This window comes from Momordica charantia (assembly GCF_013281855.1).
Source record: "Momordica charantia cultivar OHB3-1 chromosome 9 unlocalized genomic scaffold, Mcharantia_2.0 BLBB01000009.1, whole genome shotgun sequence".
Taxonomy (NCBI): domain Eukaryota; kingdom Viridiplantae; phylum Streptophyta; class Magnoliopsida; order Cucurbitales; family Cucurbitaceae; genus Momordica; species Momordica charantia.
This window is the reverse complement of record NW_028275167.1, coordinates 2,908,764-3,031,427: the sequence shown is the minus strand read 5'-3', so window position 1 is coordinate 3,031,427 and position 122,664 is coordinate 2,908,764. Positions and strand designations below refer to the sequence as shown.

The window sequence follows — 122,664 nt, the reverse complement described above, 5'->3', positions numbered from 1 at the left end:
TAATAAAAAATTATAAAAATATCTCAAGATCATTTTCTTAATTTCCTTGTCCATCAATCACATATTGATGTGTCTCGATCTCGTTATAGAGCTCGTGTAAGAAAACAACCACAATGCGAAACATGTGAGTCATTATCAATTTTATGTAATATTTTAAAATTTCTTATAACTTTTGTATTGACATCATTACAATATAAATTAAATTAAATTAAGCATGCATTTAAGGATTTAAAAATCAAGCTTCAAATATTTATTTGATTAATTTAGTGAAGGTAAAAAATATGAAAATAATACAGTGATTTACACTGTTGATTCAACACCGATTTTTCACATGTCAATTTTATACGCGAGATGTAGTGTTAACTTTGACAGAAAAATATCTCATTTTTGTCAATATTATATATTTTTTGAAAAAGTATTTAATTTAACTACTCTATTTTTATAATATTTATTTAAATTATATTATTCATGAAAATTTTCTCTAAAGTGTTACGATAAAAGTAGCACCGTCTGTTTAGAAATTTGAATTTTTCACATTTGTATCTTTCTGTAAGAGAAATTAATATTATTTTTTTGCCTATACAGATAAAAATTAACTTCAAACTAACATGATTAATTTTAAGATTGATTGAGGGTGTAATTATAGTATTTTAACCAATAACAAAATATTGCTATAAAAATAAATGTTAAAATTTTCATTTTAGTTCTTATGGTTTTTCTCTAGTGTTAATTTAGTATTTGTAACTATAAAATTTTCAATTCTAACCCTTATAATTTTTAATAAATCTTTCTAAATATCCTTTAGATTGTTATTTTAAGTGACATGTTTTCTTTAGACGTATGAGAGATGATGAACTAAGTTCCAAGAGAATGTGTAATCTAAAAAATTGTCCAGATTTAACTAAAGTATAACTTGAATTATTACTTTATAATTTGAAATTCCAAAACCAGAAACATTGTAAAATTCATAAAATAAAATAGAATAAATCATTCTATTCCATAATTTTTTATTTTGAAAAGAAAAACAAAAGAGAAAAATGGGAGTAAAGAAAATTCTGGCTGTAATTTGGAAAGAGAAATAAATGCTCCCACGTGGTGGGCTTTCTTCGGGGGTCGGCTTTTAAGGTTCTTTTGTACAACATTTAGGGAACTTGAATGTACGTATTTAGGCACGGTCCGCGTGCAATTAGAAAGATTGGCCACAATCTGAGCGATACCACACTCATCCTACCCTACCATCTATAGGCGGCCGAATAGTAAGTTTCAGCCCGTTCCCAACTTCCCTCGCTCTCAAAGCAGCTTTGTAGGGGGAGCTTGTTTCTAGAAAGAAGATAGGTCAATCAAACAAAAACAAGACGCAATGGGCTCTCTTTTAATCGAAAATAGATCCCCTCAAGCAAAAAGAATTATATATATATATATATATATATATATATAAAGAATTCCTAAAACCATGCGGGTGTGTTTCTATGATTTTTTTTAATTGTTTGTCTCTTAAATTATTTTTAAGAGAGAGTCCTTACCTTCTTTTTCTTTTATTGATTTGAGGTACATACCAATTATCAGTGAATTATACTCGCTTTTGTCGTTTTTTTTTTCTTTTCTTAAATGTATAATAATAGATGGAATATATATACCTAATATATATATTAAAGAAGATAACAAAGCTAAACACTAAAACAGAAAAAATAAAAATAACAAAATAACAAAACGTGCTGCTATAAAACTTGGAAGACTTCATCAGTGGGAGAAAAGTCTTCTCTCTTTTAGTAAATTACTAAAAAAAAGGGTAGTTAGAAACTTAAAGCCACTAATATGGTGTTAGTTCAAGAAATTATGATGCTTAAATCATAATCAATCAATAAAAAAATAGGTATTTCAAAATTTTGAGGGTAAATATTAGACCTTCCTAATTTTAGACCAATTAGATAAATAGATAGTCATATTTTTATCTCTAGATAGACGGTATGACATATTTTTATCAGTTGTGTCGTAGTCTTAAAAGTTCCTCCCCGTGGTGTCCTGCACAAGATTAGCAACTTGTAGGATTATTTTAACGATGAAAATATATGTGCATACCTCCGGTCTAATTCGAGGTGTCTCGATCTCAAATAGGGTTTGACTGATGGTTACACAAAGTTAGTTTATATGTCCAACCTATCAATCGGAATGGATTTTGTCCCCACAATAATATTTTTAAATTTATTTATTAAAAAAATATCTTCAAAACACTTTTCTTTTTATTTTATGAAAAAATAAATATAACACTTTCTATTGCATTCCGATTTTTCTTTAAAAAAAAATCTAGAATTTCCAAATAGCACAATCTGAAGCTGAAATAAAATTTTATTATTAATCCAAATTATATCTATTTCTTTTTTGATATTTAAATTTTTATATGAATCGAATCATTTTTGTTTCCATTAACTATATAAAAAAAAATTATAATTGTTTTTATAATGAAATTTTTCATTACGCAGAATGATTGAATGAAAGTCACGTCATCAGAGAAAGTCGGATGGAAGTATCTTGGATCTTGTGGTTCATATATTTTTCGAGAAAAATTAAATTATTTGGTCCCTTAATTTCCATAGGATAAAATTTAAATATTTTATTTAAAAACTATTTTATCCTTTAGCATGAGTTCTTTTTTGGTTAAACTATATTCTGGTTTTTGTAGTTTAAACTTCTGTCTATTTTAATTTCGGTACCTTGAAAAAACTGTTTTGATCTAATTTGTATTTTTTAAAAAAAGGGTTGTTTTAGTAGATGTGTTTGTAAAATTATAATACAAAGTAGATACACTATAAAACTATTTAATACTCCTCTTGAGCATAGTTTAACTATTTACGAAATATATTATCGTCCAAAAGATCTGCGTTCAAATCTCGTCTCTCACATGTTTTTTTAATACAATAAATGAAAGTGAGAGATTCAAACCTATAATCTCTTGATTAGAGACATGTACCAATTATGTTGGCATCTCCCACATGTTGATAAACTAAAAAAAAAAAAATCACTGATACAAATTAGCTATATGTAGTATTGTTCTAAAATTGTGGTTGAAAATCCGACATGTACGTAGCTTTAACTGGTAGAGAAATTACTTTATATCTTTGAAGATTCAAAACTTCCAAAAATTGAAAAAAAAAAAACAAAAAAGTACCACAACCAAGAAAGATTTAATATTTTCTGATTAATTATTATTTGTTTATTTACCGAAAAATAAATATTTACGTAAGTAAAATTTGAAGTGGAAGCCAGATGTTGAAGGTTTCGTGTTAAGGTTTCTAATAAACTTTTGTTATTAAATTATTCATGAAAGATCAATAATAATTAACGACTAAAATATTTAATCATGCAAATTCCAAGGCTAAAACAAAACATTTCTTTTAGTAACATATGAGGCGAGGAGGGACTCTAATTCATGACCTTCTGATCAGGTTAATTAGGTTCAAATTGGTAGGCTAAAATTTAATGAAGAAATGAGTAAAACAATATTCTATTATTCAATTACGTGATGAATGACATAATTTCTGGTTTTTTTTTTTTTTTTTTCTAATTCTCTAACTTCTAACCCTTTAAAAATATTATTTTTCATGCAAATAAAGGATCATCGTTTGTGATCATGTAATCTTCCATGAGCCGTGCGTAGACTTGGATTTAGTTGATTTTAGACTCAATTGTTGGACTTGTATTCATTTGGGTCTTGCACAAACTTGAATCTTGAAATTAGTTGACCTTAAGCTTTTGCACTCATGTAGTTGATCTCGTCTTGATAACTCTTTGTAATCTTTAATGAATTTTAGATTTTACTCGAGTTTTACCCAATTTCTATTAGTATACTTGGATTTATTTGTCTTTAGACTCAACTGCCACGTGTTATAATTATCTGATTAAACCAATTTATGGCTTTGTAAAAGACTAATGACTTTATTTAATTTTTCAATTTTTATTTCTCGGAGACATATATCAATTTATAATTGATATTGAATTTAATAATATGTAATTTTGTTATTAATTTAAAATAATGATGTTCCAAATTTGTGATTTGTTGAAATTTATCACTAAAATTATAATTAAGTGAATATTGTTGATGGATAAATTTGGTTTGGGGAGAATTACAAAATTTGCACTGACTATTTCAAAATAAAAGAGATTTGACAAAACCCACAAAATTGAAATATTACACATCATGACGTGCTAGTCACACACTCCGTTGCTTAAGTCAAAATTGAATTTTTTTTTTTTGACAAAATACGAAAAGAATATTATCCAATTTCAATTCTAATCAACGAGTGTAATGAATAAATCCTTTGATTTACAATTGATGTGTATTTGTTTTTATTGCAAAAAGAAAACAAACCGAGAGGAAAGAAACAAATAAATAAAATTGGGAGAGGTTATAGTAGGTGAGTATGAGAATCTGACGTGTGGGTATAGTATTATAGTATATTCAAATCATTAATAATTTTTGTAGCTTTATATTCATGATCCGAGTCAGCAACGTGTCATATCCACAGTTAGCTACCACGTCAGCAAATTGTACACGTGGCAGAGATGGGGCAGCCCAACGAGTTCTATTTAAACCGATCCAACTATCTCCGTGTTCTTCGTGGATTTCCGTTTTCCGTAAGAAATACTGTTTCCTCCTTCCTCCTTCCTCATAAATCCCTCTTTTCTCCTCCATTGTCTTCCAAATCCTGAATTTTCTCTCAAATTTTCCGGGAAAATGAAGGAAATCCAAGGAAATCCTCTGAGTCTCAAGTCGCTCAACCACATATCGCTTCTCTGTGGATCAGTGGAACAGTCAATCGATTTCTACCAGAATGTTCTAGGGTTTTTCCCCATTCGTCGGCCTGGATCCTTCAATTTCGACGGCGCATGGTGAAATTTCGATTCAATTCCTCTGTTCCAATTAATTCCGATCCTCTGCTCTGAAATCTGATGTGCTGATGATGCTGATTTCTGGTTTCTGAATGTGTTTCAGGCTGTTCGGTTTCGGCATTGGAATCCATCTCCTACAATCCGAAGAACCAGAAAACTTGCCGAAGAAAGGCGAGATTAATCCCAAAGACAATCACATATCATTCCAGGTAAGCAGAGAAATTAATTAATTAGTGAATTAATTAAGAGGGAAAAGAACCCTAAAAAATGGAATTGGGGGAATTTTGGTATAATGATGAGCAGTGCGAGAGCATGGGGGCGGTGGAGAAGAAGCTGAAGGAGATGGGGATTGATTGCGTGCGGGCGGTCGTAGAGGAAGGGGGAATTTACGTGGAGCAGCTGTTCTTCCACGATCCTGATGGTTTCATGATCGAGATCTGCAACTGCGACAATCTGCCGGTGATTCCATTGGGGAATGACGTGTCACGATCCTGTTCGCTCGTGAATCTTGAGAAGTTGCAGCAACAGCAGATACAGCAGGTGGTTAAGCAGCAGTAGAACAAACAAGCAAACAAGAACCAAGAACGAGAAGAAGAAGAAGAAGCCACGAAAATGAATAAAATGGTTAATTAATTAAAAACAGAATCCGTTCTGTTTAAAATGTGGGATTTTTCCTCCCTGTGGGTGTTGAACGACATGTCGTTTGTACTTTTTGAGTTATTTTATTTTATTTTGGGGCATAATAATGGATAACGTCGGGCATTTGTGTTCATAATACTCACTCTCACCTACCCCCAACGCTACTCATGGAAGAAGGAAAGTGGAGTATTGTGATCTTTTTTTTTTTCTTTTTTGCATCATTTATGTTAATAGCTATCAATGTTTAAATTTGTCTCTTCATTTTATGGAAATATAAATAAAATATTTATGTGACATACATTTATCAAAAGTTATATTGGGTCAACAAATTTTGATTGATCTCTCCTATCATCCACTTTTAGCATAAATTTACTTCTTAAACGTATTATCAAATCTCAAAAGCAAAAAGTCTCATATAATTAATATAATTATAATATGAGATTTTGATCCATTATTAATTATATTATGAGATTTTGATCCATTTATTTACTGTGCTAACGTCATATATAAAAATGTCGGGATATTGACAGAAATTTAATAGGGGTGGACTTATTTTTCACACTCTGCGGCACTTGCCAGCTGGCGATGGTAACCAATAATGATGAATTTAAAAGAATTGGGACCTACCACAGTACGAGGTGTGCGGAAGAAAAACATGTTTATAAAATATTGTTTCACGGGATGCTTTGTTTACTACACTGCCGACTGTAGTTGAGCTCTGTGAGTTGGCAATGATGGAACAATTTTAATTTTCAAAGGACTAGAGCAAGAGAATTTTTTCGGGATCCATTATTTTTATTTATTTGAATACAAATTGAATGTCATCGGCTCAATGTTCATGAATTTGTAACGAAAATGGTTTGTTTCTAAAATGCATCATCCAAAATAAAAAATACTTTAATAAATATATTATTTCGTATTATAAACTTATTTCATTTTTGTTAAAATAAAAAACATCATATACTATAAATTATATGAATATTGTAAAATAATAACATAAAATTTACAACATATATGTTAATAAATAAATTATATTTAATTGGTAACTATCATTTATAAATATATTACTAAATATACTTTGAACCATTTTTAAAGTTCAAATTCAATTTCCAAATCTTATGGAAGGTATGAAACATGAAAATACAATTTTATTTTTAATTGAATGTCCTATTTTTCCAACCAAACACACATTTGACAATGCAAAGAAAAATAAAAATTCTAATATTTTAACTAAACATATCCCACATTTATAATAGTTGAAATGCTAATAAATCATCTTGATATTCGAAATGTCTTATATTATCTTCACTCTCTGTCCTTTTTTTTCCCTTTGAAAAGCTATCATATGGTTATATATATATATATATATATTGGAGAAAAATAATTTAAAAGTGAATGCTACCTATTTTATTATTGACTTCTTTAAAGAAAACCAGGTTGGTGGTCCCAAAAGACTCACATGTTTGTTGGCCTCATTGATGGGTTTAATTCTTTTTCTTTTTCTTTTTCTTTTTCGATAAATTTGTTTTTTTTTTCCTCTATAAATTAAAACATTTTTATGGCCACATAAAATCTCCATTTCCCCCTACTTATTATTATTTTTGTGTAAAGGAATCGTATTAGAATCGTCATTTAGCATAATGACAAAATAGTCCCAAAAATAATAATATTGACAATTTGACAAATTTTACCTACACGTAAAATAGGTTGTGGCTATTTTGGACACTACAAAAACAACCAAAAAAGAAGTTACACGATAATTTTTAATAATTTATTGAATAATTACATAAAATTAATAATACATGTCAGACATTTTAATAAATTGCCCGTGTCGATTTAATAACGTATTTATATCCAAGTGTATGAATTTATTCATTTGACTAATAGTTTTAATATTTTATTGACAAAAAAAAAAGATATTTAGTTTCATAATTATCCAAAATGAACTCAATAATTATTGCAATACTCACCTTTTGATTATTAAATAATGGCATTATTTTATTTTATTTTATTTTTAACTTCTAAATTTACTTCATAAACTGTCGGATATTTTATTTTAAGTTTTAATTAATTTCAATTTTACCTGCATTTTATAAATTAAAAGTTGAAAACTACCCCATAAAAATCCATTTTCAAAAAACAGACGTTTTTCTTTTTTCATGTTTCATGGTATAGTGCTTTTGTGTTTTATGTCGGTGGATGAAAATTCATCTTTTAGCTATATATTCATAATGGTAGATAATAATCGATCACATTAATATTTTTTTTTCTTCTTTCTTTTTAGATCTTTGGAGATGGTTGTAACTAGGGATGAACAAAAATTTTCGAATAACCGATTCGATCGACTTGACGTTGGTCGGCCTGTCTAACCACTAGTTCGGTAAAAAAACGATTTACACAATATGAAAATCAAAGAATCAGTCAGTCTATCTATCGATAAGTCAAAATCATTTTAGCAAATATAGGATACTTGAAGAAAAAAATTACATTAACACTACTGATTGTAATTATTGAGAAAGCGTTACCGCTCATTTGCTCACACAGTAGAGTGCACTAAATTTTTTAAAATATATTTTTTCTAATTATTGTTTTTTTTAATGTCTCTCTTTAATTTTCTTCTCTTTTTTTCTATGCCTCTAACTTTCGCCCCTCTCTGTTCGTTTCCTTTTACGCAGTTCAAATATATTTTTGCCTAAATCGATACCGACATATTTATGTGCACTCTTAGTAATAACCCTTATCAACTAAGTTGTACTCTGATATGTGAACTGTCTTATATTATTTCAAGGAATATATATGTTACATATCATTGATATTGGTAAAAAAAAAAAAAAAAAAACTCTATCTTGAAAATATGTGAGCTTTTTTAGCATTAACAAACGGGATATTAAATTGGCTAAATTATCGATTTGGTCTTAATTTAAATTTCATGGATCGTCCATAAATCTTTCTTTACCCTCCAAAAATCTGCATTATTTTTCCTCCTATTTAATCATTATGAACAGGACAGATATGACAATATTTTATTATCTTGGTTTGGTAGTATTTTTCAATAATTATAGAATTGTGAATGAAAATGACAATATTTTATTATCTGGGTTTGGTAAAATTTTTCAATAATCAGAGAATTGAGAATGAAAATAATTAGATTAGGTGACGTAGGCAGAGATTCTCCAAACTTTTTTTTTTCACCAAAATGAGGGAAATTAAAATCTTTTCTTATATAAAAAAGAAAAAAAAAAGAACTGGCTTTTGTCCCGCGTGTAATTTTCTCACAGGTCACTATATGTTTTTTATTTTGTTTTTTTATAACAGAAGTCACTATATGTTGGATTTTAGTGACGCTGAATTATTTATTTTATCTTATTCCTTGCCTTTTCCCTATTTTTTTACATGACATTTATACCCCAACATTCTGTTTTTATGCCAATTCAACGAAAATTCAATTGATTAAAGTATCATCATAAAAATTTGAATTTCCATCCAATATTGCATATTAAAATATTCTACTTTTGTTGAATAGAAATTAGTGCCTAATTCAAATATATATATATAATTTTTTTTTCTTGTTGTACATGTAGTAATTACTTTTATTTTAAATTTAATTTGATAAATATTCTATCCTACCTTTTTTTATAAGAACCCACAAACCAAGCAAATATAATTATTAAGAGCAAAAAGAAAATTTTTTTAAAGCAATACCCTACCAAGGGTTAGGTAAGTATACAAGATCGGTCCATATTCTTTTAGTCAATTATCAGGTTGATATTCAATCTCTTAAAATTTTTAATTTTATTCTTAGCGTACGAAAAATTCACAATTACAATAATTCCATGAACAATTTGTTAAAAACAAAAAATTGATAAATCAATAAATTATTATTTTAATAATATATTTAGATACGAGCACACATGTCGCTCTTATCTTATTTTACACATGAAACTTGACACACCCATCAATAAAATACGACTTACCTATGAAGAAAATTCTTTTTTTTTTAAGTAGCATGTTCATGTAGCAAGTCCACGTGTTTAAATATGTTAATAAAATCATAATTTGGTGACACATTAATTTTGTTGGTTGACAAATTTAAACAAAATTTTTGAGGTAAAGATGTAATTGAGAATTTTTAATACATTGAAAGTAAAGTTGATAAGAGAATTTTGAAGAATTAAGGACCATAATTAAGAAAAATATCAAAGATTAGAGACCATTAAATATATTTAGCTCTATTAATGTGCAATAAACTACTTGAGATGTGTGCCAGTGTAGGTCGATTTCACTCTCACATTTGTGTTTTTTTTTTCTGGAAAAAAAGTCTAATTAATTTGTGAAGGTATATTAATTTTTCCTATAAATTTCCCATTTAATTAAATTTGATCTTTAGTCTGAAATAATTGTTAAAATAAATGTTTTAAGTTTTGCGGATCCACTCGCTAACTTTTAACAAATAGTAATCTAAACATTTAAAAAATTTTACTAATCCCAATGAAAATCAAATTTGGTACAGAATTCAGTTTGATCACAAAATCATCTATTCAATAACTACGATAATTGTGAATTATCACCGAAAGAAAATGCTCAATCAATTTTATATATCAATACACGAATGCACCTAAAAAAATATCTTTTAACGATTCTTCAAATGAAAATCGATCAGTAAAGGTCAAAATAAATTTACTATAGGATTGCCACACTTTTTCCAATTTAATTAATAATTAAAGATTGTAATATAATTTAATCAAAAATTTATGATAAATATTAATATATATATCTTTCAAAATTGATAGGTAAAGTTTGATTTTTTAGGATATTTTTATTTTCCATATTTTCTCTCTCTAAAATAAAGGGACCTGTATAATTAAATTTTCAAAACTCTTAAAAAAACCAAAAACATGAAAGTAAAACCCCTAAAGTGAGAAATTTCTTTTCAATGTCACGCTCCCACTTATAAAACTCATCATTTATCATTTATTTTCCTGTTAATTGTTACTAAAAATTTGACAGCTCTTTATTTCTGAGAAAATTAAAAAATTATTATCTTTCATGCATTCCTCCCTCCCTATTTGTCAAAATTTTAATAAGGGTTAGTAAAGACATATAACATCGACCTAAAAGGTCAAATATTTAAATCTGCACCTTACATGCTATCGAACTCGGACAAAAAATAACACACCATTACAATACACATGTGAACATGAGGATTCAAATTCACTACCTTTTGGTCGAAAATAGATATTATAACCAGTTTGTCTAAATTCAGATTGACATTTACAGGATAGATGTACCCGCCAATGGTTTCCACCGACAAGTTCAATTGTGAAATGTGATAGCCCACCATTAATTTAAAGGCATGTGCGTCAAAAAAAAATTTTTATAGTATTTAATTCTTACCATAGTTTTGTTTGCGTGTGACAAATTTTCCAAGCTAATATTCACATTCACTCTCGCTCGAGAAGGTCACAATCCATGTCAGAATTATATCTTATCCAGCGAGTAAAAATCATATTATTGGAGTTGCATCCTTATTGTGTACATGTGAAAGTGTTAAATGCTGAAGTCGTTTCATAACAAGAAGATAACAAAATCAAGGTACAACACAACATGGTGCTTTTGGTAAACAAACACTCATTGTACCAGCTGGCACGAGATGACGACGGAGATGAAATTTTCTCCGTTCCGCATTTACTTCAAGCGAATGAGAAATATACAAAATTTCATCCATTTTCATTAAGGGTGTGTTTGCAAGTGACGGTAGAAGGTAGAATCAATTTTCTAATTTATTAAACACCATCTAAGGAAAGAAAGGAGTGATTTTGAAAATAAAAAAAATATTTTAGTGGTCAAACTCCTTTCAAACTTGAGAATGACTCCAAAATCAAGGTCTTTCAAGCACTAAATTGAAACAACTAGAACTGAAACTACATATATAGACTAAATTGAACTCTGTAGAAATTATAGTGACAAAATTTTGTAATCTAACGACTAATTTTCTTTCACGTTTGAGAGAAGAACAAAAATGCCCAATTTCTCAAAAGGAAAAAAAAAAAAAAAAACAAAACCTGTGTGAAACCAAGGTCTTTCATAAGAAGGGAGAAAACATTTTGTCATCCATAAAATCTTACCGTACATATATGACAATAAATATCGTAAAAATAAAAAATAGTTAAAATTTTTACAACAATAACTTAATATACAAATCAAAGTCAAACTTGATGGTGAGGTAAAATGGGTTAAAGAACAGTAAAATTTATGTTATATTTGGAAAAGAAATGAAAAGCTGTTACTTTTTCTAAAATATACCTTAAATTTGTGCTATCTATTTAGCGAAATTCATTTTCTTCTATTCGAGGTGGAGATTCGAACTTCTAAGAATGTGTTTGGTTGGTGATCAAAAAACAGAAATTTGAAAACAAGAGATTCAATGAAAATTAGAGTTGTATTCTTTATTTTCATATATGTGTTTGGTAGCAGATTTGAAATTGAACCTCAGTTTAAAAAATTGTTCAATGTGTGTTCAATAATATATTTGTGAACTAGAAGCAGTTACAAACAAAATGTAACTAAATTTTAGTTTAATCTAAACTTATATTAATTAATTTATTAACATTTTTTTATAAAATTTGTATAATTATTATTTTACAAGGTTATATAATTTAAAATACTTTATATTTTACCTGTTTTAATTTTAACAAACATAAAATGAGTTTATAATATGAAGTAATATATTTATCAAAGTTTTTATCATTTTTATGTAATTCTCCAAGAATTCCAAACGCGTATTCGCTGAACTCATTTGATTCAGTGAATCTGAAAACAAAAAACAGAATTCAGATTTCCAACCAAACATACCCGAATATTTTAGTCAAAAATGTACTTTAATTAGTATAGTTAGGCTTAGATTAACAAGTAAAATTTCTCATAAATTTAAAGTGAAGGTGGCGAAGCAAAAACGAAAGAAGAAAATTTAAAATTATATGCTAAAAATATGGGGATCGAACATTCGATCTCAATAAAATAAATACATGCAAATTAACGTTGAGTTATACTTAGGTTGACACATATATATATAGTTGTACTTCTAAATCTAAATTTTAATAAAAATAATCGATTTCTCCTTAAACGACTAAAATCAAGAAGGTAATATACAGATTTAATTTATTCATACCCACGATACAAAGCGCCTTATTTGGGTGACAATTGACAAACATATATAAAATGATAAAAGAGATAGAAAAAGAAAATAGTAATATAATAATTAACATAAAAAATATATATATAATTTATGGTTTAAGTTTGGGTTTCTCCGGCGAGCATTTTCTGGTAATTCTCAATGGAATCAAGCCTTTGAATCAAGAGTTGATTTCTGAACTTCTTGATGAAAGCTTCCGCACTTTCATTAACGTCCTCCGTCACCGTCCTCTCCAGCTGCTTCTTCACCGGCCGGTGAGGTGGCGCCGGTGCCTGCTTTTCTTTCGCGGCGGTGGTTTCCTCCGCCCAACGGCCGCCGCCGGCAGAAATAGCTGCTGCAGAGTTCTTCTTCATTTTTTCTTTTTTCTTAATAAACCTTCTCAATATTTTCTCTTCGTCTTTCTCCTTGAAACAAACATGTGCTTGGAGAGATTCATATTTATAGGAAGGAATTAAGCAAACTAAACGTAAGATTGAAACTTTTGAAAAAATATATATTTACTTGAATTTCAAACTTTTTAAAATATATTTTATGCTCTCCTATTTATTTAAGTATTATTAAGTAATTTAAATCACAAGTCTAGTCACTAACTTTTTAGCCAAATAGGTTACTGAAATTTAAAAAGGGTATAAAAGTCTTTTAAAATTTTAATTTGTATCTAATAAATTTCTAAATATATAATAATGTCTAATAAGTACCTAAATTTTCGATTTTGTGTAGAGTTCGGTTTTGTGTCCAATAAGTTCTTGAATTTTGAAAAATGTCTCCTGGTAGATTAAGAAATTTTTACAAAAAAATAAAAGTTGAAAGTCGAAACATCTATTAGTCAATTTAATTTAAGGGGCAACATAAAATTAAAAGTTTAAAAAATTATCAACCTTTTAAATTTCACATGACCTATTTAGCTTAAACTTATAATTTAACTCATCATTTTCTTTAAATTACTTTTTATTATAAAAAATTAAAAAACAATAATTTTAATTAGTTAAAAACACTTTTTTATTTGAAAGTTTAGCCAAAGCAGTATAAAATTTGTACACCAATATTTCAAATCTACCATTGACATTGACATTTTATTATCGGGTTAAACATAACTGACAATCTTACCAAGTTAAGATATATATTCTCGACTAAAATATTGTACCAAGTTAAGATATATATTCTCGACTAAAATATTGTAAGTTCGAATATGTGTGAAGTGGTAAAATAATAGAAATTGGATTCTATTTTCTGAAGATTGAAGGAAAGAAGATGAGGAAGGTGAGGGAGGGCGGTGCCGTTTTATGGAAGCATATGGAGTTGAGTGGAGGTGAAGGAATTGCAGTGCCATCGAATCTTTACCAAACAAAACGCACTGTCTTAGCTTTCTCATCCATGCATCTTTTTCTGGTCAATGATTGAAAAAATAAATAAAGCCCACCAAATTAAATGTGATGTGATTTTCCCCGTACAATCACGTAACTATAACTCAACGATAATTGATATATATCTCAAATCAATAAATTGTAAGTTCGATATTCTATTCCACATATTATACCCAACGAAAAAAGAAAAGGAAAAAACAATTGTATCGCCAAGTTAGTTAATGTCTGTTTGGTACTATTCCTATTTTTTTGTAAATGAAGATAAAAAGTATTTGTTACTATTTTTTTTCTAAGAAAAAAGAAACAAAAATATGTTTTTAATATTTATTTTATGTTATATTTATTTTTAATATTTATTATGCATTTTATAAGGATGAAAATAATGTTTTTATTTATGATTTGAAAAAAAAAATTGGAACAAGAAATAACAAACCTAATTTCGTTGTTTCCAAAAATTCTAGAGAATTTTGAAAATATTTTTTTGCCCATATGAAAATTTTTAATTTTTATCATTAAGCCATTTATGATCTCAGGCTAAAGATCTATCCTCAAATCCATTTAAAAAAAAATTAAATTAAAAATTTAGTCCACAAACATTTTAGAGGATGTCTATTCAATATTTTTTAAAAGTCACGAAACTACATACAAAATTGAATTTTATATTAAAAATTGCTCTAAAAATGTAAAAAATATTAAAGGACCCTTAGAGACATATTTGATCGTTTTTAAAATTTAAAGATCTATCCATCATATATAAAAATTTGGGGATCTATTAAACACTTAAAGTTGATATGGACCACTATCAAATATAAGCGGTAAACTTGTAATTATTATAAAAAAAGAAAAAAAAATGGGTGTACTACAACAATGATGCTTATTTATTGACATTACTTTTGTAAATATAATTTGTAAATTGTTTATTTTGAAATACTAGTCAAATTTCAAGAGCTAAATTTTTCTTTGACCACGAATTCTACTTTTTATTTTCAATCTTTTCAAGTATTTAAAAACGTTTTGGAATCAATTGCTTTAGATTAGTTCAAAGGAGCCTAGCTGTTTTATTGGCAAAGGAAATTAAAAGGAGTGTACTTTTGTTTGTAAATTTAATTAAATAAATAAAATAAAATACGATGCCGAAACATTAGGAAAATATGCACATTTTTTTTGGCCATGTGAAGGCATTAATAATAAAGATATGAGTTGGCTTAGCTTAGCTGTATGAAATGCCATAAATTGATAGAATAAATCAATAATAAAGGTGAATCCGAATTGTTTTTTTTTTTTTTTCGCTTTTTGTAAAGGTAAATATATTAAACAAAAAAAACAAATGATGTCACTGTTGCTCGAGATCAAGGCACAAACACCCCAAAGATAAATAGAAGACGATAGTAAATTAAGAAAACAAATCCCAAGTTGAGGTAAACATAGGATCAGAACTCAAACAACAACTTTTCGGCCATGTAGTACAACGATACTAAACTTCAGCTTTCAAAGAACCAAAGGGGACAGAAGGCGACCGACCTATCCCGTTCGCATGAACTCTAGCATTATGCTCCCTCCAAATAAAAGAAACATTCAAAGTCCATGTCAATCGCCACACGACAAGCGAACTAATGTGACAAATCCAAGCAAACTAAATAGACCAATATGAGACCCGAAACCAGCCAAGCAATCAGACCAGACCTTCAAACTAAAGGGGATTATAAAAAAGGTTAAGTGAATATTTATTTGACGTATTTGTTTTTGAACTTTTTTTTCAAATCATTTTTACGTTATCAGTATTTTTAGATTTTAAATTTGAAAATTTAAAATATAATTATATTAGAAATATGTAAAAAAAAAATACTCTGATAAATATAATACTTCACATTACGAGCTGATGTAATTGTTTGAATCAATTTTTTCTTTTCAGATTAAAACTACTAATTTCAATACACCAAAAATAAACCTTCAAATTTCAGCAGCAGCAACAGTGAAAAACATTTCTCAAATTTCAATAAATTAACATCTAAAACAGACCCGACAACCTCCAAAATTTAGCAAAAATGACACTTCAAAGGAAAGAAAAAAAAAGACCCACCTTACTCACACGCTATTTCCAAAAATAAAAACTAAAACTTCCATTTAATTTCTTATATTTTAGCATTTTTATCTAACTTCTTAGAAATTTAGAAGAATTAGAAACTGTCCTCCAGTGACCTTGTTCTTCTAAATTTTACCAATTTTTGCTACCATGCAAGTACAGCATAATTTAAAAAAATTTAAAATAAAAAATTAAACTAAGACTTTTAAAATAAATGGACTAAATAGAAAAAATTTCAAATATTAAAAGTCAAACATATATTTAACTTTTAAAAAAATAACATTCAACCTCCCCATCATTTTCAAAACAAAAAAGGAAAAACACTTACCAAATTTGATGCTTTGACAAGAGAGTTAAAATTGCATTAGAAGTTCTTGTTCAAAGTTTCAATAAACTCTCCTTTTTTTTTTTTTGGTATATTTGATGGGAAAAAAGAAAAATCAAAAATCAAAATTGGTGGCTGAGAACATGCAATATTATCATTATGATCATATCAAAATTTTCTTCTACTAATCTTTTTTTTGGTCCGGATTTTGATAGTTACGTTACATGCCATCTAAATATCTAACCATTTAATCAAACCAGCCATTCAATTTTATTTTTCTCTTTCATCTTTAATTGTGGACTCAAATTGACATGATTTAATCATTCTTGTACCAATTTCAAAAATAAGAAAATGATGTGATATGTCGATGAAAATCTTATCACAAAAACATATCAACATTTTCCCAGACATGTTAGGAGAATGATTTCATTTTGTCTTAGATCCACGTAGATTTTTTTTAGATCTTATCTGAAAAAAAAATCATGTTTGTATAGATATTCTTCCCACTTATATTTAATATAAGTCACATAAAATATGTACTAAAAAAACAAGTCACAGAAAATATATTTATCAAAATTATAAAGTACAGTAACACTATTCTTCTTGCATGTTTTGATTTGAAAAGAAAATAAAAATTTTATGTGACATATTGATGAAAATCTTATCATAAAAAAAGAAAAATTCAAAATTTTAATCATGGCAATGTCACAAGAATGGGCCAAATCTTTTTTGAAAGGTTATCATTCAAAACCTGGTCCTGGTCCTCCTGAGTACCAAAATAATAATAATAATAATAATAAAAACTATATATTTAATTTATTAATTTCATGTATATGTCAACTTCTCCACTATACTTGAAACGTTGCAGTCGTTGCTATTAAAATGTGTTAAAAAGAACTATAGATCATATTGGTGGTACGTCAATTCACATCATCGCTATGCTAGCTCACGTCCATTGTATTAATTTTTCATTACATTGCACATAAGTCGATTGTTAACAATGATAACTATTTATACTAACAAAATAAAAAAACACAAAGACACTATTTATTTACGTGCCCGTCGATGCTTGATCACTATTAAATTTTAGACAGGTGAACACCATGGCTTGAACACATTCCCTCTAAGTCCTCCACTATTAAAATCGGTAGGGATCAAAATTTCTAAAGGTATAAAACGTGAAGAATGAAATACAAGAATTAAATAGTATAATATCACAACCTCATCTGGCAAATCCAGTGGGAAATGGAGGCCGAGTACACAGAGATGGCAAATAGACAATACAGAATGCAGCACATCATAAGCTTCTGCAAGTTGCAACTATAAAGCTTTAGAAGTTGAATCTAAAAGGAATGAGAAACAGGGTCAGGCTGGACCACCTGCTCAATGAAGTTTTCGTTACTGAGAAAGCACGACGGTGGATAAACGGGCCCTGAATTCGAACCTTGTGCTTGCCAACAGAGAGAAGTCAAAATATCGCCATCATTCGATAAGAGAAGAATGTCTTCCAGAAATAAGTCTTCACACGGCGATGTATCGCTGCAAGCAAATTTTATTGCTTCCTTTGTTGCTGCAGTTCCTTTGATGTGAATGAATGATATGTCTCCCACTTTAACAGCTGATGTCTGCATTCTCAAAAAACAAGAAGTTATTGTACTTCCTGACTGAAGGCTTTAGTGAATTGGCAAAGCCGGGTACGTTTTTCGGGTTTGGAAATGAATGAGTTGGGAACCCTTACCTGGTTTGCACATGGAAGATCCGAGTCGCAGTAATACTGATCTATGATTATCGGGTTTGATACATTTTTCATCAATATGTTCTTGAAGGTAATATCAGTGGCAAAGCCACTGCCACCCTGATGGACATAGGAAACAAGAGCACAGATCAGCTAAGATTATCTGTGGGAGATGCGTAATGTATTATACCGAAAAAAGGATGAACAGGACACACCTGCCATGTTTTGATCCTCACTCCGTTTTTGGTGTTCGATAGAACAGCTCCATCAACCATTACATTACGGACCTGCGCCCACGTATTTTGCTTTCCCAAGCTTCCAATACTGATAAATAAGAGAGCCATTGTTATACACCAACTTCTTTTGTCAAATCAGAGGAATCTAGCTAGCGAAGGTTTATGTACCTTATTCCATGGCCCGGACCACAGGCAATGTTTCTGATCAAGACCCGAGAAGAATTACTCACTATAGAGATACAGTCATCTCCTGGAAAGGGAGTGCATCTGCATTAGAATTCTCGGTTACGTGAAAGCAAAGGATACAGATTGATCATCATCTTGCTCATTAGATTTGCAATTTCGAAAAACCGAATTGAGCTAAAAGATATTGAAATCAACTTAAGTGTGTTTTAAACTCAGCTCACATGCACAAATTGGTTATTTACCATTAAGATCCATAATTTATATAATATCAACCCATTCAGCTGTAGACTAATTCTTAATCACATTTTCAAAAAACCAGGTAAAACAAATTGACAAATTATGTGATGGCTGGGGAAAATTCAGGCATCAAACCAAGCCAAACCTTATCAGAGCAACATAGAGCCTACTTGAGTTGCATATTTATTGCCCCAGAATGTTATTCACTGAATTATATCGATAAACATTTGTCGCATTTGGTCAGAACGACTGTAAATCTTTGTTCTCTAGGATTGTTTCATGATCTTTCAAACAAGCTTTAAGAAAAAGTTTCTCATTTGTTGGAGGCATCGATTTTGGCTTCTTCGAAAATATTGATGGTTGATCATTATGTCTTCTAAATCTACGCTCAGCAGTAGATAGAATAAACTGTTTATGAGGTGGTCTAAGATGACTGACCTGTACTAATGATGCTATTCGTGACCGTGACACCCCTTGATGCGCTGATATGGATTCCATCAGTATTTGGGCTAAAGGCAGGAGCAATCACTTTGAGATCAGAAGCTACGACTCGGAGACAGTTTGTGAAAGAAACATGCATCTGTTGACTGTCAATTACCAATAGATGACGAATCTTTAAATTTTTACATTTATGAAAAGTCATGGCCTGCAATGGAATAATGAAAATGTCACCGTCTGCAGCATTTCGTTTCGAAACATAAATTCTGATAAGAAACAAAATGTGGACAAAGCATACAGCAGAAGAACGTCTTACTGTAGGAGCATGTCGACAAGGCTGCCACATAAGAAAACCAAAAAACAATGGTTATTGCCTACTTCGAGCTCGATTTATACAAGTTATCTTGAAATGAGACATAAGGATTCAGGGTTGGAATAAGAAAATACATTTGTTGAGTTAATCTTGCAAGATCGCATCCACCATTCGTATCCCATTCCATTAATCTCCCCTCCGCCTTCAAGAGTCAGGTGGTTCACCCCACGAAAGTAAAGCCATTTCCGTGGATTTCGACCAGCCCAGGCATCGGGATCTTTTGGAGCATTGATTGTGCCATATATCTTTTAAAAATACAACTAAAAAACTGAATGTAAGGAAAAAGTCTAAAAGCAGAAAAATGATAGAGAGATAGTGTTAAAATGGGAGAAGAATGGCATTTGGCTCATACCCTCAAGGTCAACCTTGACCGACAAGGACCATGAAGCTCAATAGGGTGCACCAGAAATGTGTTACTAGCTGGAAAAACAACTCGTGTTCGAGTGGGGAAAGAACAAGCCATCTTCCACGCAGCCAAGAGTGCCTAGAGCCAAAATTATTACAGTTAAGAATATGAATAGATGTTCAGATGTATTTAGCTTATTAGCTAAAGTTTTTAAGTTAGAACAGCAATTTAACTAATTATCAGGGAAGAGGTCTAATTGTCGAACTCCTACAATGTCATTTCCTCTCCGGGCCTTGTGCAATTTGCCAACATATGAGGGAGAGTTTTAAGATTAGGAATAAAAGTTTATATATACTGAATACCGTAACTTATTAATATAAGCTTTTGGGTTTGATAGTGATTTAACTGTAAAATCATTGGGAAAAACAAACATTCTGCTGCATAATGTCACAAACTCACAAATGTTTGTCTAATCGAGCTTAAAAAAAGAGAAGGCGCCAAACATTCTAATGGCCTAGATGGAAATCATGAAAAGAAGTTGCAGAGAATGTTCTTAAACTTCTAGCATTTTCAATCTAAGCAATGAAACAATCATTCAAAAGTGGAAACAGCAGCATCATCAGATAGCCAATGTTCGAGTGGATACAAAGAATCAAATTGGAAAATCAGGAAAAAGTTGCAGACAGTTCTTAATCTTCTAGCATTTTCAATCTAAGCAATTTAACAATCATTCAAACCCATAACAAGAAAAACCAAGAAAAGGGGAAACAGCAGCAGCATCAGAATGTCAATGTTCATAGAAAACTGCAACAAAGAGTCCAGATGGAAAATCATGAAAAAGTTGCAGAGGAAGTACTTAAACTTTCACCTTTTCCAATCTAAGCAATGAAGCAATCATTCAAACCCATAAGACGACAAACCAAAAAAGGGGGAATCAGCACCATGATCATCAAATAGTCATTGTTCTTAAAAATCTTGAAAACATACCATCTCTTCTTCATTTGTTATAATACCTGAGTATCGTTGCTAAACCCATCTCCTTTTGCCCCAAAATCGCGAAGATCGAAAACCCGTTTGGATTTGGGCCGAGTCGCGTTGGACCCAGAAAGTGGAAGCTGCAGCAACGAGTCAAATTCAGCTGTAGATTCAAAGCTAAAGCTGGTGAACACGATAAATACGAAGATGGGTAATGGAAATGGCTGCGATCCTTGGCCTTTCATGTCAGCGAAGAGCCAAAATCGTTTTCGCTGACTTCGTGGCATTAAGCGGCCAAATCGAACTGAATTTAATGGCCTAAGCGCCAATTTGTGATATATAATCCTTCAGATTTAGAAATATAAGGAATGAATTCTTCGAGCAGTTGGGTTTTCCTTGTTTCGACGAAATTAACACTAAAAATACCACACCACCCATCAATTTGTCGCTTTTCGGGAAGCTTTTTTTTTTTTTTTTTCTTTTGTGAATATGAACATAGAATACAATTGGGGTGGAGAATCGGGTTTTTTTTTTTTTCTAATATAGAAAATGTAAGTTGATCACATTTTACGAATTGAATCACTAATATCAATAGCATTGCAAGAAATAGCCACTTGATTTGCCACTGACAACTGTTGGACTAAGATTAAATAAGTCGAGTATTGGATTCAAATTCATATTGAACAATTATAAATGTTGCATTTTATAGTTTATATTTCGAAATTCTTTATCTTGTCTCATTGATAATCCTTAATGGTTGGTTTAATCTAACTAACAATCATTAATGGTCGCTTTAATCTAATTAGTAATTATTAATGGTGTAATTAATGATTAAGGTTGCTTTTTTTTTAAGTAAAATAAGTTACCACAGAGAGACGTCACTTAGGCTACATTTGATATCAAAGAGCTCAACTTTTCAATTATATTTGAGTTCTAAAAATTTGAAGAGTTTGAAGAAATTCTTTGTGACGTTGCGTAAGTAACCTTTTCGAGAGTATCAGAAATCAACACTTCAATATCTATATGAGGGAGTGAATTATTGCAAGCCGCATCCACGTTGATGGTTGCCCATTCTCCAACTTGTTTTTTTCAGGGATAATCCACTAGGGGTGAAATAATTTTTTGGTCCAGTCTTGCATACCGTTTCCACTAACAAAGACTATGTTGCTATATTCTTAACACAAATGTTGGTAAAAAAAAAGAGTATATCATGGTATATTTTGAAATTACATCTACAGAAAAGAAAAATGGTGATTTTAAAGATGAATGGTTCGGTCCTATGAGGAAGAGTTTATAAGAAAATGGTACTAATTTTTTCTTTTTTTTTTTCCTTTAGATATAAGAAAAATGGTACTATTGAAATTAGAGAAGGACAAACAAATAAGAATAAAAATAGAAATAACAAACGGATGGAGATGGATCGGACGTCAACTATTAGAACAATGATTAAGATTAAACCAAGTTAATCCAAAAGGCTAAATTTGTACTCTTACAAAGAGGGTTGAGATGCCTTAAATTTGTAAGGTTATTATTAACATCAAAACTCTCGAAAGAAAAAGTTTCCTCTTTTTTTTAGTTGTTTCTCCGCTTGATATCAAACACATGCAATAAATTACGAGAAAATAGGTTGGTACCAAATATGACTTTTTAAGGAAAAGATGCAAAACTCATCTATAAATTAAAGGTTATTACAAATTTACAACGAATTGATTTCAATTCATTACGGGTTCCTAATCTTAAAATTATGAAATGATAAAATCGTTGCAATTAATTCATGACATATAATATTATAACGCTATTTTTTTAAAAAAAAGAACATTATAATACCACTAGTTGTGACTTCAAAATTTTTTAAATCACATCACATCCATATTATAAGGTTAATTACAAGCCCTAATCCTAATTCTAAGGACTTGTTTTTTTTTTTTTATTCGAAAAACACTATTTTTTTTAATGCAATAAATTGGGAGACACTATTTCTTTTAACGGGAGTACAGAAAGAGTTGGTAAAAAAGAGTAAGTTTCAATGACGGTTGAGCTATGTTCTAAGGACATTGTTAAAATACGATGATTAATTAATCGTCAAGGTTAGCCTCAAACACAAAGTTTGTTGTCTCGAACCCTTTCTTAAGTCGAGTTATTCTTCGATCAGCCCTTGCGAGGGAAGTTTGGAATTGGGGCACGGCTCACCGACCTTACATTATAAGGTATCTCCTCATTCTCACTCTAATAGAAAGGTCGCAAAATGATGGGTTGGAATTTGAAGACTACCTAACAAAAAATATATATATACATATATATTTGCAAAAATTAACAAACCAAAAACACATTTACATGTGAATAATTTGTCGCCCATACAAAGAAACATCTAACTTGTGCTTCAAATTAAATGAGTTTCTTCAACCAACTCTAAGCACCCAAACAAGGAAAATTGATCAACCATTACTCTAATCTCCAATTCAAACAAAACAAATTAAATTCCCAAAAAAAAAAAACATTTTTACATCAGTTTCTTCAATTTTCCAATCCTATTTTTCATAACGTATCCAAATGAAATATAAATACTCCTTTAAATTCCCAAAACCATCAAGCTAAATTACACTACCGTGACCGGCGCTTACCGGCGGCCGTCGCCCTCTGTTTCTTGCCGGCCGATTTCCCGAAAGCGCCGCAGAGCCCACAAGCAGAAACCCTCGGCGATTGCGGCTCCATCGACGGCACCGGCGTGTCTTTACTCCGGAACCCACGCCCCCCTCCGCCGCGGTTCGATCGGCTCCGGTCGATTGTCTTGATCGGCGGGATGTCTCTAGCCACCGCCTCGACGGATTCTCCCTCCCTTTGCTCCGCCTTGTTCAGCTCCTCCGATACGAATTTGTCGTCCCACACGAGGCCGGAAGATCCCTGCCGCCGGAACGACACCACAGATCTCTGCAAACCAGCCATGGCCGCCGCTCTCTGTTTTCTCTGTGAACGATTTATATAGAGAGGGGGAGGAGATTAAGGGGATTAGTTTTGGTAAACTGGGAACTTAGTCAACAATTTTATTTTTATGGATTTTAATAGGTCAATTATTGATGCTGTGCAATGAGAAAAATATAAAATAAAAAATACCCAATTGTTTTTTTTCCACTGAAAAGTCCTTAATTATGTGATTCGAAATTCTAATATGATCATATTGATTGTGTTTTGTAATCATCCTTTTGTTTTCTTGTAGCTATATGGATTATATAAATCTTAATACGTGTGTGAACAATTTTGGAGAAACTTTTAATTTGGAGATATATGATTATCAAATGGTTAATGAGGGGATGTTAATTACTTTTTGATTGAAAATATTATGTACAAAATCATGAAAGATTTTTAAAATTATGTCTTAGGAAGATTCATTTAAGTAGAGAAACAAATAAGAAGAAAGGAGCGTTCTCCTGGTTTCCTCGCTTTTTTTTTTTTTAAAAAGAGACGAGTTGAAATAGAAATAAATAATTGTTACGATGGAACTTTATCCTCTACCTAGACTCGTCCAAAGTCTGGTTCCTTCGCGAACGAAGTTCAGAATCAACAAGGGTTCGTAGAACCGGGGAGCACTCATTTTAATTAACTAAATAACAAGTTTTTTTTTATTCCAGTAAAGTAATAAAGAATAATAATAAGCCATGGCACCAAAAAAAAAAAAACAAACTGCGCACCTTCACGACTATGCAGTCGATCTCGTTACGGGGTTGCACTCAATAGTCTACTTGCGTGTGTGTAATTCATAGCAGTGGAAGGAACCTTTAGCTAGCTTTGTATCTCTCTAGCGAGCCATATGCTTTATGCTTCACCTAGTACGCAACTCGGTTTTTCGCCCGAACGACCCTAACGTACACAATTGGTTTTTGCTTATAGGTTACTACTTTTCAAGATTATGTATTTTTTATCTCGTTACCTATTTTACGGAAAAGATGACCGTTAGTTATTTTACAAAAAAAAGATGGCCATACTAAATTATTATCGTGTCCAATATTTATCATGCGGTCATTGGACATTACACCAAGTGAGTAGCGTAATCTCAAATAAAACAGTAACATAATAAAGCCCTAATGTGTTTAAGCGAAATGTATAACATTAGAAACGTGATGAAACTCTAACGCGTCTACATGAAGTGTGTAACATAGTTCTGGTAATCTACATGACTATTGGGCGTTAGTGATCATCACGTAGCAAGATCATCATCGTATAACTTAATTAGCTACATGTTCCACGCTATCACAATTACTAAGTAAATTTGATCTTATTATATAATTACCAACTATGAATTATGGACATTTTTTAACGTTTTATACTTTAGTTTTTGAATTTTACATTTTCTCTGAGTGAAAATCCTCCTTTTTGTTCCTTAATTCCGTTAATATTTAAAATGTAAACTAATTCACAAGTTCAACTTTTTAAACACAATCTTTGAGTTCCTTGCTAATTAAAGTTGTGACATATACATAAATTCTCTCCACGAATATTTAACTGATGAAGATTTAAATATTTTAAACTTTACTCAATAATATCTTCAATTAAAACCGCAACTAAAGAAAATGAATAAATGCCCAGGAGAAAATCTCTATTTCCTACCCTTTCAAGGAATTTAAAACGGAAGATATCTGATGGCCGCATCAGAACCTGTGTGACAGCTATTCTATTTTGCATGTCTCGTCGATCCCTGAAGATTGGTGTGAATTTGACAAAATTCTAGGAGGCCAAATTTCTGCATAAACCGATAGTATTGAACTGAGTTGTTAATAGGACTGAGAACACAAATAATTTGATACATATACAATTCGTTAACATGATTATGATGAGATGGAGAACAAAATATATGTATGCTTCACAAGATCAACTACCATCTCTCAACGCAATATTAAAATAAATTGAAGTTTAATTAATTAAATAATTCAATGTGGTGGTGCTACATGTAGCCAACTTAAAGAGAAAACTAATGGAAAAACTTCTACGTTATATGAACTAATAAATAATTATATCCTTGTAAATTAAGATATAATATTTGAATAAAAATATCGAAGTTTGAATATTTTTATTTATTTATTTTTTAAGTAAATTGAAGTTTGAATTGTTCAAGTGTCTTTGTAGAGTTTTAGACCGTTACGAGTTTGTTTAATTATAGATTTAATTCATATCAATTTAATTTACATATAATGATCGTTCAATATTTGAGATATGGTCTAAATTCAATATGTGTACCTAAAGATGTCAATATTTGGAAAAGTTACTTTTTCAACTTTTATATAAAAAAAATGTGTTTACTAATTAAATAATAGGATTATTATATGTTCACCGTTGACCTAAATAATAACTCAAAATATTATGTAGAATTAGAAATATTATCTATTAATTTGATCCAAGTGATAAGTAGCTACAATGAATTAATGACTTAAAAATATATTTTAAAATAGGGTAAAGTTTTAAATAATCTAATTTTAAAAATAAATTACAAAAATAATGTTAGTTTAAAAATAATAACTAAATAAATGTAATTTTAAATAAATAATAAAAAACTAAGTTAAGTTTTCAAAACTATTAACAAAAATATGTTAGGTCAAAGAAGTAGTCAAAACTCGCGTACAATGGATGCGACTTCCGTGCAAACGTATACTGTTGACGTGTCGGGTGAGGTGGCTGCAGAGGCAGAAATCGCGTCCAACGGATGCAACTTCCACCCAATGGAAGTCGCATGCATTGCATGGAGAAGAAAGAAGAAGTGTTAAAGAGAGAGAATTCAAATTGGAACTGGAATTCCAAGGGAAATAATTCTGGCATGATATTCTCGGATGCGATGCCCACTTCCATGTTTGACATGCCGTTCGATGCCACTAATTTTAAGGCCTCCTGGCCATCCAAGATTATAGTCCTTCTTTACTCGATCTCTTCTTTACACCGCTAATCGGTCGTTCAAGGGAAAGTCGCAGCCATTGGCTGCAACTTCCGTCAACATGGCCATGGCTCCAAGTGAAGCCAGTCCAAGCGAAGTCGCGGCCGTTGGCTGCGACTTCAATAAAATCGCGGGTAAGGACTGCCAACGATTGCGACTTCATTGAAATCGCAGCCAATGACTACGATTTACCTACACTACTTTTGGAATAATTTTCAAAACGACACTATTTTTGTCATTTGTTTTAAAAAAATTATTATTTAAAAAAAATCCTACAATTGTTACCCTCACTATATTATTGATAATTTTAATCGAATTATATGAATAATAATAAAATTTAAAATAATTATGACGAAACTCAAACTGAACAAAAAAAAAACAAAAAAAAAATAGAAAAAAATAGAACAGAGCTGTACGAAAAATTCAGTAATCCAAAGAACCCAAGCAACCTTCGGATTAAGATTTTTCAATCGAACCAGAATATACCGTTTATAATTTAGAGTTAGGTGTTTCAGTCCTTGATTTTAGCGCACGTGACACGTCACAGCACAATTTCCCGCCGGTTCATCTTTTTAACATTGATATTGAGAAAAATAAAAGCGCCAAAATCCCTAATTCTGAAGTTTGTTCCACCAATCCCTCTCCTCAAAAACAGGAATTCAATTATCAGCCGATGCTCAGAAGTTTTCGATAGGTACTGTAATTTGCAATCTAAAATTGTTACTTCTCTTTCTCCAATTCTGTATTCTCTGGACTTATTTCGTGATTGAACTTATATCCATTTGCCTGATTTATTTCGAGCAGGTTTCGATCTTTGTGTATCTGCGTAGTAATAAGGATCCTGGAACAAAAATCTTCTGTCGAAGAGGTGAAATTTGAATATGTATGGAAGAAAAGCATGCCAGTTGGTGAAAGAGCTTGCAAACGGCGAGAAAGGTCAGCTAACGCACTTCAATGTAAGTCCACATGCTCGTTTATGTATATGTGTACCTATTGAGATTGTATTATATTGGCTACCGAGTTTTGCCCTTGCAATTTCGTTTCCATTTGATGCTTGCAGCTATTTGCATTATTTGGAGATCTAGAAGGGCTAATTTTATAGTTGATTAAATGTTTTGCACTTTGTTCCATCGGATGATTAAGTCACTTGACGAATCGTTTACTTCGATAAATAAACTCAAATTTTCAAATTCATTTTCAAAGACTGTATTTTGCTCGTTTCTTTTTTCCAGCACTTCCAGGTTTCTGTGAAGTGATTATTTTACACTAATATACATATTCTTATAAACTAGCTTGTTTTTTATTGGATGCTGATTGCTGATGGCTAATTATTAAGCACTTTGAGTAAGTAGATGTCTTGAAAAGAATTTATGGTGGCTTAAATCACCTTGTTCAATGTCTTAGTGTTCAGATTTTTAATCTGTTTTCTATAGTAAATTCAGATTGCATCTAATATTTTGCTCTTTTGTTTGTACCTGTTTTTTCCCTGTGTTTCTTCAGAGCGATCTATTTGATCAGGCTATTTCAGAATGCGAGCAGCATCATCTTGAGCTTCAGTCCTTGATGAGGTTATAATATTCTACCTTTTCATTTACCTATTATTTGATAATGATAAGTTAGTTTAAGTGGTAATTGATCTGTTTTCGGTTGATCATGATTGGTAGGAAAAAAAGGTAGTTAATTCTAAGAGCACGCTCATTTGGTTAATAATAGTTCAATATATATAAGGAGAGCAATCTTGAGGAATGACAGAGGTTCACATTTTCATGAGTAGTGATTTTATCACGGTTAATGCTGATGGTCTCGTATGGGCCACCTAGTGAGTACCATCGACTGAGATTTCTTTTATCCAATTTCCGTCCATGAGATTTCTTTTATCCAATTTCCGTCCATTCTGCCCTCCATTCCATAATATGGTATGAAAGCTTTCAAGAACAGAAGTCAACTCAAGGCTTCATTTTATTGGCAGTAGCACTTGGGACCTATCTTTATCCCAGGAACAGTGTCCTTGGTCGATGATAGAACTATAAGATATGAATTTCAGGTACCTTTTACTCGTTAACAAGTTTGATAGTTTGAGAAAATCTTCATCCATTTCTCTTGAAAATCCACACCGTTATATCAGTTGCAATATGTATCCCAGGAACTATCCCAGTAAGTTCACTAGAGTCCTGAACTTGCTACCGTATATTCTCGACTCATTGCATTTAAGATTGTGTCAAAAATCTCCCTGATTGAACTGTCACATGTAGAAAGGAATGAAGTCATGGATGGCACAAGACATTTGCTCTCTCTTTAGTAACAGTTGCATCTAATAAAATTGGAAGGTTAACCCAAATGCTACCTCTTGTTGTGTCACTTAAACAAATAACCAAATGCTGAAAGCTGACCAGCCATGTATTCACTGTCGCTCTGGTTGTGAAAGCGCCTAAACCAATGAATTATAACTCTTCAATTTATGTAAGTGAGCAAAGAGAAATAGTGCCACTTGTATGCGTTTAAGTACTGGTCTAGAATCACTGGCTACCTAAATTAAAAGACAGTATTTCAGGATGACTCAATATAGTTGACATGATGATCTGAAACAGGAAAATACAGGAAGAAGGATTGGATTTACAGACGACTAAGAACGAAGATCATTTTGGTGCGCTCATTCACCACCTTTCATTAGTTCGCAATAAACGCTGCCTCATGGCTTATGTGTATGTCTAATATTGTGAGATAACTATGAGGAACTGACTTTTACCTGGTTTTCTGGGTTCGGGATAATTATATTTGCCAGTTAAATGTTTTTATATATAAACAAGCAGGTATGATCGAGCTGAGATTATAAGAAGTTTGATATGGAAGGTAGGATCTATGCTTCCACCAGAAATACAAGAGAAGCTTAGCAACTCAGAGGAAGAGTATTTTAAGAAGCATTCTGCATGTCTAAAAGCATACATGTCGAGACTGGAGTTGGAATTAACTGTGGTAATCTCTGACACCATTTTTCTATATATAATCTTTTTCCTTCTAAAATTTTAGGGAGCAAATTAATGAGAAATGTTTAAAATCTTTAACTTTCTCGTGTAATTTTCTTTAAAAGAAAAATTAAGGCTAATAAAGGGGTAATTACCCTCCTTCATTCTTGGCTTTTCGTTTACTCCTTTCCGATATATAATTGCAGTAGATAATTTAAAGCACTTGGTGGAAATCATAAACCAATTTGAAACCACAACGCTTTAAAAACTTGTGCTTTTTTGCTTCCAACTCAAATTCCTCGAACAGAAATTTCCAAGTTTATCATTGGCAGGATATGGTGCCACCTAAGGATCCATATATCCAAGTGAGGGTCCTCGATGATATCGGTGAAGGAATCATACTCAGTGATGATAAAACAGCAAACTTTGCACGCCATTCTATACATTTTCTCAAACGAACTGATGCTGAGCAATTCATCTCACGGGTGAGAATCCCTTCCAATTTTGTTTCGCAGTTCCTCTTATTGCTTGCTTGAATGTCTTCCAAACTACTCATATTCTCTGAATAATAGGGGTTAATGGAGGAACTCAGAAGCTGAATTAAATATTCAAGATGGTGTTTCTGTAAATCGGGAGGGTTAAGAGCCAAATGAGGAGGGGAAAAAAATGTAAGCGCGAAGCCTTCCCATTTCTGTAAATTATTATATTTAAGGACAGATGTTTGCTTGATAACTTACATAGTGATTGGTTTCATTTCATGGTATGATTTTTAGAATCACGTCTGAGACGAGTCGAACTTGGATCTTCTCTCAGAAATATGTATCCCTTATCCTTTCCAAATTTGATTTCACCGACGGTTGCATCTCGGTAACAAAAACAGAGTATTATAGAAAAGGTTCACGACAGAGATCCTATAGCAAAACTGTTAGATCCATATTTAAAGGATAAAAGTTACTATTTCTTGTGTTGATATAGAAATCTAGTCTGCTGACGTGTCCAATTGAATAGGATGTTGGATGGATCTTGACGCTAGTGAAGTGCCTACCAAATATCTTTGGATGTTTAGTGTTCATGTGTGATGTGAATGACTTACCTCCACAATGGGTGCCCTGGGAAGGGCCATCTGTGTAGGACGTAGTGGCTGCTTTGTCTTCATCAGGGCATCGAGGGCTCTTTGCCACGTGCGCAAACCTCTCCCTTGAGGTACCTACGTGACTGGTCCCTGCTACCTTGTGGTACCGTGTAGTTTGTACATGCTTGTGCTCGATTTCTCACTTGTAACACCTCGTCATATGTTTGACTATTGAAAGTTGAAATGTATCTTTCAATCTGTATCGATAGGTCGAGGGCCGTTCACCCCTTCTTCATCACGAACTTATTGTATAGCTTCTTTCGAAACACGAGCAATTGTGATATCTTGCACTTTCTCATCTTCTTCCAAATTTCCCAATTCGGGTAGTTTCATAGTTTCATAGGATAATTGTAAACGAAAGGATCTAATGTTGTTCTGAAAATCTTTGTGGTCTCCTTTTATTACTTTATTTTGTTGGACAGTTCCATAGAATTGACATGTAACCAGTTGTTAGCAAGCGAGATCTTTCCTACGCCTATAGTGGAAGCACTCCTCTATCTTAGAGCTGTACCACAGTAAAAGCTATCCTTAGAAACTAACTATTTTCTATCTTTAGTTTATATTTTTGAATATTATCCTTACACATTATTTCTTTTGTACTAAAATAAACAATAAAAAAAGAACCCATATTATTTCTTTGTTGTGTTATCTATTTTATTTTAATATTTTTAAAATTCTAAATCGAATTTTAAAAACTAGAGTGTTGTTTGATAACCACTAATTTTTTATTTTCTAAGTCTTAAAAATTATGCTTGTTTAAGAAAAACATCCCTGAGTTATTAGCCAAATTTAAAAAACAAAAAGAAGTTTTTTGAGAATGTACTTTAAGAAAATAAATTTGACATAGATTTTAAAATATTTATAAAAACTGATAACAAAACCAAAAAAACATACATGTGAAAGTAATATTTTTAATCTTAATTTTTAAAAAAAGAAAATAAAAAATAATATAGTTATCGAAGAGGACTATATTATAATAACCATCAACCCATAGTCATTTCAATGGTTGGTTGAAATCCTTTAGGAGAGATAATTTTCATTTAAAATTCAAATCTTCATATACTTCTACTTATATCTCTGTCAAAAAAAAAAAAAAAAAAAACAGAATACCATGAACAGCGGGTCAGTTTTCCTTCGCTAATATGCTAAAGTCGCGTGAAAAAAAATGAAAAATTTTCATATCCTTGTGAAGAGTAAAATCCTTTATCCATACCCCTATATTCATTTAAATGTCAATATGCAGCTATAAAGTTCTTGAAGAACCTTCATCTTTGTAGTGTAAGTCATGCGGAAAACTCAATCTTCAAGCCAGTCAGCATAAATGCCAATCAACTTCTTAAACTCCTTTGATCTAAAGAACTGCTTCATTCCTGACCCTTTATCCTCACAGTCAGTTTCAATTCCTCGGCTACTTGATAATCCAGCTTCGGCAGCAGCAGAGGTTGTCGCAGAGGTACCGCCTACGCTCCCTCGCTCTGATACACTACAGGATCCAGGCTTCTGTAGTTCTATTTTCACCAAAAGAAAAGAAGACGAGGGCAATATCAATGCCTGTAGTTTGACAATGACCAGCTTTTGAATTTATGTACATTGTACAACTAAATCACCAACTAAATTGATTCAAATGGTGATGAATTAGTAAATATAGACATGGTATTTCGGGTTGTCCATTTATATATGCATGGGCAGAACAACCTATACATGGAATAGAAAATGGCAAAAGAGCATAAATAGAAAACATGGTACTGCTAGGAATTCAATGTCTCATTCTTGCTCAAAGAGCTGTAGGTCACTAGAAATCATGTCACAACAATGTAAATGAACGATGAATTGAAAGCTCAAAATACCTGTTTCTCCATGAATAAAGCGACAGGCATTCCCATATGGGCAGTGACCAGTCGTCTGCCAGGGGTAACAGGGCCTTGTTCTGAAATATTCAGGCTTTGGAATCTCACTGTGTACACTAATCTTCGTTTCTCCTGTTGTTCTAACTTCTTTTGATTTATCAAACTCACTTCTTCGATCCATAACATGACCAGAAACTACACCTCCCACCTTATAATTCTGGCTGGAGAAGCCAGAATCCATAGTTTTCTCAGGAATTTCATGAAGGTAACGACAGTTAGCCCCATATGCACACCCCTTCCCGCTACGGAACAGTCTGCATACTTCGATTCCATTCGACGTTCCACAGCCAGCATTCGAACTCCCTGCCCATCGACCTTCATGAGACTCAATTCCTTGACAAGAAGGCGACGATTTACGAGGATCATTAAAAGCAGGTGTATATGTATGCATCATCCCACGGAAATGTAACCCAACGTTAAGATTGTTCCGTGGTGAAATCTCAGAATTTGAAGGCATTGCTTCATGAATTACGGGCATTCTAAAACTCGGTACAGTTCCAGGCATCCTAGGCTGCAAAGACGATAGGCGTGGTCCATAAGAAAATTGAGGAGGCAATGGTGGCCGATCGCCACTAGCCTCAGGGACCGGAGAAGTAATTCGGTTCGAAGGATAAGGAGCTCTCATGTTGGCAGATGCATCTACTTTCAAGTTTCAAATTCTTCCAAACGGACTAACAGTAGGATTCCAAAGAAGAATTCTTTTGAAAAGCTTGTAATAGCAAAAAATCACATAAATCTCTGTACATTGTAAGAATCTTCACATCGCAAGAGAATCAAGAATTGTCATATGCAGTTAAGTTCGAACCAAATTCGGTGCAAAAAATTCATAAACTCTGGGAGATACCTGACGGAAGATTCTCCAGGAAGCTGTTAGAGCCGTGAAAAAACAGTCAGAACAGCAACCCTAAGTCCACAACTATGGAAGAAATCGATGAAATTTGAAATGGCAAATGATATGTCGAATTTCTTGACAGGTATAGTAGATTTGTACAATATTTACAAGCAGGTCGGAGAAATACGGGAGCGAAACCCTAGCCGTCCATCGGAAAACCCAGCGGAGAAGGCGAAATGGACTCCGCCGGTGGAGCGCCGATCAGAAACCTAAGATGCCGCAGTGGGTGCTTCGGTTATTCGCGGTCTAATTTTTGAACTGTTTGGATATTTCCCATTTCTTTCTTCTAAATATGATTTCTTAAATATCTTTAAATTTAAATATTGTGTAATAGACTTATGAATTTAAAGGATACTTCTGGATAAAATAATGAATGTATAGATAAAATTCAAAAACCAAAATTATAATTTAATTATGTAATATATTGACCTATCATGTTAATTTTAATTAATTGTTAATCACAAGTTTAGTATTTTCATTTTCATTTTTTTTCAAGAACAATTAACCACTTTTAATTTTATATTTAATAGATCTTTTAAATTTTCTTTTTTAATTCCCGAACTTATTAAGCCCAGAATTAAACATGTTGAATATGGCAAGAATCTACTCAACACTAAAATTCAGAAACCTATTAAAAAAAAAATCAGCGACCTATTAAGACATGAAATTAAAAATTCATAAACCTAGACATAAAATTAATAATTCATAAACCTATCAAACAAAAAGTTAAAAGTTAAAAAAAATAAATTTACAATTTCACCTTTGTTAATTTTAATCCTAAGAAAAACTTTCTCGTGTTAAATCACTGAAAAGCCATAATAAACAATTTCCATAGGCAAATACCTTAAAATGGAAGAATTTCTTTTTTTCCTTTTTTTTCAAACTATTACTATTTTAACAAGAGGGTGAAAATTCAAGCCAACAATTGAAGAGAATTTACTAATATTTTAACCTGTTCAACTATACTCGAGTTACCATAAATCTGAATTCAAATTATGGAAAATGCAATCATTTTTTTAAACCAATAATGTAGAGGCATAGTATTTGAAAGAGTAATGAACTGATTTGGAAACAAACGATCTACTGAAGCTTCTTTATCCCAGGAAATGAAGGCAGAACCGCAATAAGAGCATCTCCATATCCAACAGGCTCTGTTATGAAAATGATGAATTGAGAAGACATTATTAATGAAAATTTCACAATATTAAAGGAGGGAAAAAAATATCGAAAACCGACGTACCCCCATCCTTCCGCAGTATCTCCACGACTTCTCCAGATACATCAGACTGCAAAACGAAATGAAGACAAGAACACACGACGGTAAGATTTATATCAATGTAATCAGTTCAGTACAACCCAAACAGCAGAGGACACAGAACATGTAACAACAAAGGAACAGTATGGAACGCGAATAATCGAACTCGGACGATTCTCCTGTTTGCACTGACTATAGAAGTTTAAAGGTCAAGACTCGAACCTCAATAGGGATCTCAGCACCTAACTGATCAACGTAACAAAGCACTTGACCCTCTTTTACTACCTGGTTCTGTTTAGTAAATCAATGTTAGTAAAGTTTGACATATCATCATCATAAGGTAAAAGTGCATGGAAAGATCAAAATGCAACGGACCAAAAAATGCCATTGTGTTTGTTAAAGGCAGGAGGGGATATTTATCTTACCTCTTTACATGATGGTGGAGCACGCTTGCCTTTTATGGTTCGAGATCGCCGAAAGAACCCAACCTGCATTCAAAATCTCACCTCACTGTCCAGGATTTGAGAAAGAGAGAAGCAAAGCATTTGTATACTTACTTTAGGAGATTGAAGTATTGCCAGGCCTTCATCTGTAGCTTTTTCAATGAATCTCGAGTTCCCCTCTGGAGAAGAGGAAACATGCTCTGGTTTCAACAAAGCTAATGATGTTGTTTTAACCGATTCATTTAATTCCGATCCTACAGAACTTGTATTTTGACTAACAGGAGCAGGAGTGGGAGCTGGGGGAGGAGGTAAATCTTCACTTTTTAAGCCCCTCACCATATGCAAATCGTATCCGCTAAGCTAAAATAATAGCACAAGGAGAAAGAAAACATTTGAAACAAAGGACTTAGAGAAAAATATGTTCCCCTCTCTGGAGAAAGAAAAGCAACCATATTATTCAAAAATAGTTTATTACTACTTACTCTCAGTTCAAACTCCACAATCGAGGATGTGTCACATATGTTTGTGAGCAGGGTTTCAACCTGCATACGATATTGAATGAAAAGTATGCTTCAGGTTCCCAAAATGACATGGTTACGTTACATGAACAACAATCGCTATTTTAGTAGATGTTTATTTTATGAAAAAAGAAAAAAGAGAACATTATTATGCGAAACCAAAAGGCATATGTTTAGATGGATGGAACAAGGTAAAAGGTTGTTGAAGCTGCTCTTAGTCAATTTCAAGCTGCTATAAAAATGAGAATTCAATGCTCCATAAATGAGTAAAGATTCCAATATGAATGGATCATCTAAAAGTCCACCATACTAATCAAGTTTATAATGGTCAAATCATCAACTTTAACTCCCCGTCCTAACCATCACCCTAATATTTCCTCTTCCCGAACAATAGCAAACATGAAAACAGCTCGAATCTACTTGAATTTTGAATAAACTTTTTCACTCATAAAAGTTAATCTTACCTCATGCAGATTTGGGATAAGTTGGCTTGCCAAACTGGAAACTTTTGTTTCTTCAGAACCTGTTTCGATCTGGTTATGGTCAAACCTCATCAATGAGACACATGCAAATCAGAGAGGATCTAGCATTCCAACAGAACTTGGGAAACAAAGTATGACAATAATGGCGGTGCATGAGTTGAGTGAAAGCTGTAGAGGTTGACAACCTCCAGGATATTAGAGAATCCAAAAATGTATATACCCTTAAGGTGTATGTGAAAATGCATAACCTAACCTTTAAAATTCAATAGTAAGTGGCTTTTGAAAGTGGACTTAAGAAGTCTTGGTGGTTTTTCGAATGGCCTAATTCTAATCCAACCACACCAGCTTACCAATTTGTTCATCAAAAGTAAGTTCCTAATGTATCTTTCTATTAAAAGAAAACCCAACGCAGAACTTAGAGTGAGAAAAACTATGAACTCTACATAGAAGAAAAATGCAAAAACTGACTTTAGACTACAATGATGAGTGGCATTAATGAAGATATTATAAGTTACACAGGCACGTACTCTGGGTCTCGGGCGATGTAATACAACATGCATGTAAAGCCTTGCGAGACGAATGTGATATTCTCAAACTCAAATATCGCTGTGGTGTCCTGCCTATCCAATTTCTTAAGCTACAAGGTGCTAAAGTAGAGACTCTTCCCCTACCAACATCCAACCCTGAGACTCTAAAATCTGCAGTTCTTAAGCTGCCTGCAATATGATGAGGACAACAACAGTGATACTTTCAAAACAAAAATAAATGAAGTAAAATTCTCAAAAGAGTCCCTTAACAATCTAAGACTTAAGAGTGCGTTTGCATGTCTGTTAAAGTGTTTGTGAATGACTAAAGGTATTTTAATTTAAAAAATTGTACTGTTTGATTAAAATTTTAAGGAGTAGTGTTTTGAGAAATTCCAATAACAAACAAAAACCATCTAAAATGCTTTAAGAAGAAGTACTTATTTAGTTTTCTTTCAAAATTACTTAACTTACAAACACTTCTTTTCAAAGTAAACTCACCCTTAAATTGGTATTTTCCATACGTTTCAGGAATTCTTATCCCCAAATTGAACAATTAACCAGTTTTCCAGCTATTAGCAGTGAAATTCTAGTCTCGGGTTAAGAGGGAACTGGAGACAGAGAGTTTGAAGCCATGAACATTCATCAAAGTTTATCATCATTCCCGCGAGAATACAGTTTCAAGATGGCCTTGGTTTTGAAAGTATTCAAGAATTACAGCTTCTTCAATCCCACAGGAGAATTAAAACAGAACCCAACCCAGACACACAGTAATTTCAGCTGAATTTTATGAGTCACTACCCATTCGGGAGACTGGTAAAGTACACAATACTAAAGCACCCAAAATCGAAATATGCACAAAAACACTACGAATGGCGGAGGAGAATGGAAGCAAAGGGTTGAGAGAAACACTTACAGGAAGCCATTGAAGAAATAAGCTCCGGCGAACGGTGGTTGGAGGAGTTCAGAGAGTGGTCCAACGCGGCGGAAAAAAATATAATTAAACAAAAAAAGAGAGAACCCTGTTGATTCCTCCTGATACAAAATGGTGCGTTGATTTGGTGTGATCTCAGAATTGGATTTAACGAAAACCGAGTTGTATTTTAATATTTTTCGGATATATATTGGACAGTAGATTTTGAAAATTAAATTTTAATTTATAAAAAGTTATTTGTATTTGTAAACTTTACTAGGCAATTTAAATAATATTAATTAATTTATCAGATATAAATTTTGTAGAATTATTATTTTACGTTATTATATAAGTTATAATATATTATACCAAAGTGAAATTAGTTTAAAACGTATTTATAAAAATATTATCTTTTTTAAAAAATATAATAATTATGCTTTTTAAGATTTTAAATTCAAAATGAAACATTTAAAAATGTTCTTTTCAACATTTTCACTATTTGAATTGGAAACGATTTTCTTAAACAAATATGACAAATTTAATTCAATTAACCTAAAAACAATAAATCGATTTTCATACTAAACACCTAGCTTCTCATGCGTTAAAAAAATTTTAATAGAAATTTGAAACTTTTATTTTACAATTAATAGATTTTGTTTTAAATATGTTGGTTTTGTAAAGTTAACCGATTACATAATTTTAAACAAAACAATTAGCTTGTCATGGAAGCATTTAACGTTACATTTTTTCCTCCCCCCAAAAAAAAAAAAAAGACTTATTAAACTTAAAATGGAAAGGAAAAGTTTGGACCAATAAAAAAAATTTCAAAGTAAAATGTCTAAATAGATGTCATTGTAATTTTTTTTTCACTTTTTTTTTTTTGAAAATGACGCCATTGTAATTAAACCTTATTTATTTTACCATTCAAACAAAGTTGTCATGCTTAAACCTACATTTTTTTTAAAAAATATTTATTAATATCTTGACTAATTTACTTATATCAAGTCGGTTTCATACTTGTTTTTAAATACAATAATAACTTTAACCTAACTTTAAAATCTAATTTAGAATCTGATTATATCTATGAAGTGTATATATATAAAATAATGATCTCTAAGACCGTCTTGAAAATTAATTAAATTGTAAAGTATTATGTTAACAAACTCATTTTTAAAATATGCTGTTTGAGATTATCTCGAAAATATAAAATTATTGATACTTGAGCTTGGTTTACACAGAGACTTTCCAATGCGATCAAATTTTTAATTGCGAATAATTCTTTTTTTACTAGCTAATAGAAAATATTAATTGGAACACAAATAACAGATAATATATTTAATAAAATTAATTAGTCTCATTAATGTAAAATTAATCATGAAAAAACTGAATTTGACAATTAAAAACTGACGAAACAAATTAAATTGCTATCATAAATAAAAATTTGATCAAACAAATTAAATACTTATATAGTCGCTTTTATCATTATTATTTTCTTAGTACAACAACACGTAGTATTAGAAATTGGAACTCAAGACTTTTGGCTGTAAATAAATATTTTAATCAGTTGAGTTATGTTCAAGTTGACAATATTATATTACTCCTTAATTATTATTTATAAATTTTAGACATCATGTCAAAAGAATGTGTGATTTCATCCACATATTTAAATAGGAATTTATATACAAAGAATCCAACTCATATTTTAAGAAATAAATCTTATGGCCCAAAAAGATGATATATAGATGGAATATTAAATAACAACAATTAAAATGTTGACTACCAAAAAAGAAAGTAAAATACACAAAAAACATGAGGTCCTAAAGCAATACAACTCAATGTGACCATAGGTTTGGAGCATACAAAACAAAATCAAATGAAAAGGGAAGGAAATAAACTATGTATTATTATATCTAAAGACCTAAATTTTAGATGAAAGAGTGGATAGATTGAAATCTTAGGACGAGTCTCTTGGATCATTGCATCTAAAACATTCCATTCTACTTGCGAAGTTGTGCTCGTTGCATCCCGACCTGTATGTGTCCAACAACGAAAAATTAATTTTGGTACTAAAAGTCACATGGCTCAACTTTTATAATAGTTTTTCTAGATGCATTTACAAACCATTCTATTTATTAAAACTGAGAGTTAAGAAAATGAGATTCCTGATTTTTAAATTAATGTAATATAAGCTTTTATGCTAACTAAATTAAACAATATTTTAAGGTATGAAACGAAGAAAGAAGAAAATGATTGATTAAAAAAAGAAAAGGACCTGGTACAAATCCAATCACCAGACTTCCAAGAGGAGCCAGCACGTGAGGCATTAGTCCCAAATCCAAAGCCCCTGGAAGCACGTGACATGTCAAAATCAAACCCTCCACCGGCGCCGGCTCCGGCAGCTGCTGACTCGTCCTTAAACGCACCGCATTTGAAGCAGCTCGATCGGCTGGCAAAGTTGTGGGTCCCGCAGTTTCCGACGCCGCAGTACCAGTCGCCGGGGCGGACGTCAGATCCCGGGGAAGCAACGCCGCCGTAAGACGACGGTACGCTACTTCTTCCAGTTGCTAACCTTCCGCCGCCGCCGCCGGCGAACACCCCGAATTTGGAGTCTCCACAGCGCTGACAACACTCCCGCCTTTGGAAATTCAGGTGCTGGCATGACCTGCAGTGCCAATCCCCCGGCCTGTTCATTTCCCGCCCACCTGCGCCAAAATTCACAATTTTCAGGCACACCCAAAAATTTTCATACAAATCCTCAAATTCTGATGTTCTAATTCCTTCTTCTTTTTTAATTTTGAAACCCGGAATCAGTTCCCGTGTGGACCGACGTTATGGGACTCGTCCCATATGGGAAAAATTATGACTACGCGCCTCGTAGGCTCGAAATGGGGAGAGGTATCCCCATTATACTACAAATCCATCACACCACCACCCACGGGTAGCATTTGATGTTCTAATTCTTAAAATTACGTAGGGGGAAAAATTAATGAACAAGAAAAGAAAACCCACGTAAGAGTTTGAAGCAAACTTGAAGAACAAGAATAATGTGCAAGAATAATGAGTACCTAAAGAAAGAGAGAGATAGGTAAGAAAATGGAGTTATAATATGGAGAAAGCAAATTGGGGGGCTTGTTTTTATAGCGAAAGGGGTTCCCTTTTTTGGTTGTTGTTGTTTCGGAAATGATGTTGATGAATCATGAATGGGAGTGGAGAGAGATTAAAGCAAGAAAAAAGGGAGCAATAATTCAAACTATGGGTTTCAAAAGATATATATCTCGAATTTTGAACGAAATGATGCTTTATTTGATATTGTATGCCTTTGCATGCATGCATAAATGGAAAAACTTTTGGAATGATTGTAATGTTGTTTTATGGAAATTATGACCAAAGTTGGTTGAATGCCATTGATTGATAATCTTTTCATTGTCTGCTTTGATTGACCAAGATTATTAAGCTGTTTATGGAAATGACTTATATTATAAATTTAACCTTATCAAGTCATATCAATTATCATAAATATTTTTCCTAAATTGACTGTATTGTACGTGTATTTTCAACTTCAACAATTGTGATGGATAAGAAGCCAAACCATATTAATTTTTGAGATGATAATAATCGAGTGAATTAATTATTCGGTCACAGTTATTCTCATATTGACAAATTGTATTGTGTTTTTAGTTATTTATGGATGGTAGGTTTAAATTGATCTAATGTAATGTCCTAAGTAAAGAAAACGTCTTCAAGGGATATTTTGAGCATGGTTTGAGACCTCGATGAATAACGCCGAGGTTTTGAATTCGAGCCACATGGGATGCAATTTTGATCAAGCAAAATATTTTTACTTTCTCTAATAAGCGATAGATTTTAGATTCATATCTAATTGAGGATCTATGATCTAATAATAATAATAATAATAATAATAATAATTTATCCACCTCTTTCCCTCTCTCTCCCCTCATTACAATTTTTCTTTTTTATTTATTTATTTATTTTTAACTATTTCTTCATAGTTTTTGTTTTATTATCAGATCTGGAGATGTGAATCTCCAAGATCGAAACTCACAATCTTTTAGTTGGAGACATATGTCAATTACCATTGAGTTATGCTTGTTTTGATAGTTAATATCTATATTGACGATATATTTGAAAGATTTTAAAAGTATAAAATTGATGGGTGTAATTAAAGTAAGAAAAGCACATAGGAAGAGATAATAATGTGGTAAGTGGTTATAGTTGAGTCCAAACTCCAAAGCTAAGCTCAAGGGGACATCCCGACATTTTTGAACCCCACAGAAAAAGGGAAAGAGAAATATGATGTGGTAACCTATTCGCAATACACATATTATTCTCTCACTTTTTTTTAATTATTATTTCACAAAATTATTATTAATTCAAACCCCAAAAGAAAATAAAAGATGAAAAGAATCCAAAAGCATTCCATTTTGACCATGCTTCTTCACAACCCATTTGCAGCAAAGTTTAAGTTCCAATCCATGCACCAAATTTCTGTTAGAGGAATATACTGAGAAAGATTAAGGAAACATGAAAGTAAACCATTTGAATTGGAGAGTAGTATTGTACAATTTTGTTTTCTCTATTAATCAAGTTTCATAAAATTAAACAACTGTCTCTCATTATAGGATGGATTACCAATCTGTGATTATACAACACTCCAATCACGAGACTCGACAAATACCGGTACTTACTAATCATATAGAGAAAAGAGAAGGAGACTTTTGAGAGAAGATTTTTTATGTTACAAAACTATAAAGAAACTACCATTTATAGATAAACTATTTATTATCATTGAAATAGTTACATCCTTTCATTATAAGAGGTTTTGTCGTTTACAAAATTTGTAAATTTCAACACGTTGTCCGAGAAATTATAATATAGGATTTGAAGCTTATGCGTGTGATGAAAAATGAATATTCCAAGTGCAATTCAAATGCCTTTTTTTGCTCTGTTTTTAACTCATTTATATTATATGTTCACAGTCAACACAAATTAAAAGTTCTTTTTTCTTAAAATAATATTACTTTCAGGGGGGATATTTTCCTCTCTCATTCCTAGTTCCTTCTAGAGGTTCTACATAATGAATTTCATCCAAGAATATATGATTATTGAGATTTAACTTGAATTCACCCATGATATTTGTCTACTTTTAAACTTAAACCGACATGAATTTATTTTTGGTCATCTATCAGTCTACCACAAATATATTGTCTTTTACTTCTCTATTTCTCATCAATCTTGTTGGGAGGCTGAGAAGTGAACTGTGAAGACCGAGCTGCTCACTGGAATAAGACACGTCTCGAACTAACAGGTCGGGATGAGATCCTTGGACAACAAAAACAGGCAACGGTGCCGAGCCCCTTAAAGGTCGTGAGTCCAATCATTAGTATGGTCCACAGTACCTAGTAGGTCACCTAACCCTGAAATATTCCCACAGTACCTATTAATAATGAACTAGACTAATGGGACAAGAAATTACCCACTTGCCCACAATCAAGTATGAGAATCTATTTGAAGTTGATCTCTCCAACTCATTCTCTAAACTAATTTGAGCATGACAATGCTCTACCTGTTTTGTAGGTCTCTCAATTCCGACTCGTTCCGTGTGCTCATCCAGACCAAATATTAAAACTTTTTATGTTTGTATATGATCTAATGTTAAGGATGAAAGTGATTGAAGTAGCTAGTTAGAAAAATATTTTCTTATTTTCCTATGTATATTGACATGTGATGTATATAAACGATAAAGCTTTTTAAATAAAAGAAAATAGGGAGGGAATGAAAAGTAAGAAAAGGAGAAGCATAATAATGGGGAGTTTGAATAAAAGATGAAAAATGGAGGAGATGATGATATATTGTATGTGTTGTGTTGGAATGACAAGTCTTTGGAGGTTTTCATTTTGACCATCTTTTCTCTCTCTCCTATATTCATCAACTTTTTTTCTTTCCGTCTCTTTGCTTCCCACCCATTCACCTGATCTCTCTACTATTCCTATTGCTGCGCCCCCTCTCTTGCAGATTACAATATTTTTTTTTAATATGCGTGAGTATCCGAGTCTGTTTACGTGTAACTCGACTAGTTTTACAGAATAATCACTAGACTTTATAATGTTTGGTTCCGAGAAACACAAAGAAATTATAAACCATAATATTAGATTAGAGATTGAACTAACTGCCACTAAAAAGAAAAATATTCGAATCTTTGTCATTTTTGTGCAGACTACCATTAAATGTTTGACAAAAAATGGAGATTTTTTTGCTTAAATAATGAGTTTGTCAAATATTAGAGTGGGTTAGCATAGGAGAATAGGTCCTTACAAGTAAAAACATAAGTATTTTCCCACTAAAAATTCCATAGCTTAAAACCATTAAAAAAAAAAAGAAGAAGAAAAATCATCTCATTTTTTTTACACTTTCCACTTCTATTTGACAAAAAAAAAAAAAGTAATGATGATGAGCACGATAATGAGTATTCACCACTAAACACCTACGTATTTTATTTTTTAGCAAATAATTTTTTTTAGTACAATATGTGGAGGTGGAGAATTCACAACCTCTTAGTTAAAGATATATGCAAGTCATCGCTCAATCATGCTCGCTTTGGCTTTTCCAACAAATATATCTGAGTTAAAACATTGATTTAGAATTGGTTTGAGTTTAGTTTCAATTTGTTTCTCCATATTTTAAAAGGTTTAAATTTAATCACTGAGTTTGAGATTTTTGAATTTGGTCTTCATGGGTTGAAAAGCTTATCTATGATTTAGTTAAACTCTAAACAATTTATTTACCATTTTACCCACCTTAAAAATTAAAGCCCTCTCTTTAATCCCTTATTATTACTCGGCATGAATCAAAATATAGTTGAGTTAATCGCCACTATTAGTCCAAATGGAAAATATTAGCTAATTATTGAGTAGACAAACGTGTCACCATCAATAATTGGTAGGGACGACCATTTGTAAAAATTTGACCAAATTACAAAAACAAATTAAAATTTTTAAAACCACATAGGACAAAATAAAAAATTAAACCCAAATCATGAATATCAAAGGGTAGCTTTTAAAATCATGCAAACCAAATTAAAACAAAGCATAAACCTTGAATTAAGCTTAAACATTTAGTTTTTATAACTATGATAGGACGTGCCAAAACGAACATAATTCAGCGATAATTAACATATATTTCCAACCAAAAAGTCGTGAGTTCGATCTCCCACCTCCATATTGTACTAGAAAAAACTATGGCGGGTGGAATTTATAATTTAACTTAATTATTGTCTTTCATTAATTCTCTCTAATTAAGTACACTTTACTCCATGAATCTGAAGCTAAGAGAGAGAATAGGGTTTTTGTTGTTGAGTTTGATTATAAGTTTTGGCTTTGGGAATCGTTTTTCCCAACCAACTTATTATTCTCTCGTATACGAGTCTCCCTTCCCAAATCTCTACTTTTCCCATTGATTAAAAATCTCCTCTTTTTTTCTTTTCTTCTACTTAAAAGCCTAGTAGCCAGCTACGTTTTCTAGATCTCTCTCTCTTCCCTTTTTGACCTAAACTTAATTTTCTAGTGGAATACCCTTTTTCTTAACCTTTACTATTCAAACTCACTCCCAAACAAAAATTCAAGTATATATATAGACACTATTTTTAGACTATAAATTAGTTTATATTAGATAATATTAATATTCATGGGATTTCATCTCAAAATTAATTGGCAACCAGAGGAGTAGCCTACTTGCAATGATCGCAGAAGCCAAATCTGGTACATTTTGCCAATGAAGTTCTTGTCTAGTCCAAGGCTAAAGACTGTCCATGAAGAAAGATGCCTTCCTCAACGGATCTCCGACCGGGTGCTCGTTTAAGTTTTTGGGTAATGATACCATATCGATATTAATGGATTCCATAAATCAATTGGTCGCAATGAGAGGATAAGAGCACATTATAAGCCATTTTTAGGGTGTTTGAGAGTTATGTGATAAGATTAGTGATTCTGGGAAAAGAGATTTTTCTTGTAATTGATTTTCCAAAAAATCACTGGAAAAGTGATACTTTAAAATACTACAATGAAAAAAAAATACGAATACAAAATATTATATCTTTAAGGATAAATAAACCACTGTCTTGTCTTATTCTTTTTATGTGTCAATTGTCATCTTGCAATGATATGTAATGTTTTTTTTAATGCAACTTTTACGAGAAAATCATGATGACTTGAATTACTTTATAACTTTGTTCAAAGTAGGTCTAATTTTGATAAATAGAATATAATAATAAACATTTATTTTCAGTCTCATAATTTTATTTAATTCATATATACTAGAAGGTGTTGTATATATCCATATCCATTCTAGAAGATAATTATTAGTGTTCTCAAACTTTTAAGTGAATAGGAAAAGTAAATATATTATCTTTTAGGGCATGTGTTTAACTTCGCGTGGCTTAATAATGAAGCGAATCAAATTAATTAACAAATAAGTATTATTGTAAATCTTAATTTATAGATTTATTTTCTTTTTCTTTTTCTTTTTATTTTGTTGACTACTTTGTTGATATTTTAAATAATAATATATAGAAATATATTTATTCATTCTTGAAATATTGGATTGGTAGATCATGTATATTTTAAGACTAAATATATCTGGTGCCTAATTTTTTACATAATTTTTGGTCCTTTCTTTTAAGATTCACTATTTTATCCATAACTGTATTAAAAAAAAATTCTCAATTAACCAAAGTGCTTCCTGAAAAAAGTTAAAATTTTATTTACAAATCATTAAATTACTATATTTATTTTATAATTAAAATATTTAAACGACAAATGTTTTGGTCCCTGCTTTCCATATATTTATTAAAATGCTTTATATTAAAAAAAAAATTGTTAAGAGACTAAAATGATCAAAAACTAAATGGACCAAAATGAATATTTTAAAAGTAAATGGATCAGATCAAAATGAATATTTCCAAAATGAATATATATTTTCAAAGTTTATGAAAATTGACCAAAATGGAGGAAAGATGAGTTTTTAAAAGTGAATTAAGGGACAAAATATAAAGATAATAATTGAATTGAGGCAATATTAAAAAAGGAGAGCATATATAATAGAGAACACATAGAGAGGTGTTTTAGTCAAACAAAACTTGAAATTCAATTATGAAAAAGGAAGGGGATCCATACATCACACTCTTCCTTTAATTATTATACATAAATAATCCATCTTTCATTTGCACACTCATTACTCTTGCAATATGAAAGAAGCAAATAAAAAAAAACCAAAAATAAAAAGAAACTTAAATGAGTAGAAATTATTTGAAAAATGAAGTAATTAATTCTTCATTTTTTTTCTCTTCAAATTCTAGTGGATGGATTGGAAGGGTGGTTGGTGCTGGCTGTGTTTGTGTTGGAAGGACTGTTGGTGCTGGCTGTGTTTGTGTTGGAAGGGTTGTTGCTTGGGCTGTTTGGGCTATCTGTGTTCATCCCAAGTGTGTTCTTCACAGCCTCAGCCGCTCCCTGTGCCATGTTCTTCACTTGCTCTCCAGTCTACACCAAAAAAAAACCAACCGCTCGGTTAAAAAGATGTCGTGCTCTTCATTAGATATAGATTTGAAATACATTTTAGAGACGTTAACCTGTTGGAGGAAATTTGCAGCTTGGCCCTTAAGATCAGAGGCATTTTGGGCAGATTGATCATGCGTAGATGAAGCGTTGTCGTGGGACGCTTGGTTCAAGACCTCATCCTTCTTCATCTAAAAATCGAAACAAAAATAACAAGTAAATAAATATACATCTATATAATGTTGTGTTTGATAACGATTTTGTTGTACCTGAGCTTGGCCAACGACCTCACCGGCCTTGTGGCTGATTTCCTGACGGCCTGCCATTTTGAGTGATTTGTATTTTTTGTTGAAAAACTAGAGAAGAGAAAGTATGAATGAGTAAAGGCAAATGTGAAATGTGATACACTGAAAGATGATCAAAATCAGACATTATATAGAGCTTCAAAATGTTCATATTTGGTTGGTGATTGGGCGATAAAAATGGCTTGGCTTGCACTTGGCTGTTTGTTGGCGATCAATCCCTGAGGTTGTGGGAGAGATTTGGGATTGGACTGTTTCAAATGGTTGGCCAAATCTCAACAAACCAAAGAATTTTTTTGGACACCTTTTATTATTATTATTTTTTTCATATATTTTCTTTTAAAATGACACATTTCACTAACTAATTAGTTATAGAATTTGTGGATTTTTACTGTGTACCAAAATCAAGAGTATAGAGGCGAGAAGAATTGCCAAAACGAGTATAGCTCAGCGGTAATTGACATATACCTTCAACCGAGAGATTGAGTTCGAATCCTCTCCCCAACATATTGTACTAAAAAAAGAGACGAGAAGAATTACGTAAACCTAAAAGTATACCATCTTAAGGCGGAAGTAGGCAAAATACTGATTTAAAACCGTGTGGGTTAATTAATATAAATTTGATTTCTTATGTTCTTAATTCTTTACATATGATTGATAATATAATATATCTGTTACTTCAAGAAACAAAAAGAATATTAGATGAAGGCTCAATTATTTTGGGTCTAATAATGTACAAATCTCGAATTATATATACATATAAATGAAATTTCTACCTACAATATTTTGAACGGAAACATGAGTAAACAAAAAAACCTACTATATATTAGCTCTAATTTTAAAGTGGAAAAATTTTTAGTATTGAAGAAGTAGATTCTCATTCCATCTTTGAATAATATTTTATTTTATTTTATGGATTCACTTAAATGTTGAAATTATGACAAATTAAAAAATGTAGTATAGAAATTTCAACTCTAAAATTTGATGATCAAATATTTTACGGTGTAGTTGGAACAACTAAGTCTGTTTCTTGAAATGTCAATTGATTGTGAATTTGAAACCTCATTCCAGATGTTGTATTAAAGAAGAAGAAAAATCTACTTCTTGAAAACTTACTTAAAAAAAGATAAATAGAAAAATAATAAATTAGGTCATGATTATCTTTGATAATTTATGTCGCTACAATATATATGTATCAAATATTTATTTCGATAAATATAAATATACCTTTAAATTCTCATCCCTACACAAATAACAAGGTAATTGTGGTTATATATTTTTTTATATCCACCAAAATGATTTAGTAAAGAATTAGTAAACAAAAACTAAAACAATGCTAGGTAAAATATAGAAAGTAAACCATAACCTAGTTTCAAAACCAAAAACAAAATAAACATTGTTGTGAGTGAGAAAGGGTGAATCATGCCGCTCTAGACGATAGTAGGGACCAATTCTATTGCAATAAGTCGGCCTGTGGAGAAGGCAACGCACATTTAACTATGAATGTACCGGTGAACCTACAGTACACATCCTAATAATAACAAGCCTATAGCTAGCGACAAACATGTTGGCAGGCAGCGGGAACAAGATCTCATGCCTGAAATATCCTCCAATGACTTGTCAAAGGGCGTACGGAAGAGGGGCACGCTACATCCAACGTCAAGTGGCCTCTTCTGATAGCATTCTTGCATATATAAAGGGGAGGACACCCAAGTGATAAACACTAAATAAAAGACACAAAGGCTCTCCGTATCTTCTTTCTCGATCTCTAACTTGAACGCCATAGAATATTTGATAGGACATCATTGATGTCAAGGTCCATTCTTACGCAAGAACTCTATTCGACGACCTTCACATTGGACACATAAAATTTTATAAATTAAAATAAAATTTAGTCAACTTAAACATAGTGTAACCGGTCACAGCTACACATGTATTAAATATGGATGGGAAAAAAAGATAGAGTTTAAATTAAATATTAATTATTGACGTGTAAGTAATAAGTAAGCGAATATACGAGATTGCACCGCCACGGCGAACAGCACACAGAAATTCATCTTTTTTCTTTTTGGTTTTCATTCTTCTAATAACAACACGAATAACAAAGCAATGTTATCAGATGTGCATTTAAGAGGCAGCCACCGAGGGAAGCATGGATAGACACGTGGCACTAGTGTATAGGCTGAGTCATCGATTTGGTGCTGCAAAATCCTGTGAAAATCAGAGCATCCTTCATCGTCATCCCCCCACATGGCACGTAAACCCTACACGTGTCAGCTCCCTGGACACGTGTCACTCCATTGGCCCATACCAGAACCTTATAAATGTGCTTGGTTCCATCCCCCGCTACCCTCACAATTCACAAAGCAACCAAAATACGAAAATACACAATCACAGATCAAAAAATGGCAACCCATGATCAGGGCTTCAGAGCTGGCGAAACCAAGGGCCGAGCCGAGGTTTTTTTTTTTTTTATCTTTTTTATTTATTTTCTTAAAATGCAATTCTTGTTATTATTTTTAATTTTAATTCTTTTAATTTTAGGAGAAGACGAATCAGATGATGGATACGATGGGGGAGAAGGCCCGAGAGACAAAGGACAAGACTTACGAGACTGGCCGGGCCGCGAGGGATAAGGCCCAGGAGTCGAAGGAGCAGTCCGGAAGCTATTTGTCGGAGAAGGCCCAGGCGACGAAGGAAAAGGCCTCGGACGCGGCCCAAGCGGCCCGAGAGAAGGCCCAATCTGGAAAAGAGGCGACCGGAGGGATTCTGGAGCAGACGGGTGAGAAGGTGAAGAGTATGGCCCAAGGAGCAGCGGATGCTGTGAAAAGCACTTTTGGTATGGCCCAGCACGATGATGACGTGGACAAACAGAGTGACCCCACCACTGTCTACCGGGGCTGATTCGTCATTTTGCCAACTGTAGTGTCTTTTATTCTCAGTTTGTGTTTGGTTTGTACTTTGTAATCTAAAAACGATGCCTTCTCCTCTTTTGTCGGAGAAGGCCTTGTTTGGTGTCTGTATTTTCTTAAAATGGAATAAGAATATCTTTATTATCCTTACACTTGGTTTTGCTTTTCACCCATCCAAACACAAAATATTTGTTCAAAATAAGGTTATTTTGAAATTAACACTGCATCAAGCCTTTAAGATAGGCGAGTGAGTTTAGCTCAATTGTCAATTTCGAGCTCATTTTATGTGACAATTAGTAAGCTAACTAGAATATTTTAGAATATGGTTTGCTCAAATAATATAGGTGAGTTAGGTGACAATTCTTGTTTCAGATTCATTTTATGCGGCAATTAGTAAGCTAACTAGAATATTTTAGAATATAGTTTGCTCAAATAATATTTTACATATTTTAAAAACATTCTTGAAAGATAAGGGTGGTATGGTAGTATCGAAACTTTATTTTTCCTCTTTTTTGGAATTTGGCTAATAAATTACTTTGTTATCATCTTTTTTTTTTTTTCGCTACTCAGCCCCGTTTGGAAAGTAGAGGTGACAAATTTTAAATTAGAGTTGTAAAGAATGAGTCCACACAAATTTGAAATTTCGATAATGGGTTTATATAATTCTCATTAATTAGGACTAATCATGTCAAAATTACAGATCAAGCTCATTTTTGAAAAGGGAAGGTCAAAAAATGAAATCCTACGTAAAGGATTTTGTGGCTTCATTATTATCACTCACTGATGTCATCAACTTCACCAGCACTAAGATCACCAAAAGCTTCTTCTCTTTCTTCTTCTTCTTCATCTTCATCAGTTTCCATTTCATCTCCCGATTCCTGATCATCGCTGTCGTCCTCGTCCTCGTAAATAATCGGCACAATGGCATCATTGTCATCCACCTCCTCATCAAGAACCTGCCAAAAAAACTCATTCAGCTCGAAAAAGGTCTCTGAAATTCCAATGAAGCAATGTTGAGTTGAGGGAGAAGAATGCACTTACCCCCGTGTAAAGGAAGTCCAAGCTACTTGATAGCAGAACAGCGGATTGGAAAGTTGAAATTCTAGACTCAATGAGCTGACACATACATTGAAATTATATTTGTATTAATCTAAGCTGATGATGATTTAACCAATCTCATAAAACAAACCATTGCTAACCTGATATAGAGAATTCAGGGCGAGCAGAGAAGATTCTTGGGACATTATTCTACTTGCATGTTGGAGAAGTAAACCTCTCAGCCAAGGGAGGGCACATACAAGAATTGCCCCTCTGAAAATAAGACATGAAGTTTTTTATATGATATTCTTGATTTTGAGGACACAGTTTAAAGATAACAAAAGGCCAGATTAAGTGAGATTACCTCGACTGGATAATGGATATCAGAGAGTGCAAAAGCTTAAGAACATCAGATGAATTCAATTGTGCTATTGATTTTGAGATAACCTTATAATAACAGACAATATATGAGATGTATCAGCATCAAAATGGTTAGTGGGCAAAGTAGACGTTGTGGGATTGTTTACAAAATGAATACCTTATCATCCTTGGTATATAAGCATTCTAGCAAAAGGGCGCGATCGTCAGCATGTAGTGCTTGCTTGAGCAAAACCTGAACAGAGTCTGCACTTGGTGGTATTGCAGGGACGGAAGGTTCTTCTTGTTCATGGCTCTCATCTTCGTCCTGGTCTAGCAGATTCAAACTTGCAAGTTTCTCTCCCATGGTTGGCTCATTTATATCATCATTGAATAAAACATCAGATGCGTCTCCATTGCCTACATTCCCAGATAGACATCAAATTAATGTAGCTCAATGACAATTCAACTGCCACAAGCAATAGCGCAAAGACGATCCTTACCAACACCGCTGACATCTCCAGCTGTCAGACTATCAATATCAGATGCTGCTCTTTTCTTTTTGCTTTTCTTACTTTTAGGCGTAGTAACTGCTTGTTCGATCTCATGGGGACCTGTGACAAAGTATAAGCATTGTACTTACCTGTATGAGAATGGGGACGCATGGAAAATAAGGAAAAGAATGGCAAACATGATAATTTTGTCAAACCTTGTCCAGAAAAATCATCATTTTGTTGGAGGGTTTTCTTCTCATGCGCAGTATTTAGGTCTTCCTTCACGGAATAACCAATATTAAAAAGACTAAGCTGCGGTTGGTCCATGGAGCCATGAGTAACAAGAACTGACACTTCATTGTCTCCTGAACCATCTATTCTGGAAGCGATGACAGAAATTCGATTCTTCTTAGCACTTCCATGGTTTTCCTCAGCTGATTGGGCGTCATTAGCTTTAACAGTGACTTTATTTGGACTAACCTCGTCTTCTGATAGAATCTTTAATCTCCATACATAAGCTACACCCGATACTGATACTGACAAGACAACTATGCTATCTTCTTCATTGCTAATATTTTTGCACTCAGAAACAAATGGAGGATGTTTCATGGAAAGAACAGGACCTCTACTAAGTTTTCTTGCACTCATGTCACACCACCACACTTGAAGATGTTTGGCTCCAAATTCTGATGTAATTATTGCTTTGGCATCATCAGATATAGAAACAAGCTTCACAGGACCCTAAATTTTGAATGGTAGAGTATACTCAGTGAATTGAACGCATTCAGAAGTAAGAAATTTGGGTAGCTCACCAATTTATCAGAGTGCACCATAAGCTCATCCCCGTTATCTGTGCTTAAAATCCTCAACTTTTTGCCAGCAACAGCTAAGTACTTCTCATCTGGCAAAATAGTAACTCGTTAAGTCAGTAAAGGTGCTGCCATTGCCCACTTAGCAGAGCATGGATAAGTAACTAACCAGGTGAAAAGGCTGAAGAAGAGATTGATTTTTTCGAAGCTTTGAACTCCTTGATAATGTTTCCTGTTTCAGTGTCCATCTCAGATGCCATTCCATTACTTCCAACCGTCCGCAGTCTACGGCCTTTGTTCGCAAAAGAAAGGCCAATAACTCCACTTCACAAATCAGGGTAAACAAAATACTTCATTCGCCATAACAAATAAAATAACAAACTAAGCAGATTTCAGTGTAGATTAGTAGAACCATAATTCATGTGTAAAATGAACTTACTTCAGAGATAGCTGCACTATCATAAAAGACTGAAATAAATATTATCTTTTAGATGTCTCGATCATGAAATTTATATATTTAAGGTGTGTGAACAAGGGAAGCCCCCATCCTATTAATCATTATAACATTTTATTCTCTTATCATTTTTTATCATCTAAACGTATTGCCACAATGAATGCATCAATGTGAAGCAACTAACATGGTCAATATTCGATCAGTAAATTTCATAAAATTTGTGCCCTCGAGCCTGAGTTCCATCCGATCATTCGACATTCTTTAAATTACCAAGTTATGAAGAGTCAGCAGAATTGATTACATACCCAATATGGCAACCTGCAGATACCCACTTCGTCTCACCACTTGAAGCATTTACAGCCAACACATCCCCATTATCGGTACCGATAGCAATTACACAAGAACTCTTTTTCTTTTGATGCTGAAAATTTGAGCCAAAGATTACATATATCAGACTCCCAACACATACAATACGATACCAAAGAATTAAACTTAAAAATGAACTTTCCTCACCTTTTTCCGCACAAAACAGCAGGCCAAACAGGAATAACCCACATCGGTTTTTCCCTCAGAATCCTTCCACTCTGCCAGTAAACTTCCATCACGAGCACTCCAAATCTAACAGATACATAAAAAGCGTCCCCATGAAACTAGTAAAGTAAATAACATCAATATATCCACGAGCATCGCAAAAAACTTCCATTTGCAACCACAAGGAGCCCCACATAAAGAACACAGAGTGAAGGAGCTTGCCTTGACAGTTTCGTTGGGGGACAAGATAGCCAGATAGTCGCCGTCGGGTGTGAAAGCTGTGATGGGCGGCGATTTCAGCATTTCCTTCTTCATTATCCCAGTCGATTTTTGGTGATCAAATGCAAAACTGCAAACCAGGAGAGATTTGAAGGGGTGAGACGGCACTTTCCTGCTTCTGAGGGTTTTGGCCTTCTGCTCTCTGCCTCTGGGGTTTAATTCCCTTCTCGCTTTTTTTGTACGATTTTCTTCTTCTGGCTTCCGGTTCAGAAATATGTTGGTTCGAACCGACCGCTTGGTAAAACTTTTTTCTGGTGGCACCTTGTTTAGTGATTCTAAAATATTAAATACTATTTTTATATCTCCACTTTTGAATCTTACTTTGAACTAATATTCAGACGCTGTATTTTAAAATATATAATTTATTTTTATCAAAATTTTGATATGATATTTTAGCAACTAAATTTATTGAGATGTGATTATAAATTTATATAAAATATGTTTTTATTGTATATAAAATTTATATTAAATTCTGTAAATAATGATTAAAATTGTCATTTTTATTTAAAAAAATTACAAGGCCAATATTACAAAAGTAGAGAAATTAAAACAAATCCGAACTTTAAAAGTATAGAAACCGAATATTTTAAAACTATGAAAACTAAAATGAACCCATTATGATTTATTGATTCAAAAGACGAGATAAAACTAAAAGAGAAAATTGAAATATCGAGTTAAAATCTCATTACTATCCCGTAAAATTAGTCAAGGTGTGATAGAAATTGGCATAAACCCTACGATTCACAGATAAAATGAACCGAAGCGAGACAAAATATCCTTTAAACTCAAATAAATAATTAATAAACCAAAAGTCATTTTGGCATACAGTCAGACTCGGTTTCGTTCGTTCTCTCTGTTCGTTTTTTGCATCTTCTTGCTAAGTGCTTCAGCTCGGACCAGGTTTGAACGTGGTTCTCTGACTTGATTCCATTATTTCTTGATCTGTATCACTTTGTTACTGAGATTATAATTGTGATTTGTGTTTGTCAATTCAAATTTTTCAATGAGTTAGTTGCTTTCGTAGCCGAGTAGAGTGAAGGTTTTAGTCGAATTCCTTCTTGTTTAAGGAGCACATATGCAGTTAGTTCTTGCCCAACCACTGTTTTCTTCTTTTTCGTGAGATTCTGTAAATTCATCATTCACTGATCCTCACAAAATTTCAATACTCGTTATGTTCATTGCGTTTTACTTTTCTTAGCACCGATTTCCGGTGAAATAATAAGTTAACTAAGCCAGGTCTTGACAGATGGGGGAACTGGCAGCTGAGAAGCATGTTAAGTACATCTTATCTGTTGAAAAGGTGCGTTTTCCATTCATAGATCTCATGGGTTTTTAGCTGTGTCCTTCTATGCGCTTTTAAAATACAATTCTATCTGTTTATTCTATGTACCATATCTTAGGTCGTTTTATGCACAGAGAAAGGATGATTTTCAATCTGTGGTGATGGAACATCTAAGAATGAATGGTGCATACTGGGGGCTGACTACACTGGATATTCTTGGAAAGCTCAACACTGTGGATGTTGATGAGGTTGTTTCATGGGTCATGTCATGCCAACACGAGTCAGGTTTTCAAAAAATTTACTTTCTTTGTTTCTGCCTGTGACTGCGTGTTTGCCTCGAACGAAGAGGCTAGTTCAATTACAGTTTCGTGGCATCAGATTTGAGGATTGATTACCTGATTCTTATCTGCACCAATGTGGTGTTATTTGGGGATTGAGTTATTTATAACTAATGCAGATAATTGATGCTTGGTTATACAGGTGGTTTTGCTGGCAACATCGAACATGATCCACACATACTTTACACCCTCAGTGCTGTGCAAGTCTTGGCACTTTTTGACAAGTTAGATGTTTTAGATGTTGATAAGGTGACAAATTGTATCCTTTTATATTTTGACTCCCCACCCCCTTTAGTAGGACATTTTGTTTTTCGCTTGAGCTCTACTTTCGTTAAAAGAAGAAAAAAATATGGAAAACACCTTTTCGTTGATATAATATAAAGGTATAAACAGTATCTAAGCTATCCTTTAAGAGATTAAAACAAACTACCCTAATTTGAGTTAATTATAGGAGTATAATTACAAGAAAAACTTAACAATGATCTCCAGCAAGAACATTGGTATTTGGCTAGGTGAAAAACCTCTTCCCAGTCCCTACACTTTTTGTTTAAAAGGCCATACAAAAACAGAGACCAGCTCAAGGAAAGGATTCACCAGAAAATAACTGCAAGAAATGGCTACAATCTCTTGATCGGGAGTGAGGGAAAATTACAGAAATACTTAGTTACATAGATCTAAAAAGAGGCATTAAAATGCACCATATTTCGAACATCTCCCAAGACTCCTCTAACCCTGAAAAGTCTTCCATCTTTTTCCGGCTAGGTATACCCAAGGTATGGAAAATTGGTTAGCCAAAGTACAACATCCTCTATTTAAAAAAGGAGGATGTAAAACCACTTTCTCCATCATAGTATGACAATCAAACAAAGGTGCCAAAGCCACCCTGAAAGTCTGCCAAAACTTCTAATAAATCTTGACTGCAAGGTGACAATTATGAATTTGAAGAATGTGATTCAAATCTCCTTCTGCCTGCTTGCATGGTAACACCGTTGAGGATTAAGCACAAAAGAGGATGACTTCTGTAAGGTATCAGATATTAGGGGAATTGACCCTCCCATGAACGACGAGATTTCTTGTGACACTTAACCCTATTCTAGATGTTGTTGGCTTGCAAAATGAAGACGGTTCCTTTTCTGGGGATATTTGGGGTGAAGTTGATTCAAGGTAGTCCCTACTTTCTTTTTTAGGAATTCATGCCTCATACAATCTTCACGAGTTACATAGAAAAGAATATTTATGAGATTCATTTTCTTTCTCCTTTCAGATTTTCGTATATTGCAATTTTATGTCTATCATTGTTACATCAATTGGATAAAATCAATGTTGAGAAGGCTGTGAGCTTCGTCGTTAGTTGCAAAAATATGGATGGTGGTTTTGGATGCACACCTGGTGGAGAGTCGCACTCTGGGCAAAGTATGTTAGCCATTTCTTTATCTTCCATGTAATCCTCCAAAATTGTTTCTAAAAATGACAGTTTACAAAATGAGATAGCAGATAATATGTTATCAATGCTGGTGGTAGTACAATGTTTCTTTTCGTCTGTAAACATTATATTGGTGAATTAAGTGCAACTAAAATATTCAGGCGAGAATATGTGTCTGATTTACAAAATATTGTTGACGTAAGCTCAACTAGCAGATTTTTTTTTTTTTAATATAGCTCAACTAGCAGTTACTTTATACTTACTCTGTACTTTAGTTCAATGCACCTATCTAAATGTCAATTCATTGCTGTAACTACAGTTTTCTGCTGTGTTGGTGCTCTTGCTCTTACGGGGTCTCTTCACCATATCGACAGGGATCTTCTTGGTTGGTGGTTATGCGAGCGGCAAGTGAAATCTGGAGGTCTTAATGGTCGTCCTGAGAAACTCCCCGATGTGGGTTTGGAATTTGTTCATTGTGACCACGTTTGTGTTCATTAGTTGTTCTTGTACTCCCACTTACGAATTGTGTTTTATTGCTTCAGGTCTGCTACTCTTGGTGGGTTCTTTCTAGCTTGATCATGATTGACAGGGTTCACTGGATTAATAAAGAAAAGCTCATTCAGTTCATCTTAGATTGCCAGGTTGTTTAAGCCAAATCGCTCCATTGTCTAGCTTGGCTTCTGTATTGGGGGATTGTATTGTTTCTAATCTCGTTAAGTTCCATGATATCGTTCTCGGTTCTTGGACAAGTGCAGGACACAGAAAATGGAGGAATTTCAGATAGACCAGATGATGCTGTTGATGTATATCACACATACTTTGGGATAGCTGGTACATCTTACTCTCATTTCCTATTTTGTTAACCCAAACACATTTATTGTTTGCTAATGTTAACATCTTATATAAATGCATACATTAATGAATGTTGCAGGACTTTCACTTCTTGAATATCCAGGGTTGAAAGCCATAGATCCAGCATATGCGTTACCAGTCGATGTCGTGAATAGGATTTTCCTGGGCAAAAAGCATGCTATCTAAGAGAATTAGATCTACGTCGTGTTCCTGGTAATTTAAACTCCATATCGTCTCTGTGTAATGATGGGAAGAAATTTATCATCTTGTCACATTTAGGCCTTTGGATCGTAATTTTTGGTGTGGCCATATTGGGAGCAGTAGGAATTTGAAACTTGTCTGTTCTTCCATATGGTCTGATATCATGACAGAAAGGTTTATCATGTATTGTATTTCACAGGCTGGTTTGGAAATAGTATAATTATTTGGCAGTTGCCTATTTATTTTTCATCTTGTGACGGGGTCTGTGGTTAACCGATATTGAACACCATCATTTAGTTATTGTAATTCCTTAATGTCAAAATCAGTTTACAGTACCAAGAGGATGATAGTTTAAATTCTTTTGTTTTTTAACGTTTATTTTGGGAGTAGGATGTATAATGTTTTAAACAATTGAGTTACGTTAAATTATGAATTTATTTTGTTTTAATTTTTAATATGTTATAATATCATTGAGTAATGTCGTAGCGAGTATAGTTCAGCGGTAATTGATATATATTTGAAATCAAGAAGTTGTGAGTTCGATCTTCACACATATTTGCTAAAAAAAAAGAAAAAAAGTTATATTTATTTCCGGCCTCAAAAGTCAAATTATAGTTATTTGGTACCCTATTTTACACCTATTAGCTACATGGGTGTCTACGGATATTAATGTTAACATAGAAGCTACAATATCAACTCGCTAATTCGTTGGCAAAATATTGGATCAATGTGGTCATTCAATTTTTTTTTCCTTAAGTACATGTGGATGGGAAATCTCACAACCTCTCGATTAGAGATATATGTCAATTACGGTTGAACTATGTTCGTTTGGGCGGATCAATGTGATTAGAGATTTATAACCATCATGGAATGGTTTAAGTGGTCAATGAGGGCTATTGTAAATAGCAAAGGACTTGGATGGAATGAGTTCAAACCATGATGATTACCTACCTAGGATTTAATATCCTACGAGTTAATTTGTCAACCAAATGTAGTAGGGTCAGACGGTTGACTCGTGATTAGTGGAGGTAATTACAATGACTAAATCAGTATAAACTAAAATTTATTGACTAATTGTTATTTCAATAAAATTATAGGGGTTGCCAAAACGAGCATAGCTTAGTGGTAATCAACATAATATTTTCAACCAAAGAGTTCGTAAATTCGATCCCTCCCACATGTTGTACTAAAAATAAATAAATAGGAGCTAAAAGTGTCTTTTACTAAATAGATAGGAATTAAATTTAGGAATCAAAATGAGACAAAACTCTAATTACAAAGATTCAAATTAAAGAAAATATATTTTTACATTGGTAACAATTTAATTCATGAACTTTAGTATGTAATAATTTAGTCTATATAGATTAAAATTTGCAATGATTTAGTGTTTGCAATGAAATATTTTATTAAATTTCTTATATACGTAGATCAATAAACTAATGATAGACCAAGTGTGTTTATAAATTACAAAAACTTAATCGTTGTATGATAAAAATCGACATTTAGTTTTGATAATATTTTTTCACAATAGGGACTAAATTGTTACTAATTTTAAACTACATTGACTAAATGGTTACGGTCTACAATTAAAGACTAAATTATTATAAATTTGAAAGAACATGATATAATTTGTTACGTACTAAAATTTAGAAACCAAGTTTCATTGCTTTAGTGAACGTAGTTCCTCGAAAGAAGTTTTTATGGGATCCCTATCTACCAAAATTTTGACTTCTGGTTCCGGCGAACGAATAATCATTGAGTCCTCCTCTTTCTGGACAACACATACAAATATATATATATATATATATATATATATTTCAACTAAATAATTTAGGTAAGAATTATAGTGGCGAGCGAACACGAGCATAGCTAACAGCAATGGACGGAGATTCGAACCCCATGCATTTGTATTACATATACATATATTTACATATATATGTATACATATATATAGTGACTGAAAAGGACAAAGCCATTACTTAGCGTCTTCCCATTTCTGACGTCTCTTTGTTTACAGCACCTTTCGCTGCCTTCGACTTCGTGAAAGTCTCTCTTTTCCAAATCGGCGATAAGGGCTCCGGTAAATTCTGCAACTTTAGATGATCGACCCAATTACAATTTAGAATACGTGTTCATCTTTCTTTTGATTTTTCAACATCTCCTACTGCTGCTCACAAATTCGTTTACACGGATTTAGAAATATCTGCCATTAATTTCTCTCTATTTTTCTTTTCTGGGTATCTCAATTTTACAGTTGATTGTTATCAAATTCCGACTATTAGAAATCGTAGCCTGTGTGTTTCTTGATCACCCATGGTTTACAATCTGTATGCGAGGAGAAACATTTTCTCGTGCAATTTAGTCCTTAACTAATGTTAGTGTCTGGAAGTTTTCTTTTGAATCGCGGAAAATCTTATGTGGTTAGGTGATTTCTTGGTGTTTTCAGTTTTATTTATTTATTTTTGTGCACAACTTTTAAGTTTTGTGCAATAGAGAGAGATTTAGAAATAATAATTAAGAAGCTCCTATCCAAAAAAATTGATGATCTAGAAAAATTATCAACCCTTATGAGCCATAATTTTCATCTTACTCTTATATATGCATTTTGCAATATCAAGAAATGTCTTGTGTTTTGTAGGAACTTGTTTGTTCTTGCGATCTTGCGGGGTCTTGAGCATCAAAATAGCGTAGTGTTTTATAGCCTATTCTGATCAGCTATTAATGTTAAAGGGGTTTGTGCCAACAAATCAGGGAGCTATTAATACTTGTCAATAGGACCTGTAAAAATCAGAATAGAAAGCTATCCATCATCAGATACTTTTTTTGTTTTTCTATCTGATGCTCTTGTACCTTCTTGGTTTTTCTTTTTCATTAGCCTTTTTTTCTCTTTCTTTGTTTCCCTGAGAAGCGAGTCGGATTACTTTTATCTTTATGATAACATGTTTGCTTCTGCATTGTTTTGACTGTTTCTTTTCTTGTTCAAGTTTAAAGCATCGAGATGCCAAAGATTAGAAGGGCACGCTCTTTGTCACTGGTAAAAAGTAGGACATCTCCTTATGCAGTCAGCAGAAATCGCACCGAGTCATGTGAAAATGTTTGTTCATTAGAATCAGCTCAAAATGTTAAGGAATGGGAGCAAGCTAGGTGCCCCATCTGCATAGAACATCCGCACAATGCTATTCTCTTAAAATGCTCCTCTCATGAAAGAGGTTGCAGGCCTTATATGTGCAACACCAGCTACCGCCACTCGAACTGCTTCGAACAATTCTGTAAGTTATATGGACCAATCCCTTTAATTACCCAATTGCAAGAATTTCCTTTTACAAGTGTAGCCTCTCACAGACAAATGGATGAATGTTCACCTGCTGTGCAAAATGGTCTTGGTGGGAATCAGCTTGCATCAGAGTTGATTTGCCCTCTGTGTCGGGGCGGTATATATGGATATACGGTGGTAGAGCCTGCTCGACAATACATGAATTCCAAAGTGAGGAGTTGTTCATCTGAAACATGTGATTTTAGTGGAACGTATTCTGAACTTAGGAAGCATGCTAGGTCTGAACATCCTTATGTCCGGCCATCAGAGGTGGACCCAGCATGTCGCCATGATTGGGTAAGATTGCAGCACGAAAGGGATTTGGAGGATGTACTTAGTCTTGTGCAGTCTGACTATGCTGTAGGCAGTGATGAAGACTTGAGTTTTACAAGGGCTATTAGAATTTGGATGTCATCCTTTGTATCCGAAATGTATGATTCACTCCTGGACTTGCTTTCAGACAATATGTTGGATGCTTTGAGAGACTTAGAGTCATTGCAGGAAAGAATGGAGAATGTGCAACGTGATCTCGATTCCAATTTTTCTGCTGGAGTGATTAACAATTTGTCAATGGAGACTAGGCCTTATTCCCAACATCCACAACGACGGGATTTTAGATTATCTCAACAAATTCCTCGAGCCACTCTGTTCCATGGGCAGAATCAAAGGCAAAGGGCAGAGGAGAGTACATCCCGGTCTCGACAACTGCGTTGGCGGAGTCAGACATCATTTGGTAGACACCAAAAATCATTTGAGAGCACATCACACCCCCAACAACCACACAGGCAACATGGAAGCATGTATAAGAGTGTCCCTCGAGCTTCTAGGCTTCGTTGGCGAAATCAAAGGTGTTCATCATCATCAAACCACAATGAGAGGTATGTTTATACTTTTTAACTTTCAATGTACAAGCCTTGGGCACAACATGTCTTGGAAATTTTGCAATTTCTGAGTTCTGGCACCATTTTCGTAGATTCGGGATTAAGTTAAAATTTTATGAAATGTTATAGGGAATCACAAATGACAATGAGTAACTTGTCATTTCAGCAGGCAGGGAAATTGTTAGTTTTTTCCTTCTCTAATGGCTTATAAAATCCAATGAGGGAATTGGGCAGGCCCTGTTCTTCTTAGTTAAATGAATGATCCTTGGGGAAAATGAGATCCCATGTGAGAAGAAGAAGCAGTTGATAGTAGCTGTTCATTAAATCATTCTGCGGGTCTTTGGGTTTGACTTAAGATGTCGAACTTGTACTTGAAATGATGACTTTTCCCCTATTTATTCAGGTGAAAGAATCGGGGTGCGGGTTTTGCAGATGTTTCCATTCCAATCTTAAACTTCAATTTCTCATGCCAATTGCCTAAAAGGAGATTCGAAGGACATTTCATATTCATGGGATTCTTTTCTAATGGAAAAAGAACTGCATTTACTTTAGCCAAGAAATCATGGGAGTATTTCAGCTATTTCCACGTGGTTTTTTTATTTACTTATCATATAATATAAATTACCACATGTACAGTTGGCACTTGAAGTTGACGTGGACTTGAATGTCTTTGTCCATACGTATCTTAAGACTTTTGTTTCCATCTGAGATCTGAGATCATATGCATATAATTTGTTTATCTTCGCAAGTAAGGATTAAAATATTGATATAACTATAGCTCAATTGATCGAGGTATCTATCTTCGATCAAAAAATTGTGAGTTCGAGTCATCATCTCCGCATGTTGTAGTAAAAAAAAATATCAATATTAACGTTAATGTCGATGTCGATGTCGATATTGTAAGGATATATTAATGGATGCATTGATATCGGGTAAACCAAAAAATTTATAAAAATTATTTCAAGTAATAATCAACTTCTTTTCACTTTTTTAAATAAGTTCTATATTCTTTTATTTCTATTTATATTCATATTGATGAGTAACTAACAATATTTTCGTGTTTCATGAATATTGATATATTGGATATTTATATGAGATATATCAGAGATATCAGTTGATACTTAACATCAATATCAAATAATCTAATTTACATTATATCGACATAATATTTTAATCAGTCAAAAGCTCAAGTTTCCATCTCTTTATTTCTTTAATGTCGTTTTCATATTTGACCCTTTTTGTTTGTTTATTGATAGTTGACTCAATGTTTTAAAAAATAAAAATAAAAAAGATACCTATCTAAGTGTGTTAATTCTTTTGAAATTAAGGTTTTTTTTTTTTGAGAAAATTTAAATTAAGTCTTTGTAATCCATAAATGTAAAGAAAATGATAATAAATAAACTAAAAATGATACTTTTTACCAAATTATCAATTGGTAGTAGGTATATGTATATTAATAGATCAATTTTCTATGATAACAAACGATTATAGATGGCGATGGCGTGTTAAATCCTATAAAATGAGAGTTTTTTTACTACAACATGTGGAGGTGAGGAATCAAATTCACAACCTGATATATGTTAATTACCGCTAAACTATGCTCACTTTGAGAGATGGAACGTCTATGGATGAAACTAAAATATAAAGGATGTTGAACTCCATTACTAAATAAAACATCATTATTTTGTCTTTTTAACTTTAACCTTTTGTAAAAATAAAGACTTAGATTACAAAAAAATATATATATAAAAGATGAAATTGCACGAATTTGACTCGGGAGAACGGTTCATGATAATCCGGCGAACTACTTAGGCCATCCATTCTTGCCGATTCAAGTGGGTCGTAATGTCTCACGAAATCAAATTGCCCAAGAAATTGCTCGTAAGAATTTGTTGTTCATCTTTCTTTGAATTGTGTAATGTCCGTGTGAGACCCACGACGAAGTAGGCTAGCAGAATTTCCAAGTTACTTGATCAAAACCACAAAATGTTCAACTCGTTACTTTTCCTCTTTCAATTCCTCTTACTTTTCCACGTTCAGAAGACCGGCAATGGCAGAACCAGAATCACCAAGTCAAGTGGGTCAAGAGCAAAAATTCAAAGTTGGCGTTTGGGTTTCGTCAGTTGAAAAAACTCTAATTTCATCGGCAATGGGGAGTGGGAAAGAAATTCTTTGTACTGCTTTTGCTGGTGGCGTTCTCGGACGCCCAATCGGACGTATTGGCCAAAGGCCAAGAGCTGACACCAGGGTCCAGGTTAGTTTCAGCCACGGGCACCTTTACGCTCGGGTTTTACAGTCCCAGCCTATTGAATCACACTTATGTAGCGATTTGGTACCACAGAGATTCGCAGAATCCCGTGTGGATCGCCAATCGAAACCCCAGAAATTCTGGCTCTGGCTCACCCAGCCTCACAATCGACGGCAACGGCAGCTTGAAAATTGTTCATAAAGGAGGAACAAGAAATAGGTATGCCTACAATTTCACTCTATTTGAAGTTGAAGAAGCCACCAACAGCAGCGCCATTCTGCTGGACAGCGGCAACTTTGTGCTGGGCGAGTTCAACCAGATGGGTCAATAAAGCGGCAGCTATGGCAGAGCTTTGACCATCCAACAGACACTCTGCTTCCCGGAATGAAAATTGGGATCAACCACAAAACTGGCTCCACTTGGTCCCTTACATCCTGGAGAGGCGACTATTCGATTCTATCAGGATCTTTCACCCTCGCAATGGATCCCAACAATACAAACCAGTTACTGATATTGCGCCGGGGAGTCGTCTTCTGACCAGCGGGGACTGGCAGGACGGCCGGTTTGAGTTCTCAGATGAACTCAACAATCGTGACTTGGTTTTTGATCGATTTTCCAACGAGAACGAGACGTTTTTCAATTACTCCGCCTCCAGCTCCTACCGATTGTCTTACCAGTACAACAGAGCCATTGAAATTCGACCCCGGTTGAGATTGCGCAATGATGGGAGTTTGGAGGGGAGCTTTTGGGATTTGAAACTCCAATGCCCCTTCTTTGAAAACGAGGTGTGGCCGCCACCCAAGGGCGTTTCAGAAGATGGGTGTGTGGGGAAAAGGGAGCACAAAATACCCAAATGCCGGAATCCGCCGAAACAGTTTTCCATTGCACAGAGATTCGGTGATATGGAGGGAAATGGTTCGAGGTACACAGAAAGTGAGAACTTGACAATATATGAATGCGAAAAGATTTGCATTTCCAGGTGTGATTGCATCGCCTATAGTTCTACCAATGAACAAGGCACCGGCTGCGAGGTGTGGACCATCGGAGCGATGTTTACTCCGGTTGTCGGAGGTCGCCGGATTATTTGGTCTCTACACGCAGATGCCGAAGGTAATATTCAAACTAATGCTCCGTTAGTTTCTTCTTCAGCCATTTTTGTTTAATCCTCGTGAGTTTCAAATGAACTCTTTGATTCAATTATCCTCCACCTTTCATGTGTACGTTTAGTTCCTAAATTTTGTAGGTAAAAAAACACGTTCTTATACTTTCAAATTGGTAACAATTTAGCTTCTGAACTTCAGTATTTAACAATTTAGTTTTTATTGTTTAAAATTTATAACAATTTAGTCCCTACAGTAAAAAATCTCATCAAAACTAAATTTCGATTTTTAGTGATCAATTGAACTGTGATAAATCCATGTTTCACAGGGCAGAAGTTAAACATTTTGGCCTAACTGGTTTTGGAATCTTTAGTTCGTGCAGGAAAAAGCAGGGTATGGTTACAAGTTCTTATCGGTCTAATAGTACCTACAACTGTTCTTCTATTGTGTGTCATTTTCTACATCAAATGGCGAACGCAAATACTCAAAAGGTAGTCAATATTTTAACTTCTTTACAAAGACATATATCCTCAATCAACATGTCGTGGTTCAAATTTCTACCATATATGTTATTGAAGTCAAAAAATATATATTTTAATTTCTTCGACTCTCACTTTCAATGTCTTTGTAAGTTATGAATGGCATATGAATTGAAACCATCTATTTGTCTTAATCCCAGCTATTGAAAAAATAAGGAAGAAGGACCCAGATCATCAAAATTCTCTACATGAAATGGGGGTCATATCTAAAATTCTAAGAATAAAGAACAAACAAAGAAGAGACATAAAGAACTCCGAGTTGCAGTTTTTTAGCTTTGAAAGTATAGTTTCTGCAACAAATAGCTTCTCTGACAAATGCAAGCTCGGAGAAGGTGGTTTTGGACCAGTTTATAAGGCAAGCATCATATATATTTTTTCAATGAAGCATAAGGAATCACTATATATGAGTACAAAGAATGATGGGTAAAATATTGATATGAAATAAGAAGATGATTATAATATAAAAGTCTGAACATGTTGAATCACCATCGAACTTAAAATGAGTTTGCTTTTGCAGGGAAGTTTGGGTGATGGCCAAGAAGTAGCCATTAAGAGATTGTCAAAGAATTCTGGACAAGGATTGGAGGAGTTCAAGAATGAAGCCATGTTGATTGCCAAACTGCAACACACAAATCTGGTTAGGCTTATTGGTTGCTGCATTTATAAAGAAGAGAGGTTGTTGGTATATGAATACATGCCCAACAACAGCCTTGACTCATTCCTCTTTGGTTAGTCAATTAGGCAGCTTTAACACACACGCATATATGTATAACTGTACTGTTCGAGGTTTATTTCTTTCGTTCTAATGAACAGTTTGGATATACAGATCCGGAAAGAAAGCTAATACTAAGTTGGGAAAAACGCTTGCACATAATCCAAGGGATAATTCAAGGACTACTCTACCTTCACAACTACTCAAGACTACGAATAATTCATCGAGATTTAAAAGTTAGCAACATCTTGCTCGATGATGAGATGAATGCAAAAATATCAGATTTCGGCATGGTCAGAATCTTTAAGCCTATGGAGCATGAAGCAAACACAAGCCGGATTGTTGGTACATAGTGAGTACTATCTATTTCACTCAATACTCTTCTATAAATCACCACTAGACTAAAAAGTTTAAGCCGATTCATATATAGACTTAGGGTATTAATTTGACTTGTAAGACCTATATAATATGAAATGAAGAAAAAACGACATTGGACAGACACTCATGCTGCTCTACTTTAATCATACTTGTGATTAAAAAGCTTAATAAGTTATATATCTTTTTTCTTTTTTTCATATTCTTTTACATTAATGTACATAAAACTTATTTAAAAGACACATATTATTGTAGTGGTTATATATCACCCGAATATGCAATGGAGGGTATTTTTTCGATAAAATCAGACGTTTACAGTTTCGGGGTGTTGTTACTGGAGATCGTAACAGGGCAAAAGAACTACCACAATTATGACGTGGAACAACCCGTCAATTTCATAGGATACGTAAGTTGCAGTACTTGAAGCATTATATAAATAAATAAATAAATATATATATATATATATATACACACACACACATATCTTTGGGAATGAAAAATGTTGAGTAAATTATTTTCAGGCATGGGAGCTGTGGGTGAATGGCAGAGGAGAAGAATTGATTGATTCGACTTTGTGCAGCTCCGATCAAAAAGCAGAAGCTCTAAGATGCATACACATCAGTCTTCTGTGCGTCCAACAAATACCAGCAGACAGACCCACCATGCTCGATGTTTATTTCATGATTCACAACCATTCTGCTCAACTTTCATTGCCAAAACAGCCTGCATTTTTCATTCCCAAAAGCTCACAATTAGAGGATGGCGTTGAGCTCAGACCGCAATCCGCAACACAAATCTGTTCCTTCAACGACATGTCGGTCTCGGTGATGGTTGCTAGATGAGGCCTGAGGCCACTTCAATGGGTTTTCTTCCAAACAGCCATAAAAAGAGACGATACCTCTTTTATGATACTATGCATTTAAATTTGGACCTTGTTCAAAAACATTTTATAAGAATATACAACGCTATTTTTTAACTGTTAGCAAAAATATTGGCCATATATGTATATGTAGAAACACCTTTTCAGCTTTGCAAATATGACAATATTTTTTAAATCAAATTTTTTGTTTTCTTTGTCGTTACAATTTTGCCCTTATTACTGATATATAAAATATAAAGTATATCACTAAATTTTATATTATGCATATCACTTATAAATTTTCTGTTAAGGGGAAGATTTTAGTTTAAGTAATTTGTAAGGTTTTATTTATATATCAAGTATATTAGTTATATTATTTTATTTTAAATATATCACTCATACTAATTACTATAATTACTATATATGAAGTTCAATAGGTATATTAGTTATATAATCAATATACATGATTTAAGTATATTATAATTGATTATATGATTGATATAATGTTTCGCTAATAAATCTTTTTCAAGTTTAAGATTTTAGTTTAAATAATAATGTAGGTTTTTTTATTGATATATCTAGACATACCCTTCATTTCAGGTATATCATTAATATACTTTAAATTAGATACATCACTAATATAACTAATATTCCTAATATAAAATATATCATTAACATACTTGATATTAGGTATATCAAAACGGAGTGTATACTGACACTTTCATTTTTTTAATTTTGAGTTGAGCGCCTCTATTTCTTGCTATATTTGCAAATCCGCTGTATTTGGAATTAAATATCAAGTTTTGGTTATATAAACATGCAGCCAATTATACAAACCAAAAATTCAAACTACATTTATACAGTGTTTCGAAGATTGTTGTTGTAAATGATTCAAATTAAGCAATCAAGTTTATCAGATGTATTGAAATTATATTAACATCCATTTATATTTGAAGCATTAGTTTTCATCAATACAAACAAAATTTTCATCCAATCGATTCATTAGCCCAAACAATGTCTATAGATGAAAGTCTCTACAGTAAACTACAACAACATTCATCAAGAGTGTCCTTTTAAATTACAAGCATAAGTTCGGATCATTGTTATTCTACGTTGATGGGGAACCTTGAATTAATTAGTTGAGTACTTTTTTGAGTTCAAAGCTCTTACCACAACCGGGAGATGCAAGAAAAAGCACTATGATGGCTGAATCCAGTCAGTGATTGTTTGTCTTTTCCGATTTCGTTTGAACTTTTTGACTCTGTTCCTCCTTTGAGCTTCGCTTCAGGTTCTCCAAATCTTCTTCACTTATTACACCATTCAATCTCTTGTTTAGTTCGTAAGCTTCACCCATCTTTCTCTTGCATTCTTTGGTAGCTATATCATGTGACACCACTGAAAAAGAAAAATGATAGACTTGAGAAATTGAGGTGGTGAATCCAACACTATCAACTACAAGTATTTGAATCCTTCCTTCCTAAAGATATAGCAAAATCCATAATGTGTTGTATAAACAGCTCGCTTTATCTACTATAGATAAGCCTAGGAAGTATTCTCTCATGTACATCTCTATATACTCATTTCCTTAAGAACCCAAATTCCATACTTTCTGTCTATCTCTCAGCACTCTATAATATATAAGAGACTGCATCTATCTCTTAACAAGACCCATTTGTAAGAGTCCTAATAGGGGTAGTTTGAGAATAGTATTAGTATATTAGTTAGGGGCCTTATGGTATTTATGGTAATGGTAATTTATTAAGGGTAAGTTAGATATAGATAGAGGTAGGGATAGGAGGAAGTATCTTTTGGAAAATAGTTCTGGTGAAGAACTTAGCATAGTTCTTTGGGAGAGAGATAGCCCTCTCGGAAGGCTATCGATTCTGCAACATCTTTTTGATATTGTAATATATATAGTTATCTTGTTTTGTTCCGTGTATTTGGGATCCTAACACAATTTGATGAAAATTTGTATTGAGAAATATTATTAAATACGAGGGAAGGAAGAGAAGATGTCCAAAGAGTAGAAATGGGCGAAACAAATAGAATCAAGTTTTTACGATTTAAGGAGATGTTTTTACAGCTACCAATAGCTACACTCGGTTACATATTCTTTCTTCTATTTTTCTCTTTTAAATTTCGTTTCCTATTTGCTCTTTCATGGTATAATATATAAAGCTTTTTATCAGGAGGAATAGATCATGGTTGACCTGAATAACCGTAGCAGAACTACTAACCTGGCTTTGGGTAATCTGTACCAATGATGCACTTTGCTTTCTTTTGGATGCTGAGAGGAGCTGTCCAAGGCTCATATATGTACTCCCTGGGCATATCTGCCAATTAACATTTGGATTCCATTAAGGCAAAATAGGGCACAACCAATCATGGTAAAAGATGAGAAATTCAGGGTTTGTTAGGGGCAATTGCTTACAAAATAATTTCTATTTTCTTTTTAAAACAATTTCTAAAAATTATGATCAGATAAGTTTTAAAAAATCAACATTAACGTCCAGAATAAAATGGCTATAAACAAGCATCTGATTATGCAAATTCTAACTCAATTTATTCTAATAAAACAGTAATGAAAATACACTAAAGGAAATTAGAAAATAGACCCTTAGTTTATATACCTTTCAATACTGGAAGAAAATGCCTAATATAGTCACCGTTGGGGTCATACTTCTTTCCGAAAGTGAGAGGAGAGTATATACGATTATACTGACAATCAAATGCAACCAACAAGATCAATAAATATAAAAGTGAATAATTGCAGTATAAAGAAAGAGTTATCGAATATTATCATTTATCATTAATTCACATGTCATGATATTTTCATCTCATATCTAGCATTTATTTACTTTTTCTTTTTTTATTATTAAAATGATCCAGCGAGTAACAGCGTCAGCAATTCACCAAATTCAAAGCCACATAATGGTGATAGAGAATCTTTGATATTATTTTTTGAGAGACAAATTTCATTGATGTATGAAGTTCAAAGAAAGAAAGAAAAATAAGAAAATATTCTCCCCAAAGGTCCCCTAGCACTTAAGATTCTAACATTAAGATGATTAGTTGATTACTATAAAACCAATCAAACCTGATAGAAAAATGATGAACATGATAACCATAGCCAATTGCCATTGTTAATCGCCCAATCTGAATCAATCAGAAGCCTCTCAAACACATCACGTCCTTTCTCCCAGTGAACAAACTAGGTGCACAGAGAAAAAAATAAATCACAATAATGACATCGAGATAAAAAAAAATAAAAAAAATAAAGTCAATGCCTTAATATTTTCCAAGCTAAGTCACTTACCAGATCTCCCCGAGTTAGGAAACATGCAACACAATGTCTTGCTAGATGGTGCATCCAACCCCATTTACGAAGCTACAATAGAAAAACACAAAAAAAAAAAAAAAAATATTGTTTCACTATCTCATGACCTAGTAGAACTATGTTCACCCACCTAAATATTAAGAGAGTATTGTAAAAGGATAAATTAGACTCACCTGCACCATGATGGCATCAATCCAAGGAAATCCTGTCCTTGCATCTCTCCAAGCCGCCAAGAGTTCATTGTCATCATTCCAAGGTATCTACATTTTTTTATTTGTTCACTTTAGCAAGTACAGCCTTAAGTAAACAAATAATGCTACCAGGTCATGGGTCAACGTTTGTTACGTTAATCCTGATAGTTGAATAGCTTAAATCTCTTTAAACAATTCTTCTAATCCAGTAGATACTGGATTTGGGTTGATTACCTCACATGATTAAACTAAGAAAGGATATCACATTTGCAGGACCGTTTCTGACTTTTTCTTTTTCCTTTTTTTTTGGGGTAACTGGGAGTCGGAGCTTTGCTCTCCTATACCCGGGACACCCGCGCCCAGCCCAAGTCCTAGACAGTTTCCTGAATATACACATCCTACTTCTACGTATCCGACGATAAAAGTACTTGGTGATTTCAAACAGTTGGTGACGTCTAAGTTCTGCATATCCTATACGTGGTAGCAAACGATTTCAAAACTTGTTGGGACAGCTACTGATGACAAAATTTTGAAACGAAGAGAAGCGGTAGTTCCATTATTCAATACTCTATAGATGATTCCGTTGTTGTTTAAATTGGATACAGGATTCTTGGACGTGAATGCTGATACCTAGTTACAGGATTCTCAAACGCAAACGCTGGGAATACATATTCCATTCACTTCTATGCATGAAGGCTACATTTATATGGCTTAGTTCAGATGAATAGAGAAGCTGTGCAATATTAGGTACCTGCTTGCATATTCTATTATCCTTCATCCGATCAAAATTAGGTGTTCCAAAAGCTGCAGTATAGAAAAAATCCCGCCATAAGAGCTGTCAAGGGAGAAATATATATTTTGTTACTAACTACAGAGACACCTTAAAATTACACGTCTCATAGGCACAATTAATTGACCTGTCCAATAAGGGAAACTGGCGGTGACGTATGCCCTTTGACATTTTTATATATTTCTTGAACACATTGGTAGAAGTACCTGGAAGAGAGACATCCAAACTGCCATAAAAATTGAAAAGAAACTTGAAATAAAGAGTGGGAAAAAGCTCGTTACTACATACCAAAGTGAAAAAAATAGCAAACGTACAAATCGATGACAAAAATTTCAACACTTCACTCACTTTCAGATAGGGTGACAAGACAGTTGTTGCTGGCTTTAAAAATGCGGATGGATCACCCTTGGGTTTCTCAAATTTTGCCACCCAATCCTGCAAAATTCCGATCAGGAAACCTTGCATGTTCATCACTGACTTACCCAAATAGGAATGTTCATTTACTAGGCTGTCTGTTCCATGGTTCTTTTTTTTTTTTTTTATTTAAAGACTATTGTTAATGAATTTAGGTGTGTTGGGAAAATTCCAAAGTATTGAATCTCTTCCTCTTGTTTTCACAAAAAGAAAGAAATAAAAGGATGAGCCCATAGAGATAGAGCTTAGAACCTGAAAGAATTTTCAGGAAGAAGCTGTACCTTGTTACTCATTGTTTCTTTCAGCCTTTTCAAGGCTTCCGTTTCGCCTCCTTTAAAAGGAGTCCATTCATCCTGCATTGAACTAATTTTTATTGCTCATGAAACGTACGGGCGACAGATTCATACTAAATTATATGAAGATTCAAACCTTTTCCATGTCTTCATAACCAAGATCTTCAATTGTTGGAACATCTGAAATCTCAGTTCTTCCAACGTCACCAACTGGAGGAAGTGAAGAAAGCGTGGGAGATAGAGGAGCACAGGCCCATGCGGGCTCACCAGCAAGCTTTAGGAAGGATTGATAAGTCAGTGGAGGCCTGCCCCCATTCTTCTCAACAATTATCATTAGAAAATAAAACATGGTGAGAAAAATGGAAATGTAACTAAAAGTTAAACAACGAATTCGACAAAAGAACACTGATTTAAAATAGAGACCTTTTAAACTAACCTTTTGAATAATGTCTGCCGGGTTGAACAGAGTATGGCTCACAGGAGAGAAGACCTCAATCCCAGCAGCAGTTGCACGATTCTGCGAGAAACAAAAATATACTATTTCGATTTCCCAAAAATGAGCAAGAAATTTTCATTTCCTTTTCTGGAACTACTCACATCTTCGAACTCAAAATTAGCCAAGGTATCATAAAACGTCAAACAAGCAAGCTTACTTGAACTCTAATGTCTAAAGCTTGGTAGTAAGGATCTGTATCGTACTCAAAGCAAAGCTTCTTGACATTCCACTGCAAGAGAGCGAATGAATTTACAATAATTCCCATTCGAAAATAGCTATATCCTTTGAGACGACATGAAAAATCGCTACAAATACCTGTTCCAAGCAGCGAATCAAGACCTCGCCAGGCTCCCCGTGCAGAACCAACAAGCGCGAGCCGAGCTTCTTGAGGTTGGAATCCAGGTCCAGGAGACTCTCAAGGAGGAACTGAATGCGGTTGAGTCCAGCCCTAGATGATCCGGGAGAAAACGCAGTGGGATCAGGCTCCATGTAATGCGGATCGATGACGAAAACGGGGTAGAGAAAATTGGCGCCCTTGGCCGCAAATTCAAGCGCCGGATTGTCGTGGATTCTTATCCCCTTCCGAAACCACATCAAGGAACTCGAACCAGACGCCATAATCTTGCTCGAATTCGAATATTGAAGAGAAAACGGTTGAATCGCTGCTCGCATTGCAGTGGAGGCCGGAACTCGACGTGGTGAGTTTGGCGCCCAAAAGCGTTGGAAATTTCACGTGAATTTGCTAACATGCGCGCATGTGGATGCAGTAAAACGGCGCCGCTGTGGCTGGGTTGAGAAGGAAGTGAGACTAAAATGCGCTGGAAAACGTGGGGGAAATACGACGCCACGTCGTGTTGGACGATTTTGTATGGCTTTAAACTAACTTGGATCGCACTTTTTTTTCTTTTTCAAATAAATTAATTTATTTATCTCAAAAAAAAAATTTTATTTATTTATTTAATTATTAAGCCTAGTGACATCATATTCGGAGTCAATCAACCACGAGTTTCAACCATGATTCTAAATATCCGTTGATACGTCAACATTTCTATAGATGTATTCAGGTTTCCATGGGTTCGACATCGACATAAAGGGGAATCGATATTTTCATCGTAGTACAAAAAAATCGACAAAATATGAAAAATATAAACAAAATGTCACTAATATATATAATATTAATATTAATTATTTTTAACTAATTTATAAATGAGAAAATGTTTATTTGTTAATTTAAATATTTTTTACGATTTTTTAATTTTTCTAACTTTTACAGAAATATTCATCAACATCGACATTTTATCTATATTTCAATGAAATTAAGATCTCAACATTTCCATCGATATCGACATTTAAAACCTTGGTTTCAACGCTTATAATTAAAACCTATCTTTTTTCTTTTTGCTAACATTTCAGCTGTTTCTTCTCTTGAATTAAAAGTATTAAAGAGATGCAAATTTGAGTATAGTTAAGTGGTAATTGGTGGTGAAGAGGACAAGATTCTTGAGGAAGCAAGTATTTTCCAATTAGAAATATATACCAAGGAAACTATTTGCCTCCTCAACAATAAGGAGAAACTTTGTCCTCTTGACAACTCATTATTATTTAAAAAATGTTTATGTTTTTGTATTTCTCTCTCTTAATTGTCAAATATTTAATGGTGATGAGGACAAAGTTTTTCCTCATTGTTGAGGAGCCAAGTATTTTCCAACTAAGAAGTCGTGAGTTTGATCTCTCACCTTGTCATGTTTTATAAACTTTTCGACTTTATTGTTGAGATATTGTGGACTTATTATGACATGTTTATATTTTACTATTCAATAATTGACTAAGAGGAAATATTATATTGTTTTTATGAGGCGATTTAAGAGTCATTTAAGATTTTTTATATGTATTTAATTATAATTTTTTTGCTAATACATGCTAGTGCAGTTAAGGTATCCTGTTGATTTCATAAGGTCGGAAGTTCAATCATCATCCCCGCATTTGTTGTCCTACAAAAAGTAGAAATTTATTTTAAAAAACAATAATAAGTGGGACTAATTTTCCGTGGGGAATCTAATCCCACCCTAATCCCCACGAGATATTGTGGAAATTTCATGGGGATGGAACTGAAACGAGACTAGGAACAAGTAGGGGGTATACACACGTTGGTCAATCGCAATGATTCTCTCCTAAACCGATCGACGTGACACCTCTCAATCGGTAGCCACCCTCATTTTCGATAACGATGACAAATCCTAGTAGCCCAGCCCTCGAATCCCTCTTGTCGGTGAAACCTCCTAGTCCCTCTCCCTCTCGCCGGTGCGAATGCTCACAGCAGCCACCCTCTGTGAAATAAACTTCCCACTTCCTAGAAACGTGATTTAAAACAAAAAACATTTGTCAATTTGAATTGAAACCAACTAGTCGGCGATATAAAAAGAAAAACCAACTGATGAACAAGTTTAGGAACGAGAATCAAGAATACTTCCACATTTCCACCCCGACCCGTAAACACATCTAATATCAATTATATATTAAATTGAAATTAAATCTAAACCATATTACTCTGCCCGTAATTTAACCTAAATTTGAAGTCGAATCGCAGAGATATGGGTAATTAAGCCGAAGCCCAAATTGAGCAGTCAGCCCAAAGCCCACATTGGTTACGAAACGGCAGAGGCCCAAAGCGACTCGCCGCCAAGACACAGCAGCCAAGGGACCAGGAAATTACCGAGCGAACTATTCGGGACCGTCCCCACCACCGTATTACTCCGACTCCTCCATTGGTTTGGGAATTTAAACTTGTTTATCATTTACTCTTGCTCTTAAATCTCTTTCAAAGTTTTCATTTTTCACTCAATTGAAGAATTCCCGAACAAGATTCAGAGCATTGTCCATACTCCGCTTAATTCTTCTCCACAGGTATCGATCGCTCTCTAAGCCTCTAAATTTCGTTGTTTCCTCTTTTTCTTTGTTTTTTTTTTCAACACCTTACAATCAATCGAATTCTGCTTTCTTTTTACTTCAATTTTGCATTTGACTTCTTTCGATTCCGTCAGTTTTCTACGTTATTTTTCCTTTTTCAGGTTTGGAGTTTATTCTTCTTTTCAAAATTGGAAGTTATATGTATGTCTCCTTTACATTGTATAGGAATATTTTAGTTATCGACTAATCGTGTTTTTCTGTGTTGATTACTACTATTTCTCTCATCTTGTTCCGTTTGTTTACTATGGCCTGCTGAATGAGTGAAAAACGATTTTTATTTCTATATTTTGGATTTTTAATCTTTTACAGGTTTGCAATTTGTTTCGAATTAAGATCATCGGAAGTATGAGACTAAAGAAGGGGGATCAAGTGGAGGTGTTGAGCAAGAAGCAGGTTTCGGGTGGCTCGTGGAGTTGTGCTGAGATTATTTCTGGTAATGGCCATACGTATAGCGTAAGATATCGTTCGTTTCCGATGACGCCTGAGGAAGCAGTGGAGAGGGTTCCGAGGAGTGCGATTAGGCCCTGTCCGCCCCCGGTCGAAGGGCCAAATGTTTGGGCCGCTGGTGATCTTGCCGAAGTATTCCACAATTTCTCATGGAAACAAGCAAAAATAATTAAGATTGTTGGAGTTGATAGCTACATAGCAAGACTACTTGGATCACCATTAGACGTAATGGTTTGCCAATCTCATCTGAGAACTCGACAGGCTTGGCATGGTGGCAAATGGTTTGTCCTTGGGAAGGTAAATTCCTTTAACAAGTTCAGACAAATTTCCCTAAACCCTTAACCTAAATACATTGTTTTTTTTTCCTTTATGTCCTATGCATTTTTAGGTCATCTGTTTGCTCATCAAAAGAATTTTGTTTCAATGATTTGCTGTGCTTTGTTTGCGTGCATTTTATTTCATTTTTCTTCTGTGTGATTAATGAAAATGCAGGAATGCTGCAATCTATTTTGTGCTTGAAACAATAATTGAACAATCATCTGAACATGTGTTTTTTTTGCGGCAGGCGCCTGAACTTTCAGGTTTATTATCTAGAAAGAGGCAGACAAGTGTAGGGAATGAGCCAAACATATTGAAAAGTAAGGATCGACAGCTAGTGGTGGTGCTTCCTACCAGACCACAAAAAAGGCAATTGCCTAGAAATTCCGAAGATCAAAGAGTATCTATCAAGAAAAGGAAAGTCGCTGAAAAAGATGTTAGGTATTTGCCTCTATTAGCAAGAACTACCGATGATATGTATTTACCCCAAGAGTTGCATAGGATTAGGTCGAACTCGCCCTTTCCTACTGAAAATATCGAAGTCTCTACAGGTGATGTTGGTTTGAGAGAGGGCAACCTCATTCCAGGAACCTCAACCCACAGTTACACGGATAGTTGTGCATCTTCTGTTGGTAGTAATAGTTCCACTGATGATTTTTTCAAGGTTCCATTTATTTCTGTAGCTCATCATAGTAATAAAGTTGAGGATGAGGATTACTACAGTGATGCTGAATCATCTACAGGATGGGGACATGGAGAAGGAGATTCAAGCTCTAATGAAGAAGTAGTATCTAAATCCCACAGGTCAGAGCTAAGCGTATTTCGTTCTTTTATTAGGGCATTGTATGCTTCTGGACCTTTAAGTTGGGAAGACGAAGGACAGGTGTCAAACATTCGTGCTTCACTTCACATATCCAATGATGAATATTTGATCGAGCTGAGAAATCTAATGTCTGCTAATAAAAGACATTCATATGATTGATAGGAACGTTTATTTTTGTTTTAAATTTTTACTTCTGTATCCCTAGACATCATGCAATGGAGTAAGTTCTCATTGTGCATCATTAATCTGAAAACTTGGGAACTACCCTATTCGTTTGTACATAATATTGAGAAATGAGAATTGCACTTTGTTCTTAGTAATACATTTTTCTTCTTGTAATATCGATATCACTCTTTTGTTTAGCTGAGCTGCTCTGTTTGGTTGCATTTTTCTGCTAGGATTTGAAATAGATTTACAATACTAGGAAGATTTCTCAAGAGCTATCCTCCTTGAGTAAAATTTGTCCTCTTCATCTGAAGGGTTCTTATATTTCCTCTTATCTGCTTTGGATAAACAGTGTACTCATTGTGTTGTATACATTCTAATCTTATAATGTCCTCGGCAGCCCATGGCACTTCATTTGAGGAACATATGGGCACTTTCCCCTTGATAAGATATGGAATAATTTGGAGGCTTTGTGGGCTTCTGGAGAGTCTCAAGATGGTGACTGGATTATATTCAGCCCCACAAATATGCATACGGCAAGCCACTTGATGAGTAATCTCTTGCTTTTTGAGGCTTTCTTGGAGTGAGTAATTTAATCATGTTTGATACCACTAGAGATGAAACTTGATAACTGAAATGAATTAGTTCTACGAAAAAAACTTTAAAAAAACCCAGCATCTAAACATTTTTCTGCATTATGTTGTAGAACTTAAATTAAACACTGGTTATATAGAGACTCCTGATCAAAATCTAGCCTCCTCTCTCTCTGTCTTGTGGGGTTGCAATTCATTTGGGTTACTCTGAAAACCAGGTAAAAGTAAATTCTCTGTAGGATGCAACTGCTATTAGATTGTTGTATGGTTTGAAACACTGAAGAAAGTCTGCAGTTGGGGAAGGAGAGTGTTCTTTTTATAAAGTAACTAAAAACTTTATGCTGTAGAAATTTGTATTGTGAATAACATTGTGGCTAAGATCTTTTCAGGGGGAAAGTCCACAGGTTTTGATGGGCAATTACCTGTCCCCATCACATTGCATTACTGAAGTGATGAAGAGAAGCATTATGTTTGTTCTATCTGCAATCTACCAAACAGCTGATGATTTTGTCAGCGAACAGAGATAGCTTTGATCTTTCATAATCCTCTTCTGATCAGTTGGTAAAGGAACTGGGTAAGGAGAAGAATAGCAGATCTAAGTAGCTTATCTATCGCTGATGATGAATGTCGAATTTTCTGCTCGTCAAATTCTTATTGTTGGGAAATCTGTTGGATGATTAAAATTTGATTTGTCTGGAAAGAATGATTTAGTTTTCTGAAGCTGCTGAGCAACTCAAAATGAAAGATTAAGATTAAGCTTCAAAGTTCAATGAGAATGCTCAGCTTCTCATTGTTGCAGGCAAAGGCTTCAGGCCAGAGTCAGCTGCTGATTTTGTCTCAGGCATTGCTTCCTTCTCCACTGCTTGTGAATTTGATTACATGTAAATTCTTCTGTAAATTGGTTCAATCTTCAAACTCTTGATTTATTCTCATGTGTCTGTTTATTAACGTTTGAAATATGTTTAAGAATAATGTAGGACAGAAGAATTATCTCATGGATGAGGGATGATGTGAGTTTTTATTAATGATGAAATTGATTATTAATTATGGGGTATTAACCTAAACTCAAACTTATCAAAATCTCCCCTTTTGAATATAATTTTGAGTTTGCATATACCTACTCTATCTCTATGAATTTTCTTTTGATTACCATATCGTTCTTAAATAATATTACAATTAAGTTTTAATTGACTCTGCCAGTCTTAGTATAGCTAACGGCTTGGGTGGGTTTCTTAAACCCCTAATTCCTACCTAAGAGGTTAGATTAGCCAATAAATGAATTGGAAAGTGATTTAGTTTCATTAATAATTTTCTTGAAGACTTTTGAAACCGCCAATTGGTCCATCAGGATCTGTGGGCTGTCGTCATTATTATCATTATCTTTTTCTTTTTGGTAAAATATCTTTGTGCTTCAATCTCAAGTTTCAACTTTGCTTTTTATATAACATATTGGGATAGAGAGTTTAACTTCAAGCAAAATAATAGATGTCAATTATCATATGTTCATTTTGATAAATTTCAACTTTGTTTTTTGTTTTCTAATACAATATTTGGGAGTGGAGATTCGAACTTACAACATTTTAGTCGAAGATTGATGTCTTAATTAGTTTTTTAGACCAAAAAGATTTGAGCAACTTTCACTCGCTTTGGTCTGCTTCATTCTTTTCTTTTGAATCACAAGAAATGATTCAATCTCACTAGACCTGACTATTAAGTTGAAAGAAAGATTTAGTGCTGCTCACTAAATTAGACTGCTAAAAACTGATGCAAGCAAAGTTCCTCTCAAGCAAGACTCCATCCAAATTTGCTATTTATTTAGTGACACCTTCTTTTCTAAACTACATTCAGGTTGACAAGTTTCAACTTTGTTATCCAATGTTATTTTCAAGAAAAATAATTGATTTTTGGTCCTGGTTTACATTCTTTTAGTAGATAGTTAACCCTTTTTTCCATGTCACATTACCAACGGTATTTAGTTGATTTGGAGTGTACTTTTTAATCATCTCGATTTATAAACTATCAAATTGAAAAATAGTCATTTGAGTTTGAATGGGATGAAATTTGCCATTTGGGTGATTTTGATTTTGTTAAAGGGTTGTTATCTTGCCAAGCCTGTTTGATTTAGTCTTCAAACAATTCATCTTAGTTTTGGTGTTTTTCTTTTCCTTTCTTAAATTGAAGTTTTTTTAGTACTGATTTTTGCCAAAATCAACTTGAATATAACAACTTACATATCACGCCTTGGATACCAACCCGAATATAAAAACTCGTTATTGAGGGTCCATTTGGTAACGTTTTTGTTTAATGTTTCTATTTCCTCTTTTTTAGTAATAAAAATAGAATTATATAACCTCAACATTCATGAATTCAATAATGATAAAACAATACTTTTATTTATATTTTTGAAACAAATTGGAAACGAAACGATAAACAATAAACTTGTTTATGTTGTTTCCAAAATTTCTATACCATTTTGAGAATGTTTCTAAAATATTGAGAAACAAGAAATAGTTGTCAAATGCTTAAATCTATTAATAAGATTGAAAACGAGAAACAAGAAACAGAAATGTTACCAAACTAGCTTTAAACATTTGTTTGGTAATGTTCCCATTTTTTATTTCTAGTTTTCACTCCATAATTTCTTTTTGTTTCTCATTTATCATTTTTAGGACGCGTCAGTATGGAAATTTTAAAAAACAACAAAGATCAAGTTATTGTTTTTTATTTCCATTTTCAATTTTTTTTTCAAATTATAAATAAATTATAATTTTATTATTATCAACTTATAAAATGCACATTAAATATTAAATAAATACATATATGACATAATTTTTTTTAAGATTTAATTTTAAAAATTAATTTTTATATAAAAACTTTACACTTTTTATTTTAAAAGTTTAGAGAACAAGAAATTAAAAAAAAAACCATTAACCAACACAATTATATTTTTATTTATTAAAAAAGAGGGAAAAAAAAGAAAAATATTAACAAACGGCATAATATCACTTTAACAAGCTAACTAAAATTAATCTTACATAATTTGATTGAATTAATTAGATTGAATAAATTAACAACCCAAAAATTATTAAAATGGACCACAACCATTTCTTAACCTAACATCTAGACACGCCAAAAATTAGTTAATTTTGCTTAATTTAGCATTATTACTCGTGTACGTTTGTCATCAAGATTCCTGTTAATGGCGATATAATTTGAAAATAACTAGCCAGATTATTTAATCTAAAGAATTATTTTTTATTATTTATTTATTTTTTTAAGAGGAAAGATTATGTTATTATTATTATTAAAGCAAATTAAGTATTGAATTATATAAACATCACCCTCCACGAGACATTATTAAGAGCATGGATTATTCTTTTTTTTTAAAATAGTATACATTATACAATGCAATTCTTTTTTCTTCTTCTTTTTTTTTCTGAGTATTACAATGCAAATTGAAATTAATCATTGAGTTAAAATAATACTTTTCTATAAAAATGTATCTCATTTAAATGACTTAGGCTTTGAGTTAAGTTAATTGAAAAAAAAAACCATATACTAAGGTTTTATTTCTGAAATAACAATGATAGAATTTTAATTATCCAACTATTTTCACATATTGTCGGGAAAAATAAACTATTTATTTGTGCTTAAACAAATTTTCTCAAATAAAAAATAATATTCTTATTTAATAATTTCATATTATTTGTTCTCCAATTGATTTTGAAAACAAAAGCCATATAAACATGAGCATATAAAATATACATACCTAAAATCATTTTATTTGAATCCAAACACACTTGACTATACAACCATCACAAACATAGCCGAGTAACAAATAATTCTTCTTTTAACCATCATAGATGATTCATTGATCCAAATTGATTAAGGTTACTTGAGAGGAAATAAGGTCAGGTGGCTGCCTTTCCGACTTTCCGAGGTCGAAAGTTCAAAACTTATTTAAAAAATAGATGTTAGGACTTTTAATTAAAATCTTAATATAAAATTTTGTCTATCTTGAAATATTATGGTAAAGTTGTGATGGAAAAAAATTAAATAAAAGTTAAAATGAGGGACGGGAATAATCACTTCTATAGATCAAAATAGATAGAAAATAGTATTTAAATATTTTATTTAAAATATAGCTCTCATAAAAGAACAACAATTGTAATATTCTCTCCCTGGTGAAACAAGGATTCTGTTTATCCGAAACTAGATCCTTCACAGTACAGAAGAATTATCTTAGCTTCCTCTTCGTTTTACGACTAGTCCAATTAAGATTAGAACTTAAACAGCGAAAGAACTATGGCTAAAAATTATGTAAATTATCCATTAAGATGATACTTAAAAATCTCATTAACTCAAATCCTTTTTCGACTCCATTAAATTTACCTCCGTGTAGAAATCGTTAGGGCAGGGAGAATACATTTGATTTTGGTAATCATTTTAATTGTTTAATTGTAGAATAACAACGGCCGGCGTGGATTTCAAGGCCGCCGGCATCAAGATGTGTGATCTACCTCTACGACGCATATAGAATGAGAGTAAAATCAGAAAACAAAGTCCAGAATCAATCGTCGTCAATCAACAATCAGACGCAAAATAGTTGCATTTCGTTTTGCAATCTACACAATGATCTTGAAGGCAAACGAAGAGGTAAATTTATTCGGAAAGAGAGATTCGCCTTCTTCCCCCAAATTAGGTCGTTTCGACGATTTACAAAAGAAAAAAGAAAAAGCAGTACAGATTTCGAAAAAAACATTACCTCACTGCGTAAGCAAGCTCGTAGATCTAATTCTTGGCTGATCTGTCCGACAAATCGGAGGCGAGACGCGACGCGATCGCGGAATGGTACATAATATCATGGAATGTGGAGCTCTCCAGCGTCTTCATGCGGAGCAGCTTCGCCTTCTCCTCCGTGAAGCAGCCGGGCGTGAATCTGGATCTCACTCGTCCGGTCTCGTGCTCCGGCTCGGCGGCGGAACCGGCGACGTAGTCCGGCTCGGACGACCATCCGAAGATCGGCGACCACCACTTCGGCGCGGCGGCCTTCCGGCGATTAGGCTCGGATTTTGCAGAGGAAGAAGAAGAAGCTCTGATCGGAAGGGGGTGGAAAACGGGGAGATTGGTCGCCATTGGAGAGGCAAAAACTCAGAAGGGTAAAAAGATTGGGAAAGTGAAAGAAAGAGAAAAAGGAGGATAAAGATAAAACGATGAAATATACGGAAGACGGTATTTAACGGAGGAGCGGAGGTGGGTTTTGATCTGGTGCTTCAGAAGCACGTGAAACTGTCTGAAGGACTGGGAGGGTTGACCAGAAGGGTATAATGGGAATGAAAATTTGAAAGTAAGGCGTAGGAAGCGGAAGAGAGCGGGAAAAAGGGGTGGAAGTGGATAAGGTTGGTGTACGTGGAGGTGCGCATAGGATGACGTGGCGTGGGGCCCACTCCACTGTACTAATTAATATTATTATGAAGGTGGTGCATTTTGCTTTTTGAGATTTCGGCTACTTTTGCGAACTTTTATTTGACTATTACGTTTGGGGCCCACCACGCCAATAATATTAGATTGTTTTTTCATTTTTTTCCCAACAAAAATACAAATATATAATTTTTTTCGAGGGAAAACAAATATATAATTGAATGATGTGTAATGGAAAACTTTTGGTATTATTGTTTGATTGTTTGCTAAATCAACACCCTTAAAAATGTGGGATCAACATAATAAAATAATATATTATGGTGTGCCAAATAATTGTACTAAAAAAATGATGTGCGAAATGGTAAATGGTAAGATTATGGATTCCGATGAAAGAAAAAAAAAAGTAAATTTGAGTTAAATTATAAATTTGATTTTTATGGTTTGAGTGGATTTTTCAATGTCCGTGATAGTTTTAAAATCTTTTATTAAAATATTAGTTTGATTTCGTTTTGGTTCATTTTTGTCTATATATTTTTAAAACGTTTATTTTGATCAATGTAATCTTAATTTTGGTTATTTTAGTCTATATCCTCTCAAAACGTTCGTTTTTGTTACTATACTTTAAAAAGGTTTCCTTTTTAGTCTCTTAATTCTATTTTTATTCTTATTTTTGCTATCACAATTTCAACATGACAATACATCCAATATTTTTCTTGAGATGTAAGTATAATTTTATATTAAAATATTTCCAGAATTTTTGTACAAAATTTGCAAATAAAGACAAAAATAGTCACCATAGTAGGACAAAATATTTGAAAAGTATAAGAACTAAAATGAACAAAAATTAAAAGTAGAAGAACCAAAATAAACATTTTGAAAGCACATAGACCAAATTGAACCAAAACTTAAAAGTACATAGACGAAAAGTATTTTAACCTATAATTTTCTATTTTATCAGTTCTTATAGTTTTAATTTGGTCTGTATGGAGTTGTCACACTTCTTCCAATTTGTGTTTTTTGTTACCGTGTTTAATATGAGATACGGTTTTTTTTTTTAATGTTTTCTGGTTTGAGTAATTGTGTTAGCTACTTATAAGTCATATTAGAGATTTGGATTTGAGTATAAAAAAAAAGGTAGATTTTTCTATTGAGTAAAAAATAATTTTTATTAACTACAATAAATTATTAACTACTTTTTAGTAGGGATAGGAATAGTGCGGGGTTGGGGTCATCCTCATCCCTGCCGCGTTGGAAATTTTCCCCATCCCCACCTCCGTCTTTTAAATTTTAGGATGGGGATTTCTCGATCGGGAATGGGTTTCCCGCGAGATACTGTCCCCGATATATATACTTTCATTTGTTAGTTTTTTTTAGAACAACATTGGTTAGTTTTTGAAAAGGATCTATAAAAAGAATTGGACTACTACTCATACAAGAAGAAATTGGAGTTAGACTTTTTGTTAAAAAGTTATAAAAGTATATATAATAAATCATATATATTTATACTACTATATATAAAAATATAAAATATTAATAAGATATTAAACGGGCAGGAACGGGGAGGGAGACGGGGCAGGACCTCCCCCATCCCCACCCCATCCCGATGGGAACCCAAATAGAATCCTTGGTTTGACCCATCCTCGATCAAATCGATGATTCTCGACCCGACTAGATCGAGTACTGTAGGGATCAGGTCCGACGAGTTTTTTTTTTTTGTCATCCCTACTTTTTAGTTCTAACTAAACTTAAATTTTTAGAATTATGGAAACCATATTGAGGCTGAGTGTGAATGGTAAGTACTGAATTATAACTCTTAAAATCATAAGGATTAAATTATAAATTTTGGAATTTAACTTTAAATCAACTAAAATTGGTGAACAAACCGTAACTAATTAGTTGTTATTAAAAAACTTTAACTTCACAAAATTAATATTTTTTATATAAAAAATATGGGTGAATATTTCAACCATCAACCTATAAGTAAGTTAAATTATTCATGTTTTAACTAGTTTTTTTTTTTTCAAACATGCTACGTTACATGAACGAGTGAGAATTTGAACCTACAACTTTTGAAGAACGTACAGATGTCTTGAGTGTTCGACTATATTCAAGTTGACCCTTAATTAATTAAATTGTGCTTAAATAGTAATAACTTAATTATAATTATTTTCTTTTTAAGTTTAAAAAGAGAGGGAGGAATTTGAAGTTTTGACTTTTGAAAAACTAAACAATGCTTTGATCATAAGAACTATTCTATGATTATAGTAATATTGCAATTTCTTGGCAATGTTAAAATTTGATCAATATTCCATATTAAAAATATTTAAGAATTATAGACTAACGACTACACTAGATATGGTATTCAACAAAAGTTGTGAATGGTAAAAAGTGCTAGAAAAAAGATTAACTGCCATAAATGCTTAAAGTGCAACTCTGATGGAAAAAAACGATAATTTTCAAATTTTTATAAATCTATAACCATTTAAAAATGTCACGAAAATTGAAATAAATTTATTGATTTAACGACACTTAAAAATTGTCATTATATGATTGAGGCGTGATTTTGACGGGAAAATAGAGATCTACGAATTTTTCCATTATTTGTAACATTTTTTTAACTGTATTGGGATTCCATGACAGTTAAAAAATGTCATAAAATGCTGGAGGCGCAATTTTAGTAAGAAAACACGGAGTTTTTCAAATTTTCGTACATTTATGACAATCTTTAAGCATCACGAAACGTAAAAAAAAAGTTGATATTTATATGACACTTAAAAGGTGTGGCAAAAGGTTTGAGGTGCTTTTTTTTTTTAGGGAAAGACGAATATTTTATAGATTTTTTTCGTCCTTTGTGACGTTTTTTGGATGTCACGAAAAGTGGAAAGAAATCCATGACTAATTTTTATTAAAGAGTAGAGATTTTATAACTATCTTTTAACGAATTTACAAATGTGCAGTTCTCACTTTTCTAAGGTACTGAAGTGAATTTCACATTTCTTCCGACACCTATAATTTGTCACCCCCACGAAGTAGAAGTTCTACCTCTATCAATAAAAATGGTTTTATAAAAACCACCTTGTTTTTTAGCTACAACAAAACACTATCTCTTTGATTCATTAATTAATTTATAAGAATACTTACATTTATCAATATTTTTTATACGAGAATGACATCGTTGTCGGTGCTCTAACAAAGGCTCTTCCCACATCCTATTTGCCTCTTCGAGTGGAGTTCTTCTCAATTTTAGAGGGCGTCCAGCTTGCTTCGCAGCTTAATGTCAATTAGATTGTAATCGAGTTAGACTATTTACTTGCCGTAAAGATGATTTATGGAGACATTAAAAATATCGACGAATAATGGAACATGGATAAGAGATATTCGTATTGTTCCTTCTTCAATTATTAGAGAAATACTTTGCGAACACATTTCTAGAAAGGCTAATTTCTCATCTCATACCATAGTTTCCCAAGCTGTAATTTCCACAAACTCGAGTATGAGTTATTTCTCTCACTTTTTCAATTGGTTTCTACAAGATGTCAGAAGGGATTCAGCATGCAGTCCACGTTGTAAATTTTATGTTTTTAACAAATTTTGTTTATTCCTGTTAAAAAAAAAAGTTTTTCTAATAATATTAATATGACAACAAATCAAGTTAGAGTTTTTCGGTCTCTTTAACAACATTATATTACAATAGATTTTGAGCATAAAAAACCTAAACTTAATTGACATATCGATTTAATATATAGTAAGGAATCATTTCATATACTCAAAATTCTGTAAAATAGATTTTGAGCATATCTCTTTTTTTTTTGTTGGGAAAATAAAGCATTCATATATTTATTATTTTTCATTGTTAAATTTTTGATAGCTAGGCTAAATTTCTGTATCAATAACATGTATTGATGGCGAGTTTTGGAGGGTTCTACGTATCATTCGAAACAGAGTGTCATCGGACAAATGAGTCTGTAACAACGATCATCGGTGTAGTGTCCTACTTAAATAGCTTCGATGCTCAAGTTAGTAATCAAAGTAAAGATAAAAGAGCACCTTATGGGATGAGTGACAAATTTTTTAGTGGTGGTGGTCTTCCCCATTTACAAGTGTTCCTGGCCAACCAGGGAGGACACTTGTACATGGTGCAGCGGTGCTGCTCGCAGTAACAGGGTGTAGACGGTCAGGCAAGGACATTATTGATGCACGGTGGACATTCTAACACCCAGCAATCAATCTATCCTTTATGCAAACCGTCATCTACATCACGCAACACGTCTACCGCCTAGCAGACGTGCAACCTTCGTCCTCCTCGCTCGTATGGTCCTCTTCCTCGGTGGTTTCACTTACACCTGTCATCCCTAGAACCTCACATTTTAGATACTCGAGTTTCTCCCTCAACCATATATACTGAAAACTTTTTAAACTCCAATAGCTTTAGATACAAATGGTAAAGTTCAATAACCAACCAACGTTGTAATCTAACCTATATTATCGCTTCTAAGTACTTAAAAAATGCATTTTCACGTTTTCACATTTTCAAGGTTTTTTTTCTTTTTTTTTTTCCAAAAACAAATATAAAAGAAGGCGCTCGTGCATAAAAATTGGATTTTATTTTATCAAAATCACAAAAACCAAAAGGAATGAACGGGAGTGTACAAAGGGACGGGGTAGTAATTTTGGAAAAATCGGAAGGGCATTTTGGTAAAAAAGGGTGAGAAAAAACTGAATCTCGAAGTCTTCGTCGAGTTATCGAGGGGGGTATTACTTACTTTTTATCTTCCCTCGCTCGCCGTCTCCCTTATCGGTTCTTTTTTCTCTCTTCGAAAATCCGTCTTCCAAATTCCTGCACTGAAAGGGAGAGGAACCCTAATTTTTTGGCTGCAAAATGTCGGGGAAGGGAGCCAAGGGTCTGATAATGGGCAAATCTGCCTCCAACAACAAGGACAAGGATAAAAAGAAGCCCGTTTCTCGCTCCTCTCGCGCTGGTCTCCAGGTCTCTCTCTCTTTCTCTACTCTAAACTTGTGTTTCTACGTTATTTCTATGGGTCTTGTGTGGATCTGTGTGTATGTCGCTTGTTTGAGGCCCATGCTTGTTTGACCGAGAAAGCTACAATTTTTTCTAATTTAGATGCGTTTCGAGATTTCCAAGCCTCGGAGTTTAGACATTGGGGGGTTTCTTTAATTTAAAATTCTCGCGTGGAGACGTATATAGTTGTTTATTACAGATGGGTCCTCTCTGCTCCCCGTGTTTCTTGGTTTCGTCTCTGTTGAGTAGTATATGGCGACTTCTGAGTTCGTTTTGTCATGGGTTTTGGTTTGTGGAGCAGAAGCAGCATGAGATCGACTATGGTGAATGTTTTGGAGGTGGGTCGTCTGAGAATCTTTAGTCGGGCAGCTCCATATCCTTCTATTTGATGTTAGAAGTAGGTGCATGCTGTAGTATTCGGTAAGAGTTGCTGTGGGACCCCTTTAAGGACATTTTTCTTTTGTAAATCTTGGTTAGTTGTGTTATTTGGTGGCTGGAGAAGTTCTCCTGCAACTGAGGTGATGAAACGGTTGGAAAGAATGGCTGTAAGACTAAGACTAACATTGTTGTACGTCGAGAGTTGATTGAAGTATTCCAAAACAAGTTAGGTATTAAGCATGTGTACAATATTAATAGAGTAGTCATTGGTTCACAGTTCTCAAGGAAATTAGAGAACTTGTTAGTGGTGCTTTGTTGCTTACCTACTGATAGTGATAGAAACCAAGGCATTGAACTGGAAATTGTGTTGAAAACTTGAAAATCATAAAAATACAGCAAATATCCAAGTAATTTGAGAAACTCAGGACAATTCTTAACTGCCCTTTACTAACTAACTCTTTAGTCAATGACTTATATGCCCTTAATATCATAATAATATTTCTATTCTAACATCTATGATCTATCTTAGTGGTATTGAAATACACTTTTTCCCCAAGGTGTGTTTGACCTGATCTCCCGATGAAAATTAAAGAATTGTATACAGAGCACAAATAAAGAAGTGTTGAAAATTTTTCTCCCATCTCTCTCTTTGTCACTCTTATTTTTGTAACTAAATTCAATCCATTCCTCTAGTCCATGGGTACAATCCTCCTCGAGATAGAAAACTAGTTGGCTGTTGCAAATAATCTGTAATAAAATGCTCGGGCCAGAACTTAGTGTGTTATAACATCTAGCCTTTGAACTCTTCAGGACCTAGTCTTATGATTCTCAACAATTCTTTTTAAATTTGGCCTATGGAGAGGTGGTTGTGTCCCAAACTTCACCAGCCCTGCCAATGACCCAACTTTCCTCTACGATCTTGATTGTAGGTTCTTTCCTCCTCTCCCCTTCCTATTTCCCTCCTTACTTTCTTGACCAACCTCATCCAGACCCACCTCCAAAGCTGCCATCTTCTCATCCCTTGCTTCAATATCAATGATGCTCTAGCTAGTAATCTCCCTTCTCACTTGCATTGTTTCTGCCTCCATTGCTATAATATCTTCCTCTCTAAAACTTTCTTGATTGTGAGAAGGTGTGTGTGCATTTAAATCAAAGGCAGGGTTTCTTTGACCTCTCTCCCTTTTCTTCATATCTCCTTATTTCGTTGTTGCCTTGCCAACATGCTTCCTGTTCCAACCATGCTTTCTGTTGGTTGCAGAGACCTTTAGATTTGTTCCTATTTTCATCAACTATTTTTCTTGCTTCTATTGTGTTTCTTTTTTCACGGCAACTGCTCAATCGAGCATCCACTCCATGCCAATCCACTCCTTGCCTTGCACCACTGCCCCTAGATGATTTTTCTTCCTTTGGTATGAGTATGAGTATGTGTTGTATTAGCCTGGTTTGTGTGGTTTTTGAAACCTTTTGTGAGGTGGTTGATTGTATTATCAAAAACAAAAAAAACTCCCTTTAGTTTGATTAAAGGAAGACATTATTACCCTTATAAGCGATTCTTTTGTTAGGTGGCCCTTTTGGCTATCTTGTGGAAAATTTTTCTCTAGAGGAACAAAAGAATTTTTCAGGGCATAGGAGCTGGGAGGAGGTGTGAGCCTTGGCCCTTGGCCCACTTTTATGGCTCCCTTTGAGTATAGTCTAACACTAAACACTTCCGTAGTTAATTTTCTTTCTAATTCTTAAGAATTAGCGTCTCTTCATATAGTTTTGTTGTTCATTGTTTTGTAGCTCCCTTTTGGTTTAACCTTTTGTTTTCATCCATCTGAATGAGATTTTGGTTTCTCGTCAAAGTAAGTGTGGAAGATAGATTGTATGGAGGACTTATATCATGGTATGGAGAATGTGGTGGGTTTTATCACTGCAGAACAAAAGCTTTCCCTCAACCAGGAGAGGAAGGTTAAGGTCTAAATAGTGCCCCCAATTGAAATATTGCTGGACACTTCTGACTATCTTTAATAATGAAGCCAAGCTTTAAGAGGATTTTAGAGTATATTCAATGCTTTGCAGAATTTTTTTGTAAGCTTTTAGGGGATGAGGGCTAGCTAACCTTTCTTAGACGTCATTGCAGGTATTCATTGTTTGGAAGATACTTTAAATCTTTCATTCAAAGCTTTTTCTTGGCTTATGTTTACCTCAAATGACCTCTTGGTGCGGTAGCCAAAATTTGTGAAAATTCAGTGACTGATGAAGTTGTGCAGCGTTTGCACTAGAGTATTGGATACCTGTATCTTTCAAAAATCAAAATATGGAAGACTAATGGAGATCCAAGCTGTTTTAACCAATATTCTTACACTGCCTTCTAAACTTTCTACCAATGACAGTGTTGGCGAATAAGATTATGAGGAACTTTTTATGGAACTGGAAGTTGGCATCATAAGGTTGAAAAATACAGCTTTGATCTGCAAATGGTCATGGAGACATTTGATCAAAGAACACTCTAATTGTGGCATAAGATAGAACATCGTTGAAAAATATGTCTAGAAATCTTTTGGGTCTTAACGACAGTGGTTTAGTAGAAGTTATTGGTCATCAGTCATAAAAAACTAGGAATGACTATTAAAGCCAGCCTAGATGTCTGTGGGAGATGGTAGAAGGTTTAAGCTATGGATGGACAATTGGAGCAAATGATGGAACTCTGAATTTTTAATTTTCAAGGCCGTACAACATTGGTTCTAGATTGGTCAAGAAGCAGATTATTTTTTACTATAGCCTGTGGATGGCGTTTTCAGTCCTTTTAATTTTTTTAATAAAGATCCTTCTTTTACGATTCAATTCAATTGGAGAATTTTATTATATTTTGATTTTGGTAGAGGTTACCCTCCTGATTCTTCTTGTGCTCTTTGGATTGCCAACGTACTATTTCGTATCACGAGAGGACTTAAGAAAACTTGTATTGAAGCTGTGTGTATGTGGATAAAACTAATTTAGACTTTTGATATCGTATTGGGAATTTGGGCGTGACGTGATCGGTAAACAATGTTGTCTTTTTGGCCAGTGATGTTACACACCATTGAGGAAGTGGTTCAGTGCATACATATATATATGTAGTTTATCTGCCTAGTTAAGCTTTTATTGAGTTTTGTCATAAATTTTTCTTGCTTTCTTTTTGTTTTCTTAAATCTACTTTTCTCATTTTGATCAGTATGCAACTTCTGTCTAGTGGCTGGGTTGATAATGTCAATGAAACAGATGAATATGCGGCGTTTGAAAATTTTCAAGGACTGCTTTTCCCTCTTTAAATTTTCTTGCATTTCTCACTGTTTTGCCATGGTGTTGGATTTGCCTGATGCAGTTTCCAGTGGGTAGGGTTCACCGGCAACTGAAATCAAGAGTTGCTGCAAACGGACGGGTCGGGGCCACAGCAGCTGTATACACAGCAGCAATCTTGGAGTACCTGACTGCAGAAGTGTTGGAGCTGGCCGGGAATGCAAGCAAGGATCTGAAGGTGAAGCGTATAACACCGAGGCATTTGCAGCTTGCAATAAGAGGAGACGAGGAGCTCGACACACTGATCAAAGGAACCATTGCTGGGGGTGGAGTCATCCCTCACATCCACAAGTCACTCATTAATAAATCCTCCAAGGAATAGGTTGTCTCAGTTAGTCTACTTCGGTTTTTTTTATGTTCAATCTTACAGTTTAGCTGAGTGTCATATGGTTGTCATGTGTCTTTGTCGTGTGTCTAATTTAGTGTCACATTATGATCTACTTTTGTGATATTGCTCTATCCATTTGGTTGGGGGAGGAGATATGATATTTTTCTCGTCTTGTAAGTTCTAAGATCAAAATATTTAATTTTTAGAGTCTGTTTTCTGACTTTGTGTTGCGTTGAGACCACTATCCATCCATATTACCCCAATGTAATTGACTTCTCATTATTCATTCATCTTCCTCTATGCCACTTCTATTTACCATTTCCATTCAACGTGTGTTGGATAAATTGATTGGGATTCGAAATCTAATCAATGTCTAGAACAAAAAATGTACAAATTATAGGGGGGTTATCTGCACAACACATGGTGGGAATAACAATATGGTTCAGAGAAAAGAGAATGGGAGAAGGGGAAAGACAGACTCTACAACATACATAGGACAACCCTTGTGGACTTTTTGGTTTGGTTGGGGGATGATAAAAAGGGCCTCAAAAACTCAACCCAAAGAAATGACTTTTTTTTGCCTATTTTCTTGTGGGTGATGGTTCTTAGATAAGAAGAAAAAGAGAAAAAAAGGGTCTAAAGGAGGGATGGAGGGAGGAAAAGGAACCCAACCCTGGTGTGCTGATGGATTGCGAATCTATCTATCTTGTTTTTTTTAATCTATAATTGAAGAAAGGAGGATGGGGGGACTGTTTGTATTATTGGATGGTGATGGTGGTGGTGTTGTCGGAGGAGTCGGGCTTCTGCAAAATTCTGGAGATGAAGGGTGAGAGTGCAGCGAGTAAGGCGCTCGGGCATTCCTCGTGTGGAAGATGTCCGCATCCAGATATCGTTATAAGTCTCTGCAAGCATGCATTACCATTTATAAATAATCTCGTAAACATTGATTCATTCAAATAAAACTATGACAAAAACTAAGTTTTTTGTTAGATGTGGAACATGAACTTATATCTCAGTCTATATCTAATATTTGGTACAATGATGAAAGTATAGAAATGATCATAGTTGTAATTTTGGTTGGTTTTAAACGAGATAAACGGAACTAGTAGAGAGGAGGGAGAGAGACGTACAGAATTACGGAGTTTGAAAGCCAATGCTTGAGAAGTGTTGAGAGAGACGAGAGCATCCTCAACTCCACCCACGACGAGCACTGGCATCTCTTCCACCGCCTTCAACAACGCTTCCGCATTTTGCGGAGAGAGAAACGTCTCGTAAGACAATCTCGCTATCTCATGCAGCGCTTCATCCCACCCTTCCACACACAGCGGCGTCTGCTTCAACATCATATCTATCATTCCAATCATCTTGAAACTTTTGGGGGTATATATAATGAATGTAATGTATGTTACCTTATAGAGATTTAGGACCTCGGTGGTTAGCTTGGAAGCATCGTACCAGGCACGGCGGTTCACCACTTGAGTTATTTCAGTTCGCAGCAGAGGCCGAACCAGGTGCTTCTTCCCCAGCGATGTTCTCAGCAGAATCCTCGCGAACCCAGGAACCACCTCTCTTGATAAGCTCACACTCAGCAACACCACCCCTCGAATCCAAACCTGCACCCAAATTCACAAACTTCTCAATTCTATTTTTCCACTTAACCAATTTAAATTTATCATTCAACAACTTCAAAATTTATACATTGAATGCGTTTATTGATCCTCTAAGCCTTTCCGCTGCCTTGAGAGCAAGCACACCTCCGTCGTCGTGACCCACTAACACCACCGAAGAAAACCCCATCTCCGAGCAAAATGAAAGCAGCAACTCCACCTGAAAATAACAGCAGCCATTCATTTCATATTCCATACAAGAAACCCAATTCACACCAACAACATATACCTATTTTCTTGATTAAAACAGACCCGATACCATCTTTTGTTCATTTATCCCATCAATTATTGTCTATGTAAACAATAATTTAAAAGCCACATGTGATGGCTACATGCAGATTTCCAAACAAATTTCGGGTAAACCAACAAAAATAGGATTTGAGGCAGTTATTAAATACTGGAGACAGAAAACACAGGAAGACAATTTTACAACAGCAAAGTGAGATCTATACTTCAATAGTAGACCCTTCCCTTTTCACTGTAAAAGACAGTAAAATTGCAGAGTGCCCCAATCACAAGCAGTAACTCTACAGGTCTCTGCCAGAAAAAAGAACATGCAGAGCACCCAATCAATTACAACCAGAAGCTCTACAGGCGCTACAAAAAAATGAAAAATGCATGATTTTCATTACCTGACTTTCAAGCTTGTAGGGATTAGGCAATTCTTTTTCTTCCCAGTCTTCAGCACGGAGCCTTGAAGTTAATCCCCAACCGGGCCGATCGTAAGCAGCAACTTTGCAACCGGTCTGCCTTGCAAGCACCCCCATCACATGTCTCCATGAGAACACTCCTCCTCCAAAACCGTGCACCAAGACGATGCCGAATTGCCCATTACTCTCTGAGTTGCCATCTAAGCTACCTTTGCACATTTCCTCTTCTTCAACTTCGTCTAGGCTTATCACAGGAATTTCATCACAAAGAACTGGAGAAGTTGTTGCAGAGCCATCCAATAGTGGATCATAGAGAGATGAACTGTGAAACTGATTGCTATAGCTTCTATGGATATTGTGTTGGTTTTTTGATAAGACGCTAAATGGATGCCTGTCAACTACTGGCCTCCCCATGGCTTTCTTTGGGGAGTTGCAACTATAGCTAGGTGGTTCGAGAAAAGCAGCAGAGGACAATGACCGCGGTGGTGACCGGGGCAAGCTGATCTTGTAATGGATGGTAAGCCCTTGGCATGTGATGAACAAACTATCGATGTCAGCGAGTAATCTAACTGGAAGCTCGCTCTCATCCCGGGCATTGCCTGAAACTTTCCACTTGATTTCACTGTCACTCTTTGGAGTTCTTGATCCGCAGGGAGTGGGAGATCGAGGGATCTTCTGGTAGCCAGAGAATACATTTTTGCAAGAAAGGGTCTGCCAAAGTAAAATTGGATGTTTATGAGAGCAGGCTCCACTACAGGTTTATAAAAACAGGAATGAACAAGCCATTATTTTTGTAGTTAAAGATTTGAAAACTTACAGCTTCTGGGTCAACTCGATGCAACAGAAGCTTTCTACGTGCTCTGCAGCTTGTTCTGTATGCCACCACCGTATGTCCAAGGGCAAAGGCTACTGAAGACAAGAACAAAACCGGCATCCCCCATGATTTCTTTAAATGAAGCTTCTGCCTAGAGGGGGAAGATTGGGCTTCAGCCTCGATTTGGGAGTTTACTGTAAAGACACAAACCTTGATAGAAAGAACAAGAATGGAGATGAAGGAGCATAAAGTCACTGTTCCGAGGTAAGGGCCATTGGAAAGAGCAGGGCCATCACACATTGAATAAACGCCTGCAATCAAACAGCATAAACATTACCAAAATGCCAAATCCGGTGACAATCGAATTAACGCACAATTATCTAATCCCTCTCATTTCTCAACAACCCAGAATACAATTTGAAGGGAAAATGGTTTAAAATTGAAGAAATAGAAGGATGATCGGGAAATCGGGATCATACAGATAATAATGAGAGATCTGATCATGGAAACAAAAGGGATATCAGTCAAAGAACTTTTGAAAGCGTATCGACGCAAATGCTCTTTGAAGCCGTAGCACCGAACGCACGTAAAGCTGGAGATCAAAATACAGGGCACCAAAATGTCTCCGATGGCCACAAGAACGGGCAACGACGACACGAGAAGGGACGCCAACATCGCCACCATAAAGAACAACGTCCTTAAACATCTCCGAATCTTATCGACAAAAAACCCGCCCTTCGCCATCAATTTGAGCCCTAAAACAGACGAAACCAACAGCCCCCTTCAACGCTCCAATTAATTCCAAATGCCCCCGATTGATCGGACAAATCTCGTCTGAAGAATAACAAAAAGAAAAATTATGTGGGATTCCGAGAGCACAGTGAAACCCTAGCCGGCGGCGGCGAGGTTAAGAACCCATCTGCAGGCGGCTTATCGGCCATTTCCCGGCGACGACTGGGAGAAAAGGCGAGATTAACAATCATATAGAAGCCGGAAAAATTGGGTGGAAGCCAATAAGAACGCCATGGACGGAAAATGGCCAGGGCTTCAAATGGATCTCCTTCTCTTGCAGGAGAAAAAAAAAAGACGAGAGGAGATCAGTAAACAGGACAATGAAATGAAACTTTGAAATTAAAAATTAAAAAAATAATAAAAAATTCTCTTTTTCTTTTGTGTGCGTTTTCTGAATGATTTTGGATTTTGAATTCCGACTCTGTCTCTCTCCTCTCTTTATAATATTTTATTTTAAGCTCTGCATTCACTCACAGAGATAAATATTTATAAATTTTTGAAAAAAATAATATTTGAAAAATTAGGGATCCTTAGTAAGCATCGTGAAAACCTTCTGGATTAATAATATTAATAAGACTAAATTACAAAAATATCCCTGGACTTTGTATTTGTTTCAAAAATATTCCTCACGTTTTAAGAGTTTCAAAAACGTTTCAAAAATATCGTTTGAGTAAATATTTGTTGATATTTTCAATTGAAAGTTGCGTGACATAATATGAAACGACATGATAATTATCGTCTGAATTCAATCTAAAAAGAGAGGAAATGTATAAAAATCTATCGTTTTTATAAGGTGGTTTGTGATACAATTGTTTAGAGATAATGAAGAAGCAAACTCTCTTAACAAAAAAATGAAAAAGACTTTTAAAGGTAAAATTGTAACGTCAATTATCACATGGTTTCAGATTCAATCCGATCAATTTTTGAAATAGTATTTTTGGAACATTTGATAAAATGTCAACAGTGTTAAGCTTTTGGAATAATTGGGGTATTTTTGAAATACATGACAAAATTTTAATGGTATTTTATTAAATTTAGCCTATTAATAAATACCCTTCACCAATTTTCATTTTACCAGAATACCCTTCTTTCTAACAACTTTTTTCTTTCTCTCCACAAATTGGAAGTGTCCTTTAATTATTGATAATTAATAATATCATCCAATCTCTAACGCTCAATAAATGGTCATTTTTTAGGAAATTATAATTGGTAACGACAAAACTATTACTAAATAGGTAGTGTACAAACAGAAACCTTTTTTTTTTTTGTTGAACAGAAACTTAATATATTATTTTTGTGGTTTTTAGGTAATTTTTCATTTTAAGATACACTGTTAAAATTTAATCAAATTTAAAAGGCAAAGTATTGACTTTTAGATTTTTTTTATTTATTTTCAACGTTTGTAATTTACTTAAGAATACAACACAAGGGAAATATTAATAACTAAGTATAATTAAAAGTGTCCATATGGTTCAATTGATTTATATATATATAAGTAAAAAAAGTTATTCCACATTTAAAAAGAAACTACTCCCCTACACATCACTTGCTCTTGATGTCCCAAGTTTTCAAGTTGTGATAATAAAATTACTCATCACTTGCTCTTGATGTCCTAAGTTTTTTACAAGTTGAGATAATAAAATGAGATTAGAATAGAGATTTACCATTATTATTCTTTTAATAATTGTCCAATTTTGTGTGACGAGTAATAGAAAAGTATTGTCATTTCATAACTATATACTTTTGTTCGAGTATTATGATCTCACATCAAATCTCTGCATGACACACAAATACAAGGCACATAAGTAAATTGACACAATATACTCGCAAAAGCATAAATCTAACTATTTTTTTTTTCTTTTTTTGAAATAACATAACTCATCTGGTCAAGACATATTTTCGATTAAAATGGTCATAAGTTTGAATCTCTACTCTCACATGTTATTGAATAAAAACAAAAGAAAAGTAAATCAACACAACATCAAAATGAGATTATCATTATTATCTATTCAAAATAAGGCACAAATTCATTTTGGATTGCCATTCAAAAGAAATTTACATAGAGAGACAGAGCCTAAGGTTGAAAAACTCACTCCCATGTGTTATTAAAATATACTAAAAATATGTCAACATGAGTATAGTTTAGTGGTTGAGATACTTTCTCATTCTACAGATGTTCAAGATTTTATATCTCATTCTTACATTTATTGTACAAAAAAAGTTAAAGAAAAATACACTTTTAATCCCTAAGATTTGAAGCAACTGTCTGTTTGATACCTTGAGCTTCAAAATGAGCATTTTTTGTCCCTGAATTTTGAAGTATGTGTCTATTTGATGCCTCGAGTTTCGAAATTGATATTTTTGATGATTAAGGTTTGAGAAATATTTTTAAATGGTCATTTGACCATTAATTTTCACATAATTTTAAATTATTACCAATTTAAAAATATACGTAGGATTGAAAATTTAGAAACCAATTTTATAAGGGATGAAAATGCAGTTTTGAACCTAAAATTTGAGGAATAGTTAACTGAAAAGTGTGCGGCGGAGAAAGGGGAAGCAAAACGGGGGAAAGCAGGCGAGCGACAACCCCGAGAACGCGACCGTTAAACGGTGGGGGAGAGACAGAATTTGAGATTTTTGTCGGGGGAGGGACCACAAACCAATATCAAATTTTAAAAAAATAAAATCCAATTACCATTATTATTATTATTATTATTATTGTTATATCAGTTTTATTTTTAACCTGTTTTATTATTATTATTATTTTTTAACCTGTTGTTGTTGTGTTGCGCGCAGAAAATATTATTTAAATAAATTAAAAAAAAAAAGAGAAAATGAAAAAGATACCCCAGTGGCCAGTGGGTATGGTCACGTCACGTTCGGACAGAGGGGCAGGAGTGGGGCCCACCATCCACGTGGAAATCATGTACAGGCTGTCACTGGTGGGCCACCGTGTCACGCTTCTCTTCTCCTTCTGGCAAATGCTCCTCCCTCCGAATCTCCCAATTAAACGCCTGCCACCCAGGCCCCGCCTTTTTTTTTTCAAATTAAAAAAACTAAATATAATATCTTATAAAATTTTTAATTTTACTCTTAAAGTATAAAAAATTCTTAATTATGTCTTCAGATGAAAGAAATATGTTAAAATCTATTTATATCGAGTGATGTATTATTAAAGTACATATTTAGAAACATTGATATGCCACTTGGATGAAATGGAATAATTTTATTAATTGGCCGGTTGGAATATGAGTAGTTTTTTCAAGTGTCTAAACATATTAATATGAAAGTAATTCATTTATAATATTAACTTTTCTTTAAAAAAGTTTTAAATTTTTATGGAATGATCTAAGTGAGAATTTTAAAAGGTTACGGACCAATTTGAGAATTACTTGGGTGGGTCGTCTTGTATATATTTAGTCCGTATTTTTAACTCCCACATGCAATCCAATCATATAATTTCAATTTCAATTTAATCTATTTTATTTTAGTTTCTAAACTTACAAATGTCTATTTTAATGGGAGTTTTTGCTAGCTTTCTAATCCAGAGTATTCTTAGTAAAAGTTTTTTTAGCGCGAGATGCTTATTTGTTAAATATACTATAAATAAACTAATAACAGACACAATATTAAAAAATTATAATTGTTGTTATTTTATTTTATTTTTTTTACAGTAAATAAGATGCCTTCTTATATCAGGTTGATGTGTTCATAGGTTAAAACTAGAATTAAAATATAATATATAATAGCAAAATAACAAAATAATTTAAATAAACATGGCAAATGAGTACATTTTTCATTATCATCAATGGTCCTTTCTTTCTAAAGTTCGAAGAAATATTTCAAAACTACAGTGCGAGCTGTCTATTTCGAGATATATATATATATATATATATATATATATGACCTGCAAATTCCATTTCACAATATCTTAAAAAGAGACAAATTCAGTAATGGAACATTTTTATTTTATACATTCAGAACATTTTACTTCACTAAACCCTCTTTTTTGTTTTGTGTAATTTTTTCTCTTATTATTATTTCTTTAAGAAAATCTAAATGCTTCAGCTGGACGTTGAGGGTTTCCAATAATTAATTTGATTAATTGACGTATAACGTTTAAAAAGTTTGGCTCTCTATTATTTTCGAGCTTTGAAAATTACTAAACAAACAATATAATTGGTCACTTTTATTTTGGCTTGGTGTCAAATTGGACCTACAAATTTTATGAGCTTTAATTTTTCTTCTCCATAGTTTGGTTAAACTAAATAAATCGTCTTTGTCATTAGAAGTTGTTATTACATTGAGTTCGTGATACATTTTTCTACTATAGATATCTCAAATTTTTGCTGATTTTAACAAATAATTTTCAAACACGCTGTTGATGTGGATCTAACAATAGAAGCTTTAGATGACCTATAGTAGAGAAAGCAAAATTTGAACATCTAATTACACTCCCTTGCCAATTTATGGAGCGTCAATCTAGCCACAATCTAGTATATGTAGTGATGTCTTGTATAGCTTCACACAAATATGAAGAAGACGTCTGTCCAAAGTATTTGGTTTATGTTTTAAGAAAATTCCGTGTTGTTAGTTAGTTCTAATTTTGTATTTTCTTCAAAAGAAAAAAAAAACCCTATACTGTGTGAGTAAAAAACATGGTACACACATGCTAACATGAACACAGCCGTAATTGACGTCTACTCGCTCTCTTGAGGTCAAAGGTTGGAAGTTCGAACTTCCAATCTTTAAAAAAAATATTAGTTTCTTAATTTTTTTTCAAGATGGAATCTTAACCAATTTTTTTAATACATCAAATGTAAAGGAAGATTTTAACCGATTTAAATCATAGTAACCAAATTTGGAGGTGGTAATTTAAGTGCAAAAAGGAAAAATAAAGGGATGGGGGATTGATGTAGGGGGGCCCGCCAGGTTGCAGTTTTTTTTCTGTCAGGTTAAAACATGTAATGTACTGTTACTGTTTACTGTTTACTGTGGTGTGTAGGGTGTAGCCGTTCAGCTTCTAACTTTTTATTTTTCACTTTCTGTCCTTTGCTATGGCATGCGTTACTCATCATCACTTTTTAATTACCCAATAAAGGAATTACCTTTTTTCCTTCTTCATATTATTATTACTTTTATTCTTTTTTTTTTTTTACCATCATATCATATGATACCATCTCCACAAGTGTTCATGTTCTTCCTTTTCCAATATTTTAGAAAACATACTCTTTCAGCGTTTATGAGTTTTCAGCTATACATTTGTGTCTCTATGTTTTAAAATCGTCCATTTTGCCTATTTGATTTTTAGAAATAGGTTTAAATTATCTATTCATTAATAGATCTATTAAGTCTCTAATAAAAAGATGACTGGATTACGAGGGGAAAATTTATAGATCGTTTTTTTCCAATATTTTTTAGAATAAACGAAAAATTACTTTCAACGTATTATGAACCTGATTTAATTCATATAGTTGAATAAAGTTGTGGAAATAAGTTATTTTAGTGCCTATAGATTGATGGGGTTACTGGGTGGCTGTTACTGCAAATTGGGTTTCATTATTGCGATGTTCATCGTGTAACGTGATATAAGGATGAGCATGATAATATTATACCCTATCATAATATACTTGAAATCAAGATCGTGATGTTCATAATGTGATGGTTAAACATGGTGTGATCGGAAGATGAATATTGCAATCTTATTCGAAGAAAAGATCGTGTTGCGTGATGACCCTGTAGTTGCAATCTCGTAACTCAAATTTGCTACACTAACCCAATCATCTTTCATTATAGACTTAATCCACTAGCGGAGAGACTACTTAAACATCTTTCTAAGCCATTATACATACACATAATTCCACTCTCAATCTTCTTCTTTTTTTCCTTAAAAAAAAACCTTTTTTTTATATTTTAATTAGAGGTTGGAGATTTAAATCTCAAATGTATAGAGAGTAAAACAATGCTTTGACTAGTTGAACATATCGCCGTTGAGGAAGCCGTTTTTAGTTATTGAGAGCCATAAAATTAATGTCACCATAAATATAATTCTCTGTTCTCAATAATTTTATTTTTGGAGAACCGTTTGCTCAGTCAAGTGAGTATTTTCTAATATAACATATGAGGGTCGAGATCGAACTCGCAATATCTTGGTTGGAGATATATACAGATCTATACTCGCTTTCGCTCTTAGTTAAAGTTAGTTAAATTTTACTTTTTGGAACAAAAATAATATACTTAGTTGATTAAACTTTTCTTTTTTTAATATGTGAGTTGAGTTTGGATGTTCTATTAGGTTGAATTTTGAGCAACCTATCGGTTAATTCATAAACAATTTTCTAATTTTAATTTAAGAAAGACATTGATCAAATTTTATGAATTTGAAACTAATTTATTGGGCCAATTACGTGGAGAGAAGCCTGTGGAAAATAGAAATAAAATTGAATTGAATAATTACTCAGAACAAAATGTCAAAGACCAACTTCCAAGGAAATGGACAAAATTTCAAAGCAAGATTCTCAAAGGGGGCTGAAATCTGAATATATCAGGATCTAATTTCTGACAAAACGATTTGAGAGTTTTCTGAATTATTGACTTAATAAAATATATAAGTTTGTGTTTTTCAAAATAATAATAATAATAAAGTTTCAGATTATAAATTAATTTGGCAATTAATTTATATTAGTCAAAGGTGAACAAATTCATGTTTGACTTCGATCGTTGTTGTTCGAATGCCGGTCATGGCGCCATTCTCTAAGCTGCCATGTGTTTTAAATTAATTAATAAACAATATAGTTTTTTTTTTAAAATTCAATAACTAGATGATTTGGTGATCAAATTTTTATGTCAATAATTATTAGGGATTTGAACACCTCATATAATAAACTATTTGAAAGCTTTTTCTTTTTTTTTTAATCGAGGAATGTTTGGACCAACTATTTTACGTGTATTCAGATTTCACAGAACGAGATAATCTCATAAGATTTTGATATTCTAAATATGTGATTACAATGAAATATGAACCTATTTTTCTAAATTTATTTAATTTTTTTTTCTCTTACATCAACCACTAAACAACAATTTCAGGGGAAGAATCAATTTCAGAATTAATACTCTTTGTCAGTTAAATTATTGTTTGTTAAAAATTGAAGGCTACAGATATAGGCTTTCTTTTCAATTAGGTCGAGTTATAATACTTTGATGCTAGTATTGGTTTGAATGCTTTAATTATCGAGTTATATATATCTAACATTCATTTTAAATTTTTATGGAGTAAAATTGAGTTTTTTGTTCTTATTCTTTTTGGCCAAAGGGAAAATGGGATTGAGACCCTATATATCATGATATGATACGTGTGTTTCTCCACCATACACTAAAATGAGACAAAAGGGTCCATAAAAAGTAACCAACTTTTTATTCACACTATTACTTCAACTATTAGCCATTGATATGTGGTGGGGGCCCTCTATGTTCTTTCATCCCAAAATTCAACTAATAATTTTGACATCCTCAGCTGTTGGCACAGTGACAAGAAGCAACATCCAAGATCCATGTTTGAACCTTTCTGTATCGAAGTAAAAAAAAAAAAAAACTAATAATTTGATTATTTTTTTTCAACTCAAATGACCTTAATTCTTCTCTCTTAGAACCATACTTAAATATTTATGGGTCACCAGTCATATTTTACTTTTTAACAGACAAGAAAAAGAAACAGAGAAAAAAAAAAGAAATTTTTTTTCTATATGTTTCAAATCTGTTAAATTTTTATTGGTAATCAACACAAAAAATGTGTATTATTTGATAGATATCTAAATGTTATTATGTTGATGTAGAGAAACTTAAAGATTAAATGAATCTAGGATGAAGAATTCTATACATCATGTGTGTATATATATAGTTGACTAAGTACATAGACTTGGAACAAGTCAAGGTCCACGACTATTAGGAATGGTTGATATTACAAGACATTTCTAAATGGATATTGCTTATGGCTAATCAAAATGTCCACAAATATATCATCCAGAAACTCATATCCAATTATTTTATTAATTAAACTTGATCATAGTGGAAGCACACTCATATCTAACTCACCTCAAAATATTATCAATTGGTAACATTGAAAAACAAAGAAAGCTCAAAACAATTCAATTGTTAGAAAAAAAGAAGAGATATAGTTACTTCATGTTATTATTCGATTTAGAGTTTGAAGTTCACATTCGAACCTAATGATTTCCCAAAGTCATATCTACGTATTTAAATACATGTATACCTACTTAGAATATGTTTCCAAGACTTTAAATACAATTCTATATCGACTAAAAGTAAAAAATACGATGGATACATAACATAATTGTAAAAATCACATATTCATTCATACGAGACACTTTGAGTTGAGTCTACAAATAAAATAAAATAAACAAACTAAAAAGTACACTCGTTGTCAAAAATTATCAAATGAAGTCGTCATAATAATGCAGGGCTACCATTAGATACGAATTTGAAGTACGCTTTGTAATTTTTCTATAAGTGTAAAACTACTCGTCATATATATTATGACAATCTCTTCCAATAATTTCTTTACCTTTTTCTTTTCAACATCATATATCTACCCCTAGATTTCACGTGGCGTGTCGAATTCCGAGAAGAAGATTGGCGAGTGAGGTGGTTAAAACAAAAAAAAAAAAGAGAAAAGGAGAAAAAAAAAAGATGTGAAAGATGAGATTCCATGGTAGTTTGGTAGGGCTTAGGGGAAAGATAATAATGCAGGCAAGTTGTGGTGTGGGAGGGTGCATACTTAGTACCGTGGTCCCTCAATGCACCCACCCCTTAGCAACCTTTTCCCTTCGCCTTTCTGTTTTAACAGTCTGGAATTTTTGGATCCGTAACAGTCCCATTATTCCATTCCAAATTTATTTTGTTTCTCTGTTTCTTAAAAAAAAAATAGAATTAGAGATGGTTTTTTTTAATACATGTTGGGGGAGATTCGAATTCACAGTCTTTTATTGAAGGTATATGTCAATTACCGTTGAGCTATGCTCGCTTGGCAAAAAAAAAAAAAATTTAGAGATGTTGTTTTGTACCTCTAACTTTTATAATATATGTCTTAATCGGTTGATCCCCTCATTTTCTTCTTAATTGTACTGATAAATTTAATTTTACTTTTTTATTTTAAAAAATTGAGTTTATATAACAATAAATATTTTATATCAACATCAGGAATGAGCCAACTAGGAATGATCGACTAGTCTACTGGCTGATATGGTCAGCCTAGGACCATTGTCAATATAGGCCAATATGTTGAGGGTAGGGATAAAAGTGGCCCAAAGACGCCTCCGAATTAGAAGATTTCCTAGGTCATGGATCGTCCAAACTGTCAAATCTAAATTCAATTCCAAGAGAGAAGATATTCTATTGACCATAAGTTTTCTATTCTATAAATAAAAGGTAAATATTCAAGCTACGCTACAAAAGTTACCTTCAAGTACTAAGAGTGTGTGGCTGGCTCCTCACAATATGTAGTTTTCTGTTTTGTAGGTTTTATTAAATCATTTTAGCTTAGAAAATTAGTGCGAATTTCGTACTTACATCAAGCTAAATTTACACCTGAATATTAAAAAAAATTTGAAAATCATAATCAATTTGTAAAAATAATGTATTTATTTTTTCAAATTTTTAAAATTAGACTTATTTACTCACAATTTTTTTTAATTTCATACTCTTAAAAGGAAAATTTTAAAATCACAGTCAATTTTTTTTTTCTTAACGTTTTATTAAATTTGGTTAAGATTTAAGAAACGTGTGGATTATAGGAGTTTTGATTTTGAACAGCAATGAAATTTAATATTTGGATTAAATCCCTATTAGCCGTTAAATTTTGAAAATTGTATTTTTGATAACGCAAAGCGGCCCTACTCGCCACCATTATTTAATTTCAATCTTCATGATAAGATCTTCCTTTTCCCACTAAATGAATTTAACAATGCCATCGGTTTTCAAATTTCAACACATCCATTTAAAATCATTATTTCATTTTTCTTCCAATCCATATTGAATCCTTTACATTAATTTGTCTTTTTATAATAAATAAAATAAAATAAAGTAACATTTTACTTGATTTGATGTTTATTTTGAAACAAAGAAGTAAAATGTAATTTTTATCTTCTAGTACTAAACTAAAACTAATACTTGTAGAATTGGAAATCCGAACACACGATATTTTAGTCATAATATGTATCAATACAATCATTCATACATATCATTACAAATGTGAGAGTTTAATTTTATTTATTCAATAACATATGTGGATTATGATGTAAATTTCCAACTTAATATATATATATATATATATATATATATATATCATTTATCACTGAATTAAATTCGTATTTACGTCTAATTATAGAGCTTGGTATACATTGTTTTTTTCCTATGATAGCTAATCAAAAGCGTAATAAATGTCTGGTCTCGTGCGCGCCCTCTTACCTGATTCAAGTGGAAGTGAATGCAGCAGAGATAGTAAAGCTATTGCGTGGTGAGGCCGAAGACCTCACCGAAATTTTTTTGCTTATTCATTGGCAAAAAGAGCGATTGAACGGATGGAAAGCGAGAGATGGATGTTGTGTTTTCCAAGTTGGCTGACACAGTTGGCCAATAAAGACTAGCATTACTTTTCAAAAGAAGAAAAAAAATCAAGCGTAATACAGGATTATTTTAGTAAATTTTCAATTGAATTTTAAATCCTAATAATTGGAACCAGAAAATCTAACTCTAGTATACTTGTATGAAAAGATTTATTTAAAAGAAATGCGACATGTTTAAACAAAAGTACACAAAATTGCATAATTTCCTAGAAAGTGAGTGAAATGAGATGATATTCTTACAATAGTAATCATTTCCACAAAGAGTGGCTGAAATACAACCAAAGTCCAATCACAGTCAAATTATTAATAGCGCAAAAAATCAACACTTCAAAAATCTAAATATATATAGTCAAATTTGGTTAATATATATTTTGATACAATATTTGAAATTAAACTTAGAATGACAACAAATACATCAATCTAAATTGATATATTAAATGTTAATTCGAGTATAGTCAAGTGTACGACATACTTTGTTACCATTCAAAATTGATGCTTTAATCTTGCTGACTTGAAAGAATCAACATTATAACTATACAAAAGCATATATATAGAGCTTTGTCAACTTTGGATATCTCTCATCACTTTTTTTTTTCTTCTTCTCGTCTTATCAAAGAAAATAAATAATAAGTGCTGTAACATTTTAATACTTATTAATAATTAATTATGGATTTATTTTCATTAACGTGATATAGTCCAAAGTAATTTATATTTCGACCTTAGTTATTTTATTAATGACATTTGATTCGATTTTCCAGAACTACAGTAATAAGAATAGGGAAAAAAAATTATTATTTTTAGGTCGGGGAGAGAAAAGTACTACGATGCTGACATAATTTTAAATTAGAAAAAAAGAAAAAGAAACAAGCGTGACATATTTTAAATTCGAAATAATCTTCTATCGATTGAATTTTAGTCTGTTGAATTGTACATCACCATAGTCTATAGAATAGGAAATAATATTATTATACCAAGCTGATCAATTACGAAATTGATTAAAAAAAGAAATCAAATTCCTCTATGATAATTAAATGCATTATTGGCACTAATCAAACTCCTTAATCATGGGTGGGTTTGACCAAAATGGCCTGGAAATTGGGAAATTGTCTTTCCTGACTAGATTTTTCTTTTTTTCCTTTTTCTCTCCAACGTGTTTTAGAAATTATGTTGAAATCCTTTTTCCAAAAAGAAAAAGTCAAAGAAATGGTTGGAGTTTGGGCTTAGTTGATCAATACGGCCCATGTTGAAGTGGGCTTTTAAGACTGGGTGGACCCTGTTTATTACAGTGGCTAAAGCCCAAAGGAAAGTAAATAGAGAAATTATGGTAAATAGATAAAATAATTAAAGTTATTATAATAATAGTTGAGTGTGTATTTAAATGGAGTAAAATCAATTATTAACGATGGTGAGCCCTGTCAAAGCGAGCATAGCCTCTCCCACATGTTGTATATATAAAAAAAAAAATGATGGTGAGCCATAATTTAGAAAATTGTTTATAAAGTTAAATAAATCATTTACTAAGGGGACATAATCGCAATGGTACGCTTAACGGTAATTGACATATATTTTCAATCAAGACTTTTGTTTCCCTAAGGCGGCATATTTGTTTTTCCTTTATACTTTACTCAGATTCGTTTTTATGCTCTTAGCTATTCGGTTGATTCATCTCCAAACAAGAACCATCGATATACAAATATCATTAACCATAAAATTTAGTGAGTAACGCCAAATCTTTCTACGGATTGCTTGTTGAAAATGATTTTTAGTGACATTATTCGTGTAATGTCGCTAAAAGAGCGTCGCAAAAACTCCTTTTTCTTGTAGTGGTAGTTCATATTTGGTTACTCGAAGCTCACATGGAGGCACTTAAGTCAAGGTATATGAATCTGGTGACTATTGGTATGTTTAATGGTAAATTTCGCCCTAAAATCCACCTTCAATTTTTTTCACCCATTTGCTCTCCCAAGTTCCTAAAAATTTATCGTATAACCTACCTCGATTTTAAATTCAGTCCAACTATAGACAACTAAACTTAACAAAATTGGATGGAATTAATAACAAATACTTATTTGATATTTCAAAATTGAGATACAATTTTGAGAGCTGAAGAACTAAAATTGTAACGAAATAACATTGTTGGAATCTAAAATGGCAAATAGCAAATAGCAAAGACCGAGGTTGATTCCGACGTTACATTTGTGGCTAAAGGCGGTGTGGTTGGTTGGTGTTCACGTGTTGGATCGTACGATGCTTAGGATTTTATCCGCTGCGATCACGATCACATCATCAACGGCTCTGATTCGCCGTACTTACGATCTCCACGTGGATATAACCGTCGAGGTGGTTGGCCTGTCACCGCACGATTTCATCAGCCGTATTGATTTGAAACGCTCGCGTCACACACGATCACTCTCTATGTCCTTTTAGGGCACACAATTTCGTCTCACTTTGATTCCAGATCTTCCCATCCCATATTCCAAACCAGACATCCATTTTTCCTTCCTTTTTTTTCCTCTCTTTTCAATAATTATTTTTAACCCTTTTTACATTTATTTTATTTTCATTCCTCATCTTTTAAATTTGTCTTATTTTCGAATCTTCATACCCATTGATGATAGTCTAAGGGTATGGTTCCAATTTTTTGTCCATTAAATTTTGAAAATGTTTCTCGGGAGGTTTTGAACTTTAAAGAATTTTACTACATAGTATCTAATAACTTTGGACTTGTTTTATACAACCTATGTAACTCTAATACACACCAACTTCAAAATATTATTACGCATATTCAAAATGATGTTATCCACGAGTTAAACAATTATTGAATGAATAATTATAATAATGTATGTCAATTACTGCTGAACTATGTTCGTTTTGACAATATTAGTCAAAATCTAATGACTTAGTACTCGTCAATCAGCACCTAAAATATTAGTAAGACGGTAAATAAAATGAAAGTGAATTACACCCATGCCTAGTCCTTTTCCAACCTTGTGGTAGTGTGTATAATTAAACATTTGGGTACATACAAATTACAATTCTGCAAAGTATAAATTTGAAGAGCATGATCTGTCACATTGGATGGTATATTTTGCATTTATAATCTTTGTCTTCTCTATCACATGCTCTGCTCTGTTTTCCTCTCCAACAGAAATCCCCACTCTGCAACACCAAAATTCAATCTCTGAATGTTTCTCCAAAATCCCAATTCCACAGAATGAATCTCAACCTCAGCCACCAATCTCCGCCGCCGGATTCCCTCACATTTCCGGCCAAATTCTCCCAATTCGGCGACGCCGATCAGTTCTCCTGGTTCGACGACGCCACCATTCTCGACATCGATTACTTCGTCAAAACTCTCTCCGGCATCAAAGCCAACGGCGTCCGCACCGATTTAATCGGCTCTCTAATCGCGCATTACGCCGCCAAATGGCTCCCCGATCTCTCCGACGAGCCCCGCCTCGCGAATTTCCACGAGTCCCCCGAGAGCGTGACGAATTCGTGGATGAAGAAGCGGTTCTTCGTGGAGACGCTGGTCGGAGTTCTGCCGCCGGAGAGGGATTTGATTCCCTGCAATTTTCTGCTGCGGCTGCTCCGGACGGCCAGTATGGTCGGTGTGGAGCCGCCGTACAAGGCGGAGCTGGAGAAGAGGATTACGTGGCAGTTGGACCAGGCCTCGCTCAAGGAGCTCATGATTCCTTCCTTTAGCCACACCTGTGGGACGGTGCTCGACGTGGAGCTGGTGATTAGGCTCGTCAAGAGGTTCGTCAGCCTTGACGACGGCGTCCGCAGTGGTGCTGCGCTCGTCAAAGTAGCTAAGCTCGTCGATTCTTACCTCCCAGAGGCCGCGATGGATTCGAATTTGGGATTGTCGGAGTTCGTTGAGCTCGCCGGAGCCCTCCCCAGCCACGCCCGAGCCACTGACGATGGCCTCTATCGAGCCATCGACACTTATCTCAAAGTAAGAAATATTCAACTTTGCACTAATTGACTACTAATACAAAGAGAAAAATAAGATAAATTTTGACAAAATATCAATGAAAAATATTTTCCCCCTTGGGATAAAATCTTGTCCACATAGTTATTAAAAAATTCACGCCTAATTAATTTTTGTAGAAGGTCTATATTTTTACACTTCTCTTTTTTAATTGTCAAATATTTAATGATAAGTAAGCACAGGATTGTTTCTTACTCTTGAGTAGTCAGGTATTTTTCAAATATCAATTACCTTGAAATTTTTATACGTAGTAGTGTATTTATCATTCATCTTTTTCTGACAGCTAATAAAAAGTTTAAGATGCTGTTGGATGAATGTCTAAATATTCTTAAGATAGAACCGTTGGCTCTGTGAAATGGGGGGTAAAAAGGGAAAAAAAGAGAAGAAAAAGAAACCTTATCTACAGAGAAAAAAGGTTAGAGATTCTCTGGTAGGGATGGAGGGGTGTGTGGGTTCCTCCAATTGGCAATTTCTCTTGTCTTATTACTGTGGAGTGTGGGAACAGTTGGTAAAAAGTTATCATTTTTTTTTTCTTTTTGTAACATCTTTTCACTCATGTGGCCTAAGCTTATATTCTTTTGTCTATTTTTTGAATGGGACCCAATTGATTAGGTAGGGAAAGATTTGTATTGTCGTTGTTATGAGTTTCTCACGGATAGAAGAGAGACGAATCTAAAATAGAGTTGTTTTTTTTCTCGAAAGAACGAAGGATAAACAACTTACTAATAAATAGGTTTTTTCTTACTTACATACTCACTACTAAGATAAACTTATATTATTTAGTCGTAAATTTATATTCTTTAATCTATTTTTGAAATGGGTCGGGTACTATTGAGTAGGTAGCGAATTGTTCGTTATTGAATCTTTGACAAGTAGGAGAAAAGAAAATAGAAGAGAGTTTTTCATTTTCTAAAAGGAAGCATAAAAATTAAGCTTACGAGTAAGTAGGTTTTTTCTTACTTGCTCACTATACAAAAAATTGACAACAATTTATTCTATTTTTCTCTCTTTCTTTGTATATTAATCTCTTCATTATCATTTTTTAATAGTGATGAGTCGATAAACATTTATGTTTATAAAAAATAATACGACAAAGTTTTGGATTATTTGCTAATCATGCTCTCTCTTTTCTTTTTGTTTTTAATAATGGTATTTTAATAAAATTTTTAAACAAAATAATTTTCATTTTTTGTTTTACTTTTTTTTTTCAGATTAATAGAAACATAAATAAAATTGTTATTTCATTATCTTTACTTATAAAATGCATTATAATATCTATATAACAAAATTAAGTAACATAATATTTTTTAATGTTCTTCACAAAAGAAAAAAAGATGTGTTTTTAAGCAGGGTGCGTTCATTTTTTTTTTTAAATTTAACATTCTGGAGAATAATAAAGTAGCTAAAACTATATTATTTTTCAATAAAATATGCAAAAACACGTAATAAGTTCAGGAATACGCTAACTGTTGATGATTCTATATTGAAAAGATAAGAAACCTAACTGAATTCATATAGATTACTACCTTCGTTATCAATTAATTTTGGGACGAAATCTTAATTGATTTGACATCTTTTAAATTTCAAAATGCAGGCACATCCCAGCCTATCAAAGCAAGAAAGAAAGAGTCTTTGCAAACTAATGGACAGCCGGAAGCTTTCGACGGAGGCGTCTCTCCACGCCGCACAAAACGACCGCCTCCCAGTCCGAGCCGTGATCCAAGTCCTCTTCTCGGAGCATACCAAACTAAATTACCGACATCTGGATTGGAGTGGCTCCATCGGCGGAGCTCGGAGCCCCTCGGCAGGCCTCGACCACCTCCCGACCCGATGCCAGTCGAAGCGAGAGATAACAGCCCAACAAATGGAGATCAAGAGGCTCAAGGATACCGTGATTAGGCTCCAGAACCAGTGCAATATAATGCAGGCTCAAATGGAGAGGCTGTCGGAGAAGAAGAGGGGGTTTTTCAAGTGGAGGAAATTCGGCGTACCGGGGTTTAAGCACGGCGGAGATTCGGGGAAGATCGAAGACGGTGGAGAGGCGGAGGAGGAGGGCTTTGGGCGGCAGACGCCGGTGGACATAAAAACAAAGTTGGTTAAACGTAGGACGCCCACCAAGACATGGAGGAAATCTGTGTCTTGAGAGGTTTTTGTAATAATGTAACGTTAGTTGTCTTTGAGTGTTTATGCATTATTATTCTTAAAATTACTTCATAGTTCATTCTATATTATACTAATATATAATTTCACTTTCTTTACTTTATTTAATTATTAACCATTTAATACTCCATTTGGACATGGGATAATGGAAGTTGGACTTTGAATTCATTGCTTCATTTATATATGTAGTTATATTTGTTGTGGGATTGTTTTTTAATCTTATAAACGAAGCAAATTTGGGAAAAAAAATTTAATCATTTAGGGATAAATTTTTTCTGATTAAAAAATATATTTGGTTCTAGTTTCGTTAAAGTAAATAAATTTAATCCATAAATTTTAGTTGGTAATGATTTAGTCATTGTACTGAATTTGTAACAATTTAGTCATGTGAAAAATCTCATCAAAATTAAGTGTAAAACATTTTTATTATATAATAAATGATTTAGTCTTTATAATTTAGAAATACAGTTAACCCTTAGTAGTTTATTGATCTACATATATAATAAATTTCACAAAAAAAAAAATTCACGGTAGATACTAAATTATTACAAATTTAACTATATAGACTAAATTGTTACCTAATAAAATCTAGAGACTAAATTATTACCACATAGTCTAAATTGTAACAAATTAAAATTTAATAAATAAATCATTACTCTGGTTAAATTACAGGACCAAAAAGTATTAACCATTAATTATTTTAATTTAGTCTTACTTCGACAAAAGATATTTCTAATTTAAAATAGCTATAATATGGTGTGACAAAAGATATTTCTCAATTTTATGAAGTTTTCTATTTTATACCTGTTCCGTAATCAAGAACAATTCTCTCTCTTTAGTTATCAGAGGTTCAAAATTGGGAGTGGAAGTACCGTTAATGCGTTATCCAGTTGATGGTGCAACCAATTTCTTTGTTTCCCTCTCTTTTAACTGTTAAACCTCTCTCAAAACCCCGGAGAACAATGCCCTGTATCTCCGGCCATGGCGGTTTTTGCTAAAACCTCTCATCTTCTTACCTATCTCGACCGCTCCAATCCTCAAATCTCCAACAATCACTACCCCAAAGCCTTATCTTTCTCCAAAAACCTGCTGACCCACACCAAGACAGCAAGAAAAACCCAAGAAATCTCAGTCCTGGGCACCGCGCTCTCTAATTCGACCATCAACCAAACCCACAACTTAGAATTACAAGAGCTATGCCTTCGTGGGAACCTAGAACAAGCCATGAAACGCTTGGAATCGATGCAAGAGCTCCGGATTGAGGTGGACGAAGAGGCTTATGTTGCTTTATTGAGGCTGTGCGAGTGGAGAAGGGCGCCCGATGAAGGGTCTCGCGTCTACGCACTAGTGTCGAGTTCGAAATCCCGTTTGAGAGTTCGGCTTGGTAATGCCCTGTTGAGCATGTTCGTGAGGTTCGGGAATTTGGTTGACGCCTGGTATGTGTTTGGTAAAATGTCTGAAAGGGATGTGTTTTCCTGGAATGTGTTGGTGGGTGGGTATTCTAAAGCGGGGTGTTTTGACGAGGCTTTGAATTTGTATCATAGAATGTTGTGGGCTGAAATTAGGCCTGATGTATATACTTTTCCCTCTGTTTTAAGAACTTGTGGTGGTGTTTCTGATATAGCTAGAGGCAAGGAGATTCATGGCCATGTCATAAGATTTGGATTTGAGTCGGATGTGGATGTGGGTAATGCTTTAATCACCATGTATGTGAAATGTGGTGACATAAGTCATGCCAGGAAACTGTTTGATAGAATGCCAAAGAGAGATCGGATTTCGTGGAATGCAATGATTTCGGGGTACTTCGAAAATGGAGAGGGATTGGAAGGCTTGAGATTGTTTTTCTTGATGCGGGAACTTTCCGTTGATCCAGATTTGATAACTATGACTAGTGTAGCATCCGCGTGTGAGCTTCTTGGTAACGAGAGATTAGGTAGAGAAATTCATGGATATGTAGTTAGATCAGAGTTTGGGGGTGATGTCTCGGTGAACAATTCTTTGATTCAGATGTATTCGAGTCTTGGGAATTTGGAGGAAGCAGAGAAAGTATTTTCTCGAATGGAATCGAAAGACATCGTATCGTGGACGGCAATGATAGCAAGCTACGACAGTCACAAGCTGCCTTGTAGGGCTGTGGAAACTTATAAAATGATGGAGTTAGAGGGCATACTGCCGGATGAGATTACTTTAGTTAGTGTATTATCTGCTTGTGCTTGTCTAGGCCATTTGGATTTGGGTATTAGGCTTCATGAGATTGCCATCAAGACTGGCCTTATATCCCATGTCATGGTCGCAAACTCTCTCATTGATATGTACTCAAAGTGTAAATGCGTTGACAAGGCCTTAGAAGTATTTCGCAATATCTCGGGAAAGAATGTCATATCTTGGACTTCACTTATCCTTGGGCTACGAATTAATAATAGAAGTTTCGAGGCTCTGTTATTCTTCCGCCAGATGAAGGAATCAATGGAACCAAATTCTGTAACACTGATTTCGGTCTTATCGGCATGTGCTAGAATAGGAGCTTTAATGCGTGGAAAAGAGATTCATGCTCATGCTCTACGTACTGGTGTTGGGTTTGATGGTTTTTTACCTAATGCGATCCTAGATATGTATGTAAGATGTGGAAGGGAAGTGCCCGCATTGAACCAATTTAACTCTCAAAAGAAGGACGTTACAGCATGGAATATACTGCTTACGGGTTATGCCGAGAAGGGGCAAGGTAAGCTTGCTGTCGAGCTATTTGATAAGATGTTAGAGTCAGAGGTAAATCCAGACGAGATTACCTTTATTTCGCTATTATGTGCCTGCAGCAGGTCAGGTATGGTTGTTGAAGGTTTGGAGTACTTCAATGTAATGAAAAACAAGTATAATCTGACTCCTAATCTGAAACATCACGCATGCATTGTTGATCTACTTGGTCGTGCTGGGCGATTAGACGATGCTTATGACTTTATCCAGGACATGTCACTTAAGCCAGATGCAGCTATATGGGGAGCCTTGCTAAATGCTTGCAGGATTCACAGAAATGTCGAGCTTGGAGAACTTGCAGTGACACGTATATTCGAAAAGGACAATAAAAGTGTTGGTTATTATATTCTTCTCTGCAATCTCTATGCTGAATGCGGTAACTGGGACAAGGTTTCGAAAGTTAGATCACTAATGAGAGAGAGAGGACTATCTGTAGATCCTGGTTGCAGCTGGGTGGAAATAAAGGGAAAAGTTCATGCTTTCCTCAGTGGTGATAATTTTCACGCTGACTCGAAAGAAATAGATGGGGTTCTGGAAGGATTCTATACCAAGATGAAGGAAACCTGTTTCAGCGATTTGAAGAGCAGTTTCTTGAGTGAGGTTGAAACTTCCAGAGCCGACATTTTTTGTGGGCATAGTGAAAGGCAGGCCATTGCGTTCGGGCTGATCAATACCGCCCCAGGGACACCTATCTGGGTGACAAAGAATCTGTACATGTGCCATAGCTGCCACAACTTTGTAAAATTCATCTCGACAGTCGTACGTAGAGAAATATCGGTAAGGGATGTCGAAGAGTATCACCATTTCAAGGATGGAGTCTGCTCATGTGGGGACGAAGGTTATTGGGGAAAACCTGGTAAAGGATGAAAGGACTTTCAGGATTTCTACATAATCTTAATCCACCATGGCCACGACATCTGAACAGCGGAAGATCACTTCCCGGTTGCTCGGACGTTGTACGAATGATCGAAGACGATAGAAGACAGTGAAGAAATTCTAGTGAAATCAACGAAATATATGAGAACTTAACTGCCATGCAAAACTTGAGGAAGCCAGTTTGATTTTCTCTGATTTCCAGATGGCACCTCCTTTACTGTGATGGGTGAAGAAGTGGCCATGCCTGGTGCTGCTGCCATGGAACTTTGTTGAGGTAAGCTTTCTAAAGGAAAATTTTTAATTGAATCCATGTTAACTTTAATATATGAAATTCCACCATTAGAGGAAAATAACACATTTGGAGTATTCATGTCAATATTTGATAAATTACAGAATAAAAATACTCAATTACCAATTCTTTCCCCTTTTCTTAGGGGATGTTTACAGAATGGAAACTAGTCCGGATGTGTTGTAAATAAAAATTTTATAATATGATAGATGAATAAATTTAAGGTTTCTAAGTATGTTATTTTACCAAATACCATAAAATTTAATATGTTATTTAGCATTTAATTTTCAAAAATTAAAGAAAGAAAGAAAAGAGTAGCTGAGGAGAATCTTGAACCCACTTCGATTCTTCGAAATCAAGTATCGGTGAGGGAGGGAGGGGATGAAGATCGAACCTCCCACCGGGACGAGGGACGAGGAAGGCATCTTCGGCCATGCCCATTGGCATTCTTAGGCTCAAAGAGTAGACTTTTGCAACTAGGGGCTAAGTAATTGAGTTTATATTTGGTAAGTTAGTTTGTGTATGAAAAATAAGAGTTGGTCAAAGTCTACAAACTACATTCATCCAAACTTATAAATCATATCTTTTATACTATATACCAACTTTTACAAACATAACACAATAAAAACAATTATAAGATTTACAATAATATACAATTTTCTTATTCTAAATATATATTAAAATGTGGTGTAAAATAAAATGATTTAATTCACTATTATAGAGTATTTTTCAAATCTATCAAAGTTTGTATAATTATTGAATGAAAGAATAGCAATTATTATTATTATTATTATTATTTTAACTATTACATGCGACAAATAAAAATGAAATCAAAATATTTATATGATAGACCAAAAAACCCAAAAACACTAACCATTAACAAAAAGGAGAAAAACTGCTAAAGTAATTAAGAGCCAATTTATATTTCAAAAAATCTGAATGGGCCACGTGTCGATAATGTAGACTCAACCTCAATCCAGTGACTGAGCATGACGTCACGATTGAATATTTAAAAATGAAATGCCTGAAAAAAGAAAGTATTTAAAAATAAAATATCCTTCTCTGATTCTTGTGTGGAAATTTATAAATAGCTAATTGATGGATTAATCTAATCGTGGGAACTTATATATTAAACTTAGCAATTTTACAACAATATGTATGGTGAATATTTGAACCCGATAAAAAGAAATATAGTTTAACAGTTTAGCTATGCAGTTTTACAAATTTTGATAGATCATTGCTAGATTTAAATTTGTAAACTTCCAACATTAATTAGTATTTAAAAAAGAAAAATAAAAAAACAAATACAATTCTCTTTCTTTTAGTCTTGAAAACATCATTTGTGGAATCATATATTCCCTAGTTGGCGGCAACAGAATTGGAGTAAACATTTTTTGAATTAAGATAAAAGAAACGGATCAGATCATGAGAACGAAAAAATCCAAGCTTGTGGAAATGTCCTAACAGATCAAAATGTTGCTAACTTTAGAACTGGAACTCGCCACAAAAGTTTGAAGGAATCCACACATGATGGAGAGTTACTTCCAAGGAATCCAAGCATCAAAAGAAGATAATGGTTGAGCATGGATAGGCTAAGAATATTCTCAATAACTCATCCAACCAAACTATCCACGAAGTCGAAGCTTTACCACATTTATTTGAGGGCACTCGCACCAAGGCAGAACTTGAGGGACATCAAGGTTTTTTATGAGACTCCAAACCTTTGTCAATAGGGCTACCCCTTGGGGGCCACTTTTCCCGTTTTATACACAAGAAATCAGCATCTTGTGGGACCTTGCTCGGTTCCATGGTTCTCTTTGGACCTCGGTGTCTAGAGTATTTTGTAGTTATTCCTTAGGGTTGATCTTGCTTGAATGGAGACCGTTTTTTTTAGTTTTGACTCTTTTTGTTGGACCGATTTTTTTATGCCCATATGTAGTCTTTCATTTTTCTCCATGAAAGCTGACTTTACGCCCATTACAAACAGCCTAATGTCAGCAAAGGCAACCAGTCACCCAGAAGGTAAAACGATGACATGGTTTGCTTGAGCAACTAATGAAAGAATATTTCTTCTAGAGGCAATCAATGTTGATTTCATTTTCTTTATTTCAGCCGAAGCTGAGAGCTCCACAAAACAGGATAAGATAGATAATCATGTAAACTCGTGAGATTTCTTGCCGAGAATGATTACAACACACCATAAGAAAGCTTGTTATTGCTTCTTAAGAGCGTTCATTTTGTCTCTAAGATAATATAGCTTCGCCCTCCGCACCTTCTTCTTGTCTAACACCTTAATCTCTTTTTATGTTTGGTGAGTATCTGTCATTCATCAATCACTTGATTAGTCATGTGCAAAGAGGTAATTAGATAAGGTCACATTTTTCTCAAAAACAATCAAACTGTATTTATATTATACATAAGGTCACATTCGGAAGGATAAGGGTAAGGAGGTAATTAGATATTGAACCGTTGTAGGCCATAACGGCCAAGAGAGAAAAAGGTGGGCTAGGAGCAATGTAGGAGGCCATCATGAGGTTTGAACTCATTCCCTCTTAATTAACCCTAGTCCCTTTAGACCAATGAGCCACCCATGATGGTTTGTCCATAAGTAGTATGTTAGGAATGATCTTAGGAGTAATTAAGGATATTATTACGGTATTGAGGGTACCTTAGTAATTAGATAGAGAAGTTGTTAGGAAGAGTTGTTATAAATAGAATGACGGTGTAAGAATGAAGGTATCCAATTTTGTAGTGGTTTAGGCTTGAGTGATATCTCAAGAGGGAGGGTCCAAGTACCTCTAATACTTGGGTTATATTGTGATCCTTTTATGTTTTATCTTTCAATATATTTTAGTAATTCCTTTGTATGGTAATTATATTTCTTTCCTAATGCTTTTTCTTATAAGATGTTACATGAATCTCTTTTGTATTAGATTCTTCCACCAAAAAGGAAAATGAAAAAGATTAGCTACATAATCTACAAGACAGAAAAGAATACCCTATGACATGTGAACGCAAAAATTGATAGTTAGAGCTTAGCATAACCTCATTACATTCATTAATGTAAGAGGGCATGAGTAGAACAAAGACAAAGAACATGCTTCTTCATCAGTGAGGTGAGCAGGGACAAAGACAATGAAGTTAGGAATGAGTAGAACAAAGACAAAGAACACGCATGTTCGACCATAAAACGTACACTAGCCAATCAGGTGTTGGTCAAGACCATGTCATATTCTTGTGTCCTAGACTCCTATTGCTTATGAAGTTAGAGATGAAGGAACCACTGAAAGACCCATATGGATTTCCAAAAAGACGAGCAATAGCAAAACCATTTTCCATCAACATTGGCGCCGAGCAGCTACAGCCAACATCTCCATTAACAGGGTATCCTCTAGTCGATTTGAAATGAGCATCTGGACTTTTCCTTCGTACCAATTGATTAATTCTACGGAAACTTTGCATTTCCGGTCTAGATTTAAAACTGCATAACCGAAACAAAATTCATGAGCGTGGAGGTGGAGTAATAGAACGCAATATCCATAGAATTGTTACACAACAAGAAGGGATGTGATAGTAAAGCAGTGAATAGGTAATGCAACTCAAATATACATATTGCACCCATCAATATCGCTGTCAACGTCCAGCAGATCACTAAAAACCACAAAATCCCAATAGCTAAACCAATAAAAAGGAAAAAAAATTTCTAAATTCCACTCACCGATCAGGGAGAGCTACTGTAGGGGAACTGGATTTCCCCTTTCTACTTGTTGTCTTTATAAAATTATCAAAATATCTTTTATTTATTTTAAGTAAAATTATATCCAACCTCTTCTCTCAATTCTTACGATTTTTTTTAGATTTTTTTAATTTGAATCTAATATGGATTAATTTAGGAATCA

At 33.6% G+C, this 122,664-nt stretch overlaps 20 protein-coding genes and 2 pseudogenes across 42 annotated transcripts; 11 read left to right on the top strand and 11 right to left on the bottom strand.

Annotated features, from left to right (window-relative positions):
* Positions 1–4,609: 4,609 nt before the first annotated feature.
* Positions 4,610–5,836, top strand: LOC111014733 (glyoxylase I 4). Its single transcript, XM_022289540.2, has 3 exons — positions 4,610–4,887; positions 4,991–5,096; positions 5,191–5,836. The coding sequence occupies exons 1-3, from the start codon at positions 4,733–4,735 to the stop codon at positions 5,443–5,445; spliced, it is 516 nt and encodes a 171-aa protein (XP_022145232.1). The 5' UTR covers positions 4,610–4,732; the 3' UTR covers positions 5,446–5,836.
* An 11,840-nt stretch (positions 5,837–17,676) lies between these two features.
* LOC111021679 (putative polygalacturonase At1g80170) lies at positions 17,677–21,448 on the bottom strand. Of its 5 annotated transcripts, none has more exons than XM_022298711.2 (9): positions 21,055–21,448; positions 20,048–20,179; positions 19,770–19,940; positions 19,621–19,659; positions 19,323–19,530; positions 18,630–18,711; positions 18,441–18,549; positions 18,229–18,345; positions 17,677–18,115 (listed from the first exon to the last, which is right to left on the bottom strand). In XM_022298711.2, the coding sequence occupies exons 1-9, from the start codon at positions 21,301–21,303 to the stop codon at positions 17,834–17,836; spliced, it is 1,389 nt and encodes a 462-aa protein (XP_022154403.1). In that variant the 5' UTR covers positions 21,304–21,448; the 3' UTR covers positions 17,677–17,833. The 5 variants fall into 5 exon arrangements, with proteins under 5 accessions (XP_022154403.1, XP_022154408.1, XP_022154424.1 ...); XM_022298716.2 differs by having other exon boundaries at positions 19,639–19,659; positions 21,055–21,443; XM_022298732.2 differs by having other exon boundaries at positions 21,029–21,156.
* A 1,923-nt stretch (positions 21,449–23,371) lies between these two features.
* LOC148208842 (MAPK kinase substrate protein At1g80180 pseudogene) lies at positions 23,372–24,077 on the bottom strand (annotated as a pseudogene).
* A 3,382-nt stretch (positions 24,078–27,459) lies between these two features.
* On the top strand, positions 27,460–31,432 carry LOC111014510 (uncharacterized). 3 transcript variants are annotated; one of them, XR_015787010.1, is made up of 8 exons: positions 27,460–27,627; positions 27,738–27,889; positions 28,434–28,501; positions 29,522–29,635; positions 29,744–29,906; positions 30,229–30,381; positions 30,469–30,564; positions 30,905–31,432. XR_015787010.1 is itself a non-coding variant. In XM_022289298.2 (7 exons), the coding sequence occupies exons 2-7, from the start codon at positions 27,815–27,817 to the stop codon at positions 30,493–30,495; spliced, it is 600 nt and encodes a 199-aa protein (XP_022144990.1). In that variant the 5' UTR covers positions 27,462–27,627; positions 27,738–27,814; the 3' UTR covers positions 30,496–31,432. The 3 variants fall into 3 exon arrangements, 1 of the variants encoding a protein (XP_022144990.1); XR_015787009.1 differs by having other exon boundaries at positions 30,670–31,432; XM_022289298.2 differs by having other exon boundaries at positions 27,462–27,627; positions 30,469–31,432.
* Positions 31,433–32,184: 752 nt separating this feature from the next.
* Positions 32,185–34,220, bottom strand: LOC111014652 (zinc finger CCCH domain-containing protein 39). The gene is made up of 3 exons (XM_022289453.2): positions 33,780–34,220; positions 32,876–33,644; positions 32,185–32,536 (listed from the first exon to the last, which is right to left on the bottom strand). The coding sequence occupies exons 2-3, from the start codon at positions 33,558–33,560 to the stop codon at positions 32,325–32,327; spliced, it is 897 nt and encodes a 298-aa protein (XP_022145145.1). The 5' UTR covers positions 33,561–33,644; positions 33,780–34,220; the 3' UTR covers positions 32,185–32,324.
* Positions 34,221–34,739: 519 nt separating this feature from the next.
* On the bottom strand, positions 34,740–38,122 carry LOC111014551 (Single hybrid motif superfamily protein). Of its 3 annotated transcripts, XM_022289339.2 has the most exons (9): positions 37,966–38,122; positions 37,053–37,241; positions 36,508–36,566; positions 36,008–36,067; positions 35,640–35,885; positions 35,508–35,570; positions 35,305–35,373; positions 35,068–35,113; positions 34,740–34,978 (listed from the first exon to the last, which is right to left on the bottom strand). In XM_022289339.2, exons 1-9 carry the CDS (start codon positions 37,973–37,975, stop codon positions 34,908–34,910), a joined length of 813 nt encoding a protein of 270 aa, XP_022145031.1. In that variant the 5' UTR covers positions 37,976–38,122; the 3' UTR covers positions 34,740–34,907. The 3 variants fall into 3 exon arrangements, with proteins under 3 accessions (XP_022145031.1, XP_022145046.1, XP_022145038.1); XM_022289354.2 differs by lacking the exon at positions 37,053–37,241; XM_022289346.2 differs by lacking the exon at positions 37,966–38,122 and having other exon boundaries at positions 36,508–36,576; positions 37,053–37,226.
* A 1,556-nt stretch (positions 38,123–39,678) lies between these two features.
* Positions 39,679–41,167, bottom strand: LOC111018697 (RNA-binding protein csdA). Of its 2 annotated transcripts, none has more exons than XM_022294910.2 (3): positions 41,028–41,167; positions 40,235–40,664; positions 39,679–39,992 (listed from the first exon to the last, which is right to left on the bottom strand). In XM_022294910.2, the coding sequence occupies exons 2-3, from the start codon at positions 40,651–40,653 to the stop codon at positions 39,917–39,919; spliced, it is 495 nt and encodes a 164-aa protein (XP_022150602.1). In that variant the 5' UTR covers positions 40,654–40,664; positions 41,028–41,167; the 3' UTR covers positions 39,679–39,916. The 2 variants fall into 2 exon arrangements, with proteins under 2 accessions (XP_022150602.1, XP_022150610.1); XM_022294918.2 differs by having other exon boundaries at positions 40,972–41,057.
* Positions 41,168–47,102: 5,935 nt separating this feature from the next.
* Positions 47,103–47,950, bottom strand: LOC111019645 (uncharacterized). The gene is made up of 3 exons (XM_022296045.2): positions 47,798–47,950; positions 47,603–47,719; positions 47,103–47,513 (listed from the first exon to the last, which is right to left on the bottom strand). Exons 1-3 carry the CDS (start codon positions 47,852–47,854, stop codon positions 47,322–47,324), a joined length of 366 nt encoding a protein of 121 aa, XP_022151737.1. The 5' UTR covers positions 47,855–47,950; the 3' UTR covers positions 47,103–47,321.
* A 2,235-nt stretch (positions 47,951–50,185) lies between these two features.
* LEA7 (Late embryogenesis abundant protein (LEA) family protein) lies at positions 50,186–50,892 on the top strand. The gene is made up of 2 exons (XM_022294458.2): positions 50,186–50,289; positions 50,375–50,892. Exons 1-2 carry the CDS (start codon positions 50,236–50,238, stop codon positions 50,732–50,734), a joined length of 414 nt encoding a protein of 137 aa, XP_022150150.1. The 5' UTR covers positions 50,186–50,235; the 3' UTR covers positions 50,735–50,892.
* A 482-nt stretch (positions 50,893–51,374) lies between these two features.
* On the bottom strand, positions 51,375–54,863 carry LOC111018389 (WD repeat protein). Its single transcript, XM_022294447.2, has 12 exons — positions 54,648–54,863; positions 54,408–54,512; positions 54,200–54,315; positions 53,610–53,764; positions 53,444–53,532; positions 52,847–53,372; positions 52,641–52,751; positions 52,319–52,557; positions 52,145–52,227; positions 51,942–52,053; positions 51,784–51,858; positions 51,375–51,698 (listed from the first exon to the last, which is right to left on the bottom strand). The coding sequence occupies exons 1-12, from the start codon at positions 54,738–54,740 to the stop codon at positions 51,516–51,518; spliced, it is 1,887 nt and encodes a 628-aa protein (XP_022150139.1). The 5' UTR covers positions 54,741–54,863; the 3' UTR covers positions 51,375–51,515.
* A 606-nt stretch (positions 54,864–55,469) lies between these two features.
* On the top strand, positions 55,470–59,049 carry LOC111020651 (geranylgeranyl transferase type-2 subunit beta 1). 6 transcript variants are annotated; one of them, XM_022297367.2, is made up of 11 exons: positions 55,589–55,604; positions 55,717–55,784; positions 55,951–56,004; positions 56,105–56,271; positions 56,467–56,583; positions 57,422–57,488; positions 57,589–57,737; positions 58,067–58,200; positions 58,290–58,388; positions 58,503–58,578; positions 58,679–59,049. In XM_022297367.2, exons 2-11 carry the CDS (start codon positions 55,780–55,782, stop codon positions 58,783–58,785), a joined length of 975 nt encoding a protein of 324 aa, XP_022153059.1. In that variant the 5' UTR covers positions 55,589–55,604; positions 55,717–55,779; the 3' UTR covers positions 58,786–59,049. The 6 variants fall into 6 exon arrangements, with proteins under 6 accessions (XP_022153066.1, XP_087974278.1, XP_022153059.1 ...); XM_022297374.2 differs by lacking the exon at positions 55,717–55,784 and having other exon boundaries at positions 55,470–55,604; positions 56,121–56,271; XM_088118152.1 differs by lacking the exon at positions 55,717–55,784 and having other exon boundaries at positions 55,470–55,604.
* Positions 59,050–60,739: 1,690 nt separating this feature from the next.
* Positions 60,740–63,702, top strand: LOC111021071 (uncharacterized). Of its 3 annotated transcripts, none has more exons than XM_022297916.2 (3): positions 60,740–60,880; positions 61,785–62,991; positions 63,398–63,702. In XM_022297916.2, exons 2-3 carry the CDS (start codon positions 61,799–61,801, stop codon positions 63,399–63,401), a joined length of 1,197 nt encoding a protein of 398 aa, XP_022153608.1. In that variant the 5' UTR covers positions 60,740–60,880; positions 61,785–61,798; the 3' UTR covers positions 63,402–63,702. The 3 variants fall into 3 exon arrangements, with proteins under 3 accessions (XP_022153608.1, XP_022153616.1, XP_087973009.1); XM_022297924.2 differs by having other exon boundaries at positions 60,747–60,880; positions 61,792–62,991; XM_088116883.1 differs by lacking the exon at positions 60,740–60,880 and having other exon boundaries at positions 61,928–62,069; positions 62,143–62,991.
* A 1,433-nt stretch (positions 63,703–65,135) lies between these two features.
* LOC148208841 (G-type lectin S-receptor-like serine/threonine-protein kinase CES101) lies at positions 65,136–67,159 on the top strand (annotated as a pseudogene). The gene is made up of 3 exons (XR_015787055.1): positions 65,136–66,352; positions 66,725–66,833; positions 67,022–67,159. The product of XR_015787055.1 is annotated as a G-type lectin S-receptor-like serine/threonine-protein kinase CES101 (transcript).
* Positions 67,075–68,957, top strand: LOC111022119 (G-type lectin S-receptor-like serine/threonine-protein kinase CES101). The gene is made up of 5 exons (XM_088116884.1): positions 67,075–67,236; positions 67,399–67,609; positions 67,708–67,945; positions 68,224–68,374; positions 68,490–68,957. The coding sequence occupies exons 1-5, from the start codon at positions 67,075–67,077 to the stop codon at positions 68,808–68,810; spliced, it is 1,083 nt and encodes a 360-aa protein (XP_087973010.1). The 3' UTR covers positions 68,811–68,957.
* A 790-nt stretch (positions 68,958–69,747) lies between these two features.
* UVR3 (DNA photolyase family protein) lies at positions 69,748–75,083 on the bottom strand. The gene is given in 15 exon segments (XM_022290142.2): positions 69,748–70,066; positions 70,068–70,222; positions 71,065–71,160; positions 71,458–71,545; positions 71,925–72,038; positions 72,144–72,215; positions 72,338–72,424; positions 73,107–73,190; positions 73,273–73,371; positions 73,494–73,580; positions 73,841–73,912; positions 73,989–74,168; positions 74,289–74,369; positions 74,506–74,577; positions 74,664–75,083. Coding segments are annotated over 15 exon segments (1,686 nt in total). The 5' UTR covers positions 75,021–75,083; the 3' UTR covers positions 69,748–70,024.
* Positions 75,084–77,093: 2,010 nt separating this feature from the next.
* LOC111020085 (uncharacterized) lies at positions 77,094–80,705 on the top strand. 6 transcript variants are annotated; one of them, XR_002602618.2, is made up of 5 exons: positions 77,094–77,252; positions 77,625–78,059; positions 78,328–78,884; positions 79,469–79,651; positions 80,051–80,705. XR_002602618.2 is itself a non-coding variant. In XM_022296679.2 (5 exons), the coding sequence occupies exons 2-4, from the start codon at positions 77,661–77,663 to the stop codon at positions 78,866–78,868; spliced, it is 861 nt and encodes a 286-aa protein (XP_022152371.1). In that variant the 5' UTR covers positions 77,094–77,252; positions 77,625–77,660; the 3' UTR covers positions 78,869–78,884; positions 79,469–80,705. The 6 variants fall into 6 exon arrangements, 4 of the variants coding, with proteins under 4 accessions (XP_022152371.1, XP_022152360.1, XP_022152347.1 ...); XR_002602616.2 differs by having other exon boundaries at positions 79,775–80,705; XM_022296679.2 differs by having other exon boundaries at positions 78,328–78,744; positions 78,824–78,884; positions 79,469–80,705.
* Positions 80,706–84,228: 3,523 nt separating this feature from the next.
* LOC111018639 (uncharacterized) lies at positions 84,229–84,876 on the bottom strand. The gene has a single exon (XM_022294814.2). The coding sequence runs from the start codon at positions 84,795–84,797 to the stop codon at positions 84,453–84,455; it is 345 nt and encodes a 114-aa protein (XP_022150506.1). The 5' UTR covers positions 84,798–84,876; the 3' UTR covers positions 84,229–84,452.
* Positions 84,877–89,833: 4,957 nt separating this feature from the next.
* HTA9 (histone H2A protein 9) lies at positions 89,834–94,419 on the top strand. The gene is made up of 2 exons (XM_022296877.2): positions 89,834–90,069; positions 93,827–94,419. The coding sequence occupies exons 1-2, from the start codon at positions 89,962–89,964 to the stop codon at positions 94,121–94,123; spliced, it is 405 nt and encodes a 134-aa protein (XP_022152569.1). The 5' UTR covers positions 89,834–89,961; the 3' UTR covers positions 94,124–94,419.
* A 45-nt stretch (positions 94,420–94,464) lies between these two features.
* LOC111020254 (uncharacterized) lies at positions 94,465–98,499 on the bottom strand. Its single transcript, XM_022296866.2, has 7 exons — positions 97,740–98,499; positions 97,264–97,571; positions 96,429–97,157; positions 95,828–95,956; positions 95,539–95,742; positions 95,260–95,460; positions 94,465–95,031 (listed from the first exon to the last, which is right to left on the bottom strand). Exons 1-7 carry the CDS (start codon positions 98,002–98,004, stop codon positions 94,888–94,890), a joined length of 1,980 nt encoding a protein of 659 aa, XP_022152558.1. The 5' UTR covers positions 98,005–98,499; the 3' UTR covers positions 94,465–94,887.
* A 13,185-nt stretch (positions 98,500–111,684) lies between these two features.
* LOC111014713 (root phototropism protein 3) lies at positions 111,685–115,017 on the top strand. The gene is made up of 2 exons (XM_022289520.2): positions 111,685–112,653; positions 114,284–115,017. The coding sequence occupies exons 1-2, from the start codon at positions 111,910–111,912 to the stop codon at positions 114,830–114,832; spliced, it is 1,293 nt and encodes a 430-aa protein (XP_022145212.1). The 5' UTR covers positions 111,685–111,909; the 3' UTR covers positions 114,833–115,017.
* Positions 115,018–115,650: 633 nt separating this feature from the next.
* On the top strand, positions 115,651–118,891 carry ECB2 (Tetratricopeptide repeat (TPR)-like superfamily protein). The gene has a single exon (XM_022298024.2). It carries the CDS (start codon positions 115,831–115,833, stop codon positions 118,465–118,467), a length of 2,637 nt encoding a protein of 878 aa, XP_022153716.1. The 5' UTR covers positions 115,651–115,830; the 3' UTR covers positions 118,468–118,891.
* Positions 118,892–120,977: 2,086 nt separating this feature from the next.
* Positions 120,978–122,227, bottom strand: LOC111022131 (uncharacterized). The gene is made up of 2 exons (XM_022299295.1): positions 122,047–122,227; positions 120,978–121,063 (listed from the first exon to the last, which is right to left on the bottom strand). The coding sequence occupies exons 1-2, from the start codon at positions 122,225–122,227 to the stop codon at positions 120,978–120,980; spliced, it is 267 nt and encodes an 88-aa protein (XP_022154987.1).
* Between the last annotated feature and the right edge of the window lie 437 nt (positions 122,228–122,664).

Coding starts and splice junctions, on each gene's coding strand:
- LOC111014733 (XM_022289540.2), top strand. CDS start 4,733: ATGAAGGAAATCCAAGGAAATCCTCTGAGTCTCAAGTCGCTCAACCAC. Junction 4,888..4,990: donor TTCAATTTCGACGGCGCATG/GTGAAATTTCGA, acceptor AATGTGTTTCAG/GCTGTTCGGTTTCGGCATTG. Junction 5,097..5,190: donor ACAATCACATATCATTCCAG/GTAAGCAGAGAA, acceptor AATGATGAGCAG/TGCGAGAGCATGGGGGCGGT.
- LOC111021679 (XM_022298711.2), bottom strand. CDS start 21,303: ATGCCACGAAGTCAGCGAAAACGATTTTGGCTCTTCGCTGACATGAAA. Junction 20,180..21,054: donor GGTTTAGCAACGATACTCAG/GTATTATAACAA, acceptor TTTTGGCTCTAG/GCACTCTTGGCTGCGTGGAA. Junction 19,531..19,620: donor CAGTAAGACGTTCTTCTGCT/GTATGCTTTGTC, acceptor ATTCCATTGCAG/GCCATGACTTTTCATAAATG.
- LOC111014510 (XM_022289298.2), top strand. CDS start 27,815: ATGTATGGAAGAAAAGCATGCCAGTTGGTGAAAGAGCTTGCAAACGGC. Junction 28,502..29,521: donor GAGCTTCAGTCCTTGATGAG/GTTATAATATTC, acceptor GATCTGAAACAG/GAAAATACAGGAAGAAGGAT. Junction 30,382..30,468: donor CTGAGCAATTCATCTCACGG/GTGAGAATCCCT, acceptor TCTGAATAATAG/GGGTTAATGGAGGAACTCAG.
- LOC111014652 (XM_022289453.2), bottom strand. CDS start 33,560: ATGAGAGCTCCTTATCCTTCGAACCGAATTACTTCTCCGGTCCCTGAG. Junction 32,537..32,875: donor CTTTATTCATGGAGAAACAG/GTATTTTGAGCT, acceptor TGGTGAAAATAG/AACTACAGAAGCCTGGATCC.
- LOC111014551 (XM_022289339.2), bottom strand. Junction 35,886..36,007: donor TTGTGGAGTTTGAACTGAGA/GTAAGTAGTAAT, acceptor CTATTATTTTAG/CTTAGCGGATACGATTTGCA. Junction 34,979..35,067: donor GATACTGCGGAAGGATGGGG/GTACGTCGGTTT, acceptor TTTTCATAACAG/AGCCTGTTGGATATGGAGAT.
- LOC111018697 (XM_022294910.2), bottom strand. CDS start 40,653: ATGAACAGGCCGGGGGATTGGCACTGCAGGTCATGCCAGCACCTGAAT. Junction 39,993..40,234: donor GGTGATTGGATTTGTACCAG/GTCCTTTTCTTT, acceptor GGACACATACAG/GTCGGGATGCAACGAGCACA.
- LOC111019645 (XM_022296045.2), bottom strand. CDS start 47,854: ATGGCAGGCCGTCAGGAAATCAGCCACAAGGCCGGTGAGGTCGTTGGC. Junction 47,720..47,797: donor AGGTCGTTGGCCAAGCTCAG/GTACAACAAAAT, acceptor TTCGATTTTTAG/ATGAAGAAGGATGAGGTCTT. Junction 47,514..47,602: donor CTGCAAATTTCCTCCAACAG/GTTAACGTCTCT, acceptor TTTTTGGTGTAG/ACTGGAGAGCAAGTGAAGAA.
- LEA7 (XM_022294458.2), top strand. CDS start 50,236: ATGGCAACCCATGATCAGGGCTTCAGAGCTGGCGAAACCAAGGGCCGA. Junction 50,290..50,374: donor AAACCAAGGGCCGAGCCGAG/GTTTTTTTTTTT, acceptor TTTTAATTTTAG/GAGAAGACGAATCAGATGAT.
- LOC111018389 (XM_022294447.2), bottom strand. CDS start 54,740: ATGAAGAAGGAAATGCTGAAATCGCCGCCCATCACAGCTTTCACACCC. Junction 54,316..54,407: donor GCTGTTTTGTGCGGAAAAAG/GTGAGGAAAGTT, acceptor TCAAATTTTCAG/CATCAAAAGAAAAAGAGTTC. Junction 53,533..53,609: donor TTCTTCAGCCTTTTCACCTG/GTTAGTTACTTA, acceptor CTATTTTGCCAG/ATGAGAAGTACTTAGCTGTT.
- LOC111020651 (XM_088118150.1), top strand. CDS start 55,780: ATGCAGTTAGTTCTTGCCCAACCACTGTTTTCTTCTTTTTC. Junction 56,584..57,421: donor TGTTGATAAGGTGACAAATT/GTATCCTTTTAT, acceptor ACCCTATTCTAG/ATGTTGTTGGCTTGCAAAAT. Junction 57,738..58,066: donor AGAGTCGCACTCTGGGCAAA/GTATGTTAGCCA, acceptor CTGTAACTACAG/TTTTCTGCTGTGTTGGTGCT.
- LOC111021071 (XM_022297916.2), top strand. CDS start 61,799: ATGCCAAAGATTAGAAGGGCACGCTCTTTGTCACTGGTAAAAAGTAGG.
- LOC111022119 (XM_088116884.1), top strand. CDS start 67,075: ATGGGGGTCATATCTAAAATTCTAAGAATAAAGAACAAACAAAGAAGA. Junction 67,237..67,398: donor GTTTTGGACCAGTTTATAAG/GCAAGCATCATA, acceptor TTGCTTTTGCAG/GGAAGTTTGGGTGATGGCCA. Junction 67,946..68,223: donor AGCCGGATTGTTGGTACATA/GTGAGTACTATC, acceptor ATATTATTGTAG/TGGTTATATATCACCCGAAT.
- LOC111020085 (XM_022296655.2), top strand. CDS start 77,661: ATGAGACTAAAGAAGGGGGATCAAGTGGAGGTGTTGAGCAAGAAGCAG. Junction 78,060..78,327: donor AATGGTTTGTCCTTGGGAAG/GTAAATTCCTTT, acceptor TTTTTGCGGCAG/GCGCCTGAACTTTCAGGTTT.
- LOC111018639 (XM_022294814.2), bottom strand. CDS start 84,797: ATGGCGACCAATCTCCCCGTTTTCCACCCCCTTCCGATCAGAGCTTCT.
- HTA9 (XM_022296877.2), top strand. CDS start 89,962: ATGTCGGGGAAGGGAGCCAAGGGTCTGATAATGGGCAAATCTGCCTCC. Junction 90,070..93,826: donor CCTCTCGCGCTGGTCTCCAG/GTCTCTCTCTCT, acceptor TGCCTGATGCAG/TTTCCAGTGGGTAGGGTTCA.
- LOC111020254 (XM_022296866.2), bottom strand. CDS start 98,004: ATGGCGAAGGGCGGGTTTTTTGTCGATAAGATTCGGAGATGTTTAAGG. Junction 97,572..97,739: donor CAGATCTCTCATTATTATCT/GTATGATCCCGA, acceptor GTTTGATTGCAG/GCGTTTATTCAATGTGTGAT. Junction 97,158..97,263: donor ATCGAGTTGACCCAGAAGCT/GTAAGTTTTCAA, acceptor TTACTTTGGCAG/ACCCTTTCTTGCAAAAATGT.
- LOC111014713 (XM_022289520.2), top strand. CDS start 111,910: ATGAATCTCAACCTCAGCCACCAATCTCCGCCGCCGGATTCCCTCACA. Junction 112,654..114,283: donor CCATCGACACTTATCTCAAA/GTAAGAAATATT, acceptor TTCAAAATGCAG/GCACATCCCAGCCTATCAAA.
- ECB2 (XM_022298024.2), top strand. CDS start 115,831: ATGGCGGTTTTTGCTAAAACCTCTCATCTTCTTACCTATCTCGACCGC.
- LOC111022131 (XM_022299295.1), bottom strand. CDS start 122,227: ATGCAAAGTTTCCGTAGAATTAATCAATTGGTACGAAGGAAAAGTCCA. Junction 121,064..122,046: donor TCCATATGGGTCTTTCAGTG/GTTCCTTCATCT, acceptor AAACATAAAAAG/AGATTAAGGTGTTAGACAAG.